Below are 144179 nucleotides of genomic sequence, written 5' to 3'. Positions count from 1 at the left end.
CCATTGTTGCCCTTGTCTCCTGGTCCACTTGATCGTGGCTACTCACCAGCTCATCCAGACTTGCCGCAACTGTGCACTGGATTGGCCTGGTTTCCTCTCCACTGTGTGACTGTGGGGCAGCACTGCACACAATAATTCATATGACACCTGGAGGGTGGTTAACAACGCCTCGCCTCCCTTGATACAGAAGCTATCCTCTGGTTATAGAATCTGGACATTGAGCTGTGATGGCTACATAGGAGAAGAAGATGCAGAGAACTTATGCACCACCCAACCCCTATTTTGAGACTGATACTTATGCACAAGCTCTAGGTTTGCTTTCTGCACATGGGTGGATTTCTCCCCTATTTGCACAGCTCTAATACACCGATGGGACCCATTTCAAACATCAAATCCCTGAGCACATGCACCATGAGTTCCCTTGTTTACTCTGTCCCAGCTGCTACAAACAGAATAATTCCTGTCTCCTTTTTTGTGTGTCTGTAGAATGCTTTGAATGTTTAATAAATTCTTAATTAAAATCCAAGCATCTAATCTATTTCTGTCAGCTGGCTCTTGGTGTTAGAGTAGGTGCCCCCACATGGGGAACTTCAAACCAATACACATACGTGTTTCAAGTGCAAGCACGCGCATGCACACAGCATTAGCATGTTGTGCTGTATTTACATAATTCTATTGACATTTTGAGGCTAAAATTATGTATGCTGCTTTAATTCACTGTTAAATTAAATTATGAATGTTCGGAATGTAGTAATTTCTTTTGTTCTATGAACAGATTGTTTTATATATCTGCTTCTATTACTAAGTTATTAATTTAATGATTTCATAATAGCAGCTCATTCCTTTGGGTAATATACAGAGAAAAGTGTGTTCCATACACTGCTCAGGCTGGCTTGCTGTCTCTACATGGGTTATGGGTTTTAGGAATAAAGATTTTTGGCAGAGAATTTAAGCAGTTAGAAAGTGGGATGATATGTTGCACTGTCTTCTGTTTCCTCTTATGTGTATAATGGTAGCACTTGAAGGGCTCCTTGTACAACACATACATATAGCAAGAGACAGTCCCTGCCCCAAAGAGGTTGCAATCTAAATAGGTAGGACAGACATAAGGGGGAGAGGTTAAGTATTATCCCCGTTTCCTGTATGTTTGCCCTGAGACCATCATTCCTTTCTCCAGGAAAACAAAACTAAAGAAATCAAGTTTCTAGGTGGATTTCAGCTTGAATGGCTAGCCAGTTCTTTCCAAAATGTCCCATTACTCTCTTGTTTGGAAATGACTCTAAACATCAATCCTTTCTTCCTATTTTCCTTTTAAAAGATGTCCAGAGAGCATGATTGCTGTCTGGCTCCAGGCATGTTCCAGTACTAGTACTGCATACAAAGGACAGGCCAATAACGAACTTAAAGGACAAAAGGCTAGGTGATAGCTGCTTCGCTCCAAATGGTTGCACTTCTCATTGAATCCAAGATGAATATGTAAGAGACTCCATTGTGAACCCGGAAGAAAGAAGAGAGGAATGATTGAAGGCAGTTTGCTAATTGGCTAATATTAATAGGACCCAGGAGCTACAACCAGCACTGAATGGATGTCCTATACCAACCGCCCTAGCCTAGTAAAGTCTTGCTGTGTATTCCAAAGGCTGTGTTTATACTAGCAGATGGTTGGTCTTTCAGCTCCAGTTGTTTGGTGTAATGTACTGTACGGCCAGTACTAAAAATGAGGGTTTCAGCAACACGTGCTTCCTTGTTTTAATGCGCCAGAGCAGTGAGAAGGAGAGAATGGACAAGTGAAAGACTTTACCATGAAAGGTCATAATGCAATGCAGAATCAGCTAGTGAAAGCCAGAGACTGACTTCAGGCTGCTTTTGGACCAGTCCTCCTGCATTCACAGCAGTCTTGCTCCAGAACAGTCTCCTGTGCTTGGGCAATGCATTAACCAACATACCACACTTCTTCATTGCTCTGTTAGTAACACATCCCATCCCCTTTCATCTCATCCTATCCAATAACACAGATCAGTCCCTCCTTATACTGTATTCTACACTAGCCTCCTGCCCCATCCAATCCCATGTCTAACAATGCATCCTGGCTGTGCCATTACATCTAACTCCATGACCCTGAATCCATTGTTATCCAGCACCTCATATTACCACCTCCAGCACCCCATCAGTACCAGCTCACCCAATGCCATCCAATAGCCTCTCAAGCCAAAATGAGTGGAGCTGATCGGGGAAATTACATTTCCTCCTCCTCCCCCACACCAGGAACAGAATTAGGCACCAAAATTATTTTTCATTCAAAAATTCAGCTTTTGTTGACCACTTTCAGTGGCAAATTTGAAAACACGTCACGCCCCACACTCTTAAAATCAGTAAAAATGGTCACTTTCTTCAAAAATGTGTGTTATCAAAGATTTTGGTCCCAACAACAAAAACCTTGTGGCAGAGAGTGTTTGGCTGGCCTTACCAATCCGTATCTGAGGTCATAGCTTCTCATCATGTGGCGGGAGTCACTGGTCCGTTTAGAAGGTGCGTTGCCACAGCTCGTTGAGAGGAGGACACTTTATGCTCTCTCATCAGCCGCAACACAATTGTTCAGCGAGACCCAGGTAACTGCTGCAATTCCTTAAAAGTTAAGGGCCACTTTAACTGAGAATAGAATTGGGCCTTTAAAAGAAATGAGATTTGCACATCTTGTGCCTTCTTAATGACCTTCTACAGCATCTTAGGAAGTAACTCAAGTCTGCAGAATAACTTTATAGATTGTCCGGGAATGGAGCTTGCAAGTGCTTTAATAAAGGGACAATGATCAACTCCTGGCTTAATAGCACATATACGAGTAACCTGATTCTATAGCAAAGATGGCCCTATGTGAAGTTTTCAGAAGGACTCTGGGGCAGGTCTTGGAAAATGCTCAGCACCCAGCACTTCCATTGTAATGCTTGGGGGATGGATTTTTTCCAAACAGCTCAGCATCCAACATGCTCCCACACTGTCACCGCACCTCAGAAAAGTCTCGTAAGTTCTCCTTGGCTTTTCCTTTTTGTCCCTCCAGCTGCACCCACTGAGCTGATCTTTTTGAAATTTTGCCCCATGGTGACCAAGAAAGCACAGGCTCCAGCTAACATGCAGCATAACAGAGTCCCTGTGCAACATTAATCAGCATAGCTTCTCTTACTTCATGAAAGCAAGACAGCTCACTAATCAGCTCCAAAGAGCTGTCAGACCCCTGGGGATAAGCATTTGTGACATCCAGGAGACTAGATAATTCAAGGATGTTCCTTTCCCAGGGAGATCCCAGAAACGCTTACTCTGGGGAGCATACGCATTAACCATTTCACTGTTGGCTTTCCATAGTACCTATGCTGATGGATAATGTCAAATGTCGTCTGTTCCATTTTTAAAATAAATGGAATAGGTGAGGAGATACCTGGGACCTCCAGCCTCACTCAAGTGGTTAACGTCTGGGGGCAGCACGAGGGTGTGTTGCCTGCCTCATGGCAGTGCAGTGGCTGTTTCAGTTAATCAAAACTGAGTGCTCCCCTTCCCCCATAAACATCCCTGCGGGTATAACCAATTTAAAGTTGGCACAAGGAGCACTTACACTAATCACAACTACGTATTTTCTCTTGATATCCTAGGACATTATGTACTATTTAATGGGTGGCTCAAAAGGTTAAGGCTGGGTAAGGAAGGGGATCTGCACCCTGGCATGCCAGGGGCTCTCACTGAGTTTGAGCAGAGCTGTTTCCTGAGTTCAGCTGCTCTGTCGAGATCACTGACTGTCATTCTGAAACTCGAATTCTGATTAGCAACAAAGGTTTCACAAAAAGAAAAGGAGTACTTGTGGCACCTTAGAGACTAACCAGTTTATTTGAGCATGAGCTTTCGTGAGCTACAGCTCACTTCATCGGATGCATAGCATATCGTGGATATGCTATGCATCCGATGAAGTGAGCTGTAGCTCACGAAAGCTCATGCTCAAATAAACTGGTTAGTCTCTAAGGTGCCACAAGTACTCCTTTTCTTTTTACGAATACAGACTAACACGGCTGTTACTCTGAAAGGTTTCACAGGGGCTGGTTGGGTTTAAAACCTCAAGTCAGCTTTGAACATCTCAACCCGCGATCCTTGTTTCCTGTGGAAACGAAAGCGGAGTCCTGTAATGGCCGTGTTGCCAGTTCTTGCAATTTTATTGGGAGACTCTCAATATGAGGTGTCTCTTCTCCCCCTCCCGCCTCGTAAAGCCCCGTCATTTGATTGCGAGAGAGTCAGCCCTCATGGTTGTAGAGAAAAGTTGGAAAATGTGACACCCCCCCCGCCCCCAAAGGCTCAGTAACTAGAAGGCCACTAACAAGAACCCCAGATTTATTATTTTTAAAGTCTCATGAGACTTTAAAAATAATCTCATGAAATTGAGTGTATAGTCCCTTTAAGGAGAGTCCTCAGTCCAGCTCTGACTTGGGCAGGAAGGCATGCTGGGACAAGACACCTGCATCCCACTATAAGTCACCGTTCCAAAATTTGGATCCCAGTCTAAATACAGATGCAAATTTCCCAAAATTGTGGAGTGCTCAGATCTGGGATCTAAGATTTTGGTTCAGGACCATCGTTAATGGGGCGAGTCCTTCCGAATAAGCAGATTCTATTAAATGGCAATGCAGGTGTGCTTGAATGCTGGTGACGTCCGGGGATCATTCCCTCTGAGGATCCCAAGTTTGGATTCCCGAATAGAAGCTAGTACTTGGCTGACTATCTAGGGGACATGTGGAACGTGTTCTGCATTGGGCACAGAACATACAATCCCTTTCTTCTTTGGGCCTCACCGTTCTTCTTTTCCCATCCTCTGGCTTCTGATTACTCTCTTTAACACGTTTCGTTTCCTTTCTCATACTGATGAGGTTTTTTCCCCCGGGTCCCAAATTTCCTGCTAGACCCTACCCAGCTGAGTCAAAATGCCACATTCCCCTGGAGCATCTTGGAATATCCCTCACTGCTCTCAACAGCAACCTCTGCACTCAAGGCAGTACTGTTTTTTCTTTTTTAGCTCAGCATGGTATATAAATGGCAAAAAAGCAAGTAAATCAATGACTCAGTGATAAACCCAAGTGAATCACTGAGCCTTGAACAATCTCTGCCTGACCTGATGAAGATCCCAAATAATTTCCATTCTAATCTGTGTTGCTTGGCTTCTAAGACGGTAATAGCTCCTTGGGTGACATGGTGTCCTTTAGATGAAGAATTTATAGCTTTGCTTCAGCTTTCTGCACTCCTGAAAAGTATGGGAAGGGAGAAAAGCCCTTGAGTTAATGCGTGACAATTTTTGTGTGTCAAGGAGCAACAGGCAGTAAGGCCCAGGGCATGGAGTCTGCTCCCTGGGAGCCAAATCCAGCTTTTACTCTGTCCCTGCTAGCTGCTTACTCAGGCAAATCTCTTAGAAGTCAGTGGGACCAAGTCCTGAAATCCTTGCTCTTTGGGTGTATTTTTGGCTTTGTTGCATGGGAAATAAAGTTCTGGCTTTTTTTCAGTCTAGGTGAGATAGTAGAGAGAATGGGGCCACTCTGTTTAGAGAGGGATCGCTGGCTAACAGGAGCTGGGGGTCAGAACTTTTGAGTTCTTGTCCTGCTTCTGAAAAGGAAGACTGAAGTGATGCATAGGCCTGGTGCTGTCTCTTCACAAAGAGTTGAATTTATTTTTTCACCCCCATAAAGGACCCAATCCACAGCTCGTTAAAGTCTATTTCTGTTGGTGTCAGTGGGCATTAGATCAGATTTAAGCATTAGAGCCAGTTGGAAACTTTTCCAACATTATTTCCATCAGAAAATGCCATTTTGTCCCATTCATAACTAGCTGCAGGGACACGTCAACTTAAACAAATTTTTAAAAAAAGAGAAAAATGTTTTTATAAAGTCAAGAGAATTTCAAATTTTATGTAACTTTTTTACTTTGAAATGTATTTTATTTTTGATAAAAGTATAAATTATAAACATAAAATCAAAATCTGAATAAAACATTTTGATTGACTTGAAACTATTTTAAAATTAATAATTAGTACTTTCTTTATTTGGAAAAAAAAAATCTTTTGTGTGGGAAATGTTGAGGGGTTTTCCCCCCCAATTCAGAACACAAACAAATTTTTGAAATGTTGAGTTTCCCATGGAATGGAAGTTCTGACTTTCACCTAGCTGTGCTAACAATGAATGATTTTTCCAGGAAAGTTTGACACTGCAAACAAAAACAAAGCAGGGAGAAAAACAAACAAGCCTCTTCTCTCACCCCCCCCCCCCAATTGCTTTGCCGGGAAATGTCATCGTGTCAGACTCAGTCACATCCGACTGACTTTGTGTTGTCTGTGAAGGCCCATTACAAATATTACAGCATGTCAGTGAGTGGAGTGAGACGAATGTATTAAGCTTTTATACATGGATTTATGCACTATATTATCAGCGAGACTATAACTCTGTGTTACTTATAATTTGCCAGGGAGATAAATTAACATTCATGATATGACTGCATGCGCTTGGGCAAATTGCTGCCCATTTCGGTGTTTCTCTCCGTACACGAAGCAGCAACAGCCTCTCTCATGCCTGGAGTCCGCATGCCACTTAGTTCATTTGGCAGATCTGCAAAAATGCACCTTGTGTATGTGGTCGGACTGAGAATTAGGAGATTTGACTTTGCCACTGACCTGCTTTCTGACTTTGAACAATCCACTTGGTTTCTCTGTTTCCTCTCCCACCCTGTGTCTGTTTAGATGAAGCTCTTTGGGGCAGGGGTTGTCTCTTACATGGGTATGGTACAGCACCTGGTACAGTGAGGTCCTCCAGGTTGTACTGTAATACAACTGATAACAGGGAGAAGCATGAGGAGTTTTTCAAAAGTCTCGATGATACGAACTGGGTTTCAGGAGGCCACAATACCAGTGAAAGTCAATGGGGGCTACAGGTGCTCAGCACCTCTGAAAATCAGGCCCTGGCAGTGTTTCAGTACCTGTCTCCCACAGAGAGGATGAGCTCCATCCTGCACCCATATTCGTATGAGCAATCAAAGGAGCTACACATCTTGAGTTATAAGGCCAGGGTCCCAATGAAAGGTCCCCATGTGTATAGGATTTATGCAGTGATTGTATCTGTCTACAGGTGTGAATTGATGTACAGAATAAGTAAGGGCTACTTGCATGAGTAAAGACTGCAGGGCTGGACTCTTGCATCATATTCCCGTCCTTTGGCATTGGCTCGTGAACAGATAAGGTTATCCCCTCTGAAGGAGGAGAAAAGGAAACTGTGCTGCCTCTCTCATTTAAAGTTAATTATGTGAGTTGGTGGTGCCCGTATTGGCTTTGTTGCTTGCAAAACAAAGTTCTGTCCTTGCAAACTAGAAGTGAGGGCTGGTGTTTTGAACAAGGGGCTAGGAGTCTGTATTAATTTCATTTTACAGTCAGGGAAATTGAGGCACACAAGTTAGGGGCTAGGTCAGGAGTTCCCAAGCTATAGTTCACAACCCCAAGTGGGGCTGCTTCCTTAGTGGATGGGGTCACAGCAATCCTGAGCATACAGTGCATGTGAGGATGCTGGAACCCAGGAGTCCTGACTCTGTCCAATGCTCTAGCCGCTAAAAACATCCACCCCAATCCTTTCCAGACCCAGGAAGTGTCATTGCACTTTCCTGGTCTGCTATGCTATTTTGTCTCCTCAGGCTGTGTTTTCTTTGAATGCCCACATGATTACCTTTAACACTAGTAAAAGAAACAAGGAAGTGGAAACACAGCCAAGTCAGTAAGTGATAAAGAAATGAACTGATGCCATAAGGGTTGAGTTTTTTTTCTACTGATTTCCTGTAAATTCTGTCTCATGTTATCGTTCTTGTCCCAGTGATGCTTCTCTAACCTCCAGGTATGAAATCCAAGAAGTACAAAGTTTTTTTTTTTTCTGCCCTTCCCTTGCCCTGGCAAGGTGCAGCTTAGTCTTCCCATGTGTCCCAACATCTCAATAATGCAGAACAAAAGAGAAGGAGATTTTCACCACCACTGCATAGCAGGCAAGGTCTAATCACAGCCATTGCAGAGGTAAATACACTGGGGCAGATTGTCTGCCAGGCTTTCTGAACAGGAGGCCCAGTTCAGGGTGGGGAAAGCTTTACTCTGCCCAGATCCTGTCCAGATCGTGGGTGGCAGCCAGGGGCCAAAAGAGCCTCCTCTGCATAAGTTAGAGCTGCTGGATAGAACTGGTCAGTGACATTTCAAAGCAAACAAACAATTTTGTTTATGCCCATTTCTGATTTTTTCATCAGAAATGCAGAATCTGTTTGGTTTTTTTTTTTTTTAAAGTTTGGTAGTTGAAAACTGGAAGGAAAAAAAGGGGGTGGGTGTTGATGAAAAGACTATTTTTATTTTTTACAAAGATTTTTTCCATGAGCTCTACTGCTGGCACGCGTCATCCGAGTCCCCACGGCGCACACCTACCTCAAGCGGAGCCTTTGAAAATAAACCCTGCCATGCAGTGCAACAGAACCCTCACTGCTCCCGGATCAATCACCCACCCAGCAGGAATTGCTCTCCAAACCAATCAGTCTTGGAAAATACCAAGCTGTGTACACACGAGCTGAATGCTGGACTCAGGTCCTCAAAGGGAGCTGGGCTGCTTGCCAGTGATGTGCTGCTTTCACTGAAAACTTTGTCGTCATATCTACTCCATTGTCTCTTCATGTCTTTCTGTTTTCGATATCTTATCATACCAATGAGACGAGAGACAGTGCTCGTCCGCAGGGTTATTGCGCTTCTTGGAGGCCTTAAAGTCACTTGGCTATCGCTCTTCTAAGTTGTGCCATCCTGCTGCAGAGCTGCTCTGCCCTTAGACTTAATTATTGACGATTAATATAGGTATGAGATGTGCTGAAAGCTCAGTCCCAAGGAGAACGAGTTTGATTGCCTTGTCTCAATTCCTGGTGCTAGAAAGACAAGGTGAGTGATTTGCACAGAGCTCAAAAGTTCATCTCTTTCATCAACAGAACTTGATCCAACAAAAGATATTGCGTCATCTACCTTGTCTCTCTGATATCCTCGGGACCAACATTGTTATGACGACACTGCAAACGTCTATTCCCGATGGACAGTTTCTCCTATCACTAAAAAATCGATTAGTCTTAATTTGCCCATTGATGGATATAGTGGAAGGAAGAGCAGGTCAGGATTGAGATGCATCAGAAGAGATGTGTAGGAGATGCAGGACTGGAACAGCACGGGGTTGCTGCAGGTCAAAATTAAGGTTCGTCAAGAGAGCTATTCCAGTCCTGAGATCCTGAAGAGATCCTGAAAGTTAAGAGTAAAGGGTTTTTTCTGCAGTATTTTCAGCCCATGTCAAAGTCTGAAATACTAAGAATTTCACTCAAAACCCCATTTTCATGAAATCTCCATCCCAGATTTGCTGACCTGACCAACTTGGACCAGCAACATCACAACTATTGGGCACATCTCCAAATTGAACCGCCATTAGGAAGTTTGACTTTGGAATTGATAAAGGGTGGTGGTGGTGGTTATAATACAATCAGAAGGAGAGCCTTATCATGTTGTACACACGCACGGCAAGGAAGAGTCCCTGCCCCAAACAGCTTACCCACTGATTTTCTTTACTGCTGCTTACACTCAGCGAAGTACTGTAGATACCTAGATTAACTAAGGCCGTTCGACCATTAGAATATTTGCAAAGTTGGTGTTGTCAAACCAACACACTCAAAATAATCTGTTTAGGCACTGAGTGAATTTGTTCCAACCAAAAGGCCGTCACTGGTATTCAAGGCAGTTAGTGCCTTGCAGAGGAGTATCTATTTCTCGTTAGTTTCCCAATGCTGAACAGTAAAAACATTTCATTGTTTGGCCATCTTAAGAAAAAAAAAATTGACAGCTTGGTTAACCTTTCTCTATCCCCTTCTTACTTTTAAGTTCTAGAGATCTCAGCTGCCCTGGGCTGAGAACAGCAGCATGGGAGGAAGAAAAAACATTTCCATCAGATATTCTCTCCGTCTCAAAACGCTGTTGGTGCCAAGCATTCTGTTGTCTCTCCTGTAATTAAAGAAGCTTCTCTCATCCTATTGTAAAGGGTAATCCTGATTAGAACATGCAGGAGGAATGGATGGCTCTAAGAACTAGTACTCACATTCACTACTAAGCCGGTCAAAAATCCTCAGTTTTTCTCAGTGCAAAAATGGCTTTTTGATTAAAAATATCAACATTCACAGGAAAAAAATGATTTTACTCAATTTTTTTGGCTTTTAACAAAACCCTGAAAATTTAAGAAGAATTTTCTTTGTTTTTGTTGGAAAAAATCCAAGATGTTTTTTCAAAGAGTTTAGGAAACAAGTGATTTGAAAGGTTTCAGAGTAACAGCCGTGTTAGACTGTATTCGCAAAAAGAAAAGGACTTGTGGCACCTTAGAGACTAACCAATTTATCTGAGCATAAGCTTTCGTGAGCTACAGCTCACTTCATCGGCTGCATACAGAAATTCATGGTTTTCTTAGGAGGAAAAGAATAATTCCCTAAATGGCTCTGTTTAGCACCTTTCACCACACAGTTGGTGGCCTGGGGCTTGCCTGGGGCTTACCTGGACTGGTGGTGGGTGCGGTCTTGTATTCAAAACATGCACAACAGACCATTTACTGACTGAGTTACAACATTGCCACAGGTTTCAGACCTGCATTATGATCCCAGACCTTGGAATTTCCAAAGTGCTGCACAGTCTGTGAATACAGTTAAGGTCCTGCATGGAACAGGCTTGCAACCAGTTCAGGAGAAGATGTTGACCTAAATTGTATACTCTTTGGGGCAGGTACTATCTTTTTTTTGTTCTGTGTTTATACCAGGACTTAGCCCACTGGGGGAGAGGGGGCTGGTCTATGACTGGGGCTTCAACCTAGGTGCTACTGAAATACAAATATATTGGCACCTAGAGGGACCCTGATCTCAGTTGGGACCTCTGGGCTAGGTGCTGTTCAGACACTTGGGGCTCTGCTGCACACAGGTTTTGTATGAATTAACAACTGGGGTAACCCCCAGTGGGAATGCAGTCAGACTAACACCTTTGGAGAAGTGTAGCTTATTTTGCTTAATTTCACTTCCGCACTAGGATGGTTACTGATTTAACCATATTGGTTATCAAACTGGTGGTGTAAAATGGGTACAACAATGGTGGAGACCCAGACTAAATGAGAGACGGTTCCTATCCTGAAGAGTTTACAAACTAATAGATGAGAGAGAGAGAGAGAAGGGGTAGAAGGAAAGAATCACTATTTTTCCTCCCTATTTTACAGCTGGGGAAGATGAGACGATGCAGAGAGATGCTGTAACTTGCCCAAGGTCATATAGTGAATCTGTAGGGGAGATGGAATTGAACCCAGATCTCCTGTGTACTTTTCCAGTTCCTTAACCACTAGGCCATCTTTTCCTCACCTGACACAGCTACTGCAGTGCAGTCGTAACCTGAAAGTTGTTCCAGTTGAGTGGCCTGCGTGAAATGGGCTGAAATCCATCCCTGTCATCACTGGTGCTAGCAGGCCCCATATGTGGCAATCTCAGAGGCGAGCCCAAGTACCGGATGGGCCGAGTAAACTGATGACCTTGCCCAGAGCAGGATTAAGGCTGTGTTGGCGGGGGTGTGTGTGTGTGTGTGTGTGTGTGAAGCTTGCCCTACCACTGCCCCACTTGTACAACTTCGGTCAGTCTTTGCCCGATCATGGATCACTGATGTTCATCACCGTGGTCAGTTGTTGGCTGTATGCATGTTCTCTGTGTTCTGCACTGGCTCTGGCCAGATAGCCCATACAGCAGACCTCGATCGAACTGCCCAAGAAAACAACGCACTTGGTTTGATGGCAAAGGCACTTGGCCAGGTTTATTGTTAATGAAGCACAGTCCTAGTGCCTGGTAGACCCTATGGGGGGACACACACATGTATGCCTATTAAAATGGACTTGGCTCAGTGGGTGGCGGACCTTCCACTCCCCCCTAGGCCGGACAAAGACATGCCATCTGTGACCCCTCTTTTATACACTGATACAAACAAGTTACATAGAACCCTTCTGACATGTGAAGTGACCACCTTGTACCCGCTGGTTCGATCAAAACTTCTCCATCCATCATCCTGACCTTATCTCTGAGGGGTCAGTGTGCCCCTGTACTATCTTCTGGGAGTGCATTTATATCATAACTTGTATCGGGGTGATGTGGTACTGCACCTCTGGAATGTGTTTACATGAATACCTAGTGCCCTAGTACTTCCTAGGGATGTCTGTATTTTAGCAACACCAGACAAATTCTTGCCCAGTTCATGTACCGGATAGTGAACTGTCAGCAAGCATTTACTTTGTCCCAGGGCCTGACTCTGGCTGATTTTAGTTCAGGCCTCATTTCTTGTTTCAGGCCCATGCTTCAGGCTGTCTTTCTCCTACAACACACAACTCCTCCAACTACATGGCACGGTTCCCACCTTCCCTGCCTGCATGGAGTCTTGTTGGCATCTGATGGCAGAGGTCACACTCTGAGTCAGTAGGGCAAGTCTTGTCTTTTCTGCTGATGTGGGGTGAGTGTGTGTGCCTTTCATTCCTGCCAGGGATTGACCATTTATGACATAATTACTTCATTATGCGGCACTAGCAAGAAAAGAAGGAAAAAAAAACCTGGAGGTTTATCAGCTAATTGTAGTTTTAAAGAAAATAATTACAAGAGTCAAAATGATTTACTAAATTAAGTCCTTCTGCGGTACTGGGCTTCTTTACAAGACTTCAATTATGCCTTTTTACTTGTGCTACAGACACACAAAAAAAAGACAGTGTTTTGTGTAATAAGTAGGGATAGGGTTCCTGGAATGGGCACTTCTAGAGGCAGTTGCGGGTATAATTTCCAGCAGGCCTTAGCACCCAGCGGCTCCCATGGGCAGATGCTCAAGGGTTCAGGGCCAAGGCTGGGGTAAGATGTGGAACCATAATGTTACAGAGGAGCGGAGTCCTGACATGGAGTTCCAAAGGGGACAGGAGCACCCAGGAACCCAATTCCCACAGGGAGGTTGGAGCATAGGCGATGAACGAACCACCAGCTCAGGGAGGCTAGCCCCCAGCTGGCCCCACCCCTCCTTCCCCCTTCCCAGGGCCGCCAGCCCCCCACCCCAGCCCTGGAGCACCCTGCGAGTGGCATGCAGGCTCCCCTGAGCTGTGGGTGGGTGGCCCCCTGCCCCAGCATTGTGCGCGCCCCCCGCCCAGCATAGGGCAGGCAGCAGTGCCAGCAGCTCCAGTGCCTCTAGGCCGCTCACCGCAGCGGAAAGAGCAAGCAGGAGGGGGCCTCTCGAGGAAGACTGTGGGTGGGGCCACGCTGGGGTGTTTGGGGAGGCACAGCCTCCCTTAGCCTACCATACATGCCGCCCACGGTTGGGAGGGAGTTAAGAGCTTCCCAGGCTCAGAGGGGAAAGGAGCTCTGGGGAACTGTGTCCCAGTATGGGAGGGAGTAGGGCAGAGGGCGTGAGTGGAGGAGTCCGGGCATGGTGCTACAGGAGGGCAGTCCTAGTGTGGGTCTCTGAGGTAAGAGTGCCGCCAGGAACCGAATGGCTCTATAGAAGCATGCCCATGTTTTTGGTATCTAATCCACAGAGGGAGCCTGATGAGAAAAACACACACGCGCGCACACACGCACAGGATTATGGCTGCCCTGAGGCGGCGAGTTTTGTAGATACTAAATTGACAAAACACATCAACCTTGGGTGTGCTTCATTGCACACTAATGGCAGTCGTAAGCTTCCTGTTCGCTCACTCTTGTCACGTAATAAATGTTACCAAGATCTATGCCAGTCCTTCAGTCCCACAGAGAGTTTAGGTAAGCAGAATCCTGCGGTGCTGGGGTTCACCTGCCCTCCAGCTCAAGCAAAGAATGGGGCTCCCGGACACCGAGTCCACTAGCTTTCTGCAAGGCCGTGCATGGTCTTCCAAGCAGCAAGCAAGCAGGAGCTCAGTGTTTAGGGTATCAGTGAAGCGGAGGGGTGTTCTTAGGGGTAGCTCAGATGGTGGTGTACCCACCCGGAAACCACTGATAGGCAGAAAGTCACAGGTTCTTAGCACCTCAACAGCACCTACGGCCTGATCCAAAGCTCACTGCTGTCAATGTGAGTCTGTGAACCCCTAGCATCCCCCATGGGTGGGAAGTGGGAATGAAAGAAAAGCCATGTGATGAAGTTCATGGTGAAGGAGCTGTGAAGAGCCCATTCAAAGGGCTCTTGTCTGGAGGGATCTGAACACTGCTGGCTTCTGACTGAGGCTGTGACCCAAGCAGAAAAGCAGCTCTGGTGGTGGTTAGATAAGCCAGCGATTGAAGGGTTCACAGGTTAAAGCAGTGGAAAGGCGGAAGAGGTCACGGAGCTCCATAAATTGCTATTAATGGCTGGAAAATGCCAGGCTGAATGGCATCTGCTGCTGACTCAAAAGGCCCTTTCAAATGTGCCTTCTAAATAGACCAACTGTACTTAGGACAGGCTGAGGGAGAGGGAGCCAGAAGGGAAAATGAGGGAGGAGAGAAAAGGAGCGTCACATATTGCTGGCTATGGGGCAATTACGAGGAATCAAAGAAAGATTGGAAGGGCTCTCAGCAGGCTGGAATAGGCCTGGCACCAAGCTGGAATTGCAAGTTCTTTGCTTCCCCGCCCAGCATGCCCCACGTACCTGCCCTCCCTCAGCTCAATTTTGTCCGGAGCTTGTAGGACTCATTCCCATGCAAGATCCTTTCCTTGCCCCATTCAGAGAATCCCGTGGGCCTCTTGGCAAGTTGTGGGCCTGGCCAATGGCATGGCAGTTTTGAGGCACTTCCTTGTTAGGTAGGAATTGCTAGACTGGATCAAACCAGTGAACCATCTAACCCAGTATTTTCTCTTTTTTTGGTCGGAAAATGCAGATTTGTCGAAAGAGAAACTGTTCCTGGGAAAGGATCAGGTTTTGTGATTTTGAAGAAAAAATTTGGGGAGGAGGGAAGTTTGGAAAATGATCAATGTCCTGTTTTGCCATTTCCTGTATGAACAATTTCCATTTTGGGGGTAAAAATATTTTTTTCATTTAGAAATTAAAGGGAATGTATAGTAGGGATGGAATTAAAAAGGTTGAAATGGAAACAAAACATGCTGAAATTATCTAAATAAAAGGTTTGAATTGACCCCATCCAAAAAACGTTTACAGTTCATAAAAGGTTTTGAGATTTTAACTTCTGGTGCTGATTTTGGGGACAGAAGAAATTTTAAAAATCTTGAAAGTTCTTGTGAAACGACAAAACCATTTCCCCACCCAATTCTCCCATGAAATATGGAGTAATGGAATAACCTGACCTCAGAGGACGTTTATTCCTAATCTCTATTAGGACATCAGAAAGACATTTCATAGCTACAGAGGGTGAATGGGGCAGGGAAGACCAACTAAAAGCTCTTTCCTGCCCCTTGCTTGAAAGAATACAGCCTCTGACTTCACTGTTCTTTAAAATATGATCTCTGAGACTGTTTTAAGGACTTAGCTAGAAATTGATCTGGGTGGTGCGTGATTTCCAAGGAGGCTACAGCCCTTTGGGATTTGTCATGATGATGAAACAAAACCCGTACCAGTGACGCTTTGGAGACCTCAGACCACTAACTGGGTTTGGCATCCATTAGCTCTTCAAATGGGTCATCAGAACCATGGCAGGCACTCTGCTGGCGGCTCCCAGGACCTGGAATCAGATGGGCGAATTTGATGTGGAGTACCATTTTTTTAATGGTGCTGGGCTACTTTGGCCTCAATCGCTCAGCTGGGCCTTAAAACTCATTTTCTTCCGGTTCACCAGACCATGAGCTCCTCACATTTATTCACATGCAGGGCTTGCCCATGGAACCATCTCTATTCCACTCTAGCTTGCCCGAAAGGATCAAACGTGGGACCTCAGAATTACACGCATGATTCCCTGCCCGTGAAAGTCAAGGGAAAGACTTTCATTGACTTTGAAGGGGTTCGGATTAGGCCCAGAAAGCATAAGCCCCTTCTGCCTGAGCTAAAGGTATAACTCCTCTGAGCTGGCAGCAGTACCAGGTTGTTATCTAGAACGACTTGAAATGTTTCCATCAAAACTTTTTTTTTTTTTTTTTTTTTTTTTTTTTTTGGACGAAAAAATTGGGGTTTTGACCAAATGAAATTCTTTTGGTCCGAAAAATGAAAACTGAAAAATTTCAGCAAAAAATGGGGGGGAAAAAATCAGGTTTTGAGAAAAAGACACAACTTTCAGCTGAAAATTTTAACAAAAACTCTCCCTTCCTTTCATTTTGGTTAAAATTCTCAGTAGAATCCCTTCTTGCCTCATTTTCCAGCCAGCTCTCCTGCTAACCTCCATGGTGCACTACTGGCTTAGCCAGCACGTTCCATTTATTAAAAAGGAATGGAGCAAAAACTTGGCTTGGGTCACAGTAGCTGGGCCAATCTAGGCAAATTCCTTTATCCCAGCTGCTGGGAAATCTGTGCATCTGCCCCTTCCAAAGCCTGACGGTAGCCCTGCCCTCATGGGAGCTCAGGGACACACCACAACTTGGGTGATCCTTGAAGCTAAAAATTTCTGAATAAGAGACTCATTAAAGTTGCTTCGAAGAGGGCCGTTGCACGTGGAATAGATAAAATCCACACCAATTAATAAACACAAGGTCATGGAGGGTTTCGAAAACAAAGACTCGGGCAGATACTGAGCCACAACCCTGCAGCTGTGTGATACTTGCGGAGTCTCTCAAAGACGTGTTTGTGTTAAAAAGCAATCCATTGATAGTTACCTGGTGTATCAAACCAGCCTCGCTGAGCCGGCACGCCATTCCGTGCGCAGGTTGGGAAGGGGGAGCTGGCGATTAGGATGTCTGAGTCAGTGGTGCGGGAGCTAAAAGCAGCCCCTCCCAATCAAAGGCCAGTATGTGGGTCTTAGAAATGACTACGGAGAAGCAGTCGCCAGGCTGGTGAAATACAGGAGCTGGGGGAGAAAGGCATTGCCCTAGGTGGGGCTAGGGCACCCTTCTATTCCCAAACCCTTACCAATGTCTCCCCCACAGAGACTTACTCAAACCAGAGTGGTGTTGACCCTGAGAAGGGCGATGTCAGAGATTCCAGGAAGAACAGTAGGGACTTTGCTATTGATTTTATGTGGCAGGGGCTAGGACACCAGAGTGATGGGCAGCAGTATAAATCCCTAAAACAGAGAGCCAACCAAGTGAGATTAGAAGGCTTCCTGTCACAGATATGGGGTGGATCTTTTCTGCGTGGCTTTGCTTCATGTCCCCTGTGGTTTGGGTTCATAGAATGGCAGACGCTTGCAGTGAAAATGCCCTGGAGCCAGGGGAAACTTAATTTCACAGGACTGACTCCAAAGAGCTGAACCCGAGGGGCAGAAGATCTTGGGAACACAGACCCAGGTTGCTCACAGGAGTAGGAGCTCCCAGAGGGAGCAGAGTCCTGGCACAAAGTTCATAGGGGGAAAGACGCTTCCAGGAAACAAGTCCTAGTGTGGGGCTCACAGGGAGGAAGAGATCCGAGCGGCTGAGCCCCAGCCCAGCACTCTGTGAGCAGGAGCTCATGGGAGCCAAATCCTGGTACAGGACTCAGAAAAGAGCGGGAGCGTGCTGTAGGTCCAGGAGTATCAGGATATGTCTGCACTGCGTAGGGCCCGTGTCAGCTGACTCAGGCTTGGGCTGCAGGGCTATAAAATTGAAATGTAGACATCCAGGTTTGAGCTGGAGCCTGGGCTCTGGGACCCTGCGAGAGGGGAGGATCCCAGAACCCAGGCTCCAGTCAGAACATCTTCACTGCAGTTTTCTAGCACACAGCCTGAGCCCCATGGGCCTGAGTCAGGTGACCTGGGCTGCGTGCGGGTGTTTAATTGCTGTGTAGACACATCCTTGTAGTCTAGAGGGTAGGGTGCTGGCCTAGGTGCCAGGATATTGGGTTCTATTTCTCACTCTGCCACTGTTGTTCTGAGTGACATTGGGCAAGTCACTTCCCCTCTTTCTCCTCCCTCCTTTGTCTTGCCTGAATTAATGCTGGACCTGTCCCATGTTCAGTCAGGAAGGAACCCAAGTGTGTAGACTTCTTCAGTGAAGCTGGTTTGAGTCTGGAGTTTGTAATCAATCAGGAAACCTGGAGAGCTCTGCACAGAGTTTGCAAATGGCTCACACAGCTCTGGGGTTAAGCAGCGAGAGCAGCTGTGCCCTTAAGCAGCAGAGCCCTGGCTCCCATGCAAATGTGCCTATTAAGAGATTGGGAGGGGACGGTGATAGGGGAAATGCTTGAAAGGGAGGCAGCAATATTTCAAAATAAAATGCCTGAAAGGTCCCATGCGGAGTTGTTGGGACCTGGAAGGAGAGACGGGGTCGCTCTGAGTGTGTCTGAATCACGTGCTCCTGGAAGCATGGTCTGGCAATGCTACTGTCATTCCCTGCGCTCGTATGTGCAAGCAGAGAGTGGGCACGATGCTTCAGGATCCCCCCCTTACCTCCCTCCTCCTCTCCACCTCCATCTCCCTCCCATGTCCATCAGCCTTGGAAAGCTTACAGAGAGTTTTCCCATCAGGGAGCGCAGAGCCAGGCAGGCACACACACCAGCATGCCCTGCATGCATGTTCGCTCTCTCTGCTGACATGGAGCTGGCCTGCTGGGATTTAGAGCTGACGTCTATACCCGCTTTGATGAAGAAGCTGCCTGTTGCAATTGGCAGCCTCGCAGGGAGTTATGCAAATGTTCTTCAGATGGAAGCCGCTTGCTTTCCGGGTTAATGCTTGGGTGTGAATAAACCACCCCGCTGAGCGATGTAAATGACACCGACGTAAGCGCTTGTGGGCACAGTGCTCTGTCAGCGGGAGAGCTTTTCCCGCTGACGTAGCTTCTGCCGCTCGCAGAGGTGGTTGTATCGTGTCGACGGGAGTGCGCTCTCCCGTCAGCATCGGGTGTCTTCACCGCACGCACTGCAGTGGAGCAGGTGCATCAGTACAGCAGTTTGTTCTCCGACACTGTGCTACGCTCACTTCGCTTGGGGTAATGGGTCAACCCTCTAACGCATCTCACCATTAGGAAACAGGGCCTGCCCCTCAGCAGACATTTCCATGGTCTGTTTCATCCCATCCCGCCTATTGTCCGTCACCTCTCTCCTTCCTGGTTCTTTCCCCCCTTCGGGAAGTCGGAGGACGTTGTTCTGTGCACCCTTCTGGATATATTCCGTCCATGCTATAGGCCTCGTTTTCACTGCAAAGTTAACTCCAGTGATAACTCAAGCATTGCCCCTAGTTCAAGTCCCATTTGCACACAACAAACCCTAACGTGGGCACGGTGGTGCTTTTAACTCGAGTGGGCTGGCCTGTCAGGAGGTTCAGGCTAAAGTCCAAGTTAGCCCAACTCGTCAGATGCTAACATGGCCACTGTGTTGTGTGGAACAAGGATAGCCCCACTCAAGTGTGATGAGTCCACTAATGTCTTCCCACAATTCCCTCCATGTGCCTGGAAACAAAAGCCAAGTTCTCTCACAATTCACTTGGAAAAAACGTTTTGCGTGGCTTAGATTGGTGAAACACTAAGAACTCAGGGAAGTGCCCCAGCGCTGACCGTGACGGTGCTACCCCGGACTCAGTGCAGTGTCCGTGTGGACACAGCCGCTCGAATGTTATTTCGCACTGTGGCTGCTCTCACTCGAGCTGGGCTAACTCGACAGGAGTAACTGGAGCTCACTCTGCAGTGATGACGTACCCAGAGACGTTCACATCTCTGCTGATGGGTCAGTCTTCTTCAGTCCCCAGAACTTCGGGGAGCAACTCAAGGTGATGACCATGGATTTGTTCAGCTCGCTACCTTTCTCCCCAGGCTCTATCGAGGTCAGCTGGGCTACTTTATGGAACAGTCCCTTTATTTTAGATATTAAGGAGAGCTGGAAAATCAGCATCCTTGGTGGAGGGAGCCTGAGTTTGCTTTAGGCTTAGTTCTTTTCCCAGGCATTTAAACAGGAGTGTCTACACCGCAGGTGGAGGGGTGATGGCTGCATGCGTAGTCATAGCCGAGCTAGCTTGGATCTCGCTAGCGTGGGAACCAATAGCAGTGAAGCTGGGGTAGCACAGGCTAGCGGCCCAAGGGAGCATGGGTACGTACTCAGGTGACCAGTCCATGCTGCCGTGGCATCACGGCTTTGGGTGCTTGAGCTAGTTACATCAAAGCTTGGCTGAATAATAGCCTTATGCCCGGGTCTTACATTCCTGTACAAGTTACTGTCTTCCGCTCCCTAGGACAGGAGCGCTTGATGTGTTGCTCGGCAAAGCATGGCATAGTCGGAAGTTTTAATTATGCATATCAGTAAAAAAAAAAAAAAATCGGAGGGTATTTATGGGTGTGAAGCTTTGGTTTCAGGAGGAAGGCAGCTAACTGCCCAAGACAGCTCTCTGATTAGACTCCAGGAGAGGTGCAGGTTCTGGTATCTCCACTTGCCGCCACAGCAACCAGTGTCTCTGTGTGTTAATTAAAAGCCATGAAATGACTGTTCAATGTGTTTTGAGCGCTGGAATTGGAGAGTGGAAGCGCTGCGAAAGTTTCACAGGGAGAGCATGGGGCTGCTGGGTTGTTGTGTGCTACCCAGATCTCCACCCCTGAGGGCTCGGTGCTTGGAAATGAAACCGCATTGCCCTGGATTAAATAGCCTTTCCCCCTTTGCCGGGCAAGAGAAGCAATGGTGAAGCACTTAATTGTGTTGTCCAAAAACTGGGCACTGATGATGCAGGAGCTCTGGCTATAGAGAGTGAAATATGACTGAGATGGGAAACATTTCCAGAGCTATTGGGATTTCATCTGTCAGTGATGGAAAGGGGTGGTACTTCCTCCGAGAGGGGTTGATGTTTGGAATTCACTTGTCTGGGGTGCACAAATAGGAGGCAAAAGAGTGGTCTTGATGATGACCTGCTCTGTTCATTCCCTCTGGGGCACCTGGTACTGGCCACCGTCAGAAGACAGGACACTGGACTGGATGGGCCTTTGGTCTGGCCACTCTTCTAGTCTGCAAAGCTATAGGCATTTAATTAGAGAGGGTGGTGCACCAGCCACATGCTGAAGGGTGTGGACCACCACCGCTAGTCCTGGCCCAGTGACTCCCAGCAGGAGATGCTCGAAGAATGATGCCATAACACTTGCTGTTGGAAACGCCTAACCCGGAGCCCCAGGTTTTTTGTAAATGCGAAGTAACATGAAATAAAGCGAAGCACAACCTAGAACACACAAAACTTACCTCACAGCGGTGGGCCCTGTCCTGCGGGGCAGAGCCTGGCGCTCTACTCTGGATGTTGTGACTGGTGCCCAGGGATGCAGAATCACTCATTCCAATATATTTGAGTGAGTGATTCTGCAACTCCAGGGGCCCACAGCTCATACTGCCCAGAGCAGGGCCCAGCCCCCGGAGGACAGGAGCTGCTGCTACAGGGCGAGTGTAGGATAGGCTCACAGCACAAACCCCCATCCCCCAGGGTCTCCTGCCCCTCTGGGGGCAGGACCTGATCCCCTCTACCTACACCCTAGGTCCTCCCAGTAAAATGAAATTCCCGAAAAATAAACCAATAAAATTCTCAAAAATAAAAATGAATTTCCTGGGGCTCTTCTCATAACTACTCCTCTCCCAGTAGGCAGTGCCTCAGAGAATGGTGTTGGGGAGCTCCCAGTTCCAATCTCTACCCCCAAATCTCTACAATGAGTCAAGGCAGCTCTGCCCAGCAACGGGGCGCAAACACAGAGAGCCCTGCCTTCAGGTCCCTATTGTCCCTTCCTCCCTTCTTGATGCAGAAACAACTGGAAAATGTTGTTCTGTGTTTTTATTTCACCGGAGAGGGGCTGCTTCCAGGGGCCTGTTTCCTCTCCTCCCTTTCCAGCTCAGGCCTCTCATGTCTGAGGCTTGCTCTGTGCATTGTGTGCAACAATTCCTCCAGCAAAGCTTTGCAAAATAGTTGGGATTAAGGCTTTGTGTGTGTGTCTTTTCTGTATGTCTGGTAGAAAACAATTGCAGAACACAGAAGTCCCTCAGAAAGCCCCATCTGTGGACACTGCAGGGACTGAGGAAGTGGCTTATGAATCAGCTAGCTAGAGACTCCAGATGGGTATGACCCAGGACATTTGCATACCAATTCATATTTCAAACAGCCATGCGTTTGTCTCTGATTTTTTGGCATGGGCCCTCTCTCCAAGGGATGGGGGAGCTGCTTAGGAATAGAGCTTCTTGGAAAACACCAATTATTTTACAATGGAGATTTTAAAAAAATGGTTTTCAACTAGCCCCCTGCCCTTTCTGTTTGCAAAAACGTTTTTGGTTTAAAAAAAAAAGGTTTTTTTAAATTTTGGATGAAACAATTCATGGCCAATTCATTCACCGCGCGGGGTGAAACGGCTCGGGGCAGAGGGCCAGCACAATGCCCCCAAGCATTTTACAGGAACTATTGCAGCAGGAATCCACTGGTGAGAGTGGATGTTAGAGGCCCCCCTCTGTGCTGCTCCGCAGAGGCTATGTTTCTAAAGCCCACACCTGGAGAGCTTTCCAGCTCTGAAGCTCCCTGGTTCAATCCCAGGTGCATCAGATTAGACGGCAGTTGTCTCACACACACACACACAGTTACCATAGAGCGTAAGTGGTGCAGGGGTGAGTCAGCAAAGGGGTGAGTTCCGCCCAATGAAGACACTTGCTGGGGTGAGTCAGGCTTGCAGGGGAACCCAATAGGTACTAAAGTAGGGGTGACCCGAGGATGACAGTTCTGCTGCCTGGCAACTTTTGAATGTTTGTTTCGTTCTGTGTGGGAACACAACTCAAACCTTTTGAATGCTTCTGTGAAAGAGAAGCTGTGTGGATTTAGGCAGGTGTGGGCCAGGGACTTTTGAGCAGAGATTTCATCCCTGAGCAATTGGATTCAAGCACAGCAGGGACTTGAAGCTGGATCTCCCATGTCCCAGGCTAGTGCTGTAGCCGTGAAGCTATAGAGTTTTTGTCTCTCGACCATGTCAAAAATATTCCAATCGGCTCTCTTGCTAAGGTTGAGGAACAGGGCGACAGTTAGCCCTTTGCCTATTGCCTCGCCACAGCATGGAGTGAGGTCTCTGGGGAGCCTCCCAAGAGCTGCACGGTTGGGGAACGAGCACTGCGGTATTTAATACCAGCTTTAGGAGCCTTTGATTGCCCGGCAGTATATGAAAGCCATATTTCTAGTGAGTTACTGGGGTTACAGCTTACACTATTAAAGCCCCTTGCCTGTGCCCTCTTGCCCCCATACGCCTTTCCAACTCTGTTTGGTTTATCTCCTCTCATTTGTCATCTTTATTAGTCCTTAGTCTCCCATCGGTGCGACACGGTGGAGTTAAGAGCGGGATTACGGGAAAATTTAATTGGATGGTACTCCGTGGCCCTCGCACTATCAGATTCAATAAAAGTTTATGAAAAGATAAAAATCACAAAGGGTTTTATAGCTCTGGACGGAACAAAGGGACTGGTGAGGAGAACAAGGTAACTCTTTTTCAACCTCATATAATCCATGTTTTGACTTGATTAAACAAGGAAGCGGGGATTTGTGTGTGCGCGTGGTAACATTATCCCTTTTGCCGTATGTAGGCAATAAGCAGCCGCCTTCTGCTCAGGCTCTCTCTGTGATTCCCCCTGACAGGAAGATGAATTGGGCTTAGGCCTGTGAGAAAATAACATTTATTTCACACTGAAAATATGCTGAACTGCTATAGAAGTTGACCCGGGAGGTCAGAGCTGGGGGAGTAGGAACACAGAGGGACTGGGTGGGGGGACAGGACTAGCTGTATTATATTCCTTTCCCTTGTTCACTTCCCACTGGGCACCCAGCCCTCGTCCTCCCCTGTTTTAAAATTGAATTTGATGGTGGTGAAAGCTGCTGCTCCATTTGATCTCACTTGGTGGGAGGCGCCCCGCTCAGCTGACAAGCAGGGGAGGGTCCCAAAAAGAAATGAAGGTCAACTAAAAAGGACCATGAGCAGGGCAGGGAGTGCAGTCAGAAGTGTCAGTGCAGGGCAGCACTCGCAGCTCTGAGGAAAGGCAAAGGGAAGCTGTGTGAATGGACAAGAGCACGGTGAAAGAGAGAAATACTGGCCTGACTGCTGTTGATCCACTCTAGAGGCACAGCATGGACCGTGTCAGACAATTTATCCCCTCCCACGTACACACACTGCCCTGCTCCCAACTGGAATGACCTGCCCCCGCCTTCTAGGAGTGACTGCGGAGATCAGTGTCCATGCCCTGACAATAGGCGGGTGCCTCTCCACCCAGTTTCCCTTGGGGAGGTATCTACAGCCGTGTTTTAATTTGCTCCCTTGTTGGCAGTCTCAGTGGAGAGGCCAGAGAATGAATGGGCCGAGGAGACTGAATTGGATCCCTGGTCCCAAGCAGTGGTGCGGGTAGCTGCCTGCATCATCTATCTTAGCACCATCTATCTTACTCTACAATGCCCTGATCATTGTAATGAACTGGCTGGAGTGAGTGTTCCCCTGCCCCTACTGGACAGAATCAAAATTCAGGCCAGATCAGGCAGCTTGTTAGCTTTGGCCCGCCAGGGTCCTGTGGAGTTATGTCACATCAGTCTTCCCCTTCCACTGGGTGCCGAGGGCAACAGCCCCCAAATAGGTGCCACTGACTGCAGGAGTTCTTTGGGAGATACCGAACTGCTTCATCCCCCCACCCTTGGGTTAGAACAGGCTCCCAGCCTCCTCGCACGAATCTCCACAGAGGCAGGCACAGGGGATGACACCATTCTTTAACCAGAAGAAAAGGAGTACTTGTGGCACCTGAGAGACTAACAAGAAGCTTTTTCATCCTGAAGATAAGAGAAATGATTAGAGGCTTTCAGAGGAACAACAGCACATGGCAGGAAGGATGAATGGGGGGCTGATTGAGACTCTGTTAATTCCCAATGAGGTGTGTGTATGTGTATATCCCATCTCCCGGTGCTTTGCATTTGCCTGTCTCCTGAGACAGAAATCTCTTTCAATCTCAGGGACTCTTGGCTGGTTAAATTTAGTGTTCCAGCCAAAGCAAATCCATGCTATTTATTCTGGGACTATGCATCTAAATGTCACCCTTTCTGTACAATTACTTACAAATCTCGCTGACTGGAGTTGTTCAAATGCTGCGTTGGGAGGAAAAGAAAGGAGGGGGTGGGGGGAAACCAGGAGCTTTAAATAAATGGAGCAGGGGAGGGGGGAGAGGACAAAGAAAAAGAAATAAAAGAACAAGGCTGGAGGAGCTCAGGTGATGAATAGGTTTTACATTGGGGGGGGGGGGGGGAACCCAACAACAACCTCCGTTGCAAATCGTGAACAGCACAGCAGAACCAGAATGAATTTGGTATCCTTCTGGTGCCTTGGTGGCTCATGCAGGGAAGAAGGAGAAAAGTCTGGAGGTTATAGGGAAAGTTGAAGTCAGCGAAGTTTATACTGAAATAAGCAGAGCTGGCTGAAAAATAGGTTACCAAATTTTTTTTGAAATTTCATTTTTTTTCAAAAGTTTTAAATTTTTTTTTTTAAATTTTCTGATTTTTTTTTTAAACACCAAAAAAACTCAACCCCCTTTTTTTTGTTCCCCCCTTTTTGCAGTAGTGAAATGGAAACATGAAAAGGGTTGAAAGGAGGGGAAAGAAAATAGGAAGAGAGAGTTGTCGGGGGTTGGATTTTTTCATTGAGAAAATTTTGGGGGAAACAACAAATTTAATTTCTCCAAAAAGAGCCCTTTTTCATTTAAAAAAAATTAGTTTTGAGTGGAATAAGACCAGCACTAGAAATAAGACTCACATTTTTAACAGTTGAACAATTAGCTAGGAACGTTAGAAGTTTGCCATCATTTGGAGTCTTCAGATCAAGACTAGAGGCCTTTCTAAAAGAGATGCTACAGTTTAACAAGTTGTTGTGCTAGATGCAGGATTACTGGGTATGTTGACACTGCAGCGTAAGCCTGGGATTTAAGCTCAGGATCAAGCGTAACGCACCTTCTGTCCACACACAAATCGAGCTAACCCAGGGGTCAGATCCAGGGTCCCAGGACCCGATGGGGGTGGATGATCTGAGCCTGAGTCAAGCTGGAACCCATCCCTATTGCTTTGCTGCATAGATACAGCCCCACTGGACTCATGTTCTGGGAGCCCACCAAAAGTATCCCACAATCCCATGAGCTGACTTTCTTTGTCTTTTGGACAGTCAAGTTTGGTGGACAGTCAACTTCCCCCCCTCCCCCCCCCCCCCGCACCATGAACAAAGGGCTAGAGTGGCAACATTTTGGGAGGGCCCTAGGAAGTCTGGAATATGGGTAGTTGGACTTAGGCCTGTGTAATGCAATACTGACGCTGGAGTTCCAGGCTTCTACAATTCCTAACCTGCGGTTACAGATGAATGTAAACACTTAAGCCCTAGGTTAACAAATCCAGGGTTCGGCTAACTCGAGTTCTACTAACCCTGGGCTTACACTGCCACGTAGACATGCCCATGGGGTGTGATTCTCTGGCTTGTTCTACAGGAGGTCAGACTAGATAATCATAGTGGTCCTTTCAGGCCCTAAAAATCCTGGCCTCGTGCAGTGAATGGCAAAACTCCCCTTGACTTCAGTAGGGCCCGGAGCTGCTGCAATGAACAGAAGGCTCAGTCATGGTGAAAATTCCCGCCAGGCATCTCAGAAGAATAAGGAGGCTCCCTCTGGATCTGAATTGTAACCGGTGATGGCAAATGCCTCAGGGGTCCCAAGTGGAGTTGGCTATAAGCAGTGACAATTTGATTTTTTTTTCCCCCCATGATATATTTTCAGCATTTTGAAAAACATTTTCAGACCAGCTCTGGTTGCGAGGTTCATGTCAGATAACCCTGTTCAGCATCTCCAGACCTTCGTACTCCCCTGCCTTGAATTTTCTGTGCCATTCACACACATGCAAATAGGTTTTAAATGCTACTAAACCAGCTTTTTGCACATGAGGAAATGATCTTCTATGATGCTGCTGATGCACCAGGGACTGAACTGGGCACCTGCAGAACCAAAAGCATAAACTGCTCCATCTTAAGTTAAAGCCAAGCCTCTGTAGCTGGGGGTTGTTATGGACTCAGAGCCTCTGCAGATTGGGCACAGAGGGGGACCTATAATGGCCACACTGCCCAGTGGTTTACAATGCCACAAAGTAAGGGAGAGTCAGGCTAAACAGAGTCCATAATCCACACAGCATCCCAGCAGGGTGGAACATTTCACAAGTGTGGGAAACTGAGGCACAGAGCGCTTGCAATTTGCCTGCAGCTGTAGTGGCAGAGGTGGGATTAGAACTCAGCAATTCCTGGCTCCCACCCATGTGTACAGAGCACAACATGGATTTCAGTTACAGGAAAAATAGTTGATAAAGTATTTTTTAAAACAGCCACAGGCTCAAGGCCAGATCCCGAGCTGGTGTAAATTGGCCTCACTCCAAAGTCAGTGGTGCTATGTGGTTTTGCACTGGCTGAGGATCTGGCCTTCAAATGTTTCTGGCTTTGAAACAAAGCAATAGTAAGCCTCATTCTGCCTGCTTCATGGAGGATTCTTTCCTCACCTTCTCAGCCTCTTTACTTCCCGCTAAGCCTCCCTCTGCCTGCCCTACATCATGGCACTGTTAAATATGGAACACAAGCTCTGAAAGCAATAATCGGCAAACTGAAGACAATTACAGAGAGAGAGAAAAATCCCTTCCCTGAATCAAAGCCGACATATATTCAGTACCAAATTCACTGGGGGAAAGTACAGTGAGTAAAGGGACATTATCAAGTTGTTTTAGGCCCGAAATTTGGCTTTGGTAAGAAGGGTTTTACAGAACCTAATGGGCCAGTTATTGCAGCAGATACTTCTCACATAGGCAGAATTCCCAGTGGCATGGAACAGGGACTATGCCTGAGTGAGGGCTGCAGAACTGGGCCTGGCAAGAGGATAAATCTTTAAATGAGTTAGGCTTTTAAAATGTATATTTAAATCTTCTCTGCAGGTAGAAAGGATGGTCTTGGGGTTAGGGCAGTGGGCCGTGAACCTGTGTTTAATTCCCAGGTCTGCCACAGGCTTTCTCTCTGACACTGGGCAAATTGCTCTGTAATAAGCTGTATCCCCCTCTGTAATGAGGGGATAATCCTCCTTCCTCTCTCACCACCCTTTGCATATTTAGATTGTAAACGCTTTGGGATGGAACTGTCTCTTAATAAGTATATGTACAGCACCTAGCACAACGGGGCACTTTTTTCAGTGGGGCCTCTGGGTGCTACTCTAATATAAATAGGAATTGTGAATTCCTGGAAGTTGAAGCTAGACATTCAGATGGGAAATAAGGCACATATTTTTAATGGTGAGTGTAATTAACCATCGGAACACTTTACCAAGGGTTGTGGTGGATTCTCTATCACTGACCATTTTAAATTCGCGATTGGATGTTTTTTCTAAATGATCTGCTCTAGCAATTATTTGGGGGAAGGCAGGGGAGTTCTATGGCTGGTGTTATATAGGAGGTCAGACTAGATGATCACAGTGGTCCTTCATGGCCTTGGAAACTAGGAAGAAAATCCTAGCTACAACCGTGCTAGGGGTAGTACACAAGAATGAGGATGGGGAAGTGACTGGAAAGTGAAGTCTAATCCCACCATCCAAACTGAATGAAGTGCAAAAAAGTAAACAAGCTGCGCTGATGGTGAGAACAGAATCAAGCTTGATCTTCCTAAAGATATTTGCCTTGCTAAGAATGGTTCCAGCTGCTTGTAACACACTTTGTATCCATACATAAAAGTGTTCCACATAGTTTACATAGGCCCTACCAACCGGACTACGTAGGTGATTCTCCGTTGCATGCACGGGGCCTTGAAGGGAGTGGAAGCAGGTTCCTGGGGAAACACCACCTACATAGAGGGGAACCCTTGCTTACTGATGGCTTCCCTAGCAGTCTAACGCTGGCCAAACTCCCAGCAAAGGGGGGCAAGGAATGGGGCCAGAGTGCATTCACTGCATTCTGGGTATTTTCCCGCTTCCCCTGGGGCCCCATGCATTGGATCATTTGTGCATAGCCTGGTTCTGTAACAGCCAGTTCAGTTCAGTAGTGCAGAGAAGACTTCAGACTAGCATAAATGTTGTTTGACTTCAGTGGAAATTGAGGATGTGCATCACTTCTCAGGATTGGGCCCTTCATAAGACAAGGTGTAGCTAACAACACAGGCAAGGATGAAATCCTGACTCCATTGCAATCAATGGCAGAACTCTCATTGCCTTCAACAGTGCTGGGATTTTCACCTCACAAGTTCCTCCCTTTGTATATATGTAAGTCTTATCCCCGGTTGCAGCCACCTCTGTTGCTTTATCTGCCCGCCAGATGGAATTGGGCAGCTTTCCTGCACAATGTCTGCAGGAGCTTATTAAACTCACTTTAAGGCAGAGTCTTTCTTAGATTAAGAGTCCAGTTTAAAAGAAAAGGGGAGGAAGTCTGGGTAAATGAGGAGATGTTTATCAGCTTTTTGTGCAGCTGTAGCCTCCGTTCTCAGAGCTCGGCTGCTCGGTAATGACCTATTTCCAAGTAGAATGAAATAGTTTCCCCTTCCCTGACCCTGAATACTCCTTGTGCGCCATCTAAGCAGTAACTCAAAAGGAAAATTCCAACTTCTTATTTCTCATAGTCTTTAGCACAGATATCACAGGCATTGTCAGACCGGATCTGACGGTGGCCCTTCTAGTCTGGTGTCCGGTCTCTGACTGTAGCTAGCTAGAGCCAGCTGCTTTAGAGGAAGATGCAAGAAACCAGAAAGAGATCATCAGAAGAAACTAGAACAAGTGAAGATTTTTTTTTTTGGACTGAACAGTTTTCGGTCAGAAAATGCAGTTTTGTTGAGATCTAAATGTTTCATGGGAACAGGTCGGTTTCCGTGTTTTCTATGTGAAAAAGGCATTGTAACTTTCTTGTTTCATTTTGAGAAGGTAAATTTAGTTTATTTAGACTTTTATCATTTTGTTCTGACTTTTCTATTCTATTTAATTTTAATACAATCATACTATATATTTTACATTATACTGTTTTTACATTATTGAGACAAAACACTGATGTTCCTGAATCAAAAAAACATTTCAGAATTCTTGTTTGGTGGAAAATTTCAATTTTTCATTCCAATTCTAACTGGCTTTCCCCCCTGAAATGTCAGCATTCCCCATGGGGTACAAATCCCACTTTCCAAGGTGCTCTAGTAGAGACAGGTTTCAGAGTAGCAGCTGTGTTAGTCTGTATTCGCAAAAAGAAAAGGAGGACTTGTGGCACCTTAGAGACTAACACATTTATTTGAGCATAAGTTTTCTCATGAAAGCTTATGCTCAAATAAATTCGTTAGTCTCTGAGGTGCCACAAGTCCTCCTTTTCTTTCTAGTAGAGACAGTTTAGTTCAGTGGATTGAGGGGTAGACTGGGACTCAGGAATCCTGCAGTTCTACTCCCAGCCCTGACCTGCTGTGTGGCCTTGTTGAAGCCATTTCACCTGTTTGAGTCTCCTTTGTCTGCTAAGATCAGAAGTTTCACTTAAGAGGAGCGAGTGGTTTATACAGTAGCTCATCGTGAGTAGGCCCCGATCTTAGCTGGGGTGTCTTCTTTCTGTGCCCACGGCCATCTGGCGCCCAGACACTAATGTGAACTAAACCAGACAGTGGGAACATCTTTCTTCCAGTTCCTGAATCAATGAGTGCAAATGCTTTGTGCTTTATTGCAGACCTTCCAGGGAACCTGTGCTGAGCCACTCCCATCTCCGCACTATCTTTTGCGGATCTTTCAGGGATATGGGGACATTTTTAAGAGATGGCCATGATTTCGGGGAATTGATGGCTCCTTTGCGATAGCCTCTGGGTCACCTGAGACTTTTAAGGGCGATTTTGTAAGTGAGGATTGTCATGTGCCCCCCTGCAGCTGTGTTCATGTTGGGACTCACAAGGTATGCAGAGCTGGGTCTGGTTAATACAGTACTTAAATAGAAGACCTCCAGGGGGCACAGTGGTGTGTGCTGTGATTCTGCAGCTGTCCTGCTTTGTGTCTTGTTCATTTACACAAGAGAAGAACACACATGGCATCACCTACTAATGGAGACTCTGCTGTCTTTTTCTGAGCTGCTTTTACAGGCATCGGAGGCTTTTCTTTGCATGGAAGAGCCTGGGTCTCTGCAGAAGGGGGTGGCTCCACAGCCAGCAATGTCTGATCTGCTATCTCTTCCCTTTATATTTATGACACCACCAATGGTCCAAGCAGAGTTGAGAACCTCTGTGCAGAGGTTACCTATTCTCCTCCTAAACGTGTGTGAATCAGGACGAACTCCAGTCAAGTCAGTGGGGCTATGCTTGCATAAAATTAGCATTTCTGAAATCAGACAGTCAGGTTCCCTGTGTACAAAAGTGACAGGACGTTGCCATGAGATCAATTAATTGTGGGTGAATCACTAATGAAGTGACGCAAATCAGCAGCGCTGCTCTCGTTGGGCAATTTGATCTCCGGGAGACCGGCAGGGAGCTGTTTGAAATCCCTTCAATGAGTTTGCTTTGAAGTTGTTTCAATCACTGCTATCCCAGGCTGATAGGGAGGGGAAGCTCTTGCAAATTAAACTCCCATAGGAGACCAGAGCTTTTGGGCTGCTTGGTGGGTTCTGAAAGCGGTGGCAGTGAAAGGGGCTGCTTCCCCCTCCCCGCCATATTCCAGATGATGTATTTGCTTTCAGGGACTATCAAAGTGCCTCAAAGTGCTTTTGAAAAGGATACCTGGGGGGGTTCCATGCTCTGCCCAGCATCACTGGGACACGGAGAAATAAAACACTCGTACAAGTGATGAGATGGAAAGAGGATGGACTGTTGTGATATAGCTTGGGTCTTTTTATCTAGGGGGCCAGATTACAAAGGTATTTAGGTGTCTAAAGATGCAGATGGGTGCCTAGTGGGATTTACAAATGGGCCTAAGGAGGTTAGGCTCCTAACTCCCTTTGAAAATCTGGCTCTAGGTGACTTAGGAGCCTAAGTCCCATTTTCAAGTGACAAGCACTTAAGCCCAGATTCAAGGCTCAGATTCTCAAAGGTATTTAGGTTTCTAACTCCCACTGATTTCAATGGGATTTTGGTGCCCAAATACCTTTGAGAATCTGGGCCTAAGGAGCTTAATTCCCATTTACTCCTCAGTGCCTAAGTCACTTAGGTGCTTTTGAAAATCCCACTTTGTGCTTACCTGGCCTGCTTTGTGGAAGTAGCTGAGCAGGGAGTGACCAGGGTATTCTGCTGCTGCTATTACCGTTATCATTGTTGGTTGCATTGTGGTAGCGCCGAGGAATCAGACACACCACTGCCCTAGGCGTTGGACGTGTCCACTTACCAAAATCTTGGATCCAAATTTAGGGCAAGATCTGGATTTGAACTTTGCAGCTTGGGTGAGTCTCTTACTCAGGATCTGGTGTAACACCCCTCCCCACCTGTTGGAATGTCTAGTACAATCCTTCATTTCCTAGGAAGTTTGAACCTTGGATGTCATCTGTCCTTCCCAGGGGAGATGAGTGTCTGGCCAGCCAGAGCCCTACTTTTCCTTGGAGGCTAAAAATAATAATAAAAAAATCATCAAGCTCTGTATTTACATAGCACTTGACAAATTGTGCGGAATCCCCACAGCCCTCGCCTTCCTGTGAGGTAGGTCCCTCAAAAACAGAAATAGAACCCAGGAGTCCTGGTGGCAAGTTCCCCCCCCCTATAACCAGTAAACACCGTCCCCCTCCCCAAGCTGGAAACAAACCCCTTCAGCCCTTGCTCCCACTCCCCTGCCCTAACCAACAGACCACACTGCACTTCACACCAGATCCCGGCAAATCTCAACCCACCTGTTCCATGAACTTCTGTATTGTTTGTGCTCCTACCAGCCTACTGAATCATACCTCCAGAAGAGAGATTCAGAATCCTCCCCAAGTATGGGGAGGCTCAGCTCCCCCTGCAACTTTAGCTCACTTGCTGGACCAGAACCTCACTGGGCTAATGGAACAACCTGTAGGAAGTAGGATGAAGTGTGTTGGAACTACAGGGTTAGAGAAGCTGCATCTAGAAGCTGCATCTAGAAGGAGGGGCAGTTCCCAAATTGCCCTACCCAGAGCCACCTTCCTCTGTGATCATTTGGACACTAGACTCAAACTGAAAAGGAGGACTTGTGGCACCTTAGAGACTAGCAAATTTATTTAAGCATAAGCTTTCGTGAGCTACAGCTCACTTCATCGGATGCTGTAGCTCACGAAAGCTTATGCTTAAATAAATTTGTTAGTCTCTAAGGTGCCACAAGTCCTCCTTTTCTTTTTGCGGATACAGACTAACACGACTGCTACTCTAGACTCAAACTGTTGCCCTTTTAAAAATGCCTTCAACTCACCCTCTCCCATTATAGCTAGAGAGAGAGGTGAAAATGGAGAGAACCCCCCCCGCCCAACAGAAGGAGGATGGAAAGAAGGTGCTTTTCATCTGTGTAATAGCCTGTTTCTGACAAGGAGCCTCTGTTCTCTTCCACTGGAAAGCTTTTAAGAGCCCTGGAAAGGACAAGCAATTACAAGAAGGTTAGGTGCACCTCATTGGATGTTGTTACAAATCACTCATTGTCATACCAGGCATTTGGGAAAGAGGCCATCAGTGGCTGATTGCCATTTAGGATAAGTGATTTTTGTTTAGAGTGGATAAGCAGATGCAGATTTGGGGGGAAGCTCAGAGTCCTGGCCCTACAGAGACTGCTGAGCTGCTTTCCCCTCCGCCTCACCCCACCTTCTGGAGAGCAAAGCATGTAAACTGCACACTCCCATCCAGGTGCTAATGGTGCATTAGAACCTCTTGAAGAGGTTTTAGAGGGAAGGCTCTGCAATTAACAGTGTGACAGCAAGATCGATAGTCGGATATATTCCCTGCATCGTTGGAGGTGAAGTTTATGCAAAAATCTTTGAGAGTTCTACCGGGCAAGCCCAAGAGAGAACAGAGTACACTAATGAATTTGGTTTTAGTTAAAAGAGCAATCACCCACAAGCTTCTGAGCTTTCCAGGAATGGCCTGAGGTGTTGGCTAAGTGCAGGCGCCTGCCTAGGGCACTACAGTGAAGGAAGTGATGCCATAAGAGTGCTAGGTCCAGAGTGGTTTCTCATCAGCAGGCCAGTTCTGCAGGGCTCCGCTCCACTTGCTCTGTTTCTGCCCATGTGGTCCACTTTCTTTGGCTATCAGGCCAGGGTGCCCTCCAAAATCTGATAGGCTGTCACGTCAACTCCCTCAAAACACCACAGCATCTGGCGCAATGGATTCTGGGTCAACTTTGGGAGCAAGCATTGCTGGCTACAGCCCACCAAAGGATGTCAGTTTGGCAGACGAGCACTGTGGTGACTGGGCCCTCTGGCCCAAGCTACAAAACCCAGAGCTCCAAACGTTACCTAGCAGTTTCCTGGTGGGTCAGGATGACAAAGAAAGGGGCACACAGAAGGAAACCAGAGAGAATATAGCACTACTTATAAAAGAGTGTCAGTATTTAGTCTGTCATGTACATCCAGAGTCTTCAGTCCCATTTCTTACCTCTCAGGCAAGTCCAGAGTTTCCTAGGGAGGCAGCTCCAACCCCCCATGCCCAAATCACCACAAATTCTGTACCTTTTCCTGCAAGACAATTGCCTCTCCCCCTTATGGGACTGTTTTTGCCTCAGCACTCCTTCAGCATTGCAGTCTTCTTGGATGTTACCTCTCTGTGCAACGTGCTGGGTCTGGTTTATATACAGCCCCTGCGCCCCTTCCACTCCCAGCAGCTCTGAGAGGAATGATTAATTGGATTCAACTGCTTGGATTCCCCCCTCCTCCCTTTGACTGTTCACACAGTCAGTCCTGCTTTTGCAAGTGCACCTTGGGCCGGCCCTGAATCTTCCCCACATTCATCGGAGATGGGAGGAGGAGAAAGCAGCTCTTGATGTTTACAAGGGAGCAGAATATTGGAGGCTGGTAAAGCCACTAACAGCCTGACAGCCACAAATAAACAAATTTAGAAAACATCTTAATGTTGAATAAATTGGAGGGTTAGATTAAACAGGAAAGTTAAAGCAATTTGCCATGCACTTGCTCAAAAGAGGAAACAGCCACATTAATTTTCAATTAAACTCATTTTGATGGCAACAATTGTTATCAATTTCTAGTAATAGCTGATTGCAAGAAAAGTTAAAGCAAGGTGTAGGGCGAGGAGAAAAGGGTAGGTTTCAAATTGTTAATCACGCTCCCGTCTGCTTTCCTTGATTAGGGCTCGGTGGGGAACCATTTTCCCATCCTGCAAAAATGTTCCAGATTTCAACCTTTTCCTCTCTTTCCAAAGCAAGATAAAAAGTCAAAATCTTGAAAATTTCGTGAACCAAAAATCCCCCTAAAAACATTGGCTTAGGTTAATCAAAATGTTTTGTTTCAATAATTTCTAAACATTTTGTTTGAGCTTTGACCATTTCATTTTTTTTTTTTTTTTTACTAAACTTAGCTTACATTTTGAAATAAAAAGTTGTTTTGAGCAGCAAAACCAGAATTTTTCATTTTGGTAATTTCAGACCATTTCCCCCCGCAATCTTTTCAAGTCACAAAGCTCATAGAAACCCGACCCTTGCCCATGAAAACATTCAGTTTTGACAAATTGGTATTTTCTGATGAAAATCCGTTTTGTCAGGAAATTCCTGAGCAGCTGTACCCAAGACTTTATCAAGGCTGCATTTTCTTCTGGGCTGGGTGATGCTCTGGTTCAGAGTTTGTCTCTGTGGTCTTGCATAAACTCTCTAAAGCTTGGCTGTTTATCCTAATGCCAAACATAAGATTCAGTGAATACAGCAGGTGTGATTGAAAGAAATACCACAGGGGGTCTCAAACTTTTCAGAGGATGGACCTTCTCTTAATACAGAGATTGTGGTATGGATAAACCCCTTCTTCCATTCACATCCCCCAGCCCCATCTAACTTCCCTTTCTCCATTCATTAAACCCCACACCTCTTCCCCCACCCCGCTTCACTATCAAACACCCAGTCCCACCTAACTTCCCTTTCTCCATTCACCTCTTCCCCCCACCCCACTTCACTATCAATCACCCAGTCCCACTCGCTTTCTGTGGGCTGTTGCTCAATCCCCACCTCCCTTCCCATTGATGCCCCACCTCCACTTCCATTCACAGTCCCACAATATCAACAATAGCCAAAAATCAGAAGTAAAATCCAGCCTCTCTCTGTCTCTCCCCCTCCTCCCGCTGGAACACTAAAGAACCTTACAGAAGTGTTGTTTCAAGTTTAATTCTACAAATGGGTGACTTTACAGGCGGGTATATATATTTTTCTAGCATTAGTCTTTGTGTTACAGTAGCATCTAGAAGTGTGAATCAGGTATCATGTCCTTGCTGTGCAAGGAGCTGCACTGACCTGTAGTGAAAACCATTGTATGCAGTGTTGTTGTCACCGTGTTGGTCCCAGGATGTATAATTAGAAAGACAAGCTGGGTGCGGTTAATATCTTTTATTGTACCAACTTCTGTGGGCGAGAGAGACAAGCTTTCGAGTTAAAACACAGGTCTGGACCTGAGCTCAAGAGCGTGCCTCTTTCAGCACCAGAAGCCTGTCCACTAAAAGACATTACTTCACCCACCTCTTGGAAGTAGTTAATAAGACAGTCGTGTTCCCCCCCCACACACACACAAAAGAACTGACAAGCATTTGGGCTCCGATCCTCCCAGCACTTAACTTCAGGATCCTGAAGCCAACAGGAGTCATCTCTCCTGTGAAGTGAAGCACATGCTTGTAGAATCAGGGCTGTGGTGGTGGACAAGGCCCAACAGGTGGGTGAACGAAACCAGCGGCTAAGGAAGAGGAGGTAGCACTAATGCAAGCCTGATGTTGCAGAGACCATCCCGCAATTAATTGCAATGGAAATAAACTGTTTGTTATTAGTTTGGAGGTTAGGGGGCTGACAGTGGGATTGGTTCTTTAAATTAATTCAACTTCATGGTTAATGAAACCGACAGGCTAAACAATGACACTCCTCAAAGTATTCCTCTGAGAGGGGAACTGGAGGTGGAATGGACCCTGTGTCTCTGGTATGGTTATTTTCCACTCATCTTAATGTGCTTTGAAAGCCCTAGCAATATTGCAGAAAGCCTCAGCCAGAGGATAACTTAATTAAACTTTACTTATGAGAGTTAAATATTCATTATTTGGCTTCAATTACTGCCTTTGCTGTTTTTCCCCACTTCTTTTCACTGGGGCTAATTTGTCTAATGGCTGCTCCTTACAATGACCTGGCTTCATATGCAGCACTTCATTATTTGTGTGGATTGGGCTTCCATCATTCTAGGCCGTGTGCAAACACATAGTAAGATACCGTCCTCGCCTTGAATTACTAGCAGTGAAAGTGGCCCAGGGTGGGAAAGGAAACAGGTACAGAGTGATATGCCCGATGTCTTACAGCAGGTCACATCATTCAAGTTATGCCCGTGGCTGTACAGCAGCAAATTGTGGCAGACTTGGGATTAGATTTCTGGTCTCTAACACCTAGGCCACTGTCCTAACCACCAGACAATGCTGCCTCCAGATGCTACCGTAGCACACACACTAATAGTCATCTAAAATTCATTGTTTTGTTCCCCTTAAAATCCTTTGTGTGTGGCAGCTCTGCTCCAGAGCCGTCTGAATTCCAGCTTTTCTTTCAGACTCTCTCTCTCAAGATCCAAGCACACTTGTACCGTGTCGGAGAATTAATGGTGTGTATTTGAAAACCGTTTGGCAGCCAAATTGCAACAAATAAAGGGAGGAAATAACTGTGCAGCTCCCAGCAATGACACAACATAGCAGTTCTAGCTTAGCTGGCAGCATGAGGCTTTTTGACAGCCTCTTTGAGAAGTGTCTGCAGGAGGCTCTTTGAGAGAAGCACTCAGCTACCATGGGATAAACACTTTAGAAGAAAAACAAATGCCCTGGAAGGCTCATTTAAATGTTCTGCATTTCCTCCCTTCTCTTGAAGTCCCAGCTGCCTCTTTGAACTGTTCTGGTGAGGACAGGAGCCTAGATATCTTGAGATTCAGGATTGCCATTTCCCAAGGAACCTAAGGGGGCTAGGTGCTTAAATTCAACAGGAAGGAGGGCCTAACTCCTGTGAAAATCCAGCCCCAGTCACACCCTTTAGAGTAGTGGTATTGTCCAGTGGATAGGGCATGGATCATCAAGGAGGCTGGAGAAGGGGAAGGATGGTGTAGTAGTTAGCATGGGACTTGGGAGATGTGGGTTCAAATCCTTATTCTGCTATAGACTTTCTGTGTGACCTTGGCCAGATCACTTGGGTTCAGATCCTCAAGGTATGCTGGTGCCTAAATCAATGGGAATTAAGTGCCAAAATACTTTAGAGAATCTGGGCCTATCTCACAGGTGTGGTGTAAGGTTGCCAACCATCCTGGAGTCTCCAGGAATTAAAGATTGTCACGTGATAAAACCTCCAGGAATATGTCCAACCAAAATTGGCAACCCTAATGTGGTGTGAAGATAAATCCATGAAAGTCTGTGAGGTCCTCAGATCCTATGGTAACCGGAGCCATATATGTACCTTAACTAAAGTAAGGACCCTTGCAATTTCTTCCCGTCTGTACCACTAGCTTGCTGTGCAACCTTGGGCAAGTTAATGCTGATTTTCAATAAGTCCTAGTGCACTGGGGCAGTTCCAGAGGACTGGAAGAAAGCTAATGTTTGCGCCAATATTTAAAAAGGGTAAATGAGATGACCCAGGTAATTATAGGTCTGTCAGTCTGACATCGATCCCCGGCAAGATAATGGAGCTGTTAATACAGGACTCAATCAATAAAGAATTAAAAAAGGGTAATATAATTAATGCCAATCAATGTGGGTTTTATGGCAAATAGTCAGTCAAACTACCTTGATATTTTTTTATGAGATTACAAGTTTGGTTTGATAAAGGTAATAGTGTTGATGTAAGGCATTTGACTTGGTACCACGTGACATTTTGATTAAAAAACCAGAATGAACGAACATGGCACACATTAAGTGGATTAAAAGCTGGCTAATCAATATGTCTCAAAATGTAATTGTAATCAGGGAATCATCATCAAATGGGCGTGTTTCTAGCAGTGTCCTGCAGGGGGTTCTGCAGGGATTGGTTCTTGGACCTGTTCTGTTTGTTTTCTTCCAGGTCATTAACAAAAATGTTAAAGTCATCACTGAGAAAGTTTGCAGATGATACAAAAATTGGATGAGTGGTCAACAGTGAAGAGGACAGGTTATTGATACAGAGTAATCTGGATTGTTTAGTAAACTAGGTACAAGCAAACAATATGCATTTAATATGGTTTACTGTAAATGTATACAGAGCTAGTCAAAAAAAATTTTGTGAAACTTTTTGCGGGGTGAAAAAAGGCTTTGGACCAAATGAATTTTGAGGTGGTGGAGATTCAATTTTTGTTTTAAATATTCAGGCTCTTGTTGGGGGAAAAAAACCCCAAAACTATTTTTTTTGACAAATTTGGAAATATTTGTGTGTTGTCAAAATGTTGTTTTTTTGAGGCGGGGTGGGAGGGAAATATTTTCCTGACCTGCTCTAACATGGGGCTACAAGTAGATTTCTCCCTCCCGGGGATGCTGTGAAATGTTGGCACAGCAATTTAAGATTGCCCAGAGAAAGAAAAATGCAGGGAAAGGCAAGGTATTATTTAATCATCAGCATCCATTGGAACCTAAAATCCCATGGAAAGAACCTCAGATTCTGGCTGAGATGGAGGTTCATTTCTCCCTCCCTCCTTCCTATCTCAGCCCTTCTGTCTGTATCTGTTCCTTTCCCTTAGATGTGTGCAGCTTTAGCTTCCTTACTTTTCCTTCTTTGCTTGTGCAAGGAACCATTCCCTCTCCAATGAGCCAGAGGGAATCAGAGGAAGAGCTAGGTCAGTGGTTTTCAAAGTTTTTTCATTTGTGGACATAGGTGCTGGAACTGGGGGTGATGCTGCACCCCCTGGCTTGAAGTAGTAATAACAACCCAAATACATGGTTTCCACCGTCATAGCACCCGCACAGTAAAAATTGGTCCAACACCACTGTTTGCAGACCCCTAAAAAATTTCAAATGCAGGTGCGGACCCCTTTGGAAATCTAAGTTTGCGGATCCTTATGGGACCACGGATCACAGGTTGAAAATCGCTGTTCTATGGTAACGGCAACCTTTCGTGGTCCCCTGAGACATCTTCTGCGGACCTCAGGTTGAAAACCTCTGATTTAGATTGCTCCCTGTCTCCATTGCCCCCTACTTAGTCCCCCAGTGCCTATGTCCCCCAAACACAACAAACTCTCTGGGTGCTTTAAAGATAACTCAATAAATCTTCATCCGGGGCAGAGTGATGAATTGAAGCCTATGGGAAGTCCTCTTATCACTGCTGCGCACATGTGCCTGGGCCGTGGAGGAGTGTAAGCCTGTGCGTTTGTGGATGGCATGATGGAGATGGGGCATCGGCGAGCCGTTTTCTTGTCCTTCCATTTCTCTCACGTGTTTCCCCCGATGCGGCTTCGGGTGCTGCGCTGTGCCTCGTTGCTGTAGCCCATCTCTTCACAATGCAGACGGAGGCAATCAGAAAAGTTGGGTTGCCGTCATGTGATATATTACAAGCAGGTCTGGTAGCACTGCCTGTTGTTACAGGTGCCCGACACTTGCCGTTATACCCTGCATTCAGTTGCTTACAACTTGGCCCAACTTTGTGCGTGTGGGTTGAAAGTTTCCATGCTGGCTGTCTGCCCCAAGCTGATTTTTGTACAAAAGCTGTACAAATGTTTAAAGTGAAATTCTGAAGTCAATGGGGCTTCGGTGTGGCCAGGATTTTGCCCAGATCCAGGCTGCTGCAGTGTCTGGCGGTGAAAGGCTAAAGCCAGGTTTCAGAGTAACAGCCGTGTTAGTCTGTATTCGCAAAAAGAAAAGGAGGTCTTGTGGCACCTTAGAGACTAACCAATTTGTTTGAGCATAAGCTTTCATGCATCCAGCATCGATGAAGTGAGCTGTAGCTCATGAAAGCTCATGCTCAAATAAATTGGTTAGTCTCTAAGGTGCCACAAGTACTCCTTTTCTAAAGGCTAAAGCGTTAGTCCACTGCTGCCAGGCAGCTTCTTCTGGGCTCAGAGCTCAGGCAAGAAACCTGACTGAGCTAGTGAGCCAGCTTCCTTGCTGGTTTCAGAGTAGCAGCCGTGTTAGTCTGTATTCGCAAAAAGAAAAGGAGGACTTGTGGCACCTTAGAGACTAACCAATTTATTTGAGCATAAGCTTTCGTGAGCTACAGCTCACTTCATCGGATGCTGGATGCATCACAGCCATTGGGGCAAGGCTGGTAACTGTGGGGCACCAAGTAACCAAGAGGGACATGGTAAAGAGCAGGAGTGCCCAGGCTGGCAGTGAACGAAGCAGTCCTGGTAGTTTGCCAGCCACCTGGGGTCGACCCCTGGGAATTCCTGACACCCCTCTAATGAACTGCTTTCTCTACTTGTTCTCACTTGACTTGAACTGAACAGGCAGCCCAGAGGATTTGTATCAATAAGAAGCAATCAGGGCCAGCCATAATGCTACCAATCAATATATAATTGTATCTAGGTCGGTCTATTACCGCAGGCCTCTTCTCGCTGATTGCTGTGGAGGTACTTTGATTTGAACAATTGTTTTCTCGGGCTGCTGGGATCCAGGATAGAACATCCACTATATTGCAACAGGCGGGGCCTGGGCTGCACTGGGCATCTGATGCATCTGTAGAGGAGATTAGGGGATGAGATGTGTGTGTGTGTGCGTGTGTGTGTGCTGGGGAGGGACCTTACCTTTGCATGGGGGTGCGAGGCAGGTTTTAGTAAATGCTACAACATGTTTGCATGTAGAGTGGTCAGAGACAGGTTGTGTCTCCAGGTCCCTATACATCCCCCTGGTGTCCTGGAGAGGCCAGAACTGTGCTACAAGGGGGTAGGGGCAGAATTCCCCTGCTGCAGGCACAGCAGAGGGACGCCCCATCACAGGAGATGTGCCAGGTGTGGGTCCAGGGTGGTGTATTGGAAGCTGGAGGGGGAGTCTCTGTAGTGCTCACTGGTAGGCTGGTCCAGACTGCAGAGCAGCCCTCAGCCCCTAAGCCATCTTCGGCACCTCTCCACCCGGGTTGCATCTCCTGGAGGTCAGGGAAAGGCGTGAGACAGTACAATGGAACGGAGACAAAATGGGAATGTCTCCCTCTCCCTTGGGGGTCTCCTGCGGGTGCTCCTCAAAGGGCCCAGCCAGGATCCCAGATGGGTGGCTCAAGGATCCAAGCCACTCTACCATAAAGCCAGCGGAAAGGCTCCCATTGAGCTCAGCGGGAGTTGGATCAGGCTGAAAGTTATGATCTGGGATGGAACTCCCACAAAGTCTAGCAGGTTCAGACTCAGCATTGCGGTTCAGCTCACTGGGGCTGTCAGCACCAAACTGGGATCTGAGCCGAAATGTCTCCGAACTATGAGGATGGAGTCTTAGTCCTCCTGCTCCCAGTTGGCTTGGTTCTCCTCTCGCTGGTGCAAATCAGGAAGGACCCAAGTGAAGCCAATGCTGTGACAGACCCTTAGTGAGGGAAGAATCTGGCTGTGCAGCTCTAATGGGACCTGTATCACTCTAGGGGAGTTAGCCAGCCTAGCTCTGCAATGAATGACCCTTCTTGGCAGTAGCTTTAATAATGAATTGGTACCTATCCCCAAATAGCTGCCTTATCAAATCTAGATGAGAGGGGCATTCAGGAAGCTGCATCAGGAGCATCCCCAGATAGCAGCTGTGTCTGGAGATACCATCTGTGGCCCTGGGCTCATGGAGGAAGTGGTGATTGGAGAAAATATCACTGGATATCCATCCATCCATCCATGGATATCACTGGATATCCATCCCCACCAAGGCTGGGATCGTTCCGTCTTGCTGTCCTATAAATATTCCATCAGGGAGTGAACAAGCGGGAGAGAGGGAAATGACATACCACTACACAAGCAACTGGGGGAGATCAGCAGCCGCTCCAAAGCCTGTTTTAATAGGCGCAATATATTTCTGGAACCAGAGTTTTAAAGGAGGGTAGGGGATGCAGGAGAAGCAGAGGGGAATACAATGCTGAGGATGTATGGTTTCCAAATGGTCTCGTAAGGCTGCAGTGAAAGCACAATCATGTGTTCTCTAGACAACCATTTGGCTTTCCCTGGAGTCATTTCTGTGGACACCCATTTCCCCTTGCATGTGTCTTAGCAGAAAGGCCGTGAAGGGTGCAAATCTCTCTCACCCACTGATGTGGAGGACACAATAGGGTGCATGGGCGCTGTGCTTGCACTGCAGATCTACTCACTCTGTGAACGTACAGAGCACTCCAGTCTTCACACTTGGGAAAGAGGTGGAATGGGATGGAAAACAGGAAAGCGTGTGGGGAGCAACTGGTATTATTAAAAAAAACAATAATGAAGAGGGAAAAAATTTCTCTGCTTTCATAGTTTGTGCTAACCCCAGAGGCCCTGGAGACAATAATAGCCCCGTGTTCAGAGGCTTTACCCTGATCCCCCTCTGAAATCGATGTAAATCACAAGTCAATGGATTGACCCTGGGAGAAAAAAGAAGCCCATTGAATTTATACATGGGGAAAGACCGATCAGGTCACCCAGGCCCGTGCAGTATGGGAGCCCATGTTGCAGGTCCCTCCATCTGTCACTCTGTTCAGCTTCAGGTCTGTGCAGCGAGATGCAGCCAGAGTGAAAGCCCAGAGAGGCCAAGCTAAGGGAGGGCGGGGTTCAGGCGTGAAAGAGTTAAACGCTGTTTGGTGGAATGCAGAGACCCAGGACAATCTGACGGTGAGATATTTTCCTCCCACAAGTGGGTCAGAAGAGCTCCGCAGAACGGGAACCCGAGCATCAATTTTAATTGCCCAGCATGCGCTGGAGTGTGCAGTCTGCTATTTCAGTGGCTTCGAGCCGTGGTCCTGATTTATGTAAGACTTCTAAGCCCACTGCCGCTACTCCAGATCTTCCCACAGAGCAAAGCAGACATCGCTGCCGTTTGGTTACATGATACCGTACCTGCCAGGGAAGGAAATACCAGCAAGTCACTGAAGTGCAATCAAGTTCCTAGCAGTCCCAGGAGCGCTGTGCAACTGCCCCCATCACCGTCAAGAAAACACACAAACTCTTCGTTAAGAGAGGCCTGTCTGACTGTGGACTTTATCCCATTCCCATCACTGTAGTGTCTGGCCTGGCGTTCAGCCCTCCAGATCCACCCTGTATAAGGTCAGGGCACGCATGGTGCTTAGATACCCTAGACCAGCTTCTCACTTCCCCACCCAAAGCCCTTTTAAGTCACTCTGGCTGAGTAGAGGGGCCATAACATGGATATATATGGCCCCTGAAAATGCCCCATGGCCGGTGTAACAGCTTTGTGCCAGCCAGGATCCCAGCCCCTTGAATGGAGGGTGGATCAGTGGCATGGCTGCATTGTTTTGTACTATGCTATGGCTATTCTCAGCTTCTCTGGCCACATAGAAGGCCGTGGGAAGCAGGGTGTATGCCAGAGCAGCATTTGGGGCTGGACAGTCCCCTGCACAGGCCTCAAATATAGGAACCTCCAAGAGGGGTTAAAGCATCTTAACCCCCTTCAAAACTGTCCTAGGTACGAGTCTCAGGACCCTGGTCTAAATGTCCAGATCTAAAATGTTCTTTGCTTTTCAGCTGGGCCTGAACCACAATCCTAGATTTGACCAACCCCAGACTTTGGAGAAGTTCAGATCCAGATTTGGAGCTGAGTTTTCCTGATGGTTGGGATCCAGGACTACCCTGGGTAAATGTCCTGAACTGGGAACATCTGAGCTTTTAGGAGGCAAGGTCCATGCAACCCCTGGTCAAAGCGGTCCCAGCCGCAAGAAGAGTGGTTCTCAGCTGATTGCAGCCGAGTAGATCCTGCTGTTGCACTGTGCTCCATCAAGCCCCCACTAATCCCTCAGCTCCCGTCATGACGTGCAAGGACTGGCAATGGCTGACAGTTCTGTGACTTGATGCATCTTGCATATGCAGCACATGCTGACCAGGGCAGGATGAGCTGATGGGGCAAAATCCCTCTGGATCCAGGTCTGGTTGAAATGTTCTGACCAAAAAAACCCAAAAACCCTGTTCCTGATGAAATATGGGGTTTGTTGGTCAGTATCCACAATTATTGCGTGAAATGTTCAGACTTTTCCAATGGGAAAATTCGCTCTGTTTTGAATCGACTTTTTGAAATGTCGAAAATGTTGGCATTTCCAAGTGGAAGGCTTCTGCTTGAACCCTGAAACTTTTTGTTCCAACTCTTCCAAATTGAAATCTTTCACAACTTTTCATTCTGTAAAAATGTTCGGTATTTTGACCTTTCAGCTTGTTTCAGGATGAAAACACATGTCAAAATATCAGAATTCCCCACAGAATGGAAATTTCCATTCTCCGTTTACCCCTAGGTTTGTTATGGTCTCAGTCCACTGCTGCCTCTGGACCCTTTTACAATGCACATCACTTGTTGGCACCATCACTTATTCCCGCACCAACCATCCAAAGGAAAGTATCAGCAGGGGGCACTCTCTTCACAGCTGCCAGTGGCTATGTGATTTAAACCTGACTCTGCCCAACCCCCTGGCCAACTGGGGGGCAGGTATTCTAGCTCTGCTAGAAAACATGATTACTTACCAAGTCAGCTGTGTTCATCAGCCTGCCAGGGACCATAAAAACCTCGATGTATGAAATTAGCTTGATTCTGTAAAATAGTTACATCAGGACGGTTGTCAGGAAATCAATAGCACGCTGTAATTATGCCCATAAACATGCTGAAAAAGCAGGACGGGTCAGAGGGAAATGAGGCGGGGGGGCAGAGGAGGGCGACGGAGTGCGGCAGGCGCTGTTGCTGGGCCCCAGCGAAAATGACTCACTTTGATCTATAATACAGCACACTACAAGAAAAGAAAAGATCCATACAGCCAAGCTGCAGCACTGGGGCAAGGAGTCAGATCTTTGTCCTGGTGGTGAAGGGTCCTGGTTTCATTTGTGATTTTTTTTTTTTTACCTGAATTATTTCCATGATCCCAAGAGGACTCTCCCTACAAAGGGGAAATAGGACCTGTAGCACCCCATCCCCAGCCCACAAGGGTGAGCTGCAGGGTTTGAACTGGGGACCTTCAGCATCTCAGCATTGACCTCTACTGTTAAGAGCTCCACAGAGGAATCTGTTTGGAGCCCACAACAAGCTTTATTATGCCTATGAACCCCACATTCTTGAGCACCATCTTCAGGCACCTTCTCTGTTAAATACCTGTTTACCTATAGACGGCTTTAGAGTACTCTCGTATCATCAGCCCAGAACAATGGAACAACTCGAGCCCAGTGGAAGAGTGATGCCTATGAATCCCCTAGGGACTAAAGAAAAAGAATAATGTACCATTGCTGTCTCAGGGGAATCTCACTCTGATGGAGCCGTCTTCTGCTCTGATATTGTTGTGGATGCCAGTAGGGGGTGCTGCTCCCCAGAACAGTCACAGGGGCATCTGACACCTGAGTGTTACTCTCTTGATATAGATCCTGAGAACTGGCCCAGCAAGCCACCCCTGACCCCAGCAGAGCATGCGGTGCTGCAGCCAGAGAGGCTAGGCCTTGCTCAAGTACATGCATTTGGCAGCAGAAGGAGCCAGGCCAGTGAAGCGAAGAAGGTTGATCTGAATCACACAGGCTCTGTTGACCAAATAAAATCCCCAGGTCTTCAGAGACTCCGTATAAGCTTTCTCGGCTTTCCATATGGAAACCTTTTGAAGGAACACGCCAATGGTTTTGTGTGTGCGTCTTCCACTGCCTTCATCACGTCCCATGAAATCATGCAGAGCAAGCTGGCTGCTTGCCCTGTGGAGGAAGAGAGAGAGGAATTTGGGTGGATCTTGGCCGGATTTTGCAGTTTGGAGTTAATGAGAGCGTATCTATTAAGATGATCTTGGCAACTAGATCAGTGATGCCGAAATCCTTTGTAATGTAATGTAATCCTTTGTGTGTAATAAAATAGAGATTCCCATCTCTGCTTATCATGGGGCCATTAGCCCGAACCTAACCGCCCCAGTGCAGAAATCCAAATCCAGGCTCTGCCAGTACCTTCTTACCCTATTCCTGACCTGTCACCCCATTCTCTATTTTCCCTTGGGACGCAGAAGGGTGGTGAGATGAGGCAGGGGGAGTGAGCGTGGAAAACATCAGCATGGGAGGAGGTACTGCAGATCAGTGGTAGTAAATCTAACTGATGGCTGAGCTCACCACAGGCCCGAGGGATGATGCGACATGGGGCTGATGCTGTTACGGCGGCATCCCAACTGGTGGATGTGAGAGTTCTCTGTTATGTGCTGGGAGGTACGCAAAGGAGACTGGTGGGCTCCAAAGGGCCATTGGATGGAGTGGGTGGGTGGAGGAATCCCCTGGGCTGTGAAATATGAGGCATGATCCAAGTGGGGAGCTGCACTTAATGTTATTGGGGCAGGCATCAGAGCACCACTTGCTGCCCCACAGGGCAGTCCAGAGAGGAGCATTATGGGACATCTTAAAGGACCCCCAGCTGGCTTGGCATTCTTTCAGTCACACCCCAGCAGGACACAGCTGCATCCTCATGGGGCTTCATCTATTTGCTTTGTCAATGCCATGTGGAGGGAGAGGGTGTCAGAGCGAGAAGGAAAGCAGCGAGCAGCTGCTCATCCCTCGTGGCCGGTGGGCCATGGCCATTGTACCCACCAGTACCTGAGACCTTTCAAAGATGTCGAACACCTGCCAAACCCAAGGGATTTACTCAAAGAAGAGAAATCAGAGAAAGGTGCCATGTAGAGAACCGGCTTAATTCTGATCTATGAGCATCCTGTCAAGGCTGTATGAAGCCCAGTGGCTTGACCTGTATCTGCCTGTCGGGTCTATATGCTGAGATCACTTGGGCTGATTGCTTCTTGGAATAACTGGGATCATTTTCAAGTGGACACAGAAATCCAGTTGAGATCTCTCTCCTCCTCCCAGGCTGCAGCCAGAGCCCATTCCAGGGGGCACAGAATCCCCTTCCTGGTTCTTGTTTTCTATTATTCCAGGTAAATAAAGCCAAAGGAGGCCTCTGACCCTAAAGCCTGGTCTTTGCTAACCAATGTTATTTACTTTGCACGTTCCTGATCAGGATGCTTTCTCCTTTATCCACCTAACGTGGCTCATGCTTCTCGTTGCGTCTTTTGCCCTTCACGCAACAAAAACAATATGAAGACAACACAGGGGTTCCAAATAATCATGTTTACAAGTGCACAGCAGCAGGGTCTGCACAGGCCGTTAGTGCAAGGCACGAGAGCGCTCTGGAGTGTCATACTCCAGCTTCTTGTGCACTAGCTCTTCGTATTGACATGGTCTTGATATGCACAAACGTGCCAGGCCTTGGTATATATGCTCTGCTGATCTGGCTGCTTTCTGGAAGCTTCTCCAAACATAGAACACAGTGAGCACCACTGAAAGGCTCTCAAACTATTTAAAGGGCTACTACTCCATTCCTAGACACTTCATTTTCTTCCCCCTTTCAGGTAAAATGACATTACAAAAAAAAATTACAAATGCGTTACTCGCAAAACTACTATCGCTAAATATATAACATGCTACAAATTAAGTCTGAGAGGTGGTTTATTACTTCATTGTTGCCCACTCTTGTGATTTTATTACAAGTCTCATGATATTTGGTCTTTTCCATCAAGTCCCAGCACTGGGAGTCCTGTGATTTCATGAATACCTCAGTTTAAAAAATGTAAGTTTCTAGACCTCACAGTGGCAGAGGGAAGCTTAAAAACATGAGCGGAGTTAGCCCTACAGCAGTGATTTTCAAACGTTTTGTATTGGTGACCCCTTTCACACAGCCAGCCTCTGAGTGTGACTCCCCCCTTTAAAAATGAAAAAGGAGGGGGGTTTAATTTAATTTAATGGGGACTCCCATGTAACTACCTTGCAACCCTGAGTTTCAGAAGCCCTGCCCTACAGGTACAAAAGCCAGAAAGAAAATAAACCGAACTCGATATTTAAAAAAAAAAATCACGATTTAAGCCAGTCTCATTATTTTTTGGCACTGGCCTGTGATTTATGGACACTTGAGGTGTGATGGGTGCTGCAACCTGTCTAGATAACATCTCGTAAGTATTAACATCTCTGGTCAGTGCTTTAGGAGCAGCCGGTTTGAAGGATGAGAAGCTGGAGAGAGTTCTAAAGATGGAAGAAGATTTTAAAAGGTGAGAGGCAGAAACGGTGCGTGCGCTGATCCGGGAAGTGGCTCGGCATTCTCTACTTATCTATCATGTTAAGTAGAAACAATGCTATTCTGCACAGAAATCGCCCGCCTGCCATTGCCCATTAGGAGAGTTTATATGATGCCTCGAAATATTGAGTCTGATGTTTGTTGGCATTAATATCGCCATTAATATTAATATCCCCTGCAACACCAGAGTCATGTTAATAATATTTCCTGCAGGCTCCACCGTCTGTTTCCCAACTGCATGTTCCCAGACCTTCCTCCGCAAGCTTGTTTTTAAGGATTTCTTTTTTTTAACAGCTGATTGATCATGCAGTAGAACGAGACCTGGTGTAAGCTCCTGTCCTCATTCACCCAATAGACCGTACTGCCCCAAGCATTGTTAACCCCATGGAGTTCAGATCGTTTTTCTTTCACTCTTACTTCGGGATGCATTCAGATATCATGGTGACAACAATTCCTAATATTAGTAGGATTATTATTTATTAGTTGTGCTGCAGTAGTGGCGAAGAGGTGCAGTCATAGACCAGGACCCCATTGTGTTAGGAGCTGTACAACCACAGAACAGCTCCTTCCTTCTCCTTCCCCAAAGAGCTGGCAGCCTGGAATCTAAGAACCTTGATGGGTTGATAGATGGTTTCTTGTACCCATAAGGCCCAATTCTACCTTCACTGACACCATTACAGCTTTATGAAGGCTGAGGTGAGTTTATGGCATGGCTGTGGGGAGCTCAGGGCTGATCTAGCAGCGGGGGTCGTAGGTCTGGACTGAGATGCCTTGGCAGAGCGGTGTGTGGGAAGGTGAGGACTGCATTGGCAGGGAGGCTGTGGGTCACATTGGCAGAACTGCGTGGGGAGCCCGGGCTGCAGCTCAGGATGGAGATTGCACCACAGCAACTGAAAGGAGAATTTAGCTCATAGCTGACAAGTGCATGCCATGGTGTGTTTCTGTTGACACTCCGCCTTAAGATCCCATTAACAAGCATGGCCGCCTAAAAACCTTACTGAGCTCCACAGCCTTTCCAAGAGACATGCAGATGGTTTGCTTTCTCATGGAGACTCCAGAGCTCTCTCTCTTGGCTACCTCTGAGTGTTTATGATTATTGTTTGTTAAATAATTATCACATCAATTGTGCTTTTCATCTTCAAAGCACTTTATAATGCTAGCTAATCCTTGGATTAGTTTGTTCGCACTCATGGAAATGAGGGACTGGGAACTTTGAAGATAACCAGGCGTAATATTAGAAGATGCTGAGCAATTGTCCCTCCCCTCAGCTCTGCTGAAGCACCTCAGTCCTGACAGGTAGCACCCCCTACTATTTGAATCCTGGGCTTTTCTACACAGCTCTGCTGATGCACTTCGATCTGTGTTTGCTGTACCTGTCCTGGGCTTCCCACACAGCTGCGCTGGAGCCCCTGAATCCTGACCTGGAGTTCCCCCTTCCCCCTGCTATTCCAGTCCTTCCTTTACCACTCTGGCATCTGAGCACACACTACTGGTACCGCCCTGTGCCAGGGCTTGCCAACTGCTCAGAAAAGGACGTTTGAGACGGAGGCCAGACACTTTCTCTCTCTCCAGTTTTGTAACTTTTCCAGCTAGTATAAAAATGTGCTTTGCTCTCCCCAGGTCTTGTTGACCTGACCTCTTTGCCAGGGATTGTGTTTTTCTATTGATGCAATCAATGGAAACAGCCAAGCAGTGATTATGAGTTTGATTTGCTGCTGTCTGTGATTGAAGCGGCCCTTTCTAAGGCCTGTGTTATCGCCATTCGAGCTGAGGGACATCTCCCAGACTCTATGGGGACTCTTAGCCTTGTGTGGCTTTGCTTGTGAGGGTTTGTGAGAATGCGTAGCTGGCTTTTCTGTTTGATCCTGCGTCAAGACTCTGGCTTTATTATTTCCCCAGACTCTGTGATTATCCCCCAAATCATTCTAGGCAATGAAAAGCCACGAACACTCTTAGCCAAGCTGCTGGGTGCACGTAGAAAGATGGAGTTACGGTTTATTTGGACTGCACACGTTGGTGGAAGCAGGGAAAACATTTCAAAACAGGGATGGTGATGGTTTGAGGACAGAAAGAGCTGTAGGCAAAGTAGGGGTGATGGGCAGTTTTATGCTGGAGAGGTGACCATCTTGTGGGACTTGCCATGATCTCTGGAGAGACAAGGTGGGTGAGATTATGTCTTTTATTGGACCAACTTCTGTTGGTGAAAGAGCCAAGGCTTTCTGGTGGGATTTCACGGTAAGGAAAAGCTATCCGGCCACAAGGCCCCTGAACACCAGCCTCCCTGTGCACACAAAGCAAACACCTATTGCGACAAACGCTTGGCTGGAAGCCTTTGAGCTTGCAACACCTTGCGCCCTTTGCCAACAGCCGCCTCCTGCATTTGCCAAGCCTTTGGTTACTGCACCCTAGGGAAATGCTGCTAGCGGGGTCCAGTTGAACCTGTGCCACCCTCAGTGGGTCTTCCCCGGTTGTGACAGGGAGCCAGGTAGTCTGCAGCTGCCAGGCCTCCTGATTCCATCTCACAAGGGCTACCTAGCAGCCCCTACTTCTGGCAACAGTGCTGGGCGCAATGCTTCAGAAGTCCTTTGCAGAGGATAAAGAGATGGTGATTTTTATCCGAGGCTCTCAAAGCACTTTGGAAAGTCAGGTAAATAGCACGGTCCCCATTTTACAGATGGAGTAAACTCCTAGGAAGTGACTTTGCCCTAGGTCATAGAATGTCAGTGACAGGGTTGGCGATGCAACTCGGGGGCCAGATTGTAAAAGGTGCTAGTGTGAATGCACCGAAACAGTGTTGCACTGCAAAACAGCCAATCATTTCACACAGTTACTATCCTTGCAATGGTTTTCTTCTTGTTCATGCTCTAACAACTGGCACCAGCTCAGGCTTACAAACTCCCTTGCCTCACGTTTCCCTTTGAATTCTAGGCCCTATATATTGCCTTTGCTGCCAGCCTAGCATTACACGCTCATGATTAAACTGTGGAACTCCTTGCCACAGGAAGTTATTGGGGCCAAGAACTTAACAAGATTAAAAATGGGATTGGATATTTCTCTGACTGCCAAGAATATCCACAGTTATTAATGATTAATGATGACAAAACATTTGGGAAGGGATATTAAATCTTGTGCTTCATGGCTTAAGCCAGTCTGTAAATATTAGAGATCAGGATGAGACCTGTGATGGGGCCAGTTATCCCACATCTGCTAGTGCAGGGTTCTTACATCATCCTCTGTCTCATCTGGTGTGGACTACTGTTAGAGACAGGATACTGGGCTAGATGGAACCCAGGTCTGATCCAGATCTGATTGCAAACTATTGAAATTCCTATGCTTCTATGCAGCACTTGTTGGTTTATTCCCTTACTTTAGGATTGCCCTGTACGAGGCTAAAGAAGAAATCAATTCAAGTGTTTGGTTTTGGAATGAAATACAGCTGATAAATAAAATGACACACATCTCACAGCAGAGTGGTGCTAGAGACCTTGGGTATCAGGAACAGATTAGCAACCCCAACCCTGCTCCTCCTGAAAATGAGGAGGGGAAATCACACATTTAGTTTTAATAGTATGTTCAATTAGTTCTGAGTTTAAAACTTGACTCATGACACCCGTAAATGAAATTTGCTGCAACCTGCAGTGGGTTGCCAATGAGGAAATGTCCCCTCCACTGGCTCTCTGGGACGGAAGGAAAGAAATAATCGCAGCAGCTGGGACTTTTAGCAGCTGCTTACAGCGACTGGTGAAAGTCTGGCCATGTGTTACCTCCCTGTTTCAGCAACATGAATGGTGCTCCTTGCTGGCTACTGGAAGGATAGGGTAGCTGGGTGATGGTACCTCATAGTGATCTCTCCTGTGTGGTGCAGTCGTGTAGAATCCTGCCTGACTCTCAGCTTTTACAGAATCACTTAGTTTCCCTCCGCTTTCTTCAACTGTCATGGCACCCGGTACAAAGACAGAGAGAGGGAGAAAAAAGATGTTATGCTCAAACTGTAATGTTCGGAAGAAAAACAAATTCAGATTTGCAGGGGAAGTGTCAGCCGAGAACATTCAAGTGAGATTTACTATTCTATTCTTATTGCAGTTTTACAAAGGCACAGCACCAGTGAGATGCATGCTCTAGTGTGCTGTGTAAGATGGCTGGGGGGACTGGAAGGCTTGCAGGTGGGGAGTGGGGCAGTAGGGGGTGGCCTACAAAGCCTGTCAGCCCAAGGGGCCAGATTTAAAAAGAGCCCAGTATGCAATTGTAACCCACACACCTCCTGGGGGTGGTGCTCTCTGTCCCATCTAGTGGCACCAAGACCACTTAGAGAGAGATTAAGGAGCCTCTGCTACAGCCTTAGCCAAGGGCCATGTGGCTTTTAGCTCATTCAGTAGAGGCTCATGCATTTAGCTCCAGAGGTCCCAGGTTCGATCCCGCCCGCTGACTCTGACGACTGGGGTCTGTTAGTGTTATGCAATGTGCACTCAGCCTGAAAGTGGGCTCTTCTGAAAATGCAAACACTTACTCAGGCACATAAATGGGAGTTGAGCTCTTGGGAAAATCCAGCCTTAAGTGCTACAGTGAGTTGCCTGGTGCAGAACAGTTCTGAGAATCAGGTCCTTAGCTAGGTGGCTAAATGGGTTTCTGGTTTGTATGTAGCTCAGTTCAATGGGGCTGAATAAATTTTGCTACTATTATGTTCTCTACAGCTTCTTACACTGCTCTGATTCCCGTAGTGTTTGAGTGCCCTCAAGTCATGCATTAAGTGACGGACTGACGTCTGTCAGGTGTCGTTTGTTCTCTCGCTCATCCTTTCCCCAGGAGACTTGTGTGTGCGGAGGAGGGTTTGATCAGCAAAAAATTCATTTTGGTTGACATTTTCCATTTTTGTAGTTTAAAATAAAAACACACCAAAAATGAAACATTTGCTTTTGGTTTAAAAAAAATGGTAATTTTTTTTTTCATTTTTGGAAACCAATCATTTTTACTGAAAACCGCTTTCAAAAATCTCCAATTTTTCAGTTTTTGGTTCTTCATTTTAAACAAATTTCAGGAAATTTCAGGATAAAAATGATTTGATTTCAATATGTCTCACAAAAATATAATTCTAATTTCCCAATGAGCTCTAGCAATATTTGGATCTAGGCTTGGTAAGCTGGATAGTCTAGTTCTGGGGTTTTGGGTCAGTCCAGTCATGGACCAGCTGTCGGTTCCAATCCAAATGCCTTCCCACATCAGGGTTGTGTAAATCTGGGCTTTTGGCCCTTTAGCTGGGACAGGTATCCACTCTCTCCTCATTGCTGCCTTTGCTGGCAGGCTCAGCTGAAAGGCCAAGGACTGTTTGCCCATGGAGCCAGAACTCCTATCTCCTATAGAAGTGGAGTCCTTCCAGGTTAGTTGGTGAGCAGTAAAGAGAGAACTCCCTCTGCCGCTCGCCCTGCTCTGTAGACAGGCAGAGGTCTCACTTCACTGGAGCCGTCAATCTGGGCATCTTTCTCTAGCACAAAATTCACTGTGGACAAAAACCATGGCCATACCTATTTAATCCCATCAATTTAAAACCTTGTTCCATCTGGCTCCTGTCCTTTCTTCCAGCAGGTTGTCGTTCCCATCCGAGCTGGCAGCTAACTACAGAGTGTCGGAGTCACTATCATAAGGAATAGACCTGTTAATTCCTGTTAAGGAATAGACTTGTGCTGGGCAGCCCACTGGGTCAAACCTGGGGGGCAGGCTCAGTGTGACGTAGGCTAAATGACTGGTAGCAGCTGACCGCACAGCCCCTAAACGACAATAGTGGAACAGTCAGTGTGGTGGTGTGGTAGCCACGCCAGTCCCAGGATATTAGAAAAACACGGAGGGCAAGGTCATATCTTTTATTGGACCAACTTTGGTTGGTGAAAGAGTCAAGCTTACACAGGCAACTTGAAGAAGAGCTCTGGGTAGGCAGGAAAACTTTTCTCTCTCACCAACAGAAGGTGGTCCAGTCAAAAATATTACCTCATCCACCTTGTTTCTCTAGTCCAATGTAATGATACTTGAAAATCATCCTCTTGCCAGGCAATTTTATCCACTAAAGATCTGTGTTAATGGGGCCAGTTGTCTCTGACCTTACAGGGAGGAAATACATGACAAGACATCCAAAGCCGCTATCACCTCAAACCCCTCTTCTCCCACCTCTTCCCCCACGTACATTTCTTTCTGTCCCAAGTGAGCCAACTCCTTGCACTTGAGCATTGCACAAGAGGTGTGTCTGCTTATAGTGGGGTGCAGCTCCTGAAGTGGGAGGTGCCACAGAGGGTATGCTGTGTGTAAGTCTGGGGTTTTGGCCCTCTAGCTGGGAGAGGTATCCACTCTCTTCTCATAGCCTTTCAGCTGAGCCTGCCAGCAAAGGTGGCAAAGGGCTGATTGCCCATGGAGCTAGAGGTGGAGTCCTTCCAGGTCAGCGTATGATCTCTATGGATGCTTCTGTGTGTGTGTGTCTGAATGCACATGTACAGGAAGCGACTATGTGAGGTTGTGAGAACATGTATGTGGCTGCATGTACGTGTTTGTAGGGGAGCATGAGACTGTGTGTGTGTTGTGTGCAGATGTGGGACCATGTGTGAGTCTGTGTGTGCATCTGTGATTGTGGGTGGGAGCCTGTGACCATGAGATGAGACTCGTGTGTGTGTGTGTGTGTGTGAGAGAGAGAGAGAGAGAGAACTTGTGTTTCAAGCAGTCTCTCCCTTGTGTGCTAAGGGTGTACCACCACCCTTAGTACCCTCATCAGTCTGATGCTCCCTTAACAAGCAGAGCTGGATCTGTTTCATTTTCTTCTCTCTATCCAGAAGTTTTTCCCCTTTGTCGGAGAGCACAGCGAGAGCCAGCGATAAATTGCTGACTCCACCAACATGAATATTGTTCAATTATTCACAGATGTGTTTTGGCCCTGCTTGACAAAAGCCTCTGCTTCAGCACATTTGGTCTGCTCACCAAAGGCAGTCATGCTAATATGGAATCAGCCGTCATTAGCAGACTCTTAGCAGCTTTCAACCACTCCGCACTTTTTCTTTCATCCACTCCATCATTTTCTCTTACGATTTCATTAACACAAGCCAAGCGTATCCTCCACTTGTGCTTCTCTGGGAAGTCTAACAAGTTCAGAAAGACACCTGCTGAATTTCCTGAGCTGCGCGTTGCCTTCAGTTATTCATCCCTGCAGATCTGCACCCTAAATCTCTTTCCCCTGACGTCTCAGGGAGACTGTCCCTTCCAATGCAGAACTGAACATTACAAAGCCGTCTGCATATTTCAGAAGTTGGTGTGGGTGCCCAACTCCTTAAACCCCAAGGCTGTTATGAACAGATGTGTCAGGCTGGGATCTTCTATTCAGTATAGACTTGTGCTGAGCAGCCTGCTAACAGTGTGCGTTTGTCACTGGCATCAGTGTGCACCAGCGCCACCTATTCGCCCGCTACTAGGAAGGAGCAATGAATAATTGGGATTATTATGGTAGCCCCAAAGGTCTGAGTTAGGATCAGGGCCCCGTGGTGCTGGGTGCTGTACGTAGACAACAGGCAGTCCTGGCCCTGGAGGTTTACACACTAACAGACTCAAAACTGATGAAGGCTAAGGGACTGGGGTATAACATATAAGCAGAAAAGGAGGAAGAAGCAACCCCTTGGACCAGCACCCGGATCACTGAGAGTCATGGGCAGAGAGCTGGGGTGACCGCCTCCCTGTGCTCCTCCTGCTGTATAGATGCTCATTCCCATGCATCCTCCTCCTTGCTCTTGCAATCCTCCTTTTTTGTGCCCACCTCCTGAAACGAGCCTCCTGGTGTTGCCACTCGTCCCTCTGAGGATATGTAATCCTGGCACTAATCCGTGGTAATCAGGTGGCAACCAGAAGGAGCTGCCCTGCCTGTATCGAATGGCCCCAAGAGGAGAGCGCATCCTGGTTGTGCTGCTTTGATGTTTCCAAGAGTCAAAGCTAGCGGCTTGGAGAGCCCTTCATGCCACGCAACGTGGAGCTGATGCTCTTCTTGTTTACACCGCACTGGGTTTGCTGGGGTCACTCTTGAATTCATCATCATCCCCGAGGCACATCCTGAACAGACACAGCTGCCTGGCAGAGCGAGTGCCACGCAGCTCGATTTCTAGCGAGGGTCTTAAGATGGTCTGGCAGGATATTCCGTTAAACTCCTCATGGGCGGTCTGATCGCGCCCCTGAAGCTTTTGGTGACCACATGGGAAACATGCTTTGTAATTTGCCGTTCTTCCATCCTAATATGTCTGTACCAAGACAGCTGCCGAAACCAAACCAGCGCTGACAGAGGCGGTGGCTGGGCACAGCTAACACTGTCCTCATTGATTTTTGTCCTGCCTCTCCTGAATTGCACCAGTATAACTGAGAGCAAATCAGGCCCTGACGGACAGTTCCCTGTCAACCTGGCATAACCCCTGTGAAGTTATGAGAGGGATTCACAAGCACAAGAGAACTGATTTTTCAGAAGAGCTCAGCGTGTTGGGTGCTGCTCTCTGTTGAAGTTCTAGCCCCAAATGTTGCAGTAGGAGCCGCAGGGTGCTGAGCAGGAAAAATCTGTGTATTATTTAAGTGCCTAAATTAGAGGGTGGGCCCTGGAAAATCTGTCCCTGAGCTCTGTTCAAAATCTGGCCCACACTGATAGACACGCACCACCCGTACTCTTCCTTAGTGCAGGATTCTGTATTGCATGAACCAAGAAAATTAAAGTGAGTACCAAGATCAGATTCTTGTCTCATTGACACCAGTGTAAATCTGGACAAACACCACTGAGCTACTGGAGTTATTCCCTATTCGTACTAGCGTCCCTGAAATCAGACTCTAGCCCCCAGGCCCCGAGTCACAGCAATGCAGCGCCGTTGATCTCAGTGGCGTCATGTCTGATTTAGACTGGAGTCCATCTGACCAACTGATGTCCCTCTCTTCCTCTCAGGGTGTCCATTTGATCAAATCAACTAGGGACCCTCCATTTTTTAAACCTGGCAGCAGCCCCCTCTCCCCACTCCTGTATACACACTGGGAATTGGCAATAGATCTCCGAGCTTTATTGAGTTGTGTCCAGCCAGCAGAAGGCAATTTTAAAAGCTCATATGATTTTTGAGATTTACAGCTCTACTTTATGAAAAATATAAAAGTGGTTCCTTTTCACCCAGTCCCCCCCACTTCCCGTATCCCCCTGGTGCTCTGTCTACTGATTTAGGGGCACCAGGTTTGTGGGCACATTAATCAGAGGGCGATTGAGAAAGCTGAGGGCTTTCACTGCATGCGTAGGCTCTGTGTTGCAGTGGCAGTTGTGATAGCCCAGTTCCATTTGCTTTAGGGGCATGGGGTGGAGCTTCTTGAATCCTATTAATCCAGCTGCTCTGTTTGATTAATTTACTTATGTTTTCTAACCATTCTGCAGAGGTGTTTATGTAACCCACATGCTTCCTGGGTGTGGTGTTCTGTCCCCTCTCTTGGCACCAAGACCACTTAGAGATTAATGAGTCTGCTACAGCCTTAGCTAAGGGCCATATGGCTTTTAGCTCATGCAGTAGCAGTTCATGCATTTGGCTCCAGAGGTTCCCAGGTTCGATCCTGCCTGCCAATGACCGGGGCCTGTCGGTGTTACATTTAGTCGAGTTGGCTGGGAATTTTTTTTAATACATACTTTTTTTTCCCCCTCCAAAAGTGCTGATTTATCAAAACGGAAACTTTCTGAGGAAACACATCAGTGCTGACAACTTTCACCAGGAAGTTTTCTCAGGTCCAGGATGGATTTCTGGTCAGAGAGAGACAGAGGTTCCAGAATATTCAGCAGTGGTTAGGACATTTTATCTCCGGTGTGGGAGATCCAGCTTCCAGTTCCTGCTATAATAAGGCAGTGCAAGCACCCAGTCTCCCACATACCAGGTGACTGGCTTAGCCAGATGATTCCTGGGTATATCTCTCTCGCTCTTACATTTTTATTATTATTATTATTTATTGTTTTTACAAAAATGTAAGGGTTTCTGTTTCATTCCAATGGGAAACAAAACCAAGTGTAGCCTCAACATTTTTTGTAAAATGGGATTCTTGTTTTCTGGCCACCCTTAGTTTTTATACAGAGTTATTCACTCAGATGTGATTGTTACAGCTGATCAGCAAAAGACTTATTTCCACCTCCCCCCAGTGAAACATTTTGTTGATAATGCAACAACAAAAAAATCAAATTTTCTGTTGCAAGTGTTCAAACCTCCCCTCCCCCCAAATCAGGATTTCATCATCATAGTAATGAAAAAAAACCAAAGAAACCAACCACCTAGGGTTGCCAGTTTTGCTTGTGAGGTTTCCTCACATGACATAATCTTTAATCTTAAATGCCTGAAGACTCCAGGACAATCCTGGAGGGTTGGAAACCCTACAACCACCCCAAGCATGCAAATACTTTGGTTTTGGTTGCATTTCTTTTTCTATGAAAACCCACCCACTTTAATGGAAAATGAAATGCCTTTCATGGGGGGGGGCCCTTTCATTGAAAAATAAATGGTGACAGCACCTGTTCAGGGTCCGTGCGTTATGGGTTAAATGCTATCAGGCAGCCTGGTGTGCCCGGGCCTCATTTGAAGAAGGGGCTTTCAGAGGAACTGGTAATGAACCTCGTGTCTCTAGATCACTAGCTCAGAGCTGGCCCTGGGTCAGTAATGGCTGCGAGTTGGCCTTATTCCCATCTGACAACTGTCCAATGGTCTTCATGAAATGAGTTTGCAGGGTCTGAGTCCACACCCTGCTTACCTCACCACCAAAGCTGGCCCTAACTAACCCTCCCAGTGATGAAGGACTGAACAGGCCCATAGAGACTGGCTCCTCTTCCTCCTAGAAGAAGGGGCAGGGTCAAATGATACCAGCTGGGCCATGTGGGAATGCCTTGCACTGCTGTTGTCTGCACCGGGCCTGTTCTGGGGATAACCAGCAGCAGTCTTTTCCATTTCCCCCACAACTGAAATGCAGCTGCCTCTGGGCAGCTGCAATGGCTCACAGCAACACTGCCGAAGAGTTTAGAATGGGAAGTGAAGAAAAACACTGTGTGCAATTGAAACTACAGGGGAAATCTAATTGGGTACAACACTGACCCCAGAGTGCCCCTTATTAACTCACTAACATCACTTCTTGAAACCCCCTCGGTTTACCTTGGAAGTCTCCTATCCAAGCATTGACCAGACTCAGCACATCTTAGCTAATGAAACTAGTACCTAAGGTGATACAGCTCTGGATGTCTGAATAGTTCCAGCAACAGGATGGAGTTTCACACCTGCAATAGATAGATGGCATCAGTAGACTTTCTAGATAGGAGTCTGGGCAGCTTTGTGTGTGCGTGTGTGCATTTGTCTGGGTGTTCATGTGAGCACGTCTCTGCATGTATGTGTATACATCCGTGTGTGTGTGCATAGGTGCCTGTAGGTGTGTTCATGTGGGCACATCTGTGTGTGTGTGTGTGTGTGTGTACGCGCGTGCACATGGGTGTCTGTAGATGAGTATCTCTGTGTGTGCGCGTACTTGTACCAGTGGATACAGGTGCTAAGTTACGCCGTGTCCATTTGTTTCGGAGAAAGAGCCAAACCATTTCTCAACCTGGCGTCAGATCTGAAAAGACAATCAAAGCCTCTCTCCTCTGCCCTCTCCTTCCACCATGGTCTTTCCCTCCCTGTCTCCTGTTGTTCCCACGAGGCTCTGAGAGGCTCTGCGCCATGTGCATTGCCCCCCAGCCATGTCCGTCAGCAGGCCGGGGCTGACAGCCTGACGGATGACGCCCTAACACTGCTAGATGGGAGAAATACTAGATGTATCCGCCCTGCCGTGCCCAGCAGAGCTGCTTCGACAGATTTGCTACGGTTACAAAGTGACAGCATCACAGGCATGCGCGTGAAGCGGCGACGCAGCGTAGCTCCAACCCCCCCCAGTTGGTTACAGGCGATGGTTGGTCTTCGGAACCTTTTAACGTGTCAGAGCAGTTTAAAGGAGAGAGACAAAAAAGGAACGAATATGACACTGCGGACGTGCCCCCCGGCTGCACAGCCGTGCTCTGCTGTCCTACAGGCAGCAGTGGGATCACTGCTCCATGCCTCTCCTGGTGAGGGCTTCTGTCTCTGCTGCAGCCGGAGCTTCAGTGCATGGTGGATGGCAGCTGCCTGGGAAAGCAGGGCTTCGGCGTGCACAGCCACTGCAACCCTCACCCTCCTTCAGCGGGCTTCCTTATCCTGCTACCCCCAGGGTCTGACTCTAAGGCAGTTCCTGACTCCCTTAGGGTGCCCACCTCCGACCCTTCATGTAATCCATTCCACTCCTGCTGGAGGAATGCAGTCCCTCCTCTGCCTCGAATACAGCACATAGGGCCCATGGGAATGGGGGGGCTTGGTTGAACCTAGATCAGTGGTTCTCAAACTGTTGGTCAGGACCCCAAAGCAGGTCGCGGGCTGGCATTAGACTTGCTGGGGCCCAGGGCCAAAGCCAGAGCCCGAGCCCCACCACCCGGGGCCGAAGTCCCAGGGCTTCAGAACTGGGCAGCGAGGCCCAGGTTACAGGCCCTCTGCCCAGAGCTGTAGCACTTTGGGCTTCGGACCCAGGGCAGCGGGACTCAGGCTTTGGCTTTGGCCACCCCGCCCCGCCCACAGCCGGTGTGCTCAGGCTCCGGTCCCCTCTCCTGAGGTCGTTGTAGTAATTTTTGTTGTCCAAAGGGCTCGCGGCGCAATTAAGTTTGACAAACACTGCCCTCGATCCTTCCACACTGGCCTACATCACTTGAGCGAACCAGCTGAGTCCATCAGCTAAAGAGTAGCAGCAGGCAGCTGCTCGGCCACAGAAGGAGGGAAGGCACGCGCTGAACAGTGGGTTATGGCTGGACTAAACATTTTTGCCCCTATATTTCCCACCATGGCCACTACAGCTGCAGCTCCACCCCTGGGAGGGCTAGTGAAGACAAAGTGCCAGCACTCCACTGCGTTTTAAGCAGCATATTGTGCCGACTTGCTGAGCAGGGTTAGACGACACAGGGGCTAGGGTGTTGGTGGGTGCCTAGAACCCTGGAGGTATTAGGGCTCCCGTTGCTGGGGTTGTATCGCTCCTAGGAATGGTGGGAGATTTTTGTCAGCAAACCTCAGGCAGAGACCCTCCCTCTCTCTGTCTCTCTCTGTCAGGGCTCCTATATGATGCCCATCACTGTGACATCACATCATCTCCCTCCCGCTTCCTCTCTCTTTGGAGAGTACTCCTCCGGCCCTTTAAAACTCCATACAGATTAAAGGTAGAAAGAAAACTGACCTGCCTTGGGCTGTGAAAAGACACTTAAGTCTTTCCAAAGTGTTTCAGATTTGGGGCTTTCAGTGCACACTCCCAAGCTGCAGGGCTTTTTTGCAGTGGTCAGAAGAAGGTAATTGATCACTGACTTCCTTCCCCAGGGCTGGAGCACACACATCAGCATGTGGGTCGGGTTATGGATGGCTGCAAACCCTGTGAGTAGATGCTTTTAATTAAATTTCAGCTGAATAGTCTGTCACTACCGAAGAGGGATACAGGGAGGGGAGGGAGATGTGTGGAGAAGTTTTTTTGCAATGCTCAACTTCCCACCAAGTGTAGGCTGAGAAAGTGCTGACTAGCCACAGGGAAATCTTCCACCCCAAGTCTCCGTATTCAGGCAGGGTGCCAGGCAGCGTGAAAGCTGCATCGTCCTCTCTGGGAGCTGAAAGGAAGTTGGAAGGTGCTGAGTTGATGGCAGGTGGGAGTTATGGTTTTGCAATTGCTCATCCTCATCACAGAACCACTGTGTTATCTAGCATGATAGAAGGTCGGTGCTCTGGAGGGGTAAGGCGACTGGAGTAATGGGAGGCCTATGGGTGACCAACGAGGGGCATGATTGTCCTGGGGTTTGTGCACTCGCCTAAAACTTGGGAGACCAGGGTTCAAGGTTCTGCTCTGCCACAGACTTCCTCTGTGACCTTGGGCAAGCTCTGTTTCTCCATTCCCCATCTGTACAATGGGGCAAAGAGCAATTCCCTCTCACAGTGGGCTGGGGAGAGTACATACATGACAGATTGTGTGGTGCTCTGTCATTATGGCAATGGGCAAGTCCCCCAGGCAGATAGTTATGTGTTCCTGGGAAGGGGTGTGGTAAGAAGAAGCAAAGGGGAGTGCAGCTGCTGTGGCAACCCCACAGGACCCCAGGGTAGAAATAGCAGGGGATGCAGCAGGTCAGGATTGAGGGTGTCGGCTGGAATAATAAAGGGGATGTGGGGCAGAGTTGGCAGAGCTGTGTGGGGAACTTGGGGCTGGAACATCCCTCTAAATATACAATGGGCTGAGGAACTCCAAGACTGTGTTGGGACTAAGGTTGAGGGGGGAAGACAGACTATGGGAGCTTCTTGTTCATGGGTACCTCAGGGAAAGCTACAGCCTTTCCCTCCAGCTGGCCAGCGGGTCCCAACCTCTCCAGTGATTGTTCTCTGGACTCCTCTCAAGCCAGGACTTTGAGGAGGTCAGATGGGGACGCAGACTCCGCTGTGTCCTGGCATTGGTCTTGACTCTTCTTGAAATGAAGAGACATAATCACAAAAGGACCAAAGAGAGTCTTGGGAGCTTGGCAGATAAAACTGAATTAAATGGCCAGTTGGTTTGTACTAAACAAAACAAAGTAAGGGACCAGCATAAATAGCCCCATTGCATGGACCTGTCGCTGTATTGCTAAGATTCAGAGCTGTATGCTCCTTCACACCATCTCAGGTCACTTCTTCCATCCTTGCCTCTCCCACACAGGTGAGTTCAGGACAGACAATCACCTAGCGTTCTTTAGTAGCACAATGTGTCGTCATCTGGGGTCAGGGCTGGAATTCCAGAGGGCTACAGAGGCATCATGCTCAGTCATGGTTATCAGAGGAGTAGGTGTGTCACTCTGCAGTGCCCTCCACAGTAACAGGCTAGTGACAGAGTGAACTGCCACCTGGGCAGAAAAAAACACCCTCAAGCAGCTGGCTCCAATTAATCAATCCCCTCTGAAGCTGCTGGGAATGAGAGGGGTCTGGAGTCTTTATAACCAAACCCAGCTCATTCCCTAGAGGAAAAGGAGAGGCAAGACTCAAGAAGCCTTTGTGCTGAAGGGCTAGTGTTAAGGAGGAAACACTGGAGGAGAGAGAATCACCTTGGGAAAAAGGTACTGAGTTTGGGGAGAGGTGGGTATGGGGGCTGCCTTTCTAGGCAACTTTGGATTTGCCTGAGAGGCAATTTATGGGGAAATGGGACTAAAGACTTTGGGTGTAGATGATGATAAACCTAAATACTGAAACATTGTCTATTTTTTTTTTTTTTTTTTTAAAACCATGCTAGCTAGATTACAGCTAGTGTGGATCTGCCTACCCAAGCTGCAACCGTGCCTTCAGTTGGAGTGTAGACATAATCTCACTGGTGTAAATCTAGCTATATAGCCTCTTTACTGTAGTACTTGAGCACACTGCAGTCTCTAATGTATTTATCCCTCACAACACTCCTGGCTGGCAGGGCAGTGCTTTTATCCACCTTTCATAAGCGAGAACTGCAGCATGCAGACTTAGGCCCAGACTTTGTGAAGGTATTTAGGGGCTGCTGTGCTCAGCCTTGCCCTGCCTAACTGATTTAGGAGCCTAAATCCAATCAACAATTGCTGGGTCTGGGTCTAGGTGACTTTCCCAAGGTCACAAGGAGCTAGTGGCAGTGTAGGGAAGTGAACCCAGATCTACTGAGCCCCCATGCAGTGCCTTAACCACATGGCCATCTGTTCTCTCTGCTGTGCTGCTATTTTTATCTGTGTTGCAACACTGTTGACCCCAAACTGATTACAACAGAGCCCCAGACTGGGTAATTGGAGCATAAGCAGAACCTACAGTTGTATCCTATTGTGGTGGGTATTGCACGGCTGCTTTGCCAACAGACTGTCCTCTGTGGCATTCATTTCTTGCTGGTCAAGTGTTTTCAACATCCTCCTCGCAGCAGCTGTGCTGGTTTTAGGGCCTTGAGAATTAAGCTTTGCATCACTGAGGTTATTTCCAGGTCTTTGCATTATCTGCAAATCACTATCTTCCCCCCCCCTCTCCTGATTACCTCTCGAACAATCCCATCTTTTTAATTAAACTGTCTGGACTTGCTACTCCATCAGTTCCTTTTGTTGATACCTTTACATGCACACCAGGACTGAGGCTTTCATCTGCACTTCCATGGCTCATGTGAGGAAAAAAACACCTTTCCCCTGGCTGGCCTTTCTGTTTCCCTGCAGTGAGAGCAAGGTGAGGGGTTGCAGCACTGTGGTACCAGTCTAATCACCCATTGCCTTAGCTTCTGGTTAGAGAAGGAACAGGGATGTGATATTGGGTGTGTTTCTCAAAACCCCAGCTCCTGGAGTCCTGTGAATCTGGGAGATTCTTAGCTTCCATTTTGAAGAGCAGAGTATGTTTCTAATCCTTATGGTTGCAGGGAGAAGTCTGAAAATGTGACCTTACAGGCTTAAAAGCCAAAAGATAGATTAAAAAGAATCCAGAATGCACCTTTTTTTTTTTTTTTTTAAAAGGCAGCCCTGCAACTCTGATGTTGATGTTCCTACTTGCACATGATGTTCACTCTGGGCCAAATCAATCTGTGGCATAGCCGGATTGACTTCAGTAGTTACACCAGGGGTGAGTCATGCCCTCTGACAAAAGCATTTTTTTTCCCCTCCTTTCAGTTCCTGAGCCATGGTGCTAGCACAAAACATGATCTCTGAGCAGCTGCAGTTCCAAACGCCCCATATTAGTCCAACTGAGATCTCGTCAAGAGACTTATGTTCAAGAATAAATAGCTCCACGTAGGAGCCTTAGGCAGTGAAGGGGGCTTGAAAGGAAAAAGGGCTGAACCAAAGGGAAATCTCAACAAAGTTTTGTTTATAATCCTGTAACAAAGGGGGTGGGGGGGTGCGAATCTTTGAGCAGAATAGACTGGAGGAAGCAAAGAGCTGGAAATAAAGCATTTTCCCTTCCCATTTATCCTTAAATAAAAAGCTTCAGAACAAAGCCCCTGTACAGAACAGAATTAGCCCTTTTGCAGTTAAACAGAAAGCAACCAGCTAGCTCTGGCCTCATGCCAGCGGCCTTCTGGTGCTGTGCTTTCAAAGCATCCAAACGTAGTGTACGCCCAGCCACCTTACCAAAGCATCAGCTCACCCTTGGAGGGCAGAAGGGTGCCTTTCTTAGCTATCTATGGTACTTTTATGGGCCCTATTATGGTAAACTGAAGTCCCAGTCTAGTGGTCTAACCCCAAATTTTTCCTTTCCTTTTTCCACAATGCTCAATGGCTGGAGAGTTGGATACCTTCTAAACATGGGGTGAGGGTGGAGGGAGAAGTCTGGTGACAAATTTGATACCGAGGGTGTTTTTAAAAGCAAATAAGCTATTGATAAAGGGAAGAGGAGGGCTGGGATTGTTGCCAACTCTCGCAATTTTTATTGAATCTTTCAATAGTCGGGGGGTGGGGGGGGTCTTAAAGCCCCAGCTCCTGGAGTCATGTGACTATGAAAATTGCAGCTTTCACTTAAAGAAAAGCAAGGGGCAGATCTATATGACAATTATACCAGCTGAGAATTTTCTCCCAAGTTTCTACTCTTCCTGGCTTTGGAGAAAAGCTTGAAAATGTAACCCCTCAAGGCTCTTAAAAAAACAAAAACAAAAAACCCACAACACTCCAAAACACTAGTTTTAAAATCATGATTTGGAGGCATAACACATGATGTTTGAATGCTTGGGCTTGGTGGTGCTTGGGATTATCATCTCTCTTCTAAAGTGCATGAGAATTATGTGAGTACAGCACAGATTTCCCCCACCCCTTGGGTAGCCAGTCCTGTAGCTTGTCCTGGATTCACAACTGTTGGCCCTGGTTCTCAGCTCCTTCATTTCGTTAGCTCTCCCACTTAGATGCCAGGTGAACGCATGCACCAGCTGAGTGCAGAGGTCTTCTCTGTCATGCTAATAACCAATTATCACGGACAGGAATAGGCTTAACATTTTAACTCCTTTTTCAGGATTCAATTAAATACGCAGGTGCCTGGGCCTGGAACTCACTTCTGAACAGTCTGAATTCTCTCTCCTAAACCCTTCAAATCCAAAATAAAGCAATAACTAACTGTAGCTCAACTTCTGTGCTGGCAAGAAGAAACTGAAATTCCTTTTGTACCCAAGGGCAGTCCAGCTGCTTGCCATTTCCTGTATTTCTGAAACTTTATATCATTTTCTCATAGCTGTCAGTTTCAAGGGATTTTTAAATTTTATTAGTGATTGGCTCTTAGGGTACGTCTACACTGCAACAAAACACCTGCAGCTGGCCTATGTCAGCTGACTGGGGCTTTGGCTGCAGACTATAAAATTGTAGTGTAGATGTGTGGGCTTGGGCTCGAGCCTGCGCTCTGGGACCCAATGACTGGCTCCCTGTTTGAACTTGCCTACTCCAGGAAGGCAGTTATGGGTCAGTGCACAGAGCTGGGAATCAGGAAACCTAGATTCTATTGATCTCACCCAGTCAGTAGATGAAGGGTGGGGTAGGGGTTAGGTGGCTAGCCTTGGACTTGGATTAAATTCCTTGCTCTCACATCCAGTTGTGTGACCTTCCACATGTCACTTAGCCTCTCTATGCCTTGGTTTCCTATCTGTAAAATGGGGATAATAGTGCTTCCCTGCCTCCCAGGGGTACAGATTGTGAAGCTCAGATACCATGCTAACAGGGGGCCATAGAAGCTCCTTGGGCCAATCAGTTGGCTACTCCTGGGCTCAGTTTCCCCATCTCTAAAACAAGGATGGAAACTTTCAGTGTTTTTCTGTAAATCTGCAATCCTTTTATAAGTACAAAGTATTTAATTCCTTTTAGGGATGGATCTCCGCACTGCAGCCTCTGTTACTGGTAGCAACTAGAGGCCCCACTGGGACTGTGGCCCCATTATGCTAGATGCTGTGTGTCCACAGAGTAAGACCGTCCCTGCCCTGGGGAGTTTGCAATTTAGTAGTCAAGACGGATGAAGGCAATACTGTATTGTGACCCCTGAGTTACAAAGGAGGAACTGAGGCACAGAGAGGAAGCAACTTGGCTGATGTCACATGAAGTCTGTTGCTGAGCTGGGACTTGAGCCAGGATCACCTGTGTACTCGACCATTGCATTAACTACAAGCCCATCCTTCTTTTCTAAGCCAAAAGCTACTAAGGGCTGATCAGACCTTTTGGAAATGTATTTAATTCCCTTGACTATAGTGCTATAAGATCCTTGAGGTTACCAGGAGCATTTGAACAAGGTGCCTTTTAAGAAGGCCGGGGTGGACTGGATAGATGCTAATTTAGGTATACTTATGAATGACTAACTCCACAGCTCCTATAAGCCAGGATACCTTGCGGATTCAAAGTTAACCTGGCAAAAACAGGAGAATTGGAAAAAGAGCCCAGCTGTTAGAGAGGATTTGTTTCTTTTATGGTTCTTTAAAGATAATGCTAGAAATGGCGTCTTGGCTGTTGTAACAGATTCTTATTTAAATCCCTCCCTTCTTTAAATAAGAGAATATGGCTCTCCTTTGCAATGTTTTTCAATGAGTGTAGGAATTTCTTTGTGTATTGTAATTCATTTGTTTTGTAATGCAATATGGTCTAACATTCACAGACTCATTTGACTAAATTATTCATCAGCATTTTTTTTTAAATAATGCAGCAATGTTCTCTTGCAAATTCCACTTTCATTTCTTGCTGTTTGGGCTGGGGATGGAAAATAATATGCACAGGGGAGGGAGAGTAAATCTGTCTTGTGTCTTGCTCCAAGTTAACTGCGGTGTTGCAGCTGTCCTGGTCCCACACATACAGAGCGCGCCTCTTCTTCTCTCTTTCATTACCTTTTAGTGGAACAATTTCTGCTAATACTTCACCCACCAGGTCTTGCTCCAAGGTAGTTCAGAATGACTTACCAGCGGTGGTGCTGAAGACTAGTTAATTAGGCAACTACCAGAACCCATACTTAAGGTCTGATCCAATGCCCCGTTGAAGTCAATGATACCGCTCCCACTACCCTCGCTGTGTAGTTGAGTATTTGGGGGGGCTCATTTCCCAACAAACTCAGGGCAAATCCTGGCCCCTTTGAGGTTAGTGGCAAATCTTCCACTGACTTCAGTGGAGCTGGATTTGGCTCCATGACACTTGTGTTCTCTTGCTTACGCCATTGTGACTCCCCTGGCTTTAGCAGAGTTCACTCCTGGCTGAGAGCCTTGAAAGCAGCAGGACAATCTGACGCTGGGAGTCCTTTGTCCGAAGGGAAATGTAAAACCACGGCCCTGCTAGTGCTGACCCCTGGAAGAGCTGAGCCTGTCTGAGAGTAGGCAAGAGTGAGGAAACTAAAATCCAGGCAATGACCTCTGACCCCTGCCTATAGTTAATACTGGCTGGGATTGTCAAAGGTCCCTATGGGAGTTATGCACCTGACTCTTTGAAAGTCAATGGGATTTTAGGGTGGGAGAGTCAAAAGCACCTAAGTGACCATGGGGGATTAGGAACTTCTGAAAATCCTCACCCTTGGTGCCTAACTCCCCTGGGATCACCTGAAGATCTGTCCTGTTAATTCTTAGACCCAGCTAGGGTTAGAGTTCTGAAACTGCAGCTGAAGCAATTTCCTGTAAAACTCCAGCAAAAATTGTTGGCTTCTGTTCGTTCCCTCTTGGGGCACCTGGCATTGGCTACTGTCAGAAGACAGGATACTGGGCTAGATGGATCTTTGGTCTGACCCAGTATGGCTGTTCCTATGTTCTATGCAGGTACTTATCCTGCCCTTATCGCATCATAAATGAGCATCTCCCAGATGTGCATTAAGCAATGTGACTAACATCTGTCATGGGAGAACCGTGTGTGTAGTTGGGTGTTTTTGTTTTTTTGTGGACTGTGTGTGTGTGCACACTACTCTGTGCGTGCATTGTAGAAAGCCAAGTCAGAACTAGGGCATGCATTTGGAGCCGAAGGTGGTGAGATCTGTGATGATCCTTAGTTTCTGAGGGAGTTTATTCCATGGTCTTGGAGCAGCCCTAGACAAAGCTGTCTCCTGCACAATTCTCCCTGTTCTGTGCAGCCCCTTCAATAAACAATGGGAGGAGAGCTTGAGAAGGGGCATAGAGATGGATTTTTCAAGGCAGAGTTACAAGGAATCCTTTCTTTCTGGCTCTTTTGAACTTGCATAGTGTTAGAAATCCCAGTGGCAAATGAAAGGAAGGGAACAAGGTGTTTTGCCTTTGAAACAAGGAACTGTGTCTGCTTTTTCAATTTTATTTGATGTAAACAGAGAGCAAGATTTGATTCTGAATTTGTTTAGTTTGAGGGAGGGTGAAAATCTTACTCAAATTGAGATGGGACATTGTATCTTCCACTTTCCGGTTAGGGGCTGCTTATGACTTGAGACTCTAGTGTTAAAGGGAGGAATGGACAGGGCCAAATGCTCTTAGAAAATGGGCAAAACACACTATTCTTTCATTAAAGATGTGTGCTCGCTCGCTCATGCTCGCTCTCTCTCTCACTCTGCACGCGCTACAAAGAGAGCGTGCAGAGCTCTCCCTTCATTTGCATTCCTGTGTAGCAGTTACTGTTTTCAAGTCCCAGGATGTGATGCTGATGAAAGACAGTTAATTCAATTTCTACAGAGAAATTGATTAATGGACTGGATTAAAATAAATCCCTGGTGTCCTGGGTCTCTGCAAAGCATACCAATTCCACTTTATCTCCCAGGTCCCTCCTTCTCGCCTGACACTTTGACAATGTGTTTGGAAGAAAGAAAAGGATTGAAAGGAAGTTTTTAAAAGAGGAGGAGAGATGAGCAATGGCAGATTAATGATAAAATACATCTCTGTATTTAGCTAGCTTGATTAATACTTTTAAAAGAATTCCCTATTGCCTATATACTAATCTTGGATTTGTTCTAGCTGCTTCCAGTGGCTTTTCAGAAAGGGTATTTAATGTGCAGTTGCAAGAGACAGAGCTCAGGGACTTGGGAGCAGAGTCTTTGCTGCCATCCTGGGTATGTTTACGCTGCAAACTATGGTGTGATTGCAGCTTGGGTAGACATACCTGCGCTAGCATGGCTAACGATAGCAACGTACACATGGCAGTATGGGCTTCAGCCTGGGCTATACAAGCATGCCACGGACTCTGCATACCTACCCCTGTTGCTAAAGGTAGTGCCACCATAGCCACCCTGCTAATCTTAGACATGCTACGTCAGGCAAAGCTAGCCTGGGCACATCTATGCAAGTTGCAGTCATGCCTTAGATTGCAATCTAGAGATACTCGACGTGTGCAGTTTAAATCCAGCCCTGGTTGGGGAATAGTGACCTTCATTCCCTTTTGGTGGTCCACATAATTGATGGTTTCAATCCAATACCTTGAACAGCTGTCCACATCACACAAGCGCCTCCCCCATAACCATTATCTATCTCTCTTTGTGGGGAGTTTCTGCAGGGATGCCAAGAAATGAATGGGCCAGTGAGAGGGACCCGCTTGGTGGTAGCATGTTGGCAGAGCAACACATGGCAGAAACTTGCCCTACGGCTGCTCATGCTGACCCCATTTCAGCTAAGCCACATGCTTAGGCCTTGTCTTAACACAATTAAACAGGACAACCCGCCTTGCATGGATGCAGCTATACCAGTATGAAGGTTCTTAATGGGAATAAACTTAGACCAGTATAGGAAGGGGAATAAGTGATACAAGTATAATGCACCTTCATACTGGTATAGCTGCATCCACTTTAAGTGTTTGTACTGGTATGACTACTGCAGTTTAAAAAACCACACCCCTAAATAGAATAGCAAAGGGTGCAGCAGGGTAGGAAGGCTGGTCCAGTGGCTGAGATGCTAGCCTGGAATATGGGATACCTGCCTTTAACTCTCTTCTGTCACTGACTTTTCTGTGTGCACTTAGCCAAGCCATTTAGTTTCTCTGTACCTCCGTTCCCCATCTGTACAATGGGGGATAATAGCACCCGCCCTCCCCACCCAGCCTCGCAGAGGTCTTGTGAGGGCATAGGCATAGTTTGACGTCTATATCTGGGGGGCAGAGCGCTCCAGTCAGGCCAATGGGGTGGGGGGAGGGCAAATTCCATGCCTGCCTGATGCTTGCAGTTTGGGGGACAACACCCCCCCTGCTTCCCCCTCAAACTACACCCATGGACAGATATGATGGTAGATATAATAGGGCCATAAGTATCTAGCTAAATGTGTATCAGCAGATGTGGGGGAAGGTGGCAGGCTGGCCTAGAAGTGGTGGGGCAGGGGTTGCAGGTCCATAGAAAGGTGCACCAGCAGAGCTGGCTGGGGCTTCTGCCAACTGGGATTGTTGTACATTGGCAGAGCTGTGCGGGGAGCCTGGAATCAGAATGGCAAGTAGTGTTTGATGACTGAGCCTGAGGTGCCTGACATCACCTCTTTGACAAGACTTTAAAATTTACACATGACTTCCAAGTACAGGAACCCAAGAGGTGAGCCAGGATGGGAGCGGTGACCAGCTGACCTGGCTGAGTTTCTCCGGACCTTGTTGGGATCTGTCCCTTTACTCAGTACAGCGTCATGGGGGTCAGGTCAGCTCTCCACAGAATTTGGAAAAGGCATCAAGAAAAGCCTCCTAGCCAGTGTCTTGAAGATGTAAAAGCACTAGGGACTCTGCCTCTTCCAGAGACCAAAAGGGTTAAATCATTCAGGATGATGGGGTGGGGGTGAATTGTTTGCAATTAAATGTTTCTTATACCCTTTTCAGCTAAACAAGCCAAAGTGCTCCAGGTTCTTCATAACCTGTCTCTTGGACAGATCTGCTCTCTTTGCTCCCCTTAGCTTTTGGGCCATGCAACCCATGCGGGAAGGCCTCTGCTCCCGATCTCTTCCTTGTTTCCTGCATGAGCACATCCGATCTGTGCACAGCTTTGCTTTGCATCAAGAAAATCACTGGGCATGAGCATTTTGTGAGCTGAAAGGGGCTTGAAATAGAACATGTGGTACATCTTGCATTCAAATTCAGCAGGCTTCTTGCATAGTCCATTGTGCCTTCCCTAACAAACACTGCAGAGCTGTTTGTGCATGCCCTAGATTTTCAATCACCGCTTTGATTCCTTAGCAGAAGTACTGTATGTTCCTGTGTTTCATCTACAGCAGGATACCAGGTACCCAGGTGTGCTGCTGTTTTCTTCTAATGCACGGCTCTTCGAGGCAGCTATTACACACTCGAGCAGATGGCAAGGGCTTTTACTGCTAAACCAGCACTGCAATTTCAGCCTTTTAGGGTGCTCTCCAATCCATAGAATTATAGCCAATGAGGAAGACGCTAAGGATCTGGTTTCAGTAATATTCTGCAGTTGAGGCTGCAGGCATCATTGTTTGAGTGTGTCTTGACGAAAAATTCCGCATTTATGGGTGGCTATTTGATAAACTCTTGCTTTCCAAATGCTTGCAATTTGCCCAATTATGACTGTGTACCATTGGAGTAAAATATTAAATTAGGACCTGAAATACTATAGTGAGTGGACTGAGGTAAGAACCTAGCTTAGGGTTAGCCCATTGAGGAATCTTCCTGCGTAAGGACTCCAAATGACATGAAATATAAATGAATCCCATGACAGTGGCTTACTGAATTTTGGATGGCGGTCACGCATGCAATGCTGCCCTGGGAGTCCCAGGGCCTGCGGCTCCACTTCATGCAGTCATTCATATCCATGCCAAGTGAGTATGAAGCGTGTCCATTCTGGCCTGGTAGCATGTTACATCTGCTTTGCATTTCCATTGCACTGGCAAATGACTGCCTTCTGTGCAGGAGAGTCAGGCCCACAGTACTGCTGGGCACCTAGTGTCGTGGTCTGTGATCACACAGCGCTTACAGTACTGGCAAGAGCTCTGCTTTACCTGTGTCCAGCTCCAGCTAGCGGAGTACAGCAAGACCTTCTCAGGGCACTGTCGGGACTTTGTCAGCCCTTTAAAGGTACAGTCCCCAATCCAGCATTCAGGACATGTCTATGCTGCAATCTGTGGTGTGACTGCAGCTTGGGTAGACGCACCCATGTTAAACAGCAGCGTGGGTGCGGTGGAACAAGCTACGTTGCGGGTTGTACAGACCTCCTGGGGACCCTAGGTACATACTTGCCTGTGCCACAGGGTCTGCACTGCTATCTTTACCCGTGCTATGCTAGCACGGTGTGTCTACCTAGCAATCCCCCCAGGTTGCTGTGTGGACAGACCCTCTGATATCTTCAGCCAGGTCTTGCTATTTGCACTCCAGGGGATGAAGCCTCTTATTGTGGCGGCACACAGCTCCTATGGATGCGCAGTGAGCTGACCTGTCTCCGCAGCTCCTCGCTGGTGCTCTCACACGGCAGTGTTTGACTGCTCTCTGTATTCAGCCCAGCTCGCTCTGGTGAGGGTCTCGCAAGTGATGTGCTTCTATTGGGAAAATTTGAGGAAGCCACGTGGCAATCTTTTTTTCCCCTCTCCAGCTGCATGTTTCACTCTCATTAAATGTACTTAGTGGACAAAGTGGTGCCAGAGTCCCTGTTCAGGGTCAAACATTCATGTGTTCCCCCCGCATGGTTATTCCTTCTCGGGGGGGGGGGGGGGGAAGTAATGTCCATCAAGGGAGTTAAAGCCAAAGACCTGTTGTTGGAATCTGACTCAAGAATGGAGTGGGATGCTCGTGGATGTGGCTGACCCGCTGCAGGTGACAGAGTCCTCCGCCAGGAAATTACGGTGTCCGTAGCCCCAGCTCGTGTAAATTGGTGCCGTCCTGCTGGCATTGATGGGCCCGGGCCCAGTCCCCAGCTGGTGTACTTCGGCAGCGCTGTTGAGCTACGCTGACTTGTACCAGTGGACCAGACTGTCCGATAACAGCAATAGTACTGAAAGGCAATTATACCTGAACTGCTCAGTTGTCCCTGGGTTCCATAGCAGTGCAGTTTTGGTTCAGGGGGAGTTTGAGATGAGCAGAGAGATGCAAGTGAGAGCTCCTGAGGGCACGGGGAGGGGGAGTTGATTTATAAAAGTATATTTAAAAATGGGCGAATCTCGTGCGGAGATGCACTGGCGGCTGGTCATGACAGTGAGCAGCTTTACTTTGCTGGAGTCCCAGTCTGTCTCCTTTCTGTGTCCAAGACTAGTGATGCACTGCAGGAGGTGGAAGAGAGATACCACTCCACTTCTGCTTCAATTCACTCACTGTTGCCGGGAATTGCCAAAAAGTTTGCCCTGCAGGCAGAAATACGGAAGGGGTATCTTCACAGCTGTAAACACCCACTCCCCTCCCTGCTTCCTTAGCTACTCCCCTGCACCTGGGATATCTGGTTTTGAAGGCTCTTCCACGAACTGGGAGTGCATGAGTTGCCACCTAAAGACTTGAGCGACTAGAATATAACTTATGACAAAACCAACATAGAAATCAAACTCCGGAGTGTGAAAGCTGGGGCAGCAGAGCAGCTGTACAATCCAACAGAGGGGAAGGGGAGGAATACATTGGGTGAAGCACTCAAGTGAGGGAACACCACAGACGGTAGAAGATTGCATAAATTAAAACAGCAGAGTCTCTTTTATAGGTATTTGGAAAAGACTGACTAGTAAAAATAAATATATGCATGTGGAAAGGAAGGAACAGGAGGGCTTGTGGGAGCCATTTTCTTCTAGTTGGGCTTGTTTGGATCCTACCAAGTGGAAGTAGTGGGAAGATGGAGATGTGAGGCCACATTTTCCCTTCATCTAAATCTGCATCTAAACCAGACTGGGAGCCAGGAGTGCTGGTTTTGCTCCCGGCTCTGCCACTGTTTTGCTGAGTTGCCTTGAGCTAACTCTCTGTTCCTTCGTTTTGCCATCTGGACAATGGGAAGCTCAGTATCCTTAGCCCATTGATTCATTCTCATTTGTGCCAAGGCCATTTTGTAGCATTCTGACCATGTAATGGAGCCTCTGAGTGTGAAAGTGCAAAGGGGCCTTTAAGGGGGCATACAGTCAGGGTGGTATAAAAGTGGCCTTGATGTAAATGAGAAGTAGACCCACTGGGTCTGACCTGCATCATCGGGGCTGCAAAGCTGATTCAATGACACTTGTGAAGTGCTTTGAGATCCCTGGATGGTAGGTTCAATGTGTGCCAATAATTTAGTCACCAGACCTTGTTACCAACAGACCACTCTAGGGTAATGATTTAGGAAATGAACTTGTGGCCTTAGCTTCATTCCTCTAGGTCCTTGGAATTTGACCAGGTAGGTGCATAAATCTATGGCCTTAAGACCAGAAAGGACCATTCTGATCTTCTAACTTGACCTCCTGTGTAACACAGGCCGTAGATTATCACCCAGTTAGTCCTCCAAGAACGGAATTATTCTTCCCTGATATGTAAGTGCACATCATGGAGTGCAAAATCTTCTAGTTGAATGAACTAAACTACCTATTTTAGACAGACATCCAGTCTTGACCTAAACTGCAGGTGGTGGAGTGGTTGGCTTCCCAATGAGAGAGTGTCTCTTTCTGATGTTGCAGACCCTTCAGTTGTTTCTAGCTAGCTGGTTCTACTTGCCTTGGTCACCAATCCCTGTTCCATTTCTCCCTCTCACATTCTAAAAAGAGCTTCCTCCTTTCCCCTATTTTTAAATGCTCAGCATTATTTTAAGATAGGGAAACAGGCGACTGGCCGCCCCCAGGCACAAGGGAAAATGACGTCCGCCATCCTGCTGCTGTTAAGAAATAATTCTGAACCAAGTAGGAGTTGGCTTTCAAAAGCAGAGAGCTCCCCACAGTAGCTCTTGTTTCCTGGAAGCTAATTGAATTTAAAGGCACTGTGGAAAGAAGGGAGGAAAATGAGAGTGAAAGGTAGCAAGCTGAGACAAAGCAACTCACTATGGAAGGCTTGCTTTTGTGAGCTATACCCAGGTGATCATAGAAAGTGGCCTTTACCCCAGACTTCCAAGGAAGGCAACACCCCCACACACACTCACCCCTCACCCTAAAACAAAACAAGGCCCCTTCCCTTCTGACCTGGGGGATATTCCTTCCTGATCCTGAATCTTTCTATTACAGTAGCACCCAGAGGCTGCAGGCGGCATTGTGCTAGGTGATGTCCACGCACCTAGCAAGAGCCAGTCCCTGTCCCGGAGAGCTTGCTATCTAAATAGAGAAGCCTACCAAGGGTTGGTAAAATATATTGTCATCACCGTTTTACAGTTTTAATCTGGGAAACTGAGTCCCAGATTAAATATTTGCCCAAGGTCTCTCACCGTTTGTGCAGAGCTGGGAAACGAATCCAGACGGTTCCACTCCTGTACCTTAATCCTGAAGCCAGTGCTATAGCCAGCCATCAAAGACTGGGATTCCTGTGCTCATGCGCACATGCTTGTGCTAGCATGAGTAGAAATAGTGTAACCACATTACCCTGGACAGCAGCAGCTGAGCTGAGCCGAGCCATGCAGAGTAAAACACTCACTGTATTCAGTTGGGTACTGTCTGCACTACGCTGCTGTCTTATGCTCATGCTAGCTGTCATATTGGTATGTGTACACAGATGGGAATCACGCCCCTCATTCATAGTGCAGGCATAGGTTATAATATCTGTCTTTATGCCATTCCTGGACCATTGCTACCAATGCTGGACTGCTAACAATCTGACTGTTTTTTCGGCCACTTTGTCACTTTCAAACCATTGAGCACACTTTTTTTTTTTGTCCTTTGATTCTAAAACAAAGGTACCATCGGACAAGGCCATGTGTCTGACAGGCTGTTAGAAGCAGCCAGGCCTTCATTTTAATCTGGGGGCTGTCTTTATTATTTTTTGTTTTTTAACATTTGACTGGAAATTAGATTGAGGTGATTTCAGCGAAATTGGCTTTACGTTTACGTTTCCTGAAAGCGTCAATAAATCAGCCCTGTCAAAAAGACACAGGAGAAAATAACAGGGCTAAACACAACCAGAGACTTGCACAGGGGCTGCACAGACTTGGAAAGAGCTTTGCTTTTACAGGTGCTTTACATGGGTTTGTGTATGTACGAAGCCTGGGTTCTCTTCAGCTCTGCCAGACTTACTGTGTGAACCCTGGTCAAGTGACTTAGGCTTTAAAAGATATCAGACACTCATTGCCTTCCATGGTCTCACTGGAAGTGGCTGGGTGAGCATCTGATGCCTAATCTCTCTGCCTCAGTTGCCCTTCTGTAAACTGGGGATGATACTTTGTTTTTCTCACCCTTTGTCTCGTAGACTTTTCAAGACTGGGCCTCTTACTCTGGGTTTGTACAGCACCTAGCACAATGGGACTGTTATCCTCGGTGGGGCACGTAGGTGTTACTGTAATACAAATACCGCTATAGTGACAGATAACAGGCCAGATCTGTGGAGATGTACACTAGTGGGTGATCTGTATCAAAGACGAGACCGCAGATGTGAAATTCAAGGGTAGATTTTATTTTTTATTTTGCTTTGCTTTGCTTTGCTTTTATTCTTCTTGCCTGTGACCCAACAACTCAAATTTCCTTCCAGGTGACTTTGGTCCTGGAGGTTAAAAGCAACCAAGTCTGGTCAGCTGCTTTGCTTTGTCTGTTTCCAATAGGCAGAACTGAAAAGTGAAGACATGGCATTCAGAGAACACAATTATTTTTTTTTAAATATCATGAGGATGTTTGTCCACCGAGCTGCACCTGAGCAGCTTAAATTTCTACATGGATTCCTGGACGGATTCATTTTAAAGGAACTGTAAAGTGCACAGAATTATTGTACAAACCAGGTCTAATAATCCTGTAATTACCCTGGAGTTAAATGTAAGTGCTCTCTAAACACACCACCATTTTTACACATCCCTGTAGGTCACCTAGATTTGAAGCTGTCAACTGGTTTAAAGATTAGTCACCATGTAAGCTGAGGTTTCTAACTTTCCCATAATGCTCCATTTTAGGAGACTGAAATTGCACAAGAATTGCCCTCTGATTTACCCTGAGCAACAGACTAAAGTTGCAATGTAATTACAAAGTTAGCCTTTCAGATAAAAGCAATGCCAAATCCGTACTGGCATGGAATGTTTGGTTCGTTCACTTTTTTTTTTTAGTAAATTTCCTTCTCTTAGGTACTTTTGAGAATCCCACTAGGCACCTGTCTGAATCTCTAAGTGCCTGAATACCTCTGAAAATCTGTCCCTATGTGCCCAAGTCTCTTGCAAGAATGGGGTTTAGGCTCTTAATGCACTCTTGGGATTTTTACCCCATGACTTCTCACTTATATTGGCAAGTACCCATCACAAACTTGGAACAATAATAAGGCTGTCAATGCAAATCCAGTATAGGTCTGTAGTGACCACATGGTACCTGTCTGGTGGCCTAGGTGAAAAGAACATGGTAGGGTCTGTTCTTTAGGGGGCAGGTACCATATCTCAAACCCATCCATTATGATTGGTGCTGTTGAGGAGTCTGGGCACATTGACTAAGTTCTTCCCTACCCCCTAGGTGTGGTCTCCCTGGAGCAGGGGTTAGCTCCCAAATTGCAGAAGCTTGCTGTACTGTTGCTGTGGTTAGACTTGCTCTCTGCAGAGGACTAGTCTCCAGAGCAGGCAGTGCGGCCCCTCTCACCAGCATGACCTGCACAAAGGAGGAAGAAAGTTTCCTTACAACTCAAAGTGGCTAACAAGTCGGATTGCCAGTCAGTGCTGAGAGGGAATCCCTGGTGGAGACACTACCCCTACCTATGCTTTCTCCCCTATGCCAGTTTCTCTCAAGCTTTCCAGGCTTCTGTACCCCTTTCAGGAGTCTGATTTGTCTTGTGTACCCCCAAGTTTCACCTCCCTTAAACTACTTGCTTACAAAATCAGACATAAAAATGCAAACATGTCCAAGTACACTATTATTGAAATATTGTGTACTGTCTCATTTTTATCATATAATTATAAAATAAGTTGATTGGAATGTAAATATTATACTTGCATTTCTGTATACAGAGCAGTACAAACCAATAATTGTCTGTAAGAGTTTAGTTTGTACTGACTTCGCTAAAGCTTTTTATGTGTTGTAAAACTATGCAAATATCTAGATGAGTTGTACCCCCTGGAAGACCTCTGAGTACCCCCAGGAGTACACAGACCGCTGGTTGAGAACCGCTGCTCTATGCTGTACACGTGACTTCTTAACCATCTTTATTGCAGGTTAGCAGCATTTCGCAGATGGTGTCCAATTGGCACAGGCTGATGTTTCCTTTGCCCCCATACACTCTGGCTCTCCGTGGAGTTTGGGGAGCTCTTGCATCCAATCTCTGCATGTACATCCTGAAGGTACCATGGGATTTCATTTTTGCCTATCTGCTAGCAGCCAGAATCCATGTCCAAGGAGTTCTCATTCCTGCTGCAGCAGCTAGCCAAGGATTGGGAAGTTCAGGAGTTCCCCTCTGGATTCTGTCCCAACTAGCAGCATTAGCTAAGTCTCCAGCCCAGTTTCTGGAACTGCCTTGTTGTGGTGGTCTTTACTGGGTCAGCAATGCTGCAATTTGCTGGCAGAGAGACACATCCAGCAAGTAACACTTGTATCTTTATTATAAGAGGGGTGGATTCCTGTACTGTCTACATTCAGAAATACATGATGCAGCTGTATAACACACTCATCCCTTTTTAATGTCATTGGGGATTTCAATCAGGAACGAATGGGGCTCATGTTAAAGCAGGTGAAGTACTGGTAATGGGCAGCTTTCTTTGTGTTGGCTACAGCTCTGTTGCTCAGACTTGGTGGGGATTCTGTTCTGTTAATGTAGCGTGCTTAGATATAATGGGACATTGCCTCTTAAATACCTTACTAGGACTTCAGAACAACCCGAGAAAAGACTGGCCTGGAGAGTCTATTCCAGGTTTTACACAGAGCCCAGTGCTTGCTGGGACAGGACTTTGGGAGTTCAGGGTGCAATTCTCCCACAGTTGAACAAATCCTCAGGTTTGCATGGGAATTCATGCGTGCAATGGACACATGATTAATCAAGGTCATACTTGTATAAGCCACTACTGAGTCTTGGTGTCTCAGTGTTAAGAAGCTGCCTGGAACCCAGTACATAACAGGTGCCTGTTTAATTTGCCAAGCTATCTGCAATGGAGGGGTGATGAAGGGGTATGTGTGTAGCGGGTTAGAGAGGTGGGCACTTCAAACACTTTATCCATTGTAGCAGATTAATTCAATCCAAGGAGCAAGGTGGCAAGGGAGACTTAATTGATAAAAGGAACAGTACTCCCTGCTCTGGAAAAAAGAAGAAAGTCCTGGGGCTGCCTGAGGAATGAGGCCAGGCTGGAATGTGAATTCACTGGGTGGGGCACCATTGCCAAGCCAGGAGGTTTTACCCCTTGCAAATACTTAAAAGGGTTTGCCAGTATAGCTGTACCAGAACACCACCCTCCCCTTCTTCCAGTGGAGAGGTGACTTACACCAGCAAGCAAGGCCTATACCAATTCCCAGAATAAGCTATGCCAGTGAAAGGTCTTTGCTGGCATAGCTGTCAGTTAGGCATGTGTTCTTTGTTCTCTCCCCATGCTCCTAACAGACACAGCTAAGCTACTAAACTTTTTAGTGTGGACCAGGGCTTGCTTAGTGTACTTGCTACAGAGATTCTTGTGTGGATTTTCTAATGGCTGCACATGCAATCATGTCAACGGGAGAGCGTTCAGATGTGTGAGCCTTGTGCAAATGGGTGAGAGCCGCAGTGCAGACCAGTCTGATGATGATGTGGGTATTGCACATGTGCACACACACTTCCCAGTGATCTCTCTGCTGCTTTCACCACTTTGTTTTTGCTGTAGCTGGGATTGATCTGTTGTTTCCTCGGCAATAGCGGGAGCAGTTATGTTGCAGCTTAGGGAGGATTACTACAAACAGAGGAGAAATATTGATGTGGTCTCCGATGCAGCAGCCAGCTAATTTGTGGCTAAAAGCGCTGATGCGGTGGATACCAAGGCTGAGCTTGGCTGGTTGAAGGGAGGCGGGGGTGGCTTTTGGAAGAATACGCAACCCTGATCTTTTGCTGCTAATGGAGCAGGTCAGAGAGCATAGGGTCTGAGCTTCCTTCTAACACGTGGGATGCTGTCCCTTAAATCCAGACAGCCACAGACTCCTGAGTATTTAGAATGAGGGATAGACACTGGAGAGCCTGACCAATAAGGTCCAGTTACAGCAGGAGTCCTCCATTTTCTCATGGTCTCCTCTGGAGCCCACTGAAGTCAATGGAAGACTTTCCATTGGTTTTTAACAGGCTTTGGATCAGGCCCTTTGAAATGGATAAATGCCTGTACCCAATGGAGGCTGGTGGAGACTGAGAGTTGGTGGCTGTATGGTGGGATGAGCTTGGGCCACCACGAACTGGGAACACTAGCCAGGGCTTGTAAAATCCTAGATATGTCCCCTTCCACTTCTTGACAAGGCCTCTGAAACAACCTAAAAAGACAGTTTCCCCTGAGAGAATCCAGGCTGGGTTTCACACAGTCACTACTGTGTTGGACTCTACAAAGGCCCAACAAAGAGATGGTCCACGCATAGAACTGCTTACAGTCTAAGCAAAAGTGTTTGTGTATTAGGGATGGGACTGTTATCTCAGTCCCTTCTGGCCCCAAACAAACTTTTCTGTGATTGTGGCTAATGTGAGAGGCAGGTATTTATTTATTATTCAGGTTCTTATATTGCTCTCATCATAGCCCTGGCTGGGATGATTTAGTTGGGGATTGGCACTGCTTTGGGCAGGGGGTTGGACTAGGTGACCTCCTGAGATCTCTTCCAACCCTAATCTTCTGTGATTCTGTGATAACATCTGTGCATCCTCCAGCATTGCATTAAGCACTGTGACTAAAAGCTAGCTCAGAGTTTCCTTTGCTCATCTGGCTCGTACGCAGGCACAGCAGAGGTTAGAGCTCAACTACAACGGTTTCTTGGGACAACCTGCGGGAGGAGGAGGCTGAACAGGGTTTCAGTCCTGATGTGCAGTGGACCTGGTGTGCTGCAAATTACAGCCACAGAAACACCTGGGCTCGTTGCACGAGTGGCTTAGACGCACTGCCGCTAGACCACTGCTGAACTATGGGTCTGATTTTGCTAGAGCTGATGCACTCTAGGGGCACATAAATGCTCTGGTCTCTTCTCCTAGTCTCAAGCCAGAGACCTTGTCTTTTACGTATGAAGCCCTCTGTACATCCATGGCACTCTGGCTATGATAACAACAACAATAACAATAATAATTGGCTTTGGGTACATCCCCCTGGAAAGCAGGCACTTGTACAGTCATGGGTAATTCATGTGGAGTGCAGCCCCTGATGTCAATAGAGACAATTTCATATTTGTCGAAGTATTTATTACAGGGAAGAGTTGAGGTACATGAGGAGCTTGTGAGCACTTCAACTGCATTCTGCCTCCTCTTTTGCCACTCACTCCTTTCCCAGCATCAAATCAAATCTATTTGATTAGTCCAATTTTTGTACACAACTCTTTGCACAATTAGTGAATAATGTTTTGAGAGTACAAGCTAATTGCCTGCTCCATCTTTGCCCTGTAAAGCTTTTTGCTTTCATTTGTTTCACTAATTTGTATTAGAACCCTGGGGGGGGGGAGGGGGGGAAAACAGTCCTGTGAAGATTGAACACAGGCTGCATCTTCTGTAGGGCAGGAAACCTTCATCCTTGGTCACTTTCTTATCTCCTCAAATGTGGTCAGGTTCACGGCATCAAACCTTTAACCGTTGGGGTCTGGTCAACTTACGGGGAGTGGGATGGATTCAGAAACTCAGCAGGTAATTACCCTGATGGTCTGATCCTGCAAGGTGCTGGATTCTTCCAGGGAGGTGATAACTCTCATCCCCTATTAAATTTACTGCAGGTTCTGATTTTCCACTGCCTTGCCCTTTGTCATTCACATATGTGTAAAATAGATGTAAAACGATTATTTGTATTAGAGGCCCTACTGGCATCAGGAACCTATTGGAACGTATACACTGCCTTGCATTGCCAGAAGTCCAAGCACAGCAATATTGCTTTAGTGCCGGAGAACCAGATCGTGAAAGGGGCTAGAAACAGAGTAGTGAAGCTGGGCAGGCTGAGTGGTGGTGGTGCAGTCCAATGACATGCAAAAAAAGCAGGCAGGCTGCACACAGGGTGAGAAGTAAAGCTGTTTTATTAGCCAGAGGTTAGTTAGCTCAGGGATGTTTAAACAAAAATGATCCAGGCGGAGATGCACAAAGGGCAGTTAGGCACCCAACTTCCATTGAAAGTAAAGGGAACTAGGCACCCAACTGGCACTGACTTTCAGTGGCAGTTGGACACTTAACTGCCCTTTGTCATTGAAATTCTCCCCGCCACACACCCCTGGTTTTATCTTGAGAATGTCCCTGTAAAAGTCACTCAGCACCAAGCAGCCTGACCAAATCCTATCCATGGCAGTGCCATTTGTCCGAGACGTCACTGGGACTAGGGCACAGCTAGTGTGTCAGATGCCATTTCAGCTCACGCTGTCCATGGCAGCAGGTTTCCTGGCCCTTGTGCTGCTGGCATTTGCAGTGTTAGCCTGACCTTCAGGGACCCAGTTTTCACGTGGGCCTGGCAAAACCAATTTGTCCCCCTGGGCTAACTCCCTTCTGTAGCCACTGGTTTGGCCTCAAAATAAGTCTCTCAGAACAGCATGCCTTTTGCACAGCAAGGCCCACAAGCCACGCTGCCCTGTCCTAGCATCTCCTCTGGTTATATTTACAGCAAAGCTATTTGCTTATTAAACATAGCACAAGTCAGTGTTATTCCAGCAAGGGGTTCAAAGCAATCGATACTGTCCATTTTCCCTGTGATAGATTTCTGCAACGCTGGGGTCCCGATCAATGGGAGGTGACATATATCATGCTAATTAAACTATCTTTAAAATATATTCTCCAACCGTCCAGGCCAGCCGTGGCGTGTGAACGCCCCCTCGGTAATCCTGCTGCTTGACTACAGCCTCCCCAAGGGCTCTCCTTGCAGAGTTTAGGATAATTGATTTCATGGCACCTTTTCTTGGTGGATGTCAGAGCTGTGCATAGCCCTTGAAAACCGCCTTGGCAAGGTTAGCAGCAGCGGGAACAGCTGCGCCATGCTGAACACAGTGCAGTCGTGCTGTCTGGGTGGCTTTCTCTGTTCTCTCCCATTGAGTTTTCCCTGCTACCCATAAAGGGCAGATGTTTGTGTAGGACTGACGGTCCTGGGTTCCTTTCCTGACCCTGCTGCCCATCTCAGCTGAGTCACACGTTCTTATTTTTGTTTGCACCAGTGTAAACCTGGATCTGCTCCCCTGAATCCAGCAGAGTTGCTCTGGGCTTACAAGCCTCTTAATTCCTTCTAATAGAATCCAGGAGGCCAGACAGCCAGTCACGATTTTAACTACAGGTTTCAGAGTAGCAGCCATGTTAGTCTCTATTCGCAAAAAGAACAGGAGGACTTGTGGCGCTTTAGAGACGAACCAATTTATTTGAGCATAAGCTTTCGTGAGCTACAGCTCACTTCATCGGATGCATAACTACAACACCCTGCCCACTGTAAATGCTGCAGGAATGGGTTTAGGTTGCATTTGGCAGGTCATGGAACAGAGCAGTCTATCTCTTCCCATTCACTCAGTACATCTTTGCATCCTCTATGGATGAACTTCAGCTGATACTGCTTTGTTGGGACTTTGCCACTCTGGGAGTAACCAGGCTAATGAGGAGATCAGGCAGCACTAAGGGGAAGATGGAGATCAGAAACACAATGACTGTACAATACTATTTCCCCACATATCCTTGGGGAGGAGACAGCCCTTCAGTTCCTGCTGAGGCTGCGACCAGAGATGCACCCCGGCTTCCCTTTGGAAGTAGTAACATTGCTGGGTCCCCAGCTCCTGAATATTCATGAGGCCACCGCTATGCTATGCCCCATACTGTGCAATTATCATTTTAAAGGCTCACAAATGCTTATCGGAGCGTAACATGATTTAAAGCAACATTGAGCTGGGTGCCTGCGGGGATGTTGGCTGATTGTGAGGGTGGCGGGCGCATCTCTATGCAGGGAAGAGAGTTGGTGGGCAGGCTTTCCGCCCACTCAAACGCTCTTTCCTGGGATGTAATATCGGCGGGGAGTGGGAACCTTGGGTTGCTCCTCTGGATAACTGGAGGTAATCTTGCTCATGTCGCCAACTGGTGCACTGCCAGCTTTCACTACTTCATGTGTGCTGAGTGTTCTGAAATCCTCAGACAAAGGTGTGGGACAAGGGCAAGGCTAGCCAGGCTGCCCACTTAAAACTTTAGGGCAGGGGTAGATCTCAGATTTGCCTCCTTCAAACCCAAATACTCCTACCAATTGGGCTAAACTATACTATAAGGGGGTTCAAAAGGGAGCTAGATAGGTCCATCAATGGCTATTAGCCAGGATGGGCAGGAATGGTGTCCCTAGCCTCTGTTTGCCAGAAGCTGGGATTGGGTGACAGGGGATGGATCACTTGATGATAATCTGTCCGTTCATTCCCTTTGGGGCACCTGCCATTGGCCACTGTCAGAGGATGGCAGGATACTGGGCTTGATGGACCTTTGGTCTGACCCAGTGTGGCCATTCTTATGTTCTTAAAGGAGAATCTCTTCTAGTACTGCTGTATATGGCTTGTGACCCCCAGTTGGGCAGTTCTGATTCCATCCACGAGACGGCGGCTGTCATACATGCATACTGGTCAGCCCATTGTGGCATTCTCCTGTTTATGATCAGTATGTCACGCTGTCCTGTACAAGGGGGAGTGGCAGAGAAGTCCCTTTGGGTGTGAATTTTATTAAAGAATATGGTGACAATGCACAGGTGCACAAATGCACAAAATGGTCAGACACCGAATACACTGGGGCTGTCATAAAAGAAATGTATCTCCATCAAACATCTAAGTGCACTATACAATCTGAATGCGGAAACCACTATGCTAAAGCCAGGAACGAGTGCAGTGGGGGGTCCTGGTTGCTGATTGAGAGACCTAGTGACTACTGCAATATAAATAACACTGGAGCAGGGTTTATTTAATTGTTGTGCAGCTCCCACGTGTAAACTGTGTATCCGTTATCCACGTATGCAAAAATAGCTTTGACCATTTATACTTGTAAGCTCTTTGTGACCGAGATTATCTTTTGGGCTAGGTGCTGTACAAATACAGAACAAAATAGGGTCCTGGTCCGTGACTAAGGCTCCTAGTTATGGTAATCCAAATAACAGTTCTCACACATGCGCTGCATCCCACCTTGAGCCTGGGCGGTTTGTTTTGTTTTTTGGAAGTGCTGAGCACCTACCACTAAAGTCCGTAAAGAAACAGAAAGTGATTTTAAAAACAATATTGACACTTCAAAATTGTTTCCACTTCACAGAGTTTGAAGTGGCCTGTTTTTAGAATTGGTTGGGGAACTTTTTTCTTTTTCCATCTAAATTTCATGGATTAAAACATTTTCATTTTTTGCATACGTTTCCCAAAAAATGGCGAATGGCTTTCAGTGAAAGGCCAAAAGCCTGAAAACAAACTTTTGGCTTACAGTCCCCCACCCCCCCATGAAATTGTCCACTATTTTTACTGGCGTTCTATAAATCTTTCATCGACCCAAAATCTGGTTTTTTGGTTAGACATGTTTTCATTTACTGGTGGGGGGTATTCTTAAGTGGCAATGACAAACATTTTCTCTTTCTGTGTGTGTGTGTGTGTGTGTGTATATATATATATATATATATATATATAGTTTGTGAAAAAAGGCCATTTTTCTGTTTCTTAGGCAAAAAAATCTCAATTTCAAATGACGTCAATGGGATTTGGCAGCTACTTCTAAAAATCAGGTCCAGCTCAATACTGTCTGATCTCCCAGCCCAAGACCTGGCTCTCTGGGGCCCTAAGCCTGCACAGTAATTAGCATAGCCACATCTAGGGGAGGGACTTCTTCTATAACTAGATTGCCTGACCGTTTTTATTCCCTTCACAGGCCTTTCCTGTAAATCAGCCCCAGCCTCCTGGGTTATCTCCAGTCATAGCTTGAGGGGGGTAACTTCTGCCAAAAGTTTCGCATGTTACAAGCATCCTTTGGATGTGCGATTGGAGCAGGCTCTCCCCCCCCCCCCCCCCCCCCCGCAGCATCTGACTTGGGATCTTGCTGGTGATTAAGTTCAGCATCTCATAAACTGTTTCACCAAACTGCTGTATTAATAAGGGGCCGTGTGCTCTTGGAGGATCATTAATTATAGATATGATTTATTTTTTTTTTAAATTTCCCCTGCAAACTAGCCTGTGTCCCCTCTCGGTGATTATGCAATCACATAAGGCGCCGAACAATGGGAAAGGGAAGGGGAAACGTTCTGGTCCACAAGCCTCCTCGGATGAATAGAGCACGCCAGCCTGAAACAAGGGGCTCCATATGCAAGAGCTTAAATATTTGAAGGCTGTTGCTTGTGTGCAACAGGAATGACAAGAGGGTCAAGAGGAAGGAAAAGAGCTGGCTTTCTCCCTTTGCCATTTCTAACATGGGCATTTAATTGGTGCAGTAGGAGCCAGCTGTTCTGCTGACCTCCACTAATTCCTTATGCCACAGCTGTATGGTGCCATCAGTCAAGTGAGCTTGATGCGAGGCACTGCATTGAGTGGCTTGAGTCAAAGGGGTGGGAGTCAGGACTCCTGGGTTCTATTTCCAGGTCCTCTAAGCAACTGGTGGGCATGCTTTTGAGCAAGCCAGATTTCATGGGTGTTGCAGAGCACCTTCTGCTTGACTAAATAACATGGAAATGGGGGCAGTCAAGCCCTCTGTCCCCCAGCTTGCTGAGTACCCAATGTGGAATAGATAAGCACCACAGACAGAGCAGCGCCATTCTCAAGGTGCTTACACTCGTTTTGTATAATTGTGTGCAAATCATTTCATCGCTCTAGGCCTCAGTTTCCTCGTGTCTCCTTATAAAACAGGCGAGACCTTGCCCTTCTCGGTCTTGTTTCATCCATTATAAACATCAGTCACTCCTATTCACAGCACCCCTTGATCCCCAAGCAATATCCTCGCTGTTTTACAGAGAGGCAACTTGAGGAAGAGAAAGATGGAAATGTGTTGTCACCCGTCAAGTCTGTTCTAGAGCCAGCAGCAGAACCCAGGAGTCCTGACTTTGAAGTCACCCTGCCTGTGCCTCAGAGTGGGGTGGGGCTTGGAAATTGCAAACTTTAGCTAAGGGAGTTTCTCAGAGCACTCTGCACTTCAAAGCACCCTCTAGTCCTAGCATGTCAGAGCAGCATTGTTAGGTGTCTAATCCGATTCCTCGGCTAGCAAAACTACCCTGTGCAATTATCACGATTGATTTACTTTTAACAATCATTTAGGTAGAGCTGGAGGTTTGCATGGTTCTCTATGTGCTTGGGATCTAATCCAAAGACAACAGGAGTCATTCCATTGACTTCGGTGAGCTATGAGTCAGGATCAACAGAGGAGACCCATTCCCTGGCTCCAAAAAATGTGTGTTAATAAACACAGGACAGCAGGTCAGAGGAGGATTATTCCTGCTGAGGAGTGGTGTTCAGGAAAGCCCTGTAGGATTGCAATGGGATGCATAGGAGAGCTATGTCAAACTGGGACTAGTGAACTACCGAATCCTGTATCCAGCCCCCACTATATACCTGCAGGTGGGGATCGTCATGGGTGCCATAGGACACCCTCAGTGGCTATCACTCAACAGCTGCTCTTCTGACCTCAGGAACACAGTCCACACTTTGCCATTGCGCTGTCACAACTGGAGCACAAAAGATGAAGCCATCAGGGATAGACGGGTGCATGCAGGCCAAGCATTCCCAGGACTTCCTTTGTGTCTCTGGTCTCGGCTCTTCCAGAAGCAGGTCCTGCCCTCAGATACCATGATAATGGGCTTGTAAAGACAGACACACACCCCATCCCACTCTCCATGGGCTCGGAGTCATGCTGCTGGTTTCAGCAGGGGTGTATTCCAGGTGACCCTGTATGGGAATCTGGAACAAGCTCCCTTTTCACCCAAGGCCTGAATAAGGCTGGCAATGAGTCTTCTAGGCAGCTCCCCAGGTGGGGTATGTCAGCTCTCAGAGACACGGACAGGGAGGATGAAATGGAGCCGGAGCGTGGGATTTATGCCTGGCCCTCCTAGGCTTTTCAGGAGCCAATGGGGAAGTGACACATTTACCGAGAGAAGATAAATTCCCTTTTGCAGATTTATTAGAAGAACTTGAAGGGGCGTAAAACTGGATCATAGATTTTTTTTTTTTTTCTGTTAAAGTCTTTAAATTTTTATGTCACGCCATAATAGTAAATGAAGTCCGCCCTGCAGTTTAAATAGTCCTTGATTAAATAATCTCTTCCCACCCCCCTCGCCCCGCCACCACCTCCCTTGGGCTGCCTGCTGAGAGCGGCTAAGGATGCCCTTCCTAGAGTACGGGCAGTTGGATGGTAGAAGCACAGCTGAACACACAGCCCTGGGGGCAGTGGCTCCAGGGGGCCTCCCTGCAGACCTGGGTTTGAATCCTGGCCTTAGGTCACCAGTGGAATGAGTGGGTTGAGTCTCATTTGGGTGGATCCTGGTGGGGGTTCCAGTCGCATCAAACAAAGTAACAGTGGAAGTTTCTGCACAATTAGCAGCCTGGGACCTGGACTAAGACAGCAGGTGGGGGGGCTGCAAGTCAGGATAAAGGTGTGTTGGCAAGGCTGAATGGGTGGGTCCCCAGAACGAAAGAACAGGACGAGGCTGTCGCAGTAGGTGTAAAGGTACAGCAGCAGAGCTATGTGTGGGGAGCCAAAGTCTGGCATCACAGGGTGCTGAAGGCCATTGACTGAGCTGAGTGGGATCCCAGGACTGCAGCAGTGGGAAGTGCTGCAGGTCAGGAATGAGGTACATTGGCTCAGCTGGATGTGGACCCAGAACTGAAATAATGGACAGGTTTCAGATTCCGACTGAGGTGCACGATGTATTGCCTGGAAATTATGGGGAATGCCTGTGTAGCATTGCATGTGAGGAAAACTTTGCTTCCTTTCCCAGGATTGAAGGAGGTGAGCAGTGGGGGCTGAAAGGAACACCATGTGTATTTCCCTGACTATTACTGCAAGCTGTCTTGCATTCAGTGTCTCTCCAAGACTGAATATCCTCGCACTGACATCAGTTTCACACCACACCACTTATATCAGCTGAATGGAATTACTCCTGATTTACAGTGGGGGGTTGTGTGTGTGAAAGCAGAATCAGTCTCTAGAGGGGATATCTGCAAGCTTTGTGTTTGAAGGACTTGTGGTTCCCAATCTCACAGGAGCTCTTGAAAAATTCCCCCCATATGGGGAAATCATGCATGCATTTTCTTCTAGCAGAAACCCAGCACTCTGACCATTTCCCAGTGCATGAACACACGCACCCCTACATCTCATCAAAGATTTAGCAGGGGAGAGACACTGATGTTTGCAGCAATGTCTTTGAGACTTCATCATCTTTGTGGAATATACTACAGTACATTTACTAGTACATTAGGAAGCATTATAAATATTTAAAGCTAAACTACCACTGTCAAAATAAACGAGCAGAGTACATTTTGGGAGGCATTAGGCTGGCTCTTTATTTGTTCACTTCCTCATTCGCAAAATCGCTCAGCAGCCCCGTCAGGGAGAATCAATGAGGCTCCACCGTACGGCTCCTTTTATGGCTGCTCTTGGCACAGAGGCTGTGCCAGACAGTGACAATCTCTCCCTCTGGGCTTGATGCAAAGCTAGTGGAAAGACTCCTGTTGGTTTCAATGGGCCGTATAGTAGGCTGCGGTGTGTGCTCTCATTGCTTTCCGTGGATTCACAGAATATTAGGGTTGGAAGAGACCTCAGGGACAAACCCCAACTAAATCACCCCAGCCAGGGCTTTGTCAAGCCAGGCCTTAAAAATGTCTAAGGATGGAGATTCCACCACCTCCCTAGGTAATGCATTCCAGTACTTCACCACCCGACTAGGAAAATAGTTTTTCCTAATATCTGACTTAGACCTCCCCCACTGCAACTTGAGACCATTGCTCCCTGTTCTGTCATCTGCTACCACTGAGAACAGCCCAGCTCCATCCTCTTTGCAACCCCCCTTCAGGTAGTTGAAGGCTGCAACCAACCTCCCTCCCCCGCCCCCACTCTTCTGCAGACTAAATAACCCCAGTTCCCCCAGCCTCTCCTCATAAGGGGATGGCCCCACCATGCTCCTTTCTGTGGGTACGTGCATGGGAGGGGACTCGGTCGCTCCGGATCCTGTCAGTGCAGGGGTTGCCACCCCACCAGATTAGGCAGTAGCAGCACCCACCTCCTCGAACGTCCTGATTCCCCAAGGATCTGCATGCTACCGGGCAGGTCAGTGGGAGATATGCAGAACCCCTAGCTCCAAGACACTACCCTATGGCCCTGGCCATTCTCCAGCAGCATGGCTTGATTGGATCCACTTTCCCAGGGGTGCCAGTGGCTGATACTGCCTCAGGGTGCCCTGTGCTGAGAGGGCTCAGTGGAGCAGGTAATAAAGCTCTTTTGTTGGGTCGAGAGAGACGTGCCTGCCCAGCCATCCCTCTGGACAGCTCACTCCTCTCCATCGTTGACCTGCAGACAGCCTGCCATGGCACCTGGAGAGAGGGATGCTGCTGTCAGAGACCCCTTTTGTATGCAGGATGGGGAGCTCTGTTTGCAGAGTGTCTGTCTGTGTAGATCTGAAGGGCGTGCCACACCACACCCTGCAAAGTGATTAAGGAGGCAATGTGATCCAATGGCCATAGCAGAGGGAGCCAGCAGCCCTGGGTTCTACTTCTGGATCTGAGTGGGGTCTAGCGCCTAGAGAAGTGGGGACTGAGAGCCAGGACTCCTGGGCTCTGTACCTAGCTCTGGGCAGCAGTGTTGTCTAAAGGTTAGAACCAGGAACTGGCAGTCAGGACTTCTCCTAGGTTTTATTCCCATCTCTAGTAGGCGGTGTGGTCTAGTAGTTAAAGCAGTGGGTTTAGGAGTAAGGGGACTCGTGGGTCATATTTTTCCCAGCTCTTCCATTGACCTGTTCTGTGGCCCTGGGAGGTCACTTGACTTCCCCTTGCTTCCATTTCCCCTTTGAAAAATGGCAATAATAATACCCGCCCTTTGAAAGTGCTAAGCAACATTAAATATTAAATAAAATCCAACGTTATAGGTATTAAAGGTAATACTTTTTCCAGTGTGACCATGTTTAAATGACTTGAGTTACCCCTGGCTGATCGACTGTAGAAATTTTGCTGTCACCTACAGACAACAAGAACTTCCATCTTATACTTACGGGCATTTGAGAGGACTAAAATGCTTTTTGTTTCTTAAAAAATGATTTTCTGTTTTGAGGTGGAGCCAAATATCTATATGGGGGAAAATCTATAGATCCTGATAGAAGATTGTCCAGGCATAATACACTTCATGCACGACTCAGCTATATCTCAGAAGGAAAATAAATATATTGACAGGTCTCCTTAGAAGAGCATCTATAAATTGCGGTTGCTTGAGGTTCCTAATAAGATTACGGTTGCTGTAATCGGCACGTTAAAAGCTTGGCTCCAGAGATTGTGACTTTCACAAGCCTGTAGGAACTGACAATAGAATCCAAGAAGAAATGTTGTCTAGTCCTAAGACAAGGGAGTGGGGAGTCAGGACTCCAGGGTTCTATTCTGAACTCTGAATGTGCGTTTGGTCTCATGGTAGGAGCAGGATAAAGAGGGTGTATTCATAACAAAGTCTGACCAGCTTTATGACTTAGACGCACACAGGGTACCAACATCACACAGCCGATACTTTCATTTGTCTTGTACACGTTCCGTGCAATGTCAGAAACCCCCTTACACTTTTCCTTGGAAAGTCTGATTAAAGTGGATCTCACATCAAACAGCCGTCCAACAAAGGAGGGTACAAAGCATGCGGGCAGGGTGCAGAGAGGTCTTTGGTTGAGATTTTCAGTTTTAAAATGAATGGGAGCTGTGTGACTAAGTCCCCTAATTGGCTTTGAATATTTCAGCCTGTCTCTTTTGGAGATTAGTAGGTCAAAAACGCCGCTTGGAACCTTCTCTAGAGTCCTAGACAGGCCCATAACATGCATCACTACCGGAAGCCTAGCAGATAGATCTCCAGAGCAGCAGGAACCCTTCCGCAGAACATAGGCTGAGACCATCTCTGCTATATTGCAACCAGCTGGTGATTTTCAGCTGCCCTTCTTTGTTTCCACAGGGCCATTTCTTTCCTCTGAGCTAAAAGGCAATTTCTCACCCGCAGAACCCTGCATGGGCTGGGCTGGGCCGGGCCTCCATCTAGGAACTTGGTCCCAGATCCTCAAAGGTCTTTAGGGGTCTAATTTCCCTTGGGAATTAGGTGCCTAAATACCTTTCAGGATCTCAGCATCAGATACTATGGTGATGGATAGAGGGCTGGAGGGCTTTGGAGTGGGAGTCAGGAGACCTAGGTTCCATTCTTGGCTCTGCTACTGACCTACTATGTGTTCTTTGGCAAGTCTCTTCCCTCTCCGTGCCTCAGTTTTCCCTCCCACTCTTTGTTCACCTCACCTACTTAGATGGTAGGCTCCTTTGGGCAGGGATTGTCTCTTATGCTGTATATGTACAGCACCTAGCACAATGGGGCCCTGATCTTGGCTGGGGGGTCTCAAGGTGTTGCTGGAAGATAAATAATAGAACTGGAGCAATCAATGGGCTAATTTATTGGGGGTGGGGTGGGGTGGGGGGGCCTGGAGCTGGATTAATGGAGCCTCTCCAGCACCCCGAGCCAAAGGAGAGAATACGGGGATGGGATAGAGCTCTTCCCTGTAAGAAAGATCTTGTATAATGGATTTTTACTCTTCTTAGCTGGCTTTCTTGTGCTGTTTGGAACAACACCTCAAGTCTGTGAATCTCTTCCTGGTTATCAGGACAGCCTGATCGGTCCATTCATGATGCACAGTGCTGCCTGATCAATCTCAACAGCTTTAATGGAAAATCCTGCTTAATGGAAACTCTATTTTCCATGCACCAAGAGGCCTATCCGGATTCCATGGAAGCCAATGGAGTGACTCCCATTAGTTTCCATGGTCTTTGGATCAGGCACCAAGCCATTTAGCACCGATATGGCACCGTTGTGCCTGTTGAACATCCAGGGATTTCCTGCTCCAAAGAACACTTAATTACTGCATGCAGCGCCGGCACTTCTTCAATTAACTGCCCTATATAATTTTATGTTTCCAGTCTAGTTGCATGTGGTTTGTGTATAAACCTTGTGAAATGATGGCCCAGGCAGATAGGAGCCATGAATTCACTTTTAAGAGGACATGGCTGAGAGCCACAAAATCTGGCTCTTGTTTTCTGACATCCCTCTCTTTAGTGCTTGGGATCTGGGATTCTGAGTGAGGCCATGGTGCCCGCTCGGACTGGATCCTGAGTCTCCCACCCAGGGATGGATCCTGCGCCTCCCTAGGTCCGTGCACTTGATGGGTGGGGAACCTCCATGACTAAGAATCCCTGGTTCGGTGAGGAAGAAAGGGCTCCATCTTCATCTGTGACTGGAGCCTAGGGCGGCCTCTCTGTGATTTATGGAGTCTGTGATGGGGGACGGTTTGGAAACTAGGCATGGATGGGATAGGGATGGGACTTATGTAGGATGGCAGTGGCCATGCACATTGTCCCTTCTCTAGCCTTGCAGGAATTAGGGGCGAAAAACTTAACAGACCCTGGAAGCAACTTCTCTCTTTGGTATTGCATAATAGAGTTGAAACCTCTGCAATCTCTGGCATAGGCTGCTCTTGGAGACAGGATATCAGACGAGATGGACCAGTTCAGGTATGGCACTTGCTCTTTGGCCTGCTTATTTAACTAGATGCTGTGATGCCCGATGGATGGATAGATAGACTAACTTACGAGGATCTGAGGCGTGGGGTGAGAGAATGTCCTGGAATCATGAAGCATTGTTAACCATTGAATTGCATCCATGACATCTTAATGATCGGTTCAAAGCCAACTACTCTGAGTCAGTCCATTTAACTGGTTGCCAGAGTTGCCCTTAATTTGGATAAAGAACAGCACTGACTCTCTCTCTATATTTGCTCTAATAAAAAATTCACATTTTTCTTAAAAAATCCCCTGCGAAGGAGGAAATAAGTTCCATGCTCTGCCTGTTGAACTGATGGATGTGCTGTGGTCCGAGCCAGACCACTTAGTTTAAGCACAAGGAGAGACTAATCCCTGTGTCCATCAATCATCAGGGGTAAAAGCCTGGACCCTCATTTATTATTGCGCCAATAAATATGCAAAGACAACTTTTCCTTAAGGCGGAGGGGGTGGGGAAGGAAAACCTTTTCTTTTCCCTTGGTCTATTTGTTTTAATCACTTTCTCCCTCCTATTTTAGCTCTTCCTCATTAGTCTGGTAACAAACCGGGCCAGGGGATATGACTAAGCGCCTGCTATTGTTAAAGAGAACAGGACTAGGAGGAGGAAAGGATGGGCTATATTTATATTGCGAGGACTTCTCCAGGTGGTGGGCTAGGTACCAGTCAGTCAGCCAACCAGCCACTGAGTGGCACTGTTGCTTTGCACCTCTGGAGATGAATTTGTATCTCTCTGCCAGAAGAACCCTCAGCCGCTAAATCAAATTGAGCCGTTAGGGACCTGATCCAGAGCAACTGAAGTCAGTGGAATGACTCCCATGGATTTCGATGGGCTTTGGCTCAGAGCCCTTGGAATGAATCATTCCGAAGCGATAGCAGGATGTTGCAGCACATACTCAGATACAGAAGGATGTAAAGCTCTTTGGAGCAAGAATTGCCTCTTTCCTCTGTGTTTGTACAGCACCTAGCACAATAGGGTCCTAGTCTATGACTCGGGCTCTTACCACAATACAAATAAGTAATACCAATGTTCCTTCTCTTTTACACTCTGCTCCGCTACGGAAAGAAATGGAGGCTGTGTGTCGGGGAGTGCTTTAACGCCATAATTTGTATGCCTCAGAAAGGATGCAGACCTATTGCATGAGGTCCCCTCCCTCCCCCACCGTAGGCACTAATTCCATAACTGCCCCTGGGAATGACCAAAGTGCCCCTGTAATTAACAGTTAGGATTTGTTTCATGTAAATCACCATTAGAGGAGTTGGTTCAGATTCAGCGAGGCAATTATTATATGCTAAGTAAATAACTGATTACTCAGAAACACATGTGCAGTAGAGGGGTGTGTCTGTCTGTGACCTACTGTAGTTAAGGCTCAGTAAATATGCTCTTAATAATCAACTGGTATTTATTTAATATACAATAACTCTGATGCTAAGCTTCAGTGAAAGGCACAGTTAATTAAAACCGTGTTTTGAAATCAGTCCTCTGGGGAAAATCTTTTATATTAGCTGACTTTTTTTCCTCTTTTCCTCATCTGTCCCTACTGTTAATTTCAGGTGTTAAATTTTTCTTCCATCCTCTGGGGTTATAATTTCCATACTGATCCCCATAATAATGCAGCTTGGTGGAAGATGCTTTTGTTCTAGCAGGCACAGGAGGTGAGTTTTGCCATTGACTTCAAAGGGGCCAGGGTTTCACCCAGGATGTTTTTATAAGTAATTTAATTGAGAGGAGTATTGTTTTATTCATATTGCGGTAGGGCCTAGAGGCTACAACCAAGATTGGGGGGGCATTGAAGTTGGCACTGATAAAACACAGAATGAAAGAATCCATGCCCCAAAGAGCTTACAGTCAGACAAGGCAGACAGTGGCTTGGATGGAAAACGACATGTTCTTGGTCACACAGCAGAACATGGAGTAGACACCAGGACTCTTAGGTTAGGGGCCTAGGCCCAGATTTTTACAGGTATGTAGGCATAGCCTAATAGCCTTCTATGATGAGATTACTGATTCTGTGGATGAAGGGAAAGCAGTGGATGTATTGTTTCTTGACTTTAGCAAAGCTTTTGATACGGTCTCCCACAGTATTCTTGTCAGCAAGTTAAAGAAGTATGGGCTGGATGAATGCACTATAAGGTGGGTAGAAAGTTGGCTAGATTGTCGGGCTCAACGGGTAGTGATCAATGGCTCCATGTCTAGTTGGCAGCCGGTGTCAAGTGGAGTGCCCCAGGGGTCGGTCCTGGGGCCGGTTTTGTTTAATATCTTCATAAATGATCTGGAGGATGGTGTGGATTGCACTCTCAGCAAATTTGCGGATGATACTAAACTGGGAGGAGTGGTAGATACGCTGGAGGGCAGGGATAGGATACAGAGGGACCTAGACAAATTGGAGGATTGGGCCAAAAGAAACCTGATGCGATTCAATAATGATAAGTGCAGGGTCCTGCACTTAGGACGGAAGAACCCAATGCACAGCTACAGACTAGGGACCGAATGGCTCGGCAGCAGTTCTGCGGAAAAGGACCTAGGGGTTACAGTGGACGAGAAGCTGGATATGAGTCAGCAGTGTGCCCTTGTTGCCAAGAAGGCCAATGGCATTTTGGGATGTATAAGTAGGGGCATAGCGAGCAGATCGAGGGACGTGATCGTTCCCTTCTATTCGACATTGGTGAGGCCTCATCTGGAGTACCGTGTCCAGTTTTGGGCCCCACACTACAAGAAGGACGTGGATAAATTGGAGAGAATCCAGCGAAGGGCAACAAAAATGATTAGGGGTCTGGAACACATGACTTATGAGGAGAGGCTGAGGGAACTGGGATTGTTTAGTCTGCGGAAGAGAAGAATGAGGGGGGATTTGATAGCTGCTTTCAACTACCTGAGAGGTGGTTCCAGAGAGGATGGTTCTAGACTATTCTCAGTGGTAGAAGAGGACAGGACAAGGAGTAATGGTCTCAAGTTGCAGTGGGGGAGGTTTAGGTTGGATATTAGGAAAAACTTTTTCACTAAGAGGGTGGTGAAACACTGGAATGCGTTACCTAGGGAGGTGGTAGAATCTCCTTCCTGGGAAGTTTTTAAGGTCAGGCTTGACAAAGCCTTGGCTGGGATGATTTGATTGGGGATTGGTCCTGCTTTGAGCAGGGGGTTGGACTAGATGACCTCCTGAGGTCCCTTCCAACCCTGATATTCTATGATTCTATGATTCATTACTGCAGTCAGCCTTGCTACACTTAAGTCACATTTTCAAAAGGGATTTTGACTCCTAAGTACATAAATCCCTTTAAAAAATGAGTCTGCGGCTCCTAAATCTATTAGGTATTGCAATGCTGAGCGCAGCAATACCTAAATCCCTTTAAAAACCTGGCCCCTAGCCATTAGCCTACACTGCCTCCCAATTACAGTGCCTACCCAGTTAATTGCTCTTTTGTCTAGGTGGAGCACAGAGATATGTAAATACAATATTGGTGCCTTGGTGCGATTTGTGCTGCTGCTAAATATAGCATTTGTATGAGAAAATTAGGTCCTGTGTGTGTGCATATATCCGTGGAAAGAATTTTCTCTAGTGGTTAGTGCTGAGGCCTGGGTGCCAGGATTCTTGGTTTCTGGTTCTGATACTGCCACTGGCTTACTGTGTGATCTTGGGCAAATCACTGATATTATTATTATTATTATTATTCCTCTCATCCTCACTTTCCCTCTCTCTGACAAGGGGATAATAAATACCTGCCGTACAGGGGATCCTGAAGTCTAGCTAATGCATGTCAAGCATGGAACGCCTGATAGAAATTCAGAATATGCACAAGAAAGTCCAATTCGCGCCCTGTGCTGTGGGACAGCCAAAGGGTATACATCATTTCAATCCTATTTAAACCCTAGGGCTTAATTTGGATTTAGGTGGTGTGGGGACTTGCCCCTCTGCGGATGAAGTTCAGCAACCAGTGCATGTAAAGAGAAATGCAGAATATGAAACTGGACACAGGAGACCAGCCCCCTCCACCACCAGTGTGTAGGTTTCTTGAAAGCTGGGCAAAAGGGTTTCTTGCTACATAGTGTCCCAAAGCTGATCTGGTTCCAGTGACTCACTCTTCAGCGGTCTTTGTCTCAATTGCTGAAAAAACGTACTATGTTATTGGTTCCAAATAGCATACAATGGTGATGCTAAAATGTCCAAGGCTATTACTGTAGTATGATGTATTATTTCATTACTACTATTATTATTAAGAATGGGGCAGGTCATTCAAGGTGGGTCCTTCCACATTCTCCCTGTGGATGGAGTCTCTGATGATGCTGGTGGCAGGTACCTGTTACAGACTGTCCTGGAGAAAGTTTCTCTCCAAGCTCTCTACTGGCAGTGGGTGGGCTCTGAAAGATAGATTTTTTTCCCCCATATGTTTAGTACTCACGGTCTACAGTCTTTTTTTCCAGGGAAAGGGGCAGCGTCAAAAGTTCTCTCCTCCCCCTTTGTTAACCTAGGCGCTAATGCTGAGTGCTGTGGAAAGGGAATGCATTACACTGCCCAGCCTCCAAGAGTGAAAAGAATCCAAAGCCTATTAAAGTGCAGGAAAAGCAAAGAGCTGACAGATTTATGGGACTTGGACAAGGCCCCAGTTTCCCGGGAGCCCCGGTCGTCCCTTCCCCAGAACAAAGGCGAGGTGATTAAAAGTTAATATCAGATCACGGCTGGAAGCAGTAAGCCGGCTGTAATTACTTGGATGTGGGGATATTAAGGGCCAGTGTAATTATAATTCCGAGGTAATCGAGAGAATGCGCTTGGCCAGGTTTTGTGCTAATGTTGTGTTTTACATATTACATCGTGGCATTAATCAGAAAGCTCCCTCACTGCCTTGTCTCCATCTCCCTTCCTACACCACTAGGAGTGCGTTTATTGTCTCTCGAACAAACGAAGAGCAGAATCGTTAGTGTGTCTGCAGCCTGTACCAAGGTAGTGGGGCTACACCGAGACAGCTGCTGCCAGTGCCGGGGTGCAGGGGACAAGTTGAGATGTATGTGGCCTCTACTGAAAGAGAGGGGAGAGGCCAGGATGTTTTATGCCTGTACTGGGATAGAGGGACCACACTAAGAAATAACTGACTCTAGACCTCTGTCGAGGAAGCCAGAAGTGGAGAAGAGGGCTACTCATCTCATGGGAGATTGTGACGGAGGGGACAGCCCCCGCGTGCACAGCAATAGCCAGGATAAGCTGTTTAAACTAAACTTGGCAAAGACTCACTGCAATGGGGGGGGGGGGGGAGGGGGAATAGCAAATAAAAAACTCCTGATTGTGTTTTTTTTTTTTTTTTTTAACTAATGGAAGAAGAGTGCTACGAAGTGAGGCGCATTTGTGGCTGGTCTCGCGTCTCTGCGGTGTGGGTTTGTGTAAATAAGCTTCTTGCGCTGCGCGGTGACTGGGGTCTGTGTCCCTGCGATGACATTGATCGTCGTTCCTCTTCTTGGCAAGGCCAGGGATCCCACTCGTAAGGAGAGAGACAGAGAGAGAGAGAGAGAGGCAACTGCCCAGTGGCAGAGATACCCCACCATTGCCGATTGTCTTTTGGTGTTTTCTCTTAAAGTCCCTGGTCCGGGAGTCATGTGATGACCTGAGAACATCAGCTCTATTTTTGGTGGTTGTTGTTGTGTTTTTTTTTTTTTTTTTTTAAGAAAGTAAGTGGTTAGTCTTTGTGGCTGCGGAGAAAAGCTTGAAAATGTGAGCCATAAAGGATCAGATAAAAGAAGGCAAATTTAAAGAAAAAAATCCCAAATTTATTATGTTTTCAAAATCTCATGCCTTAAAATAACTTCATGATTTTGGTGGACAGACTCATGATTCTGGATTGCTTGTCATTGGCAATGCAGATAGCCTGCATTCCTTTGTAGGGAGTAAAGCAGAGTGACTTTCCCTCCTTGGATTGTTCACTTGTCAGCTTGTACAAGGTAAGCAGCTGGGGTAGGGTTTCATAGTTGGTCAGGAGACCACCTAGAAAAACCCAGATGCTGTAGGAAGTGACTCAAGGGGTAAGCCTCCTTGCCGTGGCTCTGAGTCAGCATAGAACCCAGTGACCTTCTGTGGCATCATGGTGTGCTCTACTAAGCAGATGCTGCTCTTCAGAGGAGACATAAAGCCCAAATGGTTGGGAAGATCTTGTGGCAGTCCAGCTAATCCTGGCTAAATCCCCCCTGTGATAATTCTGCCTCTGTGACTTCAAAGAGCGATTTGTACTGTCTCCTGTAGCAGAGAAAAGTCATGATTCAGCTCTTGCGAAGGCAAAGGGATTCTTGATTCAGGCTGCCGGACACAGGCTAACCCTGTAGCTTGCTCTAGCTCTGTAGCTGGCTAAGAAACACAGATTGTGCTGGACGGTTTCAATGCAGATCTTCTGTCCACATCCTGACCTAGACGATGCAGTGTTGGAATGGACTGCTGCATACACTGAAGGGTTCTAATTGGGCTTCTCTCTTGGACTACAATGCAGTGTTTTTGTGTACTGTTGAATAGCTGCCACGTTCCACCCTGGAGGTGGCTGCATTTCACTGATGGCTGAAAAGCTCTCCATAGGGAGAGCTTGTACGTTGCTTTGGGATGCTTTGTGAACTGTGTGGCGAAACGATCTCTTTCCTCTTTGGTGGGAGGAAGTGAGGGGAAAGTTTGCCCTGCCATTGCCCATCCTCTGTGGCTATACAGAGGATTTCTGTCTCCGCAGCTCTCTGGCCGACACCTTTCAGCAGCACGTCGCCCATTTTAAAAATAACCCCAATAACTGGATTATGTGAGAGCTGGACCTGAGAGGAGGGGGAGAAATTGCTAAATCAGGCATGTGCCATGTCACTGGCTACCTTGCAGCTAACTTTTCCCCCTTTGTTAGTCAAGTGACTTAGAAATGACACCTATTAAATGTCATCATGTGGTCAAAATGTCACCAACCCAATGGCGTGAACCCACCAGCTCCAGGGATGGCAATGCCACTCGGCACGCCAACGCCATGAACACTGGGCAGAAATGAGGGGGTCAAATGTCTCTTGGGTGACCAGATGTCCCGATTTTACAGGGACAGTCCCGATTTTTGGGTCTTTTTCTCACATAGACACCTATTATTTCCCCCTCCCGGTCCCGATTTTTGACACTTGCTATCTAGTCAGCCTGAACTTCTCCCAACCCTTCTGATTGTTCAGTGGGTGCACCATGGATGCAGTCTGGGATTTACCATTCAGCAAGTGCTGCAGGGATTGGGCTAGAAAGGAACTCCTCTATGCCTTAAAGGAAGAGGGAGGCAAATCAGGACTGGATTTCTCACCCCTAGAGTGGATTCCCCAGGCACCAAAGCATTCCAGCTCATCTACTCCACCCTGAAGCTGTCAATCAGTTGCCCACTGCCCCAGTTACTTGTCACAGGCTCCCTGCGGCTTTCAGCCTCCTCACTGTAGTGTGAATTCTAAGGCTTGGATGGGGGAGGAGGAAGGAGGCCTGAGTATGAAACCTGCTGCCTCCATCCTTCCAGCTCGACTCGTTTCAGGGCCCCTGTATGAGATGGGATTAGAGGCACCACACGCTTCACAGCCAAAGCAGCTAGCCTGAGTCTGACGATAAGGAAGGAAGGGAAGAGGAAACCTCCTTTGGCTGCCAAGGGCTGCCAGAAATGCACAAGACGGGACAAGCCATTGCGCAGAAACCCTTAGTAGCGTTTTGTTGTTTCTTTTTTCCTAATGATTTGTTTTGCATTTGTTTGTTCCTTTCCATGTCACGGCTGTAAGAGCGTTAGATCCTGCAGGGCAGGGAAAGGGAGAGATGATTATAAGTCATTTTAAGAGTAATTAGGTTTGATCCAGGAGCCTTCTGGAATCCTAGGTCTGCTCAGTTTGCTCCGAGGGTATTTTTGTTTCTATTTTCAAATGTTGCTCAGCCCTGTTAGCAAAACTCTGATGGGTGTATCTGTGTCTGGGGTGGAGCTGCCTGGGCTGAAGAGCAGCAGGGTGCTGTAGGCTAGCACTGAGGGGCACTGGCAGAGCTGAGTGTGGGGCAGGGCGTGAATGGAATAGCAGGGCTGCTGCAGACCAAGACTGAGGTGCATTGCCAGCGTGGCATGGGGGCCAGGACTGGAATAGCAGGGGCTGGTGTAAGTCTGGACTGATGTGCCCCAGCAAAGCTGTGAAGAGGAAAAGCAGGCATTGTGATACCTTGGAGTGGGAGTTCACACAGCACTTGCAAACACAACATACCATCTCTAGCCCCTCCCAATATCTTGCTGTTTTCCTCCGCACGCATAGCGGAAGGATCGGCGTGCATGGTCATGAGGCCTGTTACACCAATATTAACAGAGGTGCCCCATCCCCGGCTCTGCCCAACGGTTTTTGAGGGGCATCGCCATGGGCTCTTGTCGCTTCCTTGACTCGATGTCATGGGGTGCAATAGGGCATGGGAGAAAATGCAGAGGTCTGATTAAATCCAGAGAACCTCCCCTGAAGCCAGTCATGCTACTCCAGATTTACATTGGCATAAATGAGAGCTCTGCTTGGCCCAGGGTCTTTTATTTCAGCCCCCTGGCTTCATTTCTAAAAAGGTGTTCCAAAATCATACAGCCCACCAGTTCTGCCTGATTGGACTGGCATTTCCTAGCCCCCGCCACCCCTCTCCTCTCTGATGAGGAAACTGGTGCCTAGGGAGAGCTGGTCCTTGCACCAGGGATCTAAGATGGACGGTTGATTGGAACCCACTATATATATTAACGGGGGCTAAGCAGAATATGTTTATGCTTCTTGGTCATGTTGCTCCCATCCCTTCTAGATGAGTCTCCTTCACTCATGTCTCTGACAAACTCCTGTGGAAGATAAACAGCACAGTCATAGCTAGGCTTTTGTAGTAACAGGTAGCTTAGCATGGCTAAACACAGCCTGGTTGTAAGGTGCTGCATTGACCACCCTGAACACAGAACATAAGAACAGCCATAGTGGGTCAGACCAAAGGTCCATCAAGCCCTGTATCCTCCTGTCCTCTGATAGTGGCCAATGGTAGGTGCCCCAAAGGGAATGAACAGACAGGTTATCATCATGTGATCCATGCCCTGTCACCCAATCCCAGCTTCTGGTAAACAGAGGCTAGGGATGCCATTTCTGCCCATCCTGGCTAATAGCTATTGATGGACCTATCTTCCATGAATCTATCTAGCTCCCTTTTGAACCCCGTTATAGTATTGTTCTTCACAACACCCTCTGGCAAGGAGTTCCAGAGGTTGACAGTGCGTTGCATGAAAAAAATACTTTCTTGTGTTTGTTTTAAACCTGCTACCTATTAATTTCATTTGGTGTCTCCTTGTTCTTGTATTATGAGAAGGAGTAAATAACACGTCCTTATTTACTTTCTCTATACCACTCATGATTTTATAGACCTTTATCATATCCCCCCTTAGTCGCCTCTTTTCCAAGCTGAAAAGTCCCAGTCTTCTTATTCTCTCCTCATTCGGAAGGAAGCCTCTATTTATCCCCATCAGCAGGGCCAACTTGGTGAAGGAAGCCTCTATTTATCCCCAGCAGCAGGGCCAACTTCCCTCCCCACAGTCCTGTTGCCCCTTTTGGCCTGAGCAGCTAGCCAATCTTTAGAGCCTTGAGGGTTGTTTCCATTAGAAGGAGAAATTGATGATAGAGCCCAGGTATTTCTAGGGTGCTGTCCCGTTTATGTACAGAGAATGTATACGAAGTCTTCTGTCCCTGAGCACAGCAAGGACAAGGAACAGGAGGCACATTCCTGGTTCAGGAATCCAAACTCGCTTCCAATCAGCACTCTGCCCCAAAGAAGCTCTGTCTCTTGGCTTCCTCTAGGGCCATGCTATCAGTGCTTCTCTGGCTTTTTCTAGTCCTGCCTGCTTCTGATACACAGAAACGCACAGCCCTTGTATTTGCAATCAGCCCCCAGAGAAACGCCTCTGCTCATGAAGCCCTTGCATGTGCTCTAGTCCTTTGGGCAGTGTTTTCTATTGTTTCCATGTATCTTACTCCATAAAGGAGCTTAATTTCTTCTTTATGTTTTTCCTGAATGATTTATGTTATATTAATCAAAATGAAAAAGTTGAAATGTTTCCACTATCTCAAAATGTTTGGATAATTTCCCATAAAAAAACACTGTCGAACATTTTCGACTAACTCGAGTATTTATATATCGTCCTCCATACAAGAGTGCTTCTCACACTACATATGCAGCAATACTAAGATGAAGGCTGGCAACTAGCCCGCTGTGCTGCAGTGGCAGATGTCATTATGATGTATGGAATAAGTCTTTTTTAAGAAGGAGGCTTTTAGTAAAGAAAACAAGTGCAGCTTCAGGTAAACAGGCTTCCCCCGAGCGTGAGTTCCACCTTGGTTTCTCTTGTTTGCCAGGGACTATTTTAGAACTCCACACCACATGGAGACATTTAGTGGCTGAATAATATTCTGAAAGTACATCTATTATGACAAGGAAGAAGGATGTTTTGGTCAGGAAAACTTGGGCTGACCACCTGCTCTTTTGAAAAGTGCCATGGGATATGAAGGAGATGGTATTCTTAGCTCTGACCTGAAAGGCAATAAACAGCAAAGTGTTAAACCTACCTACTGCAGGGCTGAACCTGCTGAGAAGTGAACTTTTTTCCGCCAGGGAGACTAGGTACTGCATTTTCAAAATCCATGTCTTAGATCACTAAGCCATCCCTTCAGGCAGCTAACTCAGGTATTCTTAGTGCACTCTCTTCATCCTGTGCTGAGCAGAATTCTTCATGATAGCCCGCAACATCTTGTATGCTGGTTGGGTTTTGTTTTGTTTTTCCTTTTTTATTTCTCCTTCTCCTCTTGTTTATATCAGGCTTCGTCTGTTGCATCTGAGTGTTTCTCCCCCAGGTGTTTCAATTATGTATGAACGCTGTGTGTTTGATAGGTGCTTCAGGTTTCCATTTGCCATCTGAGCTTTGTACATAAACAGAGTCACCTCGCTCTAAACTCGAGACGCGCTTGAGCAGAGCTGTCGTAGCCCGGCTTGTTGCTTCTGCCTTTTGGTGGCTGCACTTCTAGAAGCTGGTTGTGTTTTATGGCTTGTTAAAGTTAACCCCACTGCTTTCCTGATCTGTTTCTACCTGGACCTCTTGACCTTTTGGAGCTTCTGACAGATGCAGAAGATGGAGCTAATGCTGCCTCCTCTCCTTGAGCATTAGCTTGTGCTTCTGCTAGAGGTTTTCATGCACTGTAGGTAGTTGACGCCTAGTGTCACATCAGCACAGCTCCCTAATGCTGAACTAGGAACATCAAATTGATACTTGACAGGTTGTGACACATGGTAATATTTTTTGAGATATTTTTTTTCCTCCCTAGCTGTCAGGTAGGAAAGAGCTTAAACGTCTCTATGGCACCTGCATGCTGTTCCACCCTCTTGTATTATAGAGGCTGTCGCCAGTTGCTAAGGCCTGGACTACACTCAAAGTTAGGTTGACCCAGCTACAGCACTCAAGGGAGTGAAAAATCCACACCCCTGAGTGTCACAGTCAAACTGGCCTAACTCCTGGCATAGACAGTGCTAGGTTGACAGAATAATTCTTCCAGTCACCTACTTACTGTATCTCAGGGAGGTGGATTGACTATGCCGAAGGGAGAACACAGCTATCACTGTAGGGAGGTAAGGGTGGGGATCTGTGGGTTTCTCTCATATATGGTTGTCTGTGGGGCTCTGCTGTTGAAGAAAATTGTGTTGTCCAGGAAGTTGATGCTGGTGTGGAGCGTTCTCGAGAGAGTTGGACGGATGGGTTGAAGTTGTGGTGGAAATTTTGTGAGGGAGTTTAGGTCGTCTGGCCAGAAGATGAAAATATCATCAGTGTATCTCAGGTATATCATTGGTTTTGTGGGTGAAATTCTCACTTGGGCCGCAGGCCCCCACATGGACTGCACCTCACTTAATTCTATTTCGTTCAGGTTCTAATACCGAGCCCGTGACTCTGGTGCCTCTGTGCCTTCCAATAGTGCTTTAAGTGGTGATCAATGACCCATGATACAGCTGAAAGTGATTCCCTCCCCCCGCGCCCGAGCGTGTGTGTGTGTGTGTGTGTGTACACACACACGCGCGTGCGCGCTCATGGGGTCCCGGCCAATCGTTTCCCGGCCCCAAATCTGGTGATCAGTTTGAACCTTAGCATGTGAGCCAGGCATCTAGAAAGAATTCTCTGTACCATATCAGAGCACCAGTCTACCCCATCCAGAGTCTCTTTGTTTCATGATTTATGGTGTGTGATTGGACTCCTAAGTCACATGTTATTGCTTCATGCTCCTCGATTGCATGACAGAAATTTTTAGAACAGGAGAAGAGAAAATAGCAACTGGTGAAGGATGAGCAGTGAATGATGTGTGCTCCCGGGTGAATTTTCAGACCAGTGATCCTTTGTCTTTGAATTTGTGAATCCTTCAGCATGTGTGACTGTGTTCCACACTCAGCTGGCATACATCTGAGTCCTCAGTCATGAATAATGTAGCACCAGCAGCAGAGCTAAGTTGGCCTCTTCATTGCAAACATATTTGTGGGGCGGTTTATTCATTACAAGTCCAGCCCTTTGCTCTAATTAGGTACTTGTATGTCCCCTCTTACTGATGTATCTGAGCACCTCACAATCTTTAAAGTATTTATCCTCACAGCAACCCTGTGAGTAGGGCAGTGCTACTATCCCCATTGTACAGATGGGAAAATGAGACACGGACTAAATTACTTGCCCAAGGTCACACAGGGAGGAAGGAATTGAACACAGGTGCCCTGAGCCCCCCAAGCTAGCACCCTAACAGCAAGACATTCCTTCCTACTAGCAGCCCAGATATTTGTAAATAGATTATATTTATCTTACGAGTGTCCCTTTAATTCTAACCCTCTCCGTCTTAATGTTTGCTACCAGCACTGACACCCCCAAAGGGAGCGGCTGAGTTAACTGGCACCTGCCACATTTGACTAGGACTTCCAATAGCTGATTAGCTGATGTTTCATCCTTAATTAGGAAAAGCACTCAAAATGTCACCCAGAGAGCCATGTCCCAAAGCTGCCACTCTGGCTGCTTGCTAATGCAGAGCTCACCCAGGCTGAGAGAGAGACCGGGAGACTTGTTCTGAAATTCTATTTGTTTGCTTTGTCTTGTTCAGCCATCTGTTTCGACACCACGTGCGTGAGGCAAGTCTCCGTTGTCCCCTCAGCTAATCCGACTTATGGTCATGACTGTATGACTCCAAGGGCCGGGGCGGTGGTCTACAGCTGGGATTTTGAGGTCTGCTTAGTGCCTCCCACCCTTTGAGACAATATATGTATTGGTCAAAGTGGTACTGACTCGGAGGCCAGATGGCCTTGTGGTTAAGATGTGGGTCTGGGACTCCAGAGATCTGGTGTCAGTTTCTGCCTCTGCTTAAGGTTACCTGACCTGTGTAACCTTAAACAAATCACTTCTCTTCGTGCCTCAGTTCGGGATAATAACCCTTCCTTACCTCCCCAGGCTGTTGTGAGGGTCAGTTTACCCACAGATAGGAGCAAGGAGGCACATTCTCATGTGCCTGAGAATAAGAAGTAAAAAGAGAGGGACAAGGAAGAAAAACATAGGAATCTTCTTTTAAGAAACAACAATAACCCAACCGTCCAGAAATCCAGTGCATGGGAAGTTTGGCCCCAGCCCCAGGGAGAAGCAGCAATTTAGCATACTCAATTAGGAAATGATTGCTTAGGGTATTTGTTTGCCTCCTGGGCTAAAAACACCCTAGGAAAATTTCTGAATCTTTTCTTCTTCTCCTTCCCTGCATTTAAGGGAGGGGAAAAAAGGAGCAAAACCATCCAGGCTTTCTTTCATTCGTTCGTTTGTTCGTTCTCTTTTTTTAATCTATCCCTTCACACCAAACACTTTCAAAGTTAATTTCAAAAAGCTGGGAACACTGATAGTTTTAATTAATCCGATGCCTAGGGAAATACGATTTGTGTAGCCAAAGACACTCTTGCCTTCTTCTGGATAGCTATCTTGCGCCGGTTAATTTTGATGTTTCCAACTTGGCAGTGATTATAGCTGCGACTCTTGTCGCTTTATTTTATTTGATCATAAAGGTAACATATGTCAAGTTGGTTTTTTTTTTTTTTTTTCCCCCTTCTCACTGCACTGACCAGCCGGGGTCTCACTTTGATATAATGACAACTGAGTTTCCATAATAAACCTCTTCTCTCTGAGGATTTGTAAAATTCGAGTCCTGGCTGAAATCTGAGGAGTGAGGTCAATTTCAAACGAACAAAGAGCAATTGGTAGCCAGGGTTGGAGCAGTGGAATGTACAGGGGGTCAAGAGTCTTCAGTTCTATATCCAGATCACCTACTGATCTATTGTATGATCTTGGGCAAATCACTTTTGCCTCTGTTTCTCCTCCAGCCATTTCTCTATTAAGCTCATTGTGGCAGGCTTTCTCTCTCACTGTGTGCCTGCTGTACATTGCTTAGCGCAATGGAGTCCTGATCTCACCTGAGGTTTCCAGATGCTACTATAACATCAATTAATTGATCAAAGGCCTTGATTCTCCACTCCTTTACACTTTGGTAACCCCATTGACTTCAATGGCTTATTCCTGATTCACACCAGTGTAACGATCTGATCCAGAAGCCACTGAAGACTGTGTGAAGACACCTGTGGATTTTAATGGGCTTTGGATCAGGCTCTAAGGGAGAAGAGAACAAGGCAAGGTTCTGGGGTTCTGTTCCCCACCTGAGACCAATTCAAAGTACAATCTGGGGAAGTTAGTCAGGGCTGATCTGTAAATAATCATTTGTATGCATACAGCAACTTTCATTCAAGAATCTCAAAGCCATTTATAAAGATTAAACAGCTGACCCTTGTGTCACCCCATCCACACACATGTACGCCCCTTTGGGGCAGGCCAATGGTGGGAAGGATCAAATAATACTTGTTCTATAATTGATTTGAATTTTGAGACTAATTTAAAATAAACAATTTGATTTTTATTTCAGATTATTTGTCCAGCTCTAGAGCTGAGCTAATAATTTAACAAATATAGTCCAGAGCATGTACTGGAGAAATTTGGTGATTTTTTTAAGACTATTTGATTTAAAATTAATTTAAAAAACAAGTAGGGGACCACTGTGATCATCTAATGTGACCCCCTGCATCAGGCAGTCCAGAGGATTCCATCCAGTGATCTCTGGGTCAGGCCCATCATTTCTAGTCGAGCTACGGAAGATATTTCAGAAGGACTCCTCAGCCAGTTAAGTCCGTGACTGCCCTAGACTAGTGGAAATGGTTTTTGTATCCAGGCCGAGATCCCAACTATTCTCAAGTTCAACTCCAGCAGGCAGAGTCCTAAAGGCTGGAACCCTCCGCTTGGCCGCAGACCACTGTAGCCGTCGTGTTAGTGCCAGTACAGCATTGCAAAATCATCTGTTATTACAGGGCTAACGTGGCCTGTCTGCCTGGTGACTTTGCCGTGAACCCTGGCCCGCCTTGTCCACACTTGATCTCCCGTACGGAACCTCATTAGCATGTTGATTGAATGTTTGCTAATGTGCCATATGTGAGAGCAAATGAAACCAAACAAATCACACGCACACTTCTGTTGTGCGCAGACCTAGTTCTCTGTGTGGGAAGTAGACCCCCGGGAGAAGTATTTGAGAGAGCCCTGGTTAGAGGAGACACAAGCCATCAAGAGAGTTGATCTGTATTGCTGTAATAACCTCCTCCAGCCTCCTAGCTGTCTGCTGGCACGAGACCCTTTGCCTTTCTGCATTGCCCTGTGTCCTTCCTTTCACTCCCCATCAGGAAGGTGAGTGGTTCAGGCCCCATCTCTCCCCATAATCTAGCGTAAATGCTGCGCTTTGTAGCCAGTTAGCTCAGGCTGGCATTTGGAAATGACATTTAAAGGTCACTGCCAATCTTCTCGCTTGGAGAATATGGAAAGAAGGCGTCAGTGGAGGATTTGGGGACCGGTGTAGTCACCTAATGAGCATGTGTGTGAGGCTATTAGCTGTACATGGCTGGGGGTGAAGAAGGGGGAGTGAGAGAAGATGAGGTGCAGCATTCAGAATAAGAATGAGATAATAGGGAAGAGTTGAGGGAGATCCTTGCAACCCACTGCCTGAGCCACGGAGAATATTAGAAGTTACAGCTCTAGCTAGGAACACATGTCTTTTGCTCAAGCTGTAGCAGCTCATACTTTTACCTCTGCAGTTCAGTCTCTGATGTGTCGGCCAAGACAGCAGCCATTACATGAGCAGGCTTTGCTGAAAACAAGGCCCATCAAACACTGATTCTTGACGGTGAGCTTCCTGTGCCCTTGCAAATCAGGGGATGTCTGTGTAAAGTGTGAGATTCTCCCCTGCACAGAGAGCCAATGCGAGGTTTATGCACCACTCCTGAGGCCTCAAAACTAGGTCTTGTGCTGGCCTCTCAGCACAGCGGGGAACTTCAGAAATGCAGCTGCAGATGGGAACCAGTTAGTTCAGGGGAATCACTTTGGCATGGCCACAGGTGATGAGCCAGTACACTAGCCAATGTGCCTGCTTGGATCAGAAGAATGGCCATGTGGTAAAAGTCCTGGACTTGGACACAGGACAACTGCACTTAATCCCCAGCTCTGCCCCAGAGTCCCTGTCAGACCCTGGACAAGTTACTTCGGGCCAGATTTGTAAAGGCTGGTTTTTGAAATGGGTGGGAATTAAGCTCCCATATACCTCTTTAAATATTTGTCTCTAAGTCTCTCTGGGCCTCAATTCCCCGTCTATAAAAGGTGGTTAATAAACCTCCCTTAGTCTATCCTGTTGCTTTAGATTGTAATCTCTTTCGGGGCAGGGACAGTCTTTCTGTGGTACAAGCAACATGCAAAACCATGGGGCCCTGATCTTGGTCGGGGCCTCATGTTGCGACTGTAATACGAATAGTGAGAATACACTACACTGGACTGTCAGAAGGTTATCTCACAGAGTGGTTTAGTTAAAAGCAGTTTCCCAGCAGCTAACTCTGAACTTGTCCAGTGCTTTCATGGAGGATAGGTCCATCAATGGCTATTAGCAAGAATGGACAGGGATGGTATCCCTAGCCTCTGTTTGCCAGAAGCTGAGAATGGGTAAAAGGGGATGGATCACTTGGTTTTTACCTGTTCTCCTCATTCCCTCTGGGGCACCTAGCATTGGCCACTGTTTGAAGACAGGATACTGGGCTAGATGGACTTTTGCTCTGACCCAGTATGGCCGTTCTTATGTTCTGGAGTGATCAGTTGGGCCATTTTTATCGTAGACCACATGGTATTTATTTATTTTTTATGATCTACAGGCACACCCACAAATCCCATCATGCTGGGCAGTAATGGCTGGATGCACAAAATGAGTTGGGTGTCGAAGTTCATGATTTAGGTACCATGGTTTGAGGACCTTTGTGATGTACAAAACTGCTGTCAAATGACTGTTCCTATGTGGATAAATAATGAAATGCTCACTGGGCCAGAGCAGGAGAGTGTGACAGAATGACTCCATAGTTCAGTGGTTAGGGCACCCCCCTGAGAGGTGGAAAACCCCAAGCTCCCTTGCCCCCCCTCCTTCAATTATTTTAATTCTAGGAGAAGGCTCACAGCTGAGAACCCCAAGCAGCAATAGGTGCCTCCTGCAGCTTTGACGCAGGTGCCATCTCAGTGAGAAGGGTGAGGAATAGGACACGCTCCTCTTGTTGGCATCTCCCATTGGCTAGGATAGCTGGCAGCTCCTTGCCTAGCATGCTGGCTTTTGTGGTTCGCTGCCTAAGGTGCCTCTTTCTCCCCATTCCTTGTGCAGGGAGCCTCAGACTTTGTGGATTGCAATGATTTTCTAAGTGCCTAAGAGTTAGCTGCTGTAACACTCAACATCACAGCGTCTCACTCCTTCTGTGCATCCCGCCCTACGAGACAGCTTCAGCCCCAACACCCTTAAAATTTAAATAGAAGAATTGGCAACCCCATTTTACCAACTGGGAACTGAAGCATGGAGAGATCCACACGACTTGCCCAAGGTCACACCGTGAGCCTGTGGCAGAGAGAGGAATGGAATCCATGTCTTCAAAATGCCAGGCAAATACCTGACCCGCCATCCCCTCCTGTGATATAGGATATACTGGTATATAGAGAGCTTCATCTTGCAGCTTGTAGAGTGTCAAAAGTCCCCTTGACTTAACGGGGAGTTTTGCGTGAGTAAGGACCTTTGGCTCAGAGGTTTGGCTCAGGGTTAGTGATCCATAAACTACTCATAGAGACAAAAGGGTCTTGCAGCCCCCAGAGCAAATAATGTGGAATATGAATGGCCTTGATGCTGCAGAGGCATTAAAAGGACAGAAATATTGCTGTAGTTGGTGGCGGGGAGTGGGGGGAATCTAGTAATGCTCTGGGAAACACAGCAACTCGCAAGTGAGAATAAGGAACTGTCAGATGGGTGGGATACTCAGCATAGAATAATGGCCTGAAAAAAAGGGAGGAGTTACCATAAAAGCTCTGCCTGACACCTCAGCGAAAGTTAAAAGTCCCCTGTCTTGAAGGAGAAAAAGTGTGTTTTATTCAGGAACTCAATGGAATTCACCTTGTAGGGCAGGACACTTTCTGTAGGGTGGACAGGCGGAAATGAATTACTCTCTATCCAATACCCATTCAAGTCAATGCAGATGCTTCCAGTGATTTAATGCACATTGGTTCAAGCCCAGTGTGTCTCTCAAATTGAGAGCTCAGTCAGTCATCTTTTCACTTCCTTCCCAGCGCACCGTGAATACCTCACCACAGAGTCCCCCAGTGAAAGGCAGATCACATGGAAGGCTCCAAATTTACCAAGCTGAGGCACTTACATGACCCTCAGTATCAGACCACCTCACTGTCTTTAGTGCATTTCTTTATAGTACCCCTAGGAGGCAATGCTATTTCCCTCCTTTTATAGGTGGAGAACTGGGGTATAGAGGGAGTAAGTCACAGAACTTGTCTCTGGCAAAGCAGGGAATTGGATCTAGTTCTCCCAAGTCCCAGACAAGTGCCCCAGCCACTGGACCATTCATCTTCTCTGTTCCCTTTTCCCTGGAGATATGCTTTTCTCTTTTCCCCTCCACCCTGCAGCGCCATCCTCCCTATTAGCTTGTTTAGACTTCCCCATCAAGAGGCATCTTTCAACACCCCACTCCCCCTGCCTTCTTGCCTGCTACACTCCCTCTTCCATAAACACCAGCACTTAAATCAGATGGAGATTTGTGTCATGGAAACCTGAGATTGATAGATGGATGGATGTGTACATATGGGGGGAGGGAGGAGATTCAAGAGAGAACACTCTCCCTGCCTCAAATCAAATTAAGAAATCTCTCACACATGAATCTGAGTGATGCCAAACTCTTAATTCCATCCAAACCTCAATTACGCAGAGTGCACATCCCTACTCAGAATCCTCAGTAAAACATAGTTAGCAAAAGGACATTACTATTATGCTAATAAAATCACAGACCATAAACAAACAATGAAAGATGCCACTGACAGTAAGGTGTGTGTGGGCTCATATCCATTGTAACATCTCTCTATTGAATATAGAGATACCTCCTGGGATGGTTTTATATAGTGGGCCAGATCCTTAGCTGGTGTAAATCAACATAGCTCCTTTGACATCCCTGGAACTATGGCGGTTTACACCAGTTAAATATCTATCTATCTAGAGTCACTCCCTTAGCCTTGGTAAATCAGCACAGGCCTTTGGAAGTCAATAGATAGGAGGGGGTGTGTTTTTCTAGTTAGACGTATTTATAGACAGATATGATATTTCCTCTCTAAAATATTAAAATAAATTACATTCTTTTTTTTCAGAATACAGACATTAATTCTGTTTCCAGGAGATTTGTCAAATCAGTGGCCTGTGTTTGCATAACAAGCTCTTTGGTTATGCGGCACAGAATATAAATTACCACGTTGTCAGGTTCCAGATCAGAATCACTGGGTTTTAAGCAGAATCTCTCACATTGATGAAGTGGAGTGTAGTGTGCATCTGTAATAACTGGCTGTGGAGAAATATGCCTGAAAGTGGCTTTTTACCAAATGAAACGGCATGGGGGAATGGCTAGGGGTGAGCAAATGGGTTGTGGAAAAAATAAGAAGCCTCTAGAACCTTTAAGAGATCCCCAAATATTTGTTTACTTCTATTCTCCTCTCCGCACCCCCTCCCACTCAACCTCCAACTTCTGGTTTGCAGAGAGGGGTCAACATGCAGAAAGACCTTAGGGAAGGTTTTTCCAGCAGTATTTCTGGCCCCCCGCATCGTAGACACAAGGGAAATCTCATGAGAGAGCCAGCACTTGGATACAATGATGGGCACCCTAGTAGCTGGCTGGCTGGCTAGATTAATCACCATACAGATCTACAGATAGATGGGGTTTGCAGAGGGTTATGTAGGGGGATAAACAGACAAATGAGTGAGGTGAGTGACTCCTGAAAACTTAAATTTTCCCCCTGTCCCAGGGGTTAACCAGAACATTTAGTTGCTCTAGAAACAGGCATGCCTCTCTCTAATAGAATAGGTGAATATTTAAGACTCTAGAATGATAGATGGTTTTTCTGCTAACCTGTTTTGTTGTATTATAACTTCATCCTCCCAACCTCCCCCCACCCCCCACATTATATCTTCTCTGTCCTGTCTGACCTATAGACCATAAGCTGTCAATGGCATAGACTGCCGTCTTTGTTACTTGGCTGTAAACAGTGCCCTATGCTGCGTGGGACATAACTGCCTCGGACAGATACGTGAGGGGCCCGGCTTTTTCTTTGCCAACACTTGTGTAGCTTGTCATGCTAGAAAGCCTCTGTGAATGTAATTGGATTGGATGGTACCTACCACCCATGGGGCTCTGATCCTTGATCTGGTTTCCTAGGCACTAGGGGGGTTTCCAGGTGGTGTGCTCGACAGGACAGGGCCCAAGCAGGAAAGTCAGGACACCTAGATTCTACTCCCAGCTCTACCATGAATTTGCTGTGTGATCTCAAGTAAGTCATTTCCCCTCCCACCAGTTCTGTTGTCTATTGCATAGTGAGCTCTTTGGAGCAGAGACTCTCTTTCATTTTGTTTATGAACAGTGCCTAGCATCATGGGGCCCTGATCTCAGCTGAGGGGCTGTGTACGAATAATAATGACAGATAGATAACCTCCATCCCAGCACTGCAGACCCCAGTGGTTGGATAGTTCGGAGTAACTTGGCATGGGAGCCTGTCTGCTCATTTAAGGTGCCTTGGCATCACAGCAGAGAGCATTGTGGGTAATGGTACAGGCACCCTCTAAATACCTCTTTGCTCTGCTGTGATGCTGCAGAGCTTTGAAGGAATGAGAGAAACATAGTGGCCATCTGCCCTCCAGTGCCTCATTGACACAAACTCTCTGATCCTGCCGGTAGCTCAGACTCCTTTAGAATCATAAAACCATAGGGTTAGGAGGGACCCCAAGGATGCCAAGATGCAGGATTTCTTGTATCTAAACCATCTAAGACACAGCGCTATCCAGCTCCTTTTGAAAACCTCCACTGAAGGAGCTTCCATAACCTCCCTAGGGAGGACATTTTCCCTAAGATTTAATCTAAATCTGCTGTGCTGTAGTTTGAACCCCTTGTCCTGCCCTCTGTGGCCAGAGAGAACAACTTTTCTCCATCTTTCGAGTAGCTGAAGACCACTATCATATCCCCCCTTAATCTCCACTTTCCCAAACAAAACATACCCAGTTCCTTCAGCCTTTGCTCATATGGCTTGCATTTGGATCCTTTCCAGTTCTTTACATCCTTTCTATGCATTAGTGATCAAAATTGGACACAGTACTCCAGCTGAGGTCAAAGTGCTGAGTAGAGCAGTTACTGTCACGTCCCGTGACTTGCATGCAATGCCTCTGTTAAGCAAATGCTATTTTAGATTGCATTTTAAAAAATTTATTTATTTATTTTTTGCAAGAACATCACATTGCTGACTCATGTTGAGGTTGTGGTTCACCACAACTCCCAGATGTTCTGCTGCCCAGCCAGTTTTCCCCCAGTCTGTATTTGTCTTTGGTTTTTCTTCCCTAAGTGGTGCACCTGACATTTGTCTTTGTTGAATTTCATTTTGTTGTCTATAGCCCAGTCCTCCAACTTATCAAGATCCCACTGAATTTTAGCGCTATCCTCTGAAGCGCTGGCAACCCCCCCTAGCTTTCTGTCATCTGCATGAGAGAAGATCATGGCTTGAGCCGTGCTATAGCTTCTTCCCACTGCCTTCAGGAGGATGCTGAGCAGGAGCAAAATCCCTCACACGACCCTGAGTAACCAGCATGAGCTCCTCTTCCCCAGCTAGACCCCTCTGCCTTGCAGCTTCTGAGAGCCCTGGCTTGTTACAAGCAGGGCTCTGGGCAGAGTGCGAGTTCCCCCTTTTCAGCTACCCAGAGATGGCCGTTGCATGCAGAGTTTGGTTTGGGCTGGTCTCCGAATCAATTTTTCAGTGAGATGTGTTATCGCACACGCACACAAAAAAGTCCATTAAATGTATAAACCCCAGACTGTATCTCCTCCTCTTAAAGGCTAAACTTATCTGCCGAGGCAGTAAACAGCTTGGGGTTTATAAAGTGTAATCAGGAATCGCAGTTCCCCTGTCGACGCAGGCAATAGGCATCTGTTCATTTGTTTTAATGAGATAAAACCCTCTCCAGAAGTCAGGGATACGTTCTCCAAAGCTCTCTGCCTTCCTCTAACTTTCTCATTCCTGTCTGCCTGCGCAGCTCTGACTGCGCTTTGATTTATTTGGTGACTGCTGAGGGAGCCCTGGCAAGTCAAGATGTACGAGTCTCTTCCCCCTTCCCTGCTGCATGTGCATAGATATAATATACCGGAAGGTCTCCTCGAGGACATGGCTCTTTCTCCCTTTTACTTGTGGATGTCACTTTCAAAAGTTTCTGACGAAGAAAAAATAAGAATCAAGGCCAGTGATTAGAGAAAAGTTTAGAGAGGGACTTGCATACGAAATCAAGAGAAAACTAGGCTCTTAATCTTGTGGTTACTGCCGGCAACTGGGAGTCAGGACTCTTGGGTTCCCTCCCTGGCTTTTCAGGTGTCCTGCTTCGTAATTTTGATTGATCCTCCATGTCTCAGTTTTCCCCCTCCGTTAAACAGGGATAATGATGCTTGCACAGGTTGTGATGCTTCTCCTCTTTGTTTGATTTCCTCTAGTAGTGCAAGGTGCAACAGAAGAGAAGTACAAAGTATTAGCACTCCTGCTTTTGCAAGTGAGCATTCTCCTGCTCTTCGATCACTTTCCTTTTACCTGGAAATGAATATGCAACAGTTTCTTTGCAAAGTTAGGAAACAGCAGCTGCTGAATTCATTCCTAATGTGCTGCCTTGCAGAGAACCCAAGAATCAAATGATTCTTTTGGCAGTTCCCTTTGTTTAGTTCTGGAGGGTGGGGCCTGATTCTGATCTCAGTTACACCTCTGTAAGTTTTGTGACTTCCATAGAGTTGCTCCTGATTTACACCAGTGTGCAGACTTTATCAACTGCTTGGGGGTGAGGACTGTCCTTTGCTTCCTAGTTGTACATCCCCTCACACAATGGAGCTTGGTTGTACGTGGTGATAACAGCCACCATATTGTCTTGTGGTCAGTCCGACACTGTTGATGCTAACTGCTGAAATCGGGGTGTGGTGCCTTCCCTTCTTCCCTCCCCCTCCTTGATAACATCTCTTCTCAGTGCTGGCATTCTGGCCATGCAGTTCTGATTCATGACTGGAAACTATTGAATTGCTGGTTGGAATGCCAGAAAACGTCAATCATTATGTCACGTGGTGACGACCTGGAGGGGTTCTTATGCAGGGATCAGACACAAGACCTCTGGGTCTTACACCAGGGGCCTCTACAGCTTGAACTCAAGGAGCAGCCTCAGCACTGGGCTCATAAACGTCTTTATATGGTACAGCCTCTAGAGGGGGACAAAGACATAATTGGCCTGATGTTACAGTAGGAAGAGAGAATTTGCCTAATCAGCAATAAAACCATGTGGACAACCAATTCTTGACAGCGGCAATGATTGGTAGAGCATCGCTGTGGTTATTTTTGCTTGGCCAGACTACATTTTCCATGATGCAATGCAGTATGTCATCTGAGCATTTGGTGTCATACATTGTGGGAGTCAAATCAAATTAATTAATAGAGTATCTTAGCCCTGGGGCATAATTAGATAAATACATGATTTAAAATCAGCATAGCTCAATAAAATGCACACAGTTTAAAAAATACAAGATTACCCCTTCTCCCAAAATCAGTTCCACCTTTTAAATCAACCCCCACCTGAACAACAACACAATATACAAAAATAAAATGACAAGGGTTGAAAATACATTATTTGCATTGTGGGAGTTACGTAGATGTAGATGCATCATGGGAGATGGAGTCTGGGCCATGGAGGAGAATAGGAGTATCAGAAATCCAAACTACAATCCCCATGAGGCAACACCTCAGGGAAATACCATTTAAAGTTGAACTGACGTGAAACAAAACCTTTAGATTTGGAAATATCGAAATATTTCCTTTTGATTGAAAATGCTGAAATGAAACATTTTTTTCACTTCTAAACAGAATTTTTTTAACTTCTTATTCTGCAAAAAATGTTGATATTTCAATTTTTGGAGATGAAAGCAAATGTTGAGATCAGAATTTTCCATGAGATGGAAATTTCAATTTTCCTTAGCTCTGCTGATCATCAAGTCTGACCCACTTAATGCAGGCCAGAGAATTCCATTCCAAGTTATGGGCTCAATTCTGGTCATTCCTGCATTGAGCCCATAACTTCTGTCTGTGTTACAGCATTTCTTTTAGAAAGGTGCACACAACCTTGATGTAAAGACTTTGAGAGGTGGAGAATCCAACACCTCCCTAGGTAAGCTGTTCCAGTGATTAATTACCATCACTGTATTCCTAACCTGCATTTGTGATGATTTTAGGATGCTGCATGTTTAGTAAGGTTTCAGAGTAGCAGCTGTGTTAGTCTGTATTCGCAAAAAGAAAAGGAGTACTTGTGGCACCTTAGAGACTAACCAATTTATTTGAGCATAAGCTTTCGTGAGCTACAGTGTCCGATGAAGTGAGCTGTAGCTCACGAAAGCTTATGCTCAAATAAATTAGAGACTAACCAAGGTGCCACAAGTACTCCTTTTCTTTTTTGCATGTTTAGTAGGAATTGAGCTGAGAGTAGCAGCAGATGGGAACAACTTTTGGTCACAGACCAGAATGTGGAAGGAAATTTAAATTAAAAAGCTAAGTGGGAATGGGCCTAACTGTTTTTAAGTATCAAGCCAGTTGCATGCACAGGTAACATTCTTCCTTCACGTTGTGCAGGGCACCTGGGAGCCAGCTATGGTTTAATTGTATTGCTTTAATTTTACCAATGAGATGCCTTGAGGCAGATGCACATGAAAGAAGATTATGATTCGGGAGAGTTCCTCTTCTTGTTTACCTATTGAAAGAGTGTTTCCTTGGTGCTTTTGCCTTCAGGGTAAAATGCAAGAGATGAGGAAAATGAGTCTGTATTATGTCTGTGCGAGCACAGAGGCAGGAATTTGTGTATCAGTGAATTGGTTTTTAGTACTCCCCTGCCAACAAGATTACTCTCCCCATTTGGCAGGTGGGAAAACAGAGGCATGGAATGACATGACTTGCCTGAGGTCACATGGGGAGTTTGTGACTGGACCAGGAACTGAACCAGATCTCTGTGCATGTGGTGGTCTTTACATTAGTGCAAGGTAACCTTGTGTTTAAATAAATGAATTCTTGACTTCTTAACTTTGCATCCCTCCCACAGCTGGCTCGTGTCTGCACCAGGCAACTCTCTGCTGTGCTGAGCTTCTGGAGACTTGTTGTGCTATGTCATGAGGGACCATTTGAACTCTTCAGCCACACCCCATGCCCTCCAATAACAGCAGCTGCTCCATTCAGAAGGTAGGCTTGGGTTCTTTAAAGGAATGGTCTATGGATTTCAAGGCCATGAAACTGTTAGAGAGATGCACGCTGGGGCTGATTCTTCTTCAAAGGAAATCTCCCAGTCCATAAATATCTCCAGTAAAATGCAGGACTAAACATAATGTATAAAAGATGGAATAGAAGATATATTATGCTATTGCATAGCAATCCTGTCTGTGGGAATTTATCACTGTACTATGTTCCCTGTTAAAAGAGGTTCTGCTAGCTGATGGAGGAGTTCAATTTATCATGTATCTGTTGTAAACCATCAATATTATGGCTTACCTATTTAAATTGGAAATGAGACCAAAGCTTTTGACTATTAGGTTGGCGGCCTAGAAGTTGAGAACTAAAAAGTAAATTGAACATCCATCTTTATTTATTCCAATGGACAATGTGTGTTCAGGAGAGCATTGGCAGGGTTGTGTCTTGGTCCAGGACTGGAATAGAAATGGTGCTTCTGGTTGTATGTGGGTGTCTGGGGGGAAGGTCCCAAGACTGAAATAGTAAGGGGTGCTAATGCTCAGGATTGAAAGGATCCATGGAATGGAATTGCAGGGAGGGCTGCAGGCCAGGAGCTGGTTATTTAATATAGCTACAGAATTGGGTTAGGCCTAATATCTACATGAGCAATTCACATGCTCAATGAAAACACAACAGAAATAATTACAATATTTTAATCAATATGCCAAAAGTGGGCTATCTTCTTCCCTCTCCTCATTCTGCCCAAATAGGTGGTTGAGGAAATGGATCACCTGTAGGCCCAAGGAGGTTCTAATCCCCATGTGGTATGCACCTGGTATATTGGTACCTGGAAGTTAGTACTCCTGTTCTCAGGTATTGATTTGGGCAAGTCACTTTTCTTTGTGCCTCAATTTCTCTGTCTGTAAAATGGGGATAAGTGTTTGCCTCTACCACACACATGGGTGTTCTGAGCCTTAAGTAATTAATGTTTGTGATGTGCTTGGAGATCTTCTGGTGGAAGGTGCTACAGCAAGGCAAAGTTCGGTTTTTATTTCTTCTATTGGCACCAGCCAGCCCTGCTGACTTTTTCTTTAGAGAAGTTAAATGGAACACACACAAAGACCTGAGTGCCCCTGTGTGCATGTGCATGCACTTGGACACACTTACAGTCACAGATTAAACTACTAGCCCAGATCCATTTTGGAGCACTCTGGGGTAACCCATCAGCTAGACAAAATTCATTACTATCACATGTTAGGCAAGTGGGTGTACATGTTGGAAGTGGTGTGTGTTTCTATATCATGCAATGTTAAAATATTTAAGCATCCAATCTGAAAAAAACCACAACAAAGGCCATAACTCATAGAAACAGTTTATTTGTGACCAAAATTGGCAGAAAACTTCAAAATACAATTGATAATGCAGCTATGTACTCAAGAGTAGTGTTTTGGAAAGAGGTCATCTGGGGCTAAATATTTCCCATTTTATGCTTTTTTTTTTGGTTAAAGCAAGTCTGTAGTCATGTAACAGAATAAGTTTTTGTACCATGTAATACATCAAAATATTTATTTGTAGAATGGACTAATCTGGAAAATGTTTTTCTGTGCTATTTTTATGAAGTTACATAGATAAAACCTCTACCCCCTAATTATAAAACTATTTTTGATATTATCGGCTTGGCCACAGACATAAAAGTCTAAAGTGCACCTGGTACAAGTATAAATTCCTTTTTCCAATCACAGTACATGGAAACAACTTCTAACAGTAATGACACTTAGTAGAAGGGCTGTAGAATGTCTTGTATGAACAACAAAGGTATATGTAAGAGTTATATATGAGTACAGGGGTATAACTATGAGCTACTGAATGTCTAATGCTTAGAGCTATGTTTACTCACAAAACTAGTCAGTTATAATGCTGCCTGCATTGACAAGAGTACAGCCCTCAGGGCAAAGAGTTAGATTTCACCACTGTGGGGTTTGTGCCCTGTTTCCTCAGTGTAGAACTCACAAGCAACCCATTATCAAGCGTAAACTCCCCTCAGGCATCATAACAGCCTTAACATGGAGTCACGGACAGTTCCTGTGGGTACTCTGATAAATGGTTGGTTACTCTCAGTCTCAGTCACTTAGCCCAGAGCTATTGTGCTTTAGGTCTCACACCAAAGACAATGCTGGGAGCCAATCCTATAGTAAACTATTTGAAGATTTATTAAATAGGAAAAGGAAATTAGAGTTAATTTACAAGGTTCAGGCAACCAAACGAGTTACAATCTTAAATTTAATTTAGACTTCTATAATCAAACTATTTGTCCATTGGGGCTAATTCATTATCGTTCTGGTTAGGTCAACTCTGTCCAAAGTAATGGTCCTAAGTTATTAAGCCATCAGCAGGAAGAGATGTAGCTATCTTTGATGTGTGACCATATCTGAGTGTTTCTGCTCTTTGCTAAAACTGCTCACAATGTAGGTAATTGGAGCAGGCTTAGTAACCTGTTATTACTGATGACCTACCACAGCTGATTTTTCACCCTTTTTCCCTTGGGCTGGGGGGAAAAAAAAAAATCTCAAAGCTAGGGGGGAAGTGAGCATATTCACTTAGAATGCATCTCACTAGCCCTCTCCTGAGCTGCCCAAAACCCACTAGTCCCAGCATGAATAAACGTTCACTTTGGTTCTACAATGTGGGGCTGTTGGAGCAAGACATGGGATGCCAACAGGTACAAGATACACAAAGGCTGCACTAGCGTTTAGAAGTAAACTTTCAATGTTCTCTAAAATTAAATACAAATCCTTGACCCCAAAGCCTTTTCTGAGCACACAAATTTCCAAGCCAGCCTCACTCTATGAACTTTAAAGTGCTCTATAATGCAGAGCCAGACTGGCCTGAGAACAGGTATGCCAGATTGAAGACTCAGAATTGCATCTGGGGTAAAATTTTGGGCTCACTGGGTGAATGGAGCCCCTTTCCTCTGATGTGTTTTTACATTGGGACAGACCACCCAGGGAACTCCAGCAGCACCGGGGATACAAACAAACAAACAATGTTGATGCAGTTCTGAGCTGGGGTGTGACCTGCAATGACTGTGCTCAGTACATGTCACTGCTGCACAACACAATTTCAGGGAGCTAAGGACAGGCACACTGTCTGCACCCCAGGCACTTACATCCCTTTGTGGCTCTGGTTGTGTGTGCCTAAGTCGCAGGGTTAGGCACCACTGCACTCCACAAAAACTGCTCCTTGGCCCCTGCCCAACCCTGGAGGCACTTGGCATCAGATGCCTCTGCACATGTGAACTACTCTCACCTAGGCACCAGAGGTCTAGCTCATGCCCCAAACCTGCATGTCTTCCCTAAGGGACTTGCTCTGGGAGGTATGCTCAGTGGCTGCCTCACTCCACACAAGGCAGTTGTGGGGAGACAACCATTGAGCTAAACATCAGGGAGGCTGAGACACCCACCTAGAAGACAGGAGAGACTTCTCTCTGTGTGATGAGAAGAGGAACAGCTCTCCCTCCCAATCTATAGCCCAGGGATGTGGTAGATGCTGGTTTAATTATCTTCACTGCCTCCTGGGGGAAAGGGATTTTAGTATGGAACTGCTGTCTTGAGTGAGGTGCTACTGCCTAACAACGGAAGTAAGGGGTATTCTGATGTGGGTTTCTCTGGTTGAAGCTATTCCACTTTAACTAGTAATTGGGGCAAAGCACAACACAAGCAGGAGAAGCCCTTTATAGCACTGGGGTGAGGGTGCTCAGCTGAGAGCATGAAAACCTTGGTTTAATGCCCTAATCAGGCAAAGGGATTTGAAGAGGGAGCACCCTCAGCCTTGCCTCTTAATAGTTAGTTAAAGTGGAACAGCTTCAATTGGGCCAAAGCAAGACACAAGTGTGAAAAATCCTCTATAGGGCAGTGGTTACAGCACTCACCTGGAGTGTTGGAGAAGAACGTGGTTCAATTCCTCTCTCTGCCAGCAAAGGGGTTTCATTGAAACAGAAAGCTTCCTTTCCTGTTGGAGCTGTTCCACTTTATTAACTGGGGCAGCCCACGCCACTTAGGATCACTCTGTAGTCCAGCGGTTTGGATGCTTGCCGAAGAGGTGGGAGATCCTTGGAGTTTCTGCTTCAAAGCCTGCCTCTACCTGTTAAGGAAGATTTGGAATAAGGACTTCTTACCTCTGAGGTGGCAGATTCCTGTTTAAGTCCCCTCTCTTTCTCCCAGAATCTGCTCCCTAATGAAAATTGCTGTTGTATATCCTATAGAAGCCCATAACTGCAACTATCACTTTATTTTCCATTGGCTACTAACTGACCCTAGGCAGATTTGATCACTGCTTACAAGCTTAGACACTCTGGGGATGGGGGCTGTTGAACACCAGAGGTAGTCAGCTGGCTGGGTGGTTTCAAGCAGGTGGCTCAGAGATTAAACGAAAGGGTCTGTAGCCTATTAACATTCTGAGCCATGTTGCTTCACCATCCCCAACCCCCTGCTCCTAGGGCATCTTAAATTAGGATGGCTCAAGACTTTCCCACGGGTGCCATGATGGTATGGAGGAGATCTACCTTCCAGGCCCCAGATTGACCTCACCTGAATCCCACAGCATCAGGACCAGAGCCCAAGAAACTTTCCAGAGACGCGCATCTTTTATGGAGCGTGGCTCAGCTGCAATCACAGTCATCTGAATGTTGTCCTCAGACAGTTTCCGCTCACCCCAGCTTGCCTGCAAGTGTGAATAAATCCTTGTTGAATCAATCTCGCTCTCTCACACACACACACCGCACACACAGAGTGCCTCTTGTGCAGGGTCTGCTTTTTAATCTCCCGTGGCTCCTCTCTCTTATTTCACTCACTTTTATGCTCCAGTGCAAGGAGTAAAATGCTCCATAAAAGCTTCACTGCACGGCCTGTGTTCACCATTGTCAAGCTCCAGAACTGGGGATGTAAAAGTTAGGCAATGGAAAAATCAATCAATCAATCATGATGGGATTTATATAGCTCCCTGTGTGCGAAAGCCCAACACGCACTCTACATTTTAATCAGTGCAGAACCATATCAAAACTCCTTCAAAACATAGAAAAGACCAACCAAACCCACAGCGGTGCAGCTTTAGGTTCTGTCTGCTTGTTCTATCCATTTAAGGTACTTACCTGCCCATGGTCACCACAGGATCTGAGCATCTGACACACTTTAATATTGTTACCCCGTTTTGACCTGAGCAGCTGGTCAAATTTCAGAGCCTTAAGGATGTTATGGTCTGGAGTAGAAATTGATAAGAGTCTGGTATTTTCTTTGTTCAGTCCTTGTAAATAAAAAACGTTGTATCAAAGTCCTGCTCCTCCAAACACAGGAGGAGCCAAAAATAAAAGGAGCAGTTTCTTAGCCCCCAAGCCTCTTTAGCCAACACCAGACCCAAGAGCTCACTCTCTCTAGCTTTCCCCAGGGTCACACACAATGTGCTCACAGGCTCCTGCTTGGCTTTCTTTCTGTGTGTGTCTCTCTCTCACACACCCAGGATCACAAAATCCCAGTGAAACCCACCATCTGAGTGGTGCTAGTGTCTGGGCAGATTCTATTAGGCTTTTTTTTAAGGTGTGGGCCCTTATGTGTTTCTTACAACTATTTTAAGTGATGGGCCTGTCCACACATCAGTTTGAAGGAGGTTTGAACTGAACCCGTAACAAGGTTTCACCCAGACTCACAACACTATATTTATCCCAAGAACCCCTGATGAGGTAGGGCTGTACTATTATCTGCATTTTACAGATGGGGAAATTTGAGGCATAGATCCTCAAAGGTATTTAGGGTGACCAGATGTCTCAATATTATTGGGACCATCCTGAAAAAAGGGGCTTTGTCTTATATACGCAACTATTCCCACCACCACCACCAAAAAAAAAAGTGTCCCGATTTTTCACACTTGCTGTCTGGTCACCTGGACAGGGATGGTGTCCCTAGCCTCTGTTTGCCAGAAGCTGGGAATGGGTGGTGGCTCACTTGATGATTCCCTGTTCTGTTCATTCCCTCTGAAGCACCTGGCATTGGCCACCGTTGGAAGACAGGATACTGGGCTAGATGGAGCTTTGGTCTGACCCAGTCTGGCTGTTCTTATGTTCTAAAGGTAATGAGGGTATCTTCTATTGATGTAAGTGGAGCTTAAATACCTTTCAGGCTCTCAGTTTAAGTGACTTTCTCAAGGCCACAGGGGAAGTCTGTATTAAAACAGGGACTTGAACCCAGGTCTCCCAAGGAAATCACTAGGAAATCCTTCCTCTCTATCATGTAGTGGAGTTGGTCGGCTCTTGGCTTACCATTTAGGAGATCTAGGTTCTGCTCCTCTCTTAGACTGTAAGTTCTTTGGGGCAGGAACTGTCAGGCTCTGGGTTCTAGGCCGTCAGACCTGGTGGCTGGAGCAGTGGTCAAGAACAGGTACCAAGGTTTGATGGTGAACGCAGAGTCAGCACCAGGCTGAAAGCAGCACTGAAACCAGGATCCAGGGACGAGCCGTGAGTCAGAACCTGGAACAGAGTCTGTAGACAAGCCAAACCAGGATCATAGTCAGAGTCTGGACACAGGCTGAAGGTTGAAGCCAGGTTGGAGTCATTCTAAGGGTCTGGGCATCAGGAGGTGGGTGCAGGGCTGGAGCAGGGTCAGAGTAGGACACGCTGAAGCACTCTGGGACAAGGTTCAGGCAGGGACAGGGACAGGATCAAGGGCAGGCTGGAAAACTAGGGAGTCTGCAACACCGCGAGGGAGCTGGAGGTTTCCTAGCTGAGCAGTGCCGCTGCACAGACTAACTTGCGGCTCTGGCGGCGAGAGTGAAATCCCTGTGCCTGGGGGCATCTGACCCTGCCCCTGCCCCTGGACAGGTCGCTGCAGCATGCCCGAGAGGTGGACCACTGCAGGCTTTGCTTGAGCAATGAGTCAGTGCAGCCGAGTTGCTGCAGGCTGCCTGAGAGCTGCATCACTGCAAGCTCCACTGAGGCGCTGTCGCAAGTGAGCGGCGCTGGCCCAGCAGTGGGTTTGCCTCACAGGCACTATATTTTCATTAAAAAAGAGTTTCAAAGGTACAAATGGGAGTTAGGCGCCCACCGGCCATTGACTTTCATGGGGATTTGAGGTCTTAAGTGCCCTTTAAAATCTATCCCTCTATAGCACCTACCCCAATGGGGACCTTATCCTTGATTAGAGCATCTCTGTGCTACCCAATAAATTGTAACACAAGTGAGAAATGTAGAGAGCTCAGTTGAGCTTATCATAAAAGGAGACTGAGCCGTGACTTAATTATGGTGCATCAGTACCTTCAGGGGTACTAAAGGGATCTCTAATCTAGTGGAGAAAGACATAAGAACCACCAATGGCTGGAAGCTGAAGCCAAACAGATTCCAACTGGAAAGAAGAGAGAGGGTGATTACCTTCTGGAACAAACTGCCCATGGAACGGTGGAGTCTCCATATTCAGACTGGATGCCTTTCTGGAAGATAGGCTTTAGTCAAACACAGGGGTAACAGGGTGAAATGTAATACAGGGGTCAGAGTCGATGATCTAATGGTCCCTTCTGGCCTTAAGCACTATGAATCTAGGTGGTCTTATATTATTTATTTTCTCCCTCTCTCTCTTCATCCCTACCTCTCCCCCAATCTGCACATGACCCTACAATAATTGATCTATGTCTGCCCATACCAGATTCTCCATTCCATGCGCTATACCAGAAACAGCAGATTTTTGCACAGGTTGTTACCTAGCTCCCCAACCGGCTATGCTCTAGGATGTTGATTCAGTTGGCTTCCAAACCCAGTCTTTCGGATGCCGCTGCTTCGCTCTGTCTCATCAATCATTGATTTCGCTGTGCACTCTGTTTAAAAAAGAAAGAAATCAATATTACACTAGATAAGGCTGAAGGCAACAGCACAAGGCAGGGCCAAGGGGCGAACAAAATGCAAAGGACAAGAAGCCGAGCTCCAAATTGAGCGGCAACATCACAGGAAGGATGGAGCAGAAAAAAGAGTGGTTGACAGAGGCAGATGAATGGAATAACAAAGGAGGAGAGAGAGAGAGAGAGAGAGTACACGCTATACAGACACAGATTACAAATAGATATGGAGAGGGGGCAAGAAGCTATACAACCAAAAGTCACTCCTGACCCAGTGGCCTGTGAGATCCTGGGACTACTGATCCCATCACAGAAACCAGCATCAGAACTGGTACTAACTGTCCCTCCTCTCGGGGTTGAGAGGCGAAGGAATGAATGGGTCATGGAGACTGGACTCCTCCTCACTGACTCTAGCTGGCATTCCAGTCAGAGAGGCCTTTTATACAGTATAGTTCCACTTTGCACTTCTCTACGGCCTCCCAGCTGTGAAGTTCAAAGCATTCTACAGACATGAAGGAATTCAACAGGACAGTGCCCCTTTGGAAGAAGGGAAGTGTGATGTTCCCCTTTTTACCAGTGGGGATACTGAGGTACATAAGGATTAAGGGCCAGATTTTCGAGACAGCTCAGCACTGTGGGGACTGAGATCTTTTGAAAATCTGTCGTTAAGTGTCACCAAGGGGCCTGCTTGGTGAACTCTTCTGAAAGTCTGGCCCTATGTGACTTGCCCATGGTCACATAGCCAGTTGCGAATGTAACCCGCGAGTCAATGTGTGTTACCGGTCCCCGTTTGTGCCCAATCTCCAGAGGCTCTCAGGAGCCCTGGCTCTCTAGCCCATGTTATCACAAGTCATGCTTTCAGCTTTGGCAGTCCCGGTCAGAGAAGATGGCAGCCATCACACACTAACAGAGCCAGGAGTAGAATCCAGGCTCCCAGAACATGCTCCCCGCGGGGCACTGCCCTTGCCCGTAGCTGTTCTACGGCACTGCAGACAGCCCTGGAGATCAGTGTCTTCTATCAAACACACCTCTGAACAGTGCTTCATTCCCTAGTGCATAGAAGGGGCTTCCTTTATCTCCAGTCTTTTCACAACACCTAATCCTGTATAAATATTTTGCCCAGTTTCAGCCTCATTAGTAATAACAGTCATAGTGTAATGACCAGGTATCAATTTCTGCGCAGGGGAAACATTCACAAAAAGATCTTTACTTTCCACTTAATTAGTCCAACATAGTTCATTTTTTTCTAACGTTGCCACATGGAAGTCCATGGTGTTGACCTGGCAGGGACCTGCTTGGGAAGAAAGAGGGTTCTTCTGGCTTCCATTTCACCCTGGGGGAGCCGTGGTCCCCGTAACAGGCACCTCTGAACAATAACCATCTGCCGGGGTGGGGCAGGAGTAGTGAAATAGCTGTGGGAGCTGGACTGCATTTCACAGCCTTGTTTGACAAGCCCCTTGAAGGAGCTGGAGATAAAAAGGAAACCATAGCAGTGGAGCGATAGGATTGCTAATTACCTGCATCCCCTTCTCACCTCTCTCCCATCTGAATCCCGTCAACAACTTGGTCAGGAGAGTTTACATGGGCATGCCTAGATAAAGCATGCTGCTGACATTTACAAAGCTCAGTGCACCTCTCTGCTTGCTTCGCCTGCAGGCAGCGTTGAGACAGAAGACTACATGGAAGAAGCAAACCAACGCAGTGAACAAGTGACAGGGGAGGTCAGAGCAACCTGGGACATGGAAACTTTGATGCATTTGGTTACCAGTACGCACACAAAATCAGACCTATGTTTTTCGTGCGCTGCTGGATTGGACGCAAGTCCCTCTAGTTGAGCTTCGATGCTGCCAAATTAACTTTGCAGGGATGTAGCCAGACTTTGCTCAGTGTTGGCATAGGAGCCCAGTACAGATACTTCTCCCCTCAGAAGCTGTATTCAGAGTTAGTTATTCATATTGTGGTAGGACTAGATCAGAGCTGAGATGTGCACGGTGCTGTCGTGTAAGACAGTCCCTATGGCACAGTGCTGACAGAGCAGACAAAGGGAATATGATCATCTCAGTTCTACAGCTAGGGACCTGAGGCACAGAGAAATTAAGCGGTTTGCACAAGGTCATGCTGGCAGTCAGTGGCAGACCCAAGAATTGCATTCCAGGTTTCTGAGGCCTAGCCCAGGGTCTTGGCCATAAGGGCCTCCTTCCTCTTAAATTGCTGGTCTCTGCGTTACTGTAATGGCAATGCAGAGCCACGGTCTCTCTCAAAATAGCACAGAACCCAGGAGAGAGCATTGCCTAGCAGCTGATACAAGAGCCTGGGAGTCTTCGCTTTGCCACTGACTTAATCTGCGTGACCATAGGCAAGTACTTTCACTTCTCCGTGGCTCGGTCTGCCCATCTGTACCATAGATACAAACAAATACCTGCATTTCTAAAGTGCTTTGAGATCCCTGGGTGACATATAGGAACTAAGTGTTATTTAACGGGGAGCGGGGGGGAAGGGTTTTCTCGGTCATGAAGAGCCTGAATCGTGCTGCTTGCTACCCTCACTCTGTTGCCAACAGTTTCTCCTTGAGCCAAGGAAGGACACACACGCACACTTCCAGACAGAGAGGGGATTTGGGAGGAAGCAGGTTATAAAACACTCTGCAAGCAGGAAAGGTTCCATTCAGTGCTTCAGGACTAGAATTAATAGGTGCAACCCATAATCCTCTTTTGGAAGGGGGAGAAGGGAGACAGAGAAAGAAAAATAATGGCCAAAGCCTCATGTCTTCTTGTCAGAGAGTCTTCCAGGGTTGTGAAGTTCAATGCATAGGAAATCAGGTGGAGAGCCCAGCTGGACTCCACATGTGTTTGGAGAGTAAGGGGCAAAACTGACCTTCACATAATCAGCCCTGGGAGGAAAAAACAAGTGTTTGTTTCCAGGAACAGGCAGGCACCAGAGCAACAGGGACAGTTATTATAAAGCTAATCTCAGCTACCCCCATCCTGTCACAGCTAAACTCCTGGTTTTTTTTTTTTAAAATCTATATAATTTCTGCTGTGGCAATCTTTCCCTCTTGAATTCAGTGCTGGTGGAGGGGGGAAGCCTGAGAGAGCGAAGGCCTCTGGTTATTACTGAGCAGGTAGAACAGAGGCAGGGGTAGGGCAAGCTTTCCTCATCTGACTCCAGCAGAACTGCTCCAACCCTGACCCCAACGGACCACCTCTGGCTGAGCGGCGGTTCCATTTCTACGGTCCATTCAGCTGCTGGCCTCTGTTGAGCTTGACCGTGGGCGGGTAATTAGTTCCCATCAATAATAGTTTCAGTGTCAGGGAGGGTGGAGCTGTATACCCCATCAAAATCACTTTGGCTGAGTTACACAGTCTTGCTCCAGGGGCAGGAAAGAGACGCCCAGCATCGGAACATGTGCGCCCAGGGTCCCCATTGCCCAGTGTGGCCATTTATGCCACTGTGGGCCGGGTGTGAAATCACTCCTGACGCAGAAGGGCAGTGGTTTGCACCCACCTTTCACTGGCTCACTCTGCAAGGCACGGGGCAATTGCAAAGCTGCTGCATTCCAGGTGGAGTCACGAAGTAACTGGACAGCTCACCTCCCTGCCAAAGAAACGAACCACTTGTTCTGCTTAGTGGGACGTCTTATCTAGGATACACCACCAGTTCCGAACTCCAGGTATTGTATAAGCGTAACCAGCTGCTCAGCATGTTCGAAGCCCCCCACTCACCTAATCCACAGAGAATACAGGTATGTCTACATTTGAGCAGGGAGGTGCGATTCCTAGTTTGCGTCGACATATTTAGACTAGCTCCAAATATTTGCTCGTGCCTAAAAACAGCAGCGTCTCCACAGCGGCATGGCCTGTCGAGTATGTACCCAGGGCAAGGGTGCTGGAACAGGGAGCGGGGGGCGGGGGCGAGGGCGAGGCAGGAGACCATAGCCCCATCACGTTTACCGTCTGTAATGGCAAGCACCGGGGGGGGGGGGGGGGGGGGGGGACAGTGTGAAAGGAATGCGCAGGGTGCAGGGTTTTGGTGGGGAAGGGGTGATGCGAGGGCAGAAGGGGTGGTGTGAGGGTGGGGCCTGGGGGAAAGGGTGGCAAGGCCTTGGGGAAAGGGTGGCACAGTGGTGGGGCCACGGTTTGTGTACCAGTGGCCCCCACATTTAGGGACCTTCAGCTGCCCTGAATACACTCCTGCCTGACCCAGGGGGTTGGGCAGGAGTGTATTCAGGGCAGCTAGCCCAAGCCCCCGTCCATGCCGCTGCAGATGCACTGCTCTTTTTAGGGGCTAACTGGAGCATGTTGGGAATCCCACCCGCCAGCTCAAATGCAGACATAGCTCTGATGGGCCCATCAGAACTACAAGGCTGAGAACCTAGCTTTTCAGCTCAACCTGTAGGGATTCATATGCATCCAGCACCAGTGGTTGCTAGGTTTAATTCCTGGTGTTGGCTAAGATGGTAGCCATCCCATAAGGGGCTCTGAGCAGTTCAAATCCTACTTGTGGGGTAGCTGCCCTCTCAGCCAATGCTGGGGACTGATCCAGAGCATAAAGCAAGAGTCAATACAGCTTGACAGACCCATCTCCTCTGTGGACTGGGCACAGAGCAGGTTGTGTAACCCAGACTCAGCAGTGGAAGAACCGAGCAAATCAAAAAGAGTGGCATTTAACTCCCCTACTCTGCACTCTGGTGTAAATAATGACACAATGGTGCTGCACAGTTGTAAAACCGGTACGTAAGCCAGAGGAAAACCAGGCACTGTGTCACCAGGCCTGCGGAGGTGGAAGGAGATGGCGGTGACGAGTCAGGAGACAATACCTCCTCCCAACACCCCTCTGTATTAGAACAATCCAACCCCAGAAAGGCAGAGTCATGGATAGTGGGATCAAACCTCTCCCTCATTGCTTTTTCTCCCTCCCTCCCTCTCAATTCAGATCACTCGTTTTTCTCCTCAAGATTCCTCTCTGGAAGAGGGAGCGTGCACTCACTCACACACACTCACTTTGTCTCCAACATGATGTATTTTTTGTTAACAGCTGCAGTGCATCAAAAAAGATCAAAAGAGGGGCACAGGGGAACGGGATTTTGTAAAAAACATGAACCACGGAAATTGTAAAAAAGGCGAAAGGAAATAAAAACCCAACCTCTAAACCTACTTGTGACTTTTCCAGTGGTCCTGAACATATTTGATTCGTAGCAGTACAAGGGATCGCATAGCTTGATCCTTTCTATTTCTTTCCCCTTTGCCATTTATTATTTCTTTCCCCCGCCCCCCGGCGGGGGCTACTGAGCGCTGACCTCTCCTGTATGCAGGAGAGAAGGGGGGCAGGGGGAATGAAACAACCCACCTCACTCAGTCCATCCACCTCCACGGATTTTTTTTTCTCTCCTCATTTTCTGAACCGAGAAGAATTGCATTTCATTGGTTTTTTTTTTAAAACTAACCTGTCAACTCACATTACACTCCTGGCCAAATGCCCCCTTCCATCTCATCCCTCCCCCCCCCCCCCCCCCCCCCCCCCCGCATTTCTAACTCTCTTCACTAGGGGATGGAACGCGGCTGGTCTGAGATGTTTAGGGGGGAAGCTGTTTGGCTTCAGAGTGTTTTCACTTTCCTAGCAACTGTCAGAAATAAATGGAACCAGGCCCTGAATTTTAGCACCTGGGCAGGGAGGAATGAAAGCCAGGTATGAGGTGTCAGAGAGCCGGACGTGGGTGTTGCTTGTGTTTGCAGGTGATTTTTTTCCCTCCCTCTTCTCTCACCTTCAGCTGCTCTTTCTCGTTTTCAGTTTATAGCAGGAAACATGATGCAGAGGACAATCAAGTTCAGGAAACAGAATAAAATGCAGGGCCCAAGCCTCCCACCCTGACAGTGGAAATCTGCAGTTAATTCACCTGTGCTCCTGGAGCTGTCAGCCCTGGGGTCACTTAGAACCATTTGCAGCAGTGTTTTTTTGGGACAGACCCTGCTACAATGCAACTCAACATCTGCGGCTGGCCTGCAGCAGCTGACTCTGGCTCAGTGCTGTTTAATTGCAGTTTTAATAGGTCCCCGAACATCTACACTGCAATTAAACAGCCTCAAAGCCTGAGCCCAGTCAGCTGACACAGGCCAGCCGTAGTTGTTTAACTGTGGTGTAGACATACCTGGAGGCTCCCCAGAACCCGTTCTACCACACAGCCATGTCACAGGGTGGGGTTCCCTCACCCTGGATTCCTCGTTGCAAACAGTCTTCATGCAAGCTAAGCACCAAGTGTTTTACTTACAGTGTGCTGTAAAGTCCTTGTTCCCCTACAACATAAGGCTTTTACCTTCTCCCTAGGGAAGATCACATTTCCCTGCGAGTCTATGCTTCTATAGCCCTGCTTTCTAGCCTTCCCTTCTCCTCCCTGTTTCTCTTTTAACTGTTCTTATTGGGTGAGCTGACTCACCTTCTTAATTGATTTATCACCTGGTACTTAACCAATTCTCTCCTCAGTTTGGCTCATGTAGGGATACTTGCCAAGTGCAGAGTGAGGTGCCAGCCTAAGGCTACTCACTCTCCCTCACAAACTGGCTGATGGGATGCTGAAAAGTTAGGTCGACCCAACTTTGTCATGCAGAGGTAGAGAAAAAGTCCATACCCATGAGTGATGGACGTCGCTCAGCTGACTTAACCTAACCCCCAGTTTAGACAGCACAAGGTCGATGGAAGAAAAGCTACCGCCACTCAGGGAGGTGGATTACCTATGCTGATGGGAGAACCCTTCCCAGCAGCGTAGGTGGCGTCGACACTGAAGCAATACAGAGGCACAGCTCTAGACAAGCCCAGAGTCACACTCGTAGTCTGAAAGGTCAAAGCCCTAGAACCCGGAGCAGCGCCCTGAGTCACAGTGGATAAGGCGAGGGTGGAAGAGAAACCAAATCCTCCTGCTAGGTCTTACAGATGGTACCTCCAGCTCAGAAATCAAGGCACAATGGCATAGAACTCAGTGGCAGCATGGTGCGGCTGCCCTTTTGGCTACATCTATTCTGCAAACGGCAGTCCCCGGCGCTGTCCAGACCACACTCCCTGCACTGTGAACGTTACTGTGTTTGGTGCTTTAATCACTTCCTGCCAACACAGAGTAAATAAGAGCAATAACTGAGCAAAGACAAAAGAGCAACACGGTAATCAGAGGCAAGTCTGGCATAGGGCCCAGCACCCTAATGGTCAGAGAAATCTGCGGGGATTGAGGACACCCAGCGCCTTGGGCTCTGAACCTGTGCCCACCAAAACCAATGGCCCCGCTGAACTTGGCAAGAGTTTTGCCATTGATTTCAATGGTGTGGTTTTGGTTTTGGTTTGTTTTTCAGAATTCCTCCCCATGTGAATGTTGCCATTGCCAAGGATCAGGTTCTCCTTCTGCAAACCAGCGCAATGGTAGCCAGAGGGATAGGGAGGAGGCAGAGGAATTAGTATCAAATGTACACATACAGCAGTTCCTATGCCCTGATCCAAAACCCACTGGAGTCGGTGGAAAGTCTCCCAGCTACTTACAGGAATGCACTGAGCTCAGTGAACTACGGATCAGGCCCATTGCTCCGGAGATGCATTGCAGAAATAAAGGGAGAAGACTGGGTGGCTGGGTATTTCACAGCCAAGCTGCATCCTAACAAGGAGAAAAGGCTCAATCATGATTTCCCCCCCCCTTTCCCAAACACACCCGCCACACGTGATAAATGACCCATTGGGAAAGATGAATGACTCTAACCTACCACGGGCTCCTGTGCTCATTGATTATGACAGCTGTTAAACTTTGAGATGGGAGCAGCTCAGGACTGGAAGCCAGAGAAGTTTAAGAGAGCAGCTGGTGCCGTGTGGATTTTGTGTTATTTATTTATTTTTTTATTTTAAAAAAGCAACTTATTTAGATGCAGGTATCTTGGTATAATTGCATTTCACTTCCTCAGTCTTTATTGCTAAGGACATTTGCATGAAAATAGGATTTTTTTAATTAAAAAATAAAGATTCCCACCTGTTCCCACAAACAACAAAAGCAATGAAGCCGTGGCAGCAAAGTCTGGTCAGCCCCACCGGGGACCCTGGACAGCACCTGAGCAGCTAGCCCAGGCTGCTGCCGCAGTTTCAGTGCTACCTCAGCTGGGTCTCCAAATGCTGCAGGCTCACCTCGGCTTGCAGAGTAGACATGCCTTCAGGGGGTTACTGGTTTACACGGGCTACTTGTCTGAAATGGTAGGATGCCAGCATAGGCAGGGAGGTAGGATGCCAGTGTAGACAGACCATTCGATTGCTCTGGTTTAACAGGAGGGGAGATATTAGATGAGATTTACTTATTATTTTCTTATTTTAATTTTTAATTTGATTAAAAGCACCTTTTGGCACTCGGGATGCCGATCACTTGGGATATGTATTATTGATGAACTATCATTATTGTTTTGTTGTTAATAATTCATGTTGTTTATTTATAAAGCCACACGCAAAAGATCCTGATGCACAAGCACATTGCCTCCCTATCGACCTCTTCAGGGGACACCTAAGCAAACAGAGAGACCTTGCAGAAAGTCCTGAAAGCCAAGAAACCCAGAGAGAGGAGTCAGCTCCTGAGTCAAGGGTCTTTTACTGGTCAAGCTCTGCCTCCTGCCCTCTCCTATGGAAACCAGGGGGGCTATTAATTCCGGCTCCTCAGCTGGCTGCAAATGTTTGACCATTGGTCTGGGTAGGGCGGCCTTCTGGGATAGATTCACAAAATTTAAGGCCAGAGGGGACCCCTATGGTCATCTAGCCCAGTGGTTCTCAACCTGTTTACCTCTTTGGGCCACAGGTGCAGCTCTCTGTTATGTGGGCCACATCCACACAAGATATATAGAATCATAGAACCATAGAATATCAGGGTTGGAAGGGACCTCAGGAGGTCATCTAGTCCAACCCCCATTTACATGTCCTTGCAACAAAAATGTGTAATTTTTCCAGCTTCCACTCATAATGGCATGCCTTGTTCCTTCACCATTTCTCTTCTCGTTAAGTAAGGGAGTGCTTCAGAAATGGGGTATTTCAAAAATGACCCTAAAACTAGTTAACTGATCCCCAGGAACTAAATTCCTGCATTCTTTACTCAGACAAAACTGTCACTAACTATATATACACTACCTGTATGCCCTGAGGATGTCACATGGGCCGCAGCTGCGTGCAGATTGGGCCACAAGTGGGCTGCGGGCTGAGAACCACGGATCTAGCCTGACCTCCTGTGTAACCAGGGCTTAAATTCTCACCGAGTATTTCCTAGGGCTCAGGGCTTCTGCCCCACAGGTTGCGCCAAGGCTCGGGGTTTCAGCCCCGCGGGAGGCGCTGGGACTCCTGTGGATTTGAAAATATTTACCTGAGCAGAGCTCTGGGCTTAAATTCAGCCGGAACTCCCCTCTGTCTAGCACAGACCAGAGAACCTCACCCAGTAATTTCTGCATCAAACCCACAGCTTCTGGTTGAGCTAGAGCATATCTTTTAAAGACATCCAGTCCTGTCTTAAAGCCTGCAGGTGATGGAGGAGCCACCAGGTCCTTAGGTATGTGGTACATGTGGTCTGTGCCTTTACGGCAGTAGATAGTATATTGGATCAGATGGATCAGTGGCCTGTTCTTTATAACGTTATTGCCGTAGCACCTATAGGCCCCTTCTGAGATAAGGGCTCCCCTGTGCTAGGTACTGTACACAGACATAGTCCCTATCCTAAAGACAGATTATCCCCCATTCTACACATGGGAAACTGAGGCCGAGAGAGAGAGTAAGTGATTTACCCAGGGTCACACAGGCAATCTGTGGCAGAGCCCTAAATTGAACTCAAACCTCCTGAATCCCGCTCAAGTGCCTGAACCACAGGACTATTCTTCCTCCACTTGGGGGGTGGAAAATGCTGTTCTCCATTTACTACGCTGGTTTGCAGGAACTGAACTCCTGTCCAATTCCTTCCAGGCTCTCTCATTTCTCTGCTGCTCCTCCAGCCAAGTGCAGGTGCCAAAACATGCTTTGTGAAAATAGCCAGTCCTTTTCTATTTATTTGGTAATCATATTTGATTTAATTTCATGTTTCCCCTTATTCTTTTTGCTGTGCTTTCCACGGAGGAATAATGATGGCAATGGGTTATTATTATTCCTGTCTGTGTAGTTGATTCCTTTCCTCCCCTTGTCATTTCCAACCCTGATGTGTGTATATATATTTTTGCCTACATACAATGACTTCTGCATTTCTGCTTGCTCACCTGGAAACTGCTACATTTCCTGTTTCTTTCTGATTAGATTGTGTCTTACAGACGCATACTGCTGAGCCATTTTTAAATAAGATGTTCGCTTAGCACAATCACCTAATTATTTGGAGTTTAGTGTCATTGTATTTTTACATACACTTTTACAATTGATTTTTTGGGCAGGAAAGAAATTCAATTGTTCCCCTGGACGCTAGCGTATTTTATACATGTTGGGTTTTGTGCGCATATTACATTTTTAGAAAATCAATTTCTGGCTGTGTACGTATTTATTAAACTCGAGGCAGAAAGTGAGCCTTGGAGCTGGGGCCGGAAGGACTTAGTGGGGCTTTGCAAGAAGCTGATGCAGAGTAGACATTGATTCCTGTAACATAGCTAAGCAGCAGGCAAGCTGTCCTTCAATACAGATCCAGTCCCATGCAGACCCGGAGCCCCCTTGCTTGTACGTTATTTGCAAAAGAGACAGAGTGACTCATGATGCTGAGAATTAGAGAAGCGTTGCTACTATTCTTTTTTTGGGGGGGGCACATGTTGCCTTCAATCCTATTGACCAGTACATAACTCCATGAGTAATCCCATTGGGATCTGCTTCCTGCTCCAGTCCAAAACAGCCCACAAGGGGCTAGAGAAGAATTCATTGCGTACAGGGCACTCCTGCAAACCTGGCAGGAGGCATGGCTACACACATTCTGGGGCGTGCTGTAAGCCATAGGTAGTCCTGAGGAGGCTGGCATAATTTAGTGCAGCCCCTCTCCCCCCGGGACGCCCTGCATTACACTTGGGCCCCCCCATCAGCCCAGATTTAAGAGGACTCCAAGGCAGTGTTGCGTCTTTTGCTCTCTGCACAATGATAATAGGAAGAAGCCACCCGGGGCACAGTTGAGTGCCGATAACCACACTTACTAAATAAATACAAACATGTAAGGCGCAACTACACACGCACACTGCTGCGCTGGTTCGTTTCTAAAACACAGAACACGATAAGTACCACTAGAGGGTTCACAGGCTATTTAAAAGGGAGACAACACTCTTCTCATATAGGTGCCTTAAAGCCCATCCTCCAGACTGCGCCAGAATCTTAGCCACTGGCTTTAATTGTTTGAATACAGATTGTTTTTCTAAAAGATCTGGTCTAGTTCAACAGGAATTATTCAGGGAAGTTCCATGGTCTGTTTTCACAGGAGGTCAGGCTAGATTATCACCATTATCCTTCTGTCTTTATAATCTAGGAACTGATGAATCAGTGGGATCGCTGGTGGTGTAAGATATGGTTCACCAGCAGTAGGGCTGAGTGGGAAACATTTCTCCCATCCCATTGGAATCTGACATTTTAGAAAAAAAATTTGTTCCAAATTGAGATGAAAAGTCAAAAAAAAAATCTTAATTTTCCTGAACTGAATACCCCTCCCCCAAAAACCACATTGGTTTGGGTCAAAATGTTTCATTTTTATTTTGACTTAAAATTATTTTTAGTGTAAATTTACCAATGAAAAGTTGTTTCAACACAAAAATTAAAACTTTCTGGTCTGGCAATGTCAAAATGGGACTTCTGGAAAAATCTGGAAACACTGATCAAAAATGTTGAGTCAGATGTTGTGTTGAACCGGATACTGGTTTGGGAACAGTTTGGGAAACAACAAATAGGAATTTTTTGATGGAAAAAAATGCTGGATTGTGAGCAAGGGGATCACAATCGGGCCCTGTATGAGTTTATTCTCCAGTCCCAGATCCAGTGTTAAAATGAAACCCCACAAGAGGAGGAAATAGACGTTCCACTGAAGGCAGGGATTGCACCTAGGGGCTGCGTTAACAGTTTGCCCGTGTTGGTCTCACTTTTGCCTTGACAGCACTTCCTCTGAGTGGAGCTCTGAAGCACACTGTCTGCAAAGGCATAGAGAGGAGAAGGGCAGGAGTGTCAAACAAACTAATGAGTCATCTGTAGATGTACACATAGAGATATTAACCAAAAAAGCGGCTTTGAATGGATTTATAATGCCTCTGCCTCCATCTGTCTCTCCCGGGGGATGGTTCAGTTTTCCATGCTTAAAGGATTTGTAAATTCATTGCAAACAAGTGAAATGAGATACACGCGTGCACACACACACAAAGCAGGGGGGTTGATGCGCCATCTGTGCCAGACCTGCACCAATGCTAGCAAAGTACATTCCTACTGCCAATAAAGGGGGAGTAAGTGCACCAATAAAACCCACTGGCATGCTGATAATTAAATTAATTACACATGCCGGCAGCTGCAATGGAACAGGGACCACCACCAGGAATAGCTTGGGTCAAACCGCAGGCACTGTGGTTTCCAGAAGTTCACGAAGGACACAATTCAAAACCCACTGATCTCCCCATAGGTGTCATTCCATTGGCTTCACTGAGACCTGAACAAGACTGGCTGTCTTCACACATCTCGTGGCTTCTATTCCTCACTCTGTGACCTTGAGCAAGTCACTGCCCCACTCTGTCTCTCAGTTTCCCCATCTATGAAATGGGCATAATAATATTAATAGTAGCACAGTGGAACCCATTTGTCTCAAGCAAGATCAGGCTTCTGTTGTGCTAGGCACTATGCAAACATGCAGTGAGAGAGAGTCCCTGCCCTGAAGAGTTTATAATTTAAAATAGATAAACATTATTATCCCCACATTAAAAGTGGGAAACTGAAGCTCAGAGAAGTTAAGCAACTTGCCCAAGAGTACAGAGGGTGTCTATAGCAAAGGCAGGCGTTAAACCCAGATCACTTGAGTCTCAGTTCTGTGTCTTAACCACAAGAACACCCTTCTGTACAAGCTCTTAACAGTAGCTCATCTGGCCACAAATGGAAGTAGATGGAGGCAAGGCACCATCCATGTGCTCACGGTGTGGCATATCCAGAGAGCAGAGGTTTCATTCTGCACCAGACTTGGCTCTAAGGGGAAGGAAGGGTGAGCATAAAGCTAGCGGGGGCTTTATGTTCTGTATTTCTGAGAGCGTCAAGGGCACAGGCTAGCCTGGAGAAGACATTTTTTTAAATCAAGATAGCTTAGAGGTAATCTAAGGGCCTGATACCATTCTCTACTACACTGGTATAAATCACTACTGACAGACTTCAGAGACATTGCACTGGTGTAAATCAGATCACTGGTCAAAATCAGGAATAACTATTGACTTCCATGACATTACACCAGTGTAACTAAGATCACTAGTGCAAATCAGGAGATACACATTTTTCTTTGTGAGCAACTGACCATAACCAATGTCTTATTTCATTCAACTCATTTCACTCATCCCACAAGCGCACTCCCTTTGAATTCCCTAGCTCTGTCTTAATGCTTCAGTGGGCCACCAAAGGCTCATTCATGCCTTTTGGACAGCACCAGCTATCCTTTTGCTGATTGGGTCCATAGCCTTGCAGTCAGCAAATCACCTGCCTGACGAGATGCTATGACTGCCATGGAGATGTTCCAAGCTGATTTCATTGCAGGTCTACCCTGGACTGTCAAGAAACTCAAATGAGTTGAGGGGCAGGGAAACAAAAATTTGGAATCTGCAGAAGTGGGAATAATGTCTGGCCATGTTTTGGGAGCCCAGTAAGATGCGTTGAATGTACATGTTGCTCAGTATTCTGCCTCCCCGCCCCACTGGCTTGCTGTGCAGGTGAAAGCTGTATTGATTTGGCTCGGTTATGATTTCAAAGTAATTCTTGGCAGCAAAGACAGCTGAGGACGACAGCTGTGTTAAAAGTCAGGAGGCAAATAATGCTATGAACTAGATAAACTAGGGACAGCAGCCAAAAGACTGGAGCTGTCTACGAGCACCACATCAGAAAATTATCAGGATACTATTCACACTTCATCATTTTCCAGTCCTGGTACCAAACACGTGTGTGTGTATAATTGGTCTTTACTGAGGACTCCGCTCAGAGTTAGGCAAGGAAGTATACTCAAGAGATCATATTTTCATACAGGGCTCCCATTTTATACTTATATTGTCAACTC

The 144179-nt window shown here is 46.8% G+C and overlaps 1 long non-coding RNA gene across 1 annotated transcript; it reads left to right on the top strand.

The window, feature by feature from the left end:
- Positions 1–64413: 64413 nt before the first annotated feature.
- Positions 64414–127188, top strand: LOC122463891. The gene is made up of 4 exons (XR_006287614.1): positions 64414–64502; positions 65889–65994; positions 121968–122104; positions 126585–127188. It is a non-coding gene; the product is annotated as an uncharacterized LOC122463891 (long non-coding RNA).
- Positions 127189–144179: the final 16991 nt, after the last annotated feature.

The sequence above is a fragment of the Chelonia mydas genome, chromosome 26 (genome assembly GCF_015237465.2).
Source record: "Chelonia mydas isolate rCheMyd1 chromosome 26, rCheMyd1.pri.v2, whole genome shotgun sequence".
In the NCBI taxonomy this organism is placed as follows: Eukaryota; Metazoa; Chordata; order Testudines; family Cheloniidae; genus Chelonia; species Chelonia mydas.
This window is presented reverse-complemented; position numbering and strand designations above follow the sequence as displayed.